Source organism: Lithobates pipiens, unplaced genomic scaffold (assembly GCF_037356315.1).
Source record: "Lithobates pipiens isolate NorthernLeopardFrog02 unplaced genomic scaffold, aLitPip1_a1.2 Scaffold_19, whole genome shotgun sequence".
Lineage (NCBI taxonomy): Eukaryota > Metazoa > Chordata > Amphibia > Anura > Ranidae > Lithobates > Lithobates pipiens.
The window spans coordinates 73,697,625-73,825,220 of NW_027507764.1; the positions used below are offsets into that span (position 1 = coordinate 73,697,625).

At 43.7% G+C, this 127,596-nt stretch overlaps 1 protein-coding gene across 2 annotated transcripts; it reads right to left on the minus strand.

The window, feature by feature from the left end:
• Positions 1 to 2,232: 2,232 nt before the first annotated feature.
• Positions 2,233 to 104,989, minus strand: HACD1 (3-hydroxyacyl-CoA dehydratase 1). Of its 2 annotated transcripts, none has more exons than XM_077490904.1 (7): positions 104,815 to 104,989; positions 46,188 to 46,305; positions 42,712 to 42,730; positions 40,709 to 40,791; positions 13,891 to 14,012; positions 4,829 to 5,007; positions 2,233 to 2,631 (listed from the first exon to the last, which is right to left on the minus strand). In XM_077490904.1, the coding sequence occupies exons 1-7, from the start codon at positions 104,928 to 104,930 to the stop codon at positions 2,549 to 2,551; spliced, it is 720 nt and encodes a 239-aa protein (XP_077347030.1). In that variant the 5' UTR covers positions 104,931 to 104,989; the 3' UTR covers positions 2,233 to 2,548. The 2 variants fall into 2 exon arrangements, with proteins under 2 accessions (XP_077347030.1, XP_077347029.1); XM_077490903.1 differs by having other exon boundaries at positions 40,709 to 40,797; positions 104,815 to 104,986.
• Positions 104,990 to 127,596: the final 22,607 nt, after the last annotated feature.

Genomic DNA, 127,596 nt, shown 5'->3' on the forward strand with positions numbered 1-127,596 from the left:
CGTTCGTTCATTCAAAAGTTTGAGCGGACTGTTTGACGAACTTAGTTTCGGCAGACAGTCCCCGCGTGTGTACGCCGCCTTAGGCAATAGGCAAGAAGGAATAGGCAAGCTTCATTACTATACGCAAATACCAGATCTTTGCCTCAAATCACATAGGGATTTGACTTTAAGAGCAGGGAGATAAAGGCACCTAGATATTTCTGCAGACACTTTATACCAGTGGTCCCTGGTGCTCCATTTTTTTTGGGGGGGTGAACAAACAAACCCCCCCCGCCAGGTCCGCACTTACCCCATCCAGATCACGGCTTCCCCGCCTTCTCCTTCTGGCTAATCCGGTCATAAGATCAACCTCCTGTCCCGATTGGCTGGGAGGAGAAGACAATAGCAAATATTGATTCACTAACGTCACAGTGTTCTGCGCCCCGAGCCTAACCTTTTTAAGCCAATTAGAGTCACAGGCTCTAATCATGTGCTTAAAAAAAAAAAAAACTCATACAAACCTCTGAGTCCGGCGCCCCGCATGGAGATTAGGGGGTGGCGCATGGAGATTAGGGGGGCGGCGCCCCTGCGCCCATTATGGACTGGCCACTGCTGCTTTATACCTGCAACAATTCAGACTGCAGGGATCTTCAGCTATCTGTGCTAGCTTGCACATCCCCAGTAATGGGGATAAAAAGAATATACTGTATATCACACAGACTGCAGTACAGCAGATAGAAGACTATAAAGCTGTTAGGGTAGGTTTAGACATGCAGTACCATTGCCATGCCTCTGAAAAGTGATCTGTATTTTGATTGCTTTTCAGAGAAATTTGACAGGCAGTGAAGAGGTGATGTGATGCCTCCTTATCACCTATTTTCACCCTATAAAGACCATACCACTACACAATGCAATGTTTGAAAGGGTCGCTTTAGGCTGCGCTACTGCCCACTGAACACAACGGGGGGAATAATTTTGCAGCTTCATGTGAACACCACTATCCCCTGCCTTTGCTGCCTAAGGGTGGCAAAAAACGCAGATCAATTGTGTCTTTTTACTTCCCTCCCCAAGTGCAAGTCTAAATGAGCCCTTGTGGTTTGCCTTTATCAGTTTTCTCTAGCAAAAGCAGAGATGCCATATGTCCTGAATTTGCCGAGACAGTCCCACATTTTGACGCTCTATCCCACTGATGCTGTGTCCCGGGCTGTGTCCTGAGCTGGATCACAGCATCAGCCTTCTTTGAGTTCCTGCACATGTACAGTAACTCTCATGCCGCGTACACACGTATCAGACTATCCGGCTATCCATTATTAAAGGGGGCTCACGGATTCCAATAAGCCCCCCACCCGCAGACCCCGAAAACCAACGGCCAGGGTTGTCGGGAAGAGGCCCTTGTCATCATCAACATGGGGACAAGGTGCTTTGGGGTGGGGGGGCGCGCGGCCCCCCTTCCCCAAAGCACCCCCCCATGTTGAGGGCACGCGGCCTGGTACAGCTCAGGAGGGGGGGCGCTCGCTCGTCCCCACCCCCTTTCCTGGCCGGCCGGGTAGCGTGCTCGGATAAGGGTCTGATATGTACCTGGGGGGGACCCCCATGCCGTTTTTTCGGCATAGGGATTCCCCTTTAAGTCTATACCAGGTGATGGGGCCAGCGACGCCTCCTTCACTGGTCCCGGCTACCTGGAGCCGCGCTCAAAATGAGCGGACTTTTCTCTGGGTGGGAAAAATCCGTTAATTTCAAAAGTACGGCGGACTAGCACACACATGGCCGTATTGTCCCCCGAAATGCGAGTCCGGCGGACAGATTGATGTGCAAAATTACTTTCTTAATCCGCCGGACTTTTGGGTAAAAAAAGTCTGCCGGAGCCCACACACGGCCGGATTTTCCACCGGACTGTTTGATCATGTGTACGCAGCTTCAAAGTCATTATTTGAGGTAATCAGAGCTGTAAAGCCTGTCTCTGCATTTTTTAAGGTGGGGTCTAAGTGGGTCCAACCCATAAAATGTTCATGATGGGCATTCCCACATATTTAGAGTGCATGAGGGACCAACCTGTAAAGTAGGTGTGATTTTGTTGCACCCACCCAGATGAAATGTGGACCTTGGGCAGGGTTAACAGTGTCATCCGGGACCATAATGTAGGTAAGAATGTAAGCTTGACTTTATTTCCCTTTATTTGGTGCTCTGAGATGTTGTAGCTGATACAGTATTATAGACACAGTACAAAAATAAATAAGACAAATCACTGATGACTGACTGAGAATTCGTCTTCATTCCCTTTATAAAAAGATCACAAAGCACCTTAAAAACTCAATGAAAACATGAGTCAAATTTGGTGAAGGTTGGAATCTATAAAAAATGGTGGGGTACGGGGGTTGGGTACGATTTAGGACTGGATGGCCCAAAAATGACATTGTAAATCCCAGGTCATTTTGCTTTTGTTGGAAACTAGTCTGTTGTATGTGGGACAAGGTTATCCAGGATTTGAAACCAACAGGCCTTTGGGGTGAGTAGGCTTTGGAGATCAAAGAAACTCAGAGTGTAAAGACTTCTTTACGATGTTGTTGGTCTAATCCTCCTTTTCCACAAAGACTTCTCCATGCAGGACTTTTCTTCTTTGACGGAGCATGTGGAAGTACAACTGGGGAAACACTGAAAAGAAAGATTTTCGATGGTGAATGATTTGTTATGGTTACTAAATGATCAACAACATTATGGCCTTGTTCATACTGCTGATTAGGGGTATGCACCGCCAAGGAAAAAGTGTATTTCTGCAGTGGGAAACACACGTTTTTTGACCAAGTGGTAAAGCCTTGTGACCTGCTATAACTCCACTATTATATCTTTAAGCTGTCCTCACCAAAAAAAATAAAAAATCACATATGTGTTATATGTATGAAGTCGTGACAAAGTCATGTGACCCTATGACAGACCGTGTAGGGGCGGAGCTTGGATGATGTCCTTATGCACGGAGTGTGAAACTAGAGCTTCCTATACTGTGTGCTGTTGTAATAAAGAGCTTTACTGCTGTATATGCCTGCATTCATTGGTGCGATATAGCACCTATATAATGTGGGTGTATTTCTTCTAGAGTTTTAGGAAAAATATGTTTTAGAGGAAAAACACTATATACAGTTTTTTTTCTGCATGAGGTTGACTGAAGAATTAAAGTAACAGTGACTGGCATATTGTAAGTGGAGAATAAAGGAGAAACCTGTTTTCTAGTGGAGGAGTGCATAAGGACCCCATTTAAAGGGGACTAACATATACACTATAATACCAAATTGTATTGGAACACTTGCCTTTACACGCACATGAACTTTAATGGCATCTCAGTCTTAGTCTGTAGGGTTCAATATTGAGTTGGCTCACCCTTTGCAGCTATAACAGCTTCAACTCTTCTGGGAAGGCTGTTCACAAGGTTTAGGAGTGTGTCTATGGGAATGTTTGACCATTTTACCATAAGCGCATTTGTGAGGTCAGGCACTGATGTGGACAAGAAGGCCTGGCTCGCAGTCTCCGCTCTAATTTATCCCAAAGGTGTTCTATTGGGTTGAGATCAGGACTCTGTGCAGGCCAGTCAAGTTTCTCCACCCCAAACTCGCTCATACATCCTTTATGAACGGGGGGGGGGCAGGTACCTGTTTTTGATAGGTACCCTTCCCCACCTCTGGGAGACTGCCCTTGGAAGTTCGGGCCACCTCCTCTTTCCTCCGCCACCAGGCCAATTAGAAAGTGCAGCACGCTTCACGCATAGGCGCAGTAGGGAACCGACTGTGAAGCCGAAAAGCTTAATTGCTGGTTTCCCTTACCATGAATGGCGGTGGCGGCAGGTAAGTGTCCTATTATTAAAAGTCAGCAGCTACATTATTCATAGCTGCTGACTTTTAATGTTTTGTTGGGGGGGGGGGGGGGGCTGGCGGAACTCCTATTTAAGTTCTCATTTTCACTTGGCTTTCCACTCCACCCTGCCTGCACTCTATGACTCCCTACGGACATCCAATTAGTGAGAGACAGTCTGAAAGCAAACAGTGTCAGCCATAATCCTCTGTAAATGCTGAGTCATGCACTCTGTTTTAAACTGTCCGACATTTGTCCCAAGTGTATGGTATCCGACAGTTCGGCCGGCTTCTGTTGAAGGCTCATGACCAAAAAAGGTCTACCGACTGACTCCCAATCAGCGCTCTCAACCAATGTTCAGGAATGTTCTGCTGGGAGGCCATCCCCCTGTCAGAACCCAACAGTACAGCAGGGGAGACCGCTGTACTAACATCGGATTGTTCGTTCAGTGGCTCCGACCTGAGCTGTCAGTCTAGTGTCAGAACTAGTGTTGTGTACCAGGCTTTAGGGCTAATTCACACTGCATTGTAAAATGCCTATCACTGCAAGGACACAGAAAATAATTGTTTCCATTCACACTGAAACAAAGCCTGGTGTTGTGTTGCAGCATGAAGACATGCAGCATTTTATCACAGTGTGGTATACAGAATCGCATGACACTGTACAGTCACATGAATGAAGTAAAGTTTGTACAAATAAAAAAAAAGGAGCTGTGTCATGCGCTGAATCGCATACCACACTACCCCTACCAGGAACAGACAGCTGCCGGAGAGGTAAAGCGCTGCCCATGCCTATGTAAAATAATAAACAATAATAATATTTTACACACGCATATATATATATATATATATATATATATATAAAATAAAATTAATAATAAATAATAAAAAAAGCAAAAAATTATTATTATGAATAGCAGAAGAAGACATAAAATAGCAATGTAAGTTATACAGTTTCAAAGTGTCAAAATTCTGATTTCGTTGCAAATATATATATATGTCTGACTCACATGGTACATAAAAACACATGACGCCGATCAGGAAGTAGTAGTAATCGAAGGAAATGTTGTATTTGTTTGGAAGTCGCAGAGAGTACATCGCAGTCTTCCGCACGTACGGTAAAGCAGCATAAATTGTTAAGAGTTCACCAGCTACACCAGCAGGATACAAGACAATAAATAAATTATACCTGGAGAAGAAAAGCAGACAGCGTTACTCCATTTCTAGAATACAGAAGAAAAGCGACGAGCATAAGTTTTATTAATAGAGAATTCTAGTACAATTATATGTAGAATCTGCTATGAAGGAGCTGTATGATTGTGTTTAATTCATTTTATGTATCCCAATTCTGTGATATTAACCACTTGACCTGCGGAAGGTTTTACCCCCCCCTTCATGACCAGGGCATTTTGTGCTATTCAGGACTGAGCTACTTTTAACTAGGAATTGCAAAGTCATGGAACACTGTATGCAAATGACATTTATTTTGTTTTTTTCATACAAATAGAGATTTCTTTTGGTGGTATTTGATCAACTCTGTTTTTTTTAATCTTTTAATACATAAACGAAAAAAGACTGAAAATTTAGAATAAACTTTTTTCTACTTTCTGTTACATATCCAATAAAATCAGATTTCTTTGTTTCCGCCGCAGTAATGTACTTTGACCAGGTGGCAAGCGCTTAAAGCACAGTCCCACAAGGGGTCATTTTACTTTCCTATAGTTGGTCTTTAAAATGCACCTGTGCTCTGACTATGGACATTAAAGTATTTACAGTGTATTATATATATTTATATAATTAATGAAAAATGTTGAGCCGGTTGCTGTCGGCAGGGTCACCCACAGCTCGAATTTCAGCTGATTCAAAATAACCACTTCACGGCCGACCTAGAGCAGTTTTACTGCTACAGGACGGCCACTGTGCGCCAGATCACATACATGATCCCGCACTTCCGGGTAGCAACCGTGAATGCCTGCCGGTGGAGGCTCGCTTCCACTGGTATTATGCACGGGGGGAGCTAATTAGCTGGTACCACGGACTCGATGTCCACCAGCATCCGCTGGTCATTCGTAAACAAGGCAGATTGCCGTTCTGCCAGTAGGGAAGGCATGGATCCTGTGTTCCTGCAAATTAGGGACCTTCCCCTAGTAAAAGCACCTACCCCATAGTACACAAAAACACTGGTTAGGGACACAGCTAACCCTTTGATTGCCCCTGATGTTTACCCCTTCCAAGCCAGTGTCATTAGTACAGTGACAGTGCATATTTTTTAGCACTGATCACTGTGTTAGTGTCAGGGTTTCCCAAAGAAGTGTCAAAAGTGTTAGTTAGTGTTCAATTTGTCCACCGCAATATCGCAGTACCACTATAAGTCGCTGTGCACCACCATTACTAGTAAAAAAAAAAAAAAATCCATAAATATATCCCATAGTTTGTAGACTATATAACTTTTGCACAAAACAATCAATATACACTTACTGGGATTTTTTTTTACCAAAAATATGTAGTAGAATACATTTATTGGCTTAAATTGATGAATAAATTTGAGTTTTTACATTTTTTTTATTGGATATGTTTTATAGTGGAAAGAAAAAATATAGTTTTTTTATTCAAAATGATCAGTTTTTTTTTGTTTATAGCACAAAAAATAAAAAATAAGCGCAGAGATGATCAAATACCACCAAAAGAAAGCTCTATTTGTGCGAAAAATAGGACACAAATTTGATTTGGGTAGATTGTTGCACGACCGCGCAATTGTCAGTTAAAGTAAAGCAGTGTAGTATCGCAAAAAAATGGCCTGGTCATGAAGGGGGCTAAATCTTCAGCTGGGCAAGTGGTTAATGGTCTTTTACTCCTTGTCAACGTATATCTGCATCCATGATAGGCCTTGTCAGACTTTTACAGGAAGACAGGTGAATAGGCAGATTCACCAGGAATTCCATAGTAAATGATACTGTAGTGAAACATAAGGCAACATGTCACTGTCACAAAAAATACCACATCTGGCCACTAGATGGCACCATGTATCATGGGCATCCTTATGAGACTTAGCACCATCTAGTGACCAAACGTGGTATTTTCTGTTTGAAAGCAGTAATAAAAAAATCACCTCCTGCATATCTGCCATCAGACTGGGAAAGTGAGATGCAGCACTGGAGTCTGATGCTTACACATTTACTGATAGAAGGAGACTGCAGAGTGAGCAGCAGTCATGGGCATCCGCAGAAGGGAGCAAAGGGAGCCAAGTGCCCCCCCTGGAATTAGCAAGCTGTCCACACACTAGGGAGGAAAGTGCAGGAAAGTAAAGTCAAACATGATTAGAGAATGTTCACTTCACCAGAGCTCAGCCTTATTTATTGTCAGGCTGACACCTGGATCTCCTTCCCCTGCTGTCACAGGCTGCCTGATTGCTCTTATCTTCTGTTATCAGCAAACTGCTTGTGGAATGTGCCTCCAATTGCATATAGTTACATAGTTACATAGTTAGTCAGGTTGAAAAAAGACACAAGTCCATCCAGTTCAACCTTAAAAACAAATAAATAAAAAAAAAAATAATCGTACAATCCATATACCCAATTTTATGCCCACAATTGATCCAGAGGAAGGCGAAAAAAAAACCCAGCAGAGCACGCTCCAATTTGCTACAGCAGGGGAAAAAAATTCCTTCCTGATCCCCCTAGAGGCGATCGGATTTTCCCTGGATCAACTTTACCTATGTTAGTACCTAAGCAATCTACTGAGCTGGCCAGAACCACCTCTGGCAGGAGTCTATTCCACATTTTCACAGCTCTAACTGTGAAGAAACCTTTGTGTACTTGAAGATGAAATCTCTTTTCCTCTAGACGTAAAGAGTGCCCCGTGTCCTCTGGGTTGACCGTACAGAGAACAACTGCAGGACCTGTCAGCATAGAATCATAGACTGTGTATCACCTTACACTGTCATCCTGGTTGGACATCAGGCTGAACCTTCTGCTATCATGTCAAGAGATTTAACACTTTACTTCCCTGCATGCTTTTGCTTGGTTACTCTTAGCCCTTGTACACACGGTCGGAGAATCCGTCGGAATGTGTCCTATCGGACCCTGTTGTCGGATAATCCGACTGTGTGTGGTATGCATCGGACTGATTCTGTCGGAATATCCGTCGGACCCAATTTTCCAACATGTTGAAAATATTTCCCGACCAACTGGTTCGATCGGACATACTCCGATCATGTGTAGAGAATTTTGATCGGACCAAGTGGCATGCATGCTCAGATCAAATTCCTACATCAAAGCTATTGGCTACTAGCCTGAACGTAGTCCCATTGTAACGAAATTACGTCATCACGTTCTGAATGATCGGATTTTTCGACAACTTAGTCCGACCGTGTGTATGCAACAGTTTCGGACAAGATCCGACTGACAAAATCCGATGGATTTGGTTGTCGAAATCTCCGACCGTGTGTACAGGGGCTTAGGGCTCCTTCACTGGTGTGGAAGTGATTGTTGCTTCCCTGAAAAGATCCATGCTTGGATCGCTTTTCAGAGCTGTTGAAGAGGTGGTGAGGAGGCAATATTTTGCCTCCTAACCACTTGATTTAACCCAATACTTGCCATACGGTGGCCACATTGAACTACATTATTCTTTTTCACAGCACCACCCACTAAAAGCAACATGCTGTTTAACCAGTTCTATCAGTGCTGCCAATCAGTGCCCCCTATCAGTGACCATCAATGCCACCTCATCAGTGCAGCCTATCAGTGCACATCAGTGAAGGAGAAAAACTACTTATTTGCAAAATTTAATAACAGAAGCTAAGGAAAAAAAACTTATTTTCTTTATATTGTCAGTCTTTTTTGTTTGTTTAGCAAAAATAAAAAAAAAACAGTGGTGATTAAATACCACCAAAAGAAAGCTTTATCTGTGTGAACAAAAATGATAAAAATGTTACTTTGGACAGAGCTGAAAGCTGAAAATTGGTCTGGGCAGGACAGGGGGTGAAAGTACCCTGTAAGCAAGTGGTAAAGCACAGCAATATAACATAAAGATGTTATTGCACCCAGAAAGCTGCTGTTGTGCCCATAAAGATGCTATAGCTGCTGTTGTTGACCCCACAATAGGGATACAACTTTTTTGCTGAAGAGAGTTTAACAAGACTTGTGGCCACTCATTAAAATTAGAAGAAAAAAGGTTTAACCTTAAACTACATAGAGGGTTCTTTACCGTAAGAGCGGCAAGGATGTGGAATTCCCTTCCACAGGTGGTGGTCTCAGCGGGGGGCATTGATAGTTTCAAGAAATTATCAGATAAGCACCTGAACAACCACAACATACAGAGATATACAATGTAATACTGACATATAATCACACACATAGGTTGGATTTGATGGATTTGTGTCTTTTTTTAACCTCACCTACTATGTAACTATTCATCACTTTGTGAACTGCGACACTAGTGAGTTCGCAAAGTGATGGGGGTTCTACTTGCTCACATGTGGCTGTGGAAACCATTATGTAGGCAAAGCCAAGCAAAATTTCTAGAGATGTATCAAAGAACATGTTACAGATATACATATAGGCATTACTGAGAAATCTATACCCAGACATTTAGCATTTAGCTCAGGCCCACAACTATGATACTTTGACTCTTTAGGGTTTCAGGTACTTGCTATCCCCCCCCCCCCCCCGAAAAGGGGGGGGTGACTTTGATCAGAAAACCCTGTAAATCGAGGCCAAATGGATATACAAATTAAGGGCCACTCAACCACTAAATGATGCCATTAGATATGTCCTATTTCTCGCCTTAAGAGATGTCTGCAGCCTACCCTCTCCCCCCCCTTATCCATCCCCCTTTCCCATAATTTTTACCCAGTCATGGGCTGTTTTGGTCAGATATTGTGAATATCCTAGTTTGCATTATCCATATCATGATGTCCCATGTCTGGGCTCAGCTGATCATCGGGATGCTCTGCCTTCCGAGCAGCTGTGAGAGTTTATTGTATTGTATACAGGGCCGTCTTTAAGGCAGGGCAAAAGGGGCAGCTGCCCTGGGCCCTGTCGTTGTTGGGCCCAAAACAGCTGCCTCATACTTGCCAACTATCCAGGTTTAAATATTCCTGTGCTGTGTCCCAATATCTCAGTGTGAAGTGCTGGTACTAATGCTGCCCAGCTCTGCCCTATTGTTGTGTACAGATGACTCACCTGCAGACCCTGTGTTTACATGTAAATAACCGACATTCATATGTAAATAGCAGTGACAATATTGAGTAAATAGCTGCGGCTGGTGGCATTGATATGTAAATAAAGGCGGCATTCCTATGTATATCATGCGCCCCTGCTGTGAGGAGGTGATGTGCTGTAACCTCTAGCAACTAAGCAGTGAGCAGTAATGATATGCTGTAACTGCTGGCAACCAATCACAATTGCTGCCTGATCTGATACGGAAAACTGCTGCTATTTATTGTATGTCTCAGAGTAGGTGGAGAGGGAAATTGCTTGGGGGGGCCCCAAGAAAAATTTTGCCCAGGGTCCAATCTATATTAAAGACGGGCCTGATTGTATAGCACCGCGTACGTTATTATATGTTTTGGGTCACGCAGGTAGTTGTCTGAATGCCTCCCCAGCTCCCCACACTGACTGTAATACCATATTTTTGTGCCTTTCATACTGTGTATTGCTGGGGTATTTGATATGTTCATTGCACCTCACGACCCCTTTTGTTCCTTCTGTCTGCTTTTTATTATGTATCTCGGCTATCTGTATTGACTGTTAAACTCACTTTCATTGAATATAAAGGAATTAAATTTTTTTTTATTTTTATATATAGGATATATTTTTCTACCACCGTAACTTGTCAGAAGCAGCTGCCTCCGGTTCCTCATTAAATCCACGAGCACCCGGAGGTATTGTTGGTTAAATTCTGTGACAACCAGGGAACAGATTCTCATCTTAGTTTTACAAAGACATCAAGTTCAACTGTGTAGGCCATGGCTAAAATCGTGTCACGGTTTGTGTGATGTTCCTCAGACCTCCTGGCGGACTGTCCTCTACCCCACAATGGATGTTCGATCAGATATAGAATATAGGTCAACATCTCTGTGTGCAATTCTTCTAACAAAAGACTAAGGGATGATAGCAATATTCCCCTGATACAGAGTCTTCATTCATCTCAGAAGATCTATCGCAGTGTTCCAGTTTCAGGGACTGATAACAGGTTTATCCAATCATTCCACACAAAAAGAAATCACAACATGCTAAGAAAAGCAGTACAATTAGACTAATCTTAGTTTAGTGAGGGGTTGAATCAGCAAGCGTCCCTAATATCTGGGTTCAGACCCCCATTTATCCAATCTACCCACTGTGAAAGGATAATGTTTGCATCTTCCCTTCAGCCTTGCACAGTGGTACAGGCTCCTCTCTTGAAATTACTTACTCTGAGTTCACTGCACACTGTAAGCTCCTGACAGAGTGTATTAGCCCACGTACACACGGTCGGAGATTTTGCCAACCAAATCCGTCGGATTTTGCCCGTCGGATTTAGTCCGACGGATTGTGTCCGAAACTGTTGCATACACACGGTCGGGCTAAGTTGGCAAAAAATCTGATCTTTCAGAACGTGATGACGTAATTTTGTTACGATGGGACTACATTCAGGCTAGTAGCCAATAGCTTTGATGTAGGAATTTGATCTGAGCATGCGTGGCACTTGGTCCGATCAAAATGCTCTACACATGATCGGATTAGGTCCGTCCGGCCCAGTTGGTCGGGAAATATTTCCAACATGTTGGAAATTTGGATCGGACGGAGATTCGGACGGAATCAGTCCGATGCATACCACACACAGTCGGATTGTCTGACGACGCGGTCCGATAAGACTCATTCCGACAGATTCTCCGACCGTGTGTACAAGGGCTTAGAAGCTGCAAGTCAGATAAAGCCCACCTCAGTTCCTGGCTGGAGGACCTCCAGCATCATCCACCCATTCCCCTAAGCATTAGGCCTCATGCAAACAGGACGTTTACAAAATTCTAGCGCTGCTGCCAAAAAAAAGCAGCTCTAAAAACACACTGTTAGCCACGTTTTCGAATAGCGTTTATGAGTGTTTATCGGCATTAGCGTTTTTTGGCATTTGTTCAGTAAAGACCCTCCCTATAATTGAAAAATGTCTAAAAACGCCAAATGCGGCTAAAGGCTTGCTACAGCGTTTAGCAGCGTTTTTTACAGCTCAATAGCCTCTGCTCCTGGATGCACAGAAAATAAATGACAAATGAGTGAAGAGCTAAGTGAACATGAAGTGTTAATAATATAATAATGTGTGTGTGACCCCCCCCTAAATATGTAAAGTGCTCAATGCAACCTCCCACTCCTCAGTAAAGTGCAAGTGCTCTCACCTTCACATGAACTCCCAATCATATAATATGATAATTTAATTAAATTGATTAAAATCGAATAATATATAAATGAATATACAATACAATTAATGAAAACAATGTGCTTGTGAATCAATCATTTTAATAGTGAATAGTCCAATCTTTGGTGATTATAAACAATATTATAGTCCAATATATGTTAGAGAAAAATACAGATGCTCTGAAAACACCAATCTTCACTCTGATCCACCTCTGTGCATATGACAAACTAGTTTTGCCAGACCCTCGTGACTTCCTCTGGGAGATCCCCCAGAGGAAGACACGAGGATGTGACGAAACTGGTAGGAGGGGCGTGCAGGGCTGACGTATGAGGAAGTGATCGGAAAGCTTGTTCCAGTGTGACGGAAGGGGGGGGGGGCACTGACGACCGGAGCTGAAGAACCGGTTCCAAGTTGAAAACACCGTCTTCACACAGAGGTTGATTGCATAGAGGCTGATTTTTTAATATGGAAATGTGAGTGTATACATGTTGTTTTAATCGTTTGATACATTTTTAAAAAGGATAAAGCCCTATTGCCAGTTTTTACTTTTCATGTGGGTGATATGAGAGGAGGGCTCTGGTAACCATCAGGAAGGAATATTCTGAGATGGAAACTAATGCCGGGTCATACACCAAAGGAAGTACGAATGATAGGAGGATAAAAATAAGAAAATATGTAGCGCTTTTTGTTTCCAAATGATAGGAGGAGTACCCTTGAAGATTTGGCTATTATCACAAATGTTTTTATTTTAAGCTCTGAGGTGAGGGCACATCCGGTGGAGGGTGCACAAGGATTCGTTTGTCATATGCACAGAGGTGGATCAGAGTGAAGATTGGTGTTTTCAGAGCATCTGTGTTTTTTTCTCTAACATATACCGTATTGGACTATAATATTGTTTATAATCACCAATGATTGGACTATTCACTATTAATTGATTGATTGACAAGCACATTGTTTTCATTAATTGTATTGTATATTCATTTATATATTATTTAATTTTCATCAATTGACTTAAATTATCATATTATATGATAGTGGGAGGTTGCATTGAGCACTTTACATATTTAGGGGGGGTCACACACTTTATTATATTATTAACACTTCATGTTCACTTAGCACTGCACTCATTTGTCATTTATTTTCTGTAGTATCACATATTTAGGAAGTGTGGGGAGTGCTGGCAGCTCTTTGTTTATTTGTTTGTCTGCATAGCTGCTCAGAAGGTTTTGACACATAATTACATCCTGGATGCACAGGCTGTCATTTATTTTCTACTGCCCCTAAACCCTTATGCCTCCAAATGCATCTAAAAGCGTATGTGTGTATGGACACATAGGCTAACATAAAGGGGCATTTAGAGGCAGTTAACAAAAATGTCAGTTGCCCCTAACAGCAGCTGTAAAAACGTCCTGTGTGCATGAGCCCTTACATTCTGGATCTCCTCTAATTTTCCGTGATAGTGTTCCGTGATAATAGCTGATTGGTTGTTGTAAGTTACCCGGTGCTGATGCTAAAAGCCCTAACTTCAGGGGACTTGTAAGTTGTCACACCTAGAGTTTGTGTATTTCATACAGATGGTTCTGTTTCCTCCTACAATCCAGAAACCTGTTGGTAGATAAGTTGTCCTCCACTCAAAACTGGTCCATGTATACTGTATATGTGTGCGAAACAGTCTCCTCACCTGGCCCATTTAATAAAGTATGGTACGTGCTTGAGAAGATTAAAAGTGTAGTAGGAATATCGAGTGATCTCCGTCACAGTCCACACAACCAGGAAAAGAAGAACACTCTCCTCATTCTGGATCTGAAAACAAAAACACATGAAATGCAGTAAGTTAGTTTTTTGGTGTATTAAGTAATGTCGGCATTGACATGTAGTGATGGACGAACGTTTCGCCCGGCGGTCGTTTCGCGGCGAATTTCCGACTTTCGCCGTCCGCGGGTTCGAACGCCTTTTTCCGTCGTTCGCCCCGGCGGACTTACGTGTTTAATGTATACAAGAACTTTAACCTTTCGTGACACGTTTATCATGTGTTACAGGACAACCAATTGAGACATGACAGCTCATGGACACTTGGACATTCCCCCTAACCTATAAATACACCCGATCCGGTGGCCATTTTACATTCTTTCTTCTGTCACTGTAGGGAAAGGATCCTGTGTGGAGTAGGGACAGAGAAAACGCTAGCTATTTGGTACACAAAAGTTCTTTTCAGGACTGGTATAGGTGTTAGGTCAGCAGCCTGAGTTTCTTTTGTCAGTTTAGATAAAGGGACAGAGCGCTGTATGCTGCTATTTTAGGGACAGCTCAGCCAGATTAGTCTTTCTTCATCATCATCATCATCATCATCATTAGCTGTTACTATCAGGTCCACAAAAGAGCTGTTCCAGCTAATCGTTCCAGCCTACTCTTTTTTGCCAATTTGTATAGGGACAGGCAGGAAGCAGTGTGTCAGGCAGTGAGGATAATTTTAAAGACTTGCTGTTACTATTAGTTCCACAAAGGTTCTTTTCAGGACTGGTATCAGTGGTACAGTAATAGGCTTGTACACGTATAATATTCTTTCTTCCAAATATAGAAAGAATATTATACTTGACTGCTGCCCTTCTGCTGCAGTCTGCTAATCATTCACAACTCACTTGTTCCACAAAGCTCTTTATCAGGACTGGTAACTTGGTCTGTCTAGGGTGCTACGGTACATAGGCTTGGGTGCGGTACAGTCTGCTGTTCTGTAAGGACCGCTATCGGTCCACAATACATAGGGTTGCCGTGCACTACTGCTGACCGCTGCCCTATACTGCAGCAGTCCTTCAGCGGTATAGGGACTGACGCACAGTCTGCTAAACACTAATACACAACCTGCTTGGTCCACAAAAGTTCTTATAAGGACTGGTAACTTGGTATAGGGTGCTACGGTACATAGGCCTGAGTGCGTTACAGTCTGCTGTTCTGTAAGGACCGCTATCGGTCCACAATACATAGGGTTGCCGTGCACTACTGCTGACCGCTGCCCTATACTGCAGCAGTCCTTCATTGGTATAGGGACTGACGTACAGTCTGCTAATCACTAACACACAACCTGCTTGGTCCACAAAAGTTCTTATAAGGACTGGTAACTTGGTATAGGGTGCTACGGTACATAGGCCTGAGTGCGTTACAGTCTGCTGTTCTGTAAGGACCGCTATCGGTCCACAATACATAGGGTTGCCGTGCACTACTGCTGACCGCTGCCCTATACTGCAGCAGTCCTTCATTGGTATAGGGACTGACGTACAGTCTGCTAATCACTAACACACAACCTGCTTGGTCCACAAAAGTTCTTATAAGGACTGGTAACTTGGTATAGGGTGCTACGGTACATAGGCCTGAGTGCGTTACAGTCTGCTGTTCTGTAAGGACCGCTATCGGTCCACAATACATAGGGTTGCCGTGCACTACTGCTGACCGCTGCCCTATACTGCAGCAGTCCTTCATTGGTATAGGGACTGACGTACAGTCTGCTAATCACTAACACACAACCTGCTTGGTCCACAAAAGTTCTTATAAGGACTGGTAACTTGGTATAGGGTGCTACGGTACATAGGCCTGAGTGCGTTACAGTCTGCTGTTCTGTAAGGACCGCTATCGGTCCACAATACATAGGGTTGCCGTGCACTACTGCTGACCGCTGCCCTATACTGCAGCAGTCCTTCATTGGTATAGGGACTGACGTACAGTCTGCTAAACACTAACACACAACCTGCTTGGTCCACAAAAGTTCTTATAAGGACTGGTAACTTGGTATAGGGTGCTACGGTACATAGGCCTGAGTGCGTTACAGTCTGCTGTTCTGTAAGGACCGCTATCGGTCCACAATACATAGGGTTGCCGTGCACTACTGCTGACCGCTGCCCTATACTGCAGCAGTCCTTCATTGGTATAGGGACTGACGTACAGTCTGCTAATCACTAACACACAACCTGCTTGGTCCACAAAAGTTCTTATAAGGACTGGTAACTTGGTATAGGGTGCTACGGTACATAGGCCTGAGTGCGTTACAGTCTGCTGTTCTGTAAGGACCGCTATCGGTCCACAATACATAGGGTTGCCGTGCACTACTGCTGACCGCTGCCCTATACTGCAGCAGTCCTTCATTGGTATAGGGACTGACGTACAGTCTGCTAATCACTAACACACAACCTGCTTGGTCCACAAAAGTTCTTATAAGGACTGGTAACTTGGTATAGGGTGCTACGGTACATAGGCCTGAGTGCGTTACAGTCTGCTGTTCTGTAAGGACCGCTATCGGTCCACAATACATAGGGTTGCCGTGCACTACTGCTGACCGCTGCCCTATACTGCAGCAGTCCTTCATTGGTATAGGGACTGACGTACAGTCTGCTAATCACTAACACACAACCTGCTTGGTCCACAAAAGTTCTTATAAGGACTGGTAACTTGGTATAGGGTGCTACGGTACATAGGCCTGAGTGCGTTACAGTCTGCTGTTCTGTAAGGACCGCTATCGGTCCACAATACATAGGGTTGCCGTGCACTACTGCTGACCGCTGCCCTATACTGCAGCAGTCCTTCAGCGGTATAGGGACTGACGCACAGTCTGCTAAACACTAACACACAACCTGCTTGGTCCACAAAAGTTTTTATAAGGACTGGTAACTTGGTATAGGGTGCTACGGTACATAGGCCTGAGTGCAGTACAGTCTGCTGTTCTGTAAGGACCGCTATCGGTCCACAATACATAGGGTTGACGTGCACTACTGCTGACCGCTGCCCTATACTGCAGCAGTCCTTCAGCGGTATAGGGACTGACGCACAGTCTGCTAAACACTAACACACAACCTGCTTGGTCCACAAAAGTTTTTATAAGGACTGGTAACTTGGTATAGGGTGCTACGGTACATAGGCCTGAGTGCAGTACAGTCTGCTGTTCTGTAAGGACCGCTATCGGTCCACAATACATAGGGTTGACGTGCACTACTGCTGACCGCTGCCCTATACTGCAGCAGTCCTTCAGCGGTATAGGGACTAAGAGTTTTGTCACAGGGTGATTTAAAAAATGACAGGCAGAGGAAGAGGCAGGCCCTTCCGCAGGGGTGGTAGGGGTAGGGCAGGAGCAACAGCCTTGAGCCAAAGTGGGAAGTTGCAGAAGGTGCGTTCAATTACTTTAAAGGACGCACCAGACTTGGTTGAGTGGCTCACTCAGCCTTATTCTTCTGCACCCTCCTCATCCTCTCGATCTGCACCCTCTTCTTCACTCTCTGCTATGTGCACCCCCAAAGACACTACCACCAACAACACCACCACCACCACATACCTTCCGCTTGAGTGCAAATGGGGGCCTTCATGCTCCAGTGTTTTAATAGGGACCCCCGTATAAAAAGCATGAGGGTCAAGGACCAGTACTGGGTGGCAACGTACTTAGATCCCCGGTACAAACACAAAATGGCGGAAATGTTACCGCCGTCGCAGAGGGCTGTCAGAATGCAGCACTTCCAGGCCTTGCTTCGAGAAATGCTGCATTCTGCTTTTGCGTGCGCTGGCAGAGGAGCAATTCCCACTCCCAGAGAAGGATTTGCGGGTACCAATCCAACAGCGCCTGCAAGAAGAGGCCGGTACGAAGATGTGTTGGTGACTTCGGATATGAGGTCATTCTTTCAGCCGACCCATCGACAGGTGTCATCCGGATCCAGCATCAGGGAACGCCTAGACCGTCAGGTGTCCGACTACATTGGGTTAACGGCCGATGTGGACGCTCTGAGGAGTGATGAACCCCTAGACTACTGGGTGGGCAGGCTTGACCTCTGGCCAGAGCTTGCCCAATTTGCAATCGAACTGTTGGCTTGCCCCTCATCCAGTGTCCTGTCCGAAAGGACGTTCAGCGCAGCAGGGGGGATTGTGACCGATAAGCGTACTCGCCTAGCTCACGACAGTGTTAACTACCTCACATTTCTAAAAATGAATGAGGCATGGATCTCGGAGGAATTCAACACATGTGATCAGTAGACCATGTATATGTCTATAAACAATTTTTGGAATCAAGCACACAGACCTTCTTAATTCATTTGGCTCACTTCCCTGACCCAAAAAAGCACACCGTACTATATGCCCCTACCCTCCTCTTTGAAGAGGTTGAGCGGTGTCATATTTCTACTGGGGCTGCTTATTATGAGGGGTTCCCACCATCCCTGTGCTGTGCTGACTTCCTCCTGGGTGTTCTTATTATGAGGGGCTCCCACCATCCCTGTGCTGTGCTGACTTCCTCCTGGGGGTTCTTATTATGAGGGGATCACACCATCCCTGTGCTGTGCTGACTTCCTCCTGGGGCTGCTTACGGTGCTGCTGTCAGCGCTGTATGTCACGGAGCTGCTGTCAGCGCTGTATGTCACGGAGCTGCTGTCAGCGCTGTATGTCACGGAGCTGCTGTCAGCGCTGTATGTCACGGAGCTGCTGTCAGCGCTGTATGTCACGGAGCTGCTGTCAGCGCTGTATGTCACGGAGCTGCTGTCAGCGCTGTATGTCACGGAGCTGCTGTCAGCGCTGTATGTCACGGAGCTGCTGTCAGCGCTGTATGTCACGGTGCTGCTGTCAGCGCTGTATGTCACGGAGCTGCTGTCAGCGCTGTATGTCACGGAGCTGCTGTCAGTGCTGTATGTCACGGAGCTGCTGTCAGCGCTGTATGTCACGGAGCTGCTGTCAGCGCTGTATGTCACGGAGCTGCTGTCAGCGCTGTATGTCACGGTGCTGCTGTCAGCGCTGTATGTCACGGAGCTGCTGTCAGCGCTGTATGTCACGGAGCTGCTGTCAGCGCTGTATGTCACGGAGCTGCTGTCAGCGCTGTATGTCACGGAGCTGCTGTCAGCGCTGTATGTCACGGAGCTGCTGTCAGCGCTGTATGTCACGGTGCTGATGTCAGTGCTCTGTATTACGGTGCTGCTGTCAGTGCTCTGTATCTCCTGCACCCTCTTGTTTGCCTACCCTGGTCCCTGACCTTCCCTCTCCTCCATTGCCTTCATTAGCTCCATAGTCCTGAATTGTCAGAACAATTTCCCAAATAAAAAAAAAATGCTTGTAGTTATCGATCCCAAATTCACCTCATACATGTATTATGCTATTGTCCAGGTGGTGGGACTACGTGCTACCCCCTAATAATTACCCCGTGGCCGCAAATTCGACCTAAAGGTTTGCGAAATTCGCCTCCCATTGAAGTCAATGGAGCCCGCGGCGAACGGTCGTTTTCGCGAACGTTTGTGTCCGTTCGCGTTTCGCGTTCGCGAAACGTCCCGTCGGAAGTTCGTCCATCACTATTGACATGTCCCTGATCTTAACATTTGATCCTTTCTCTACCCAAACCCTAAAAAGATTAAACCTTCCCTACTAACTCAACTCAGTCAAGGCACCCTTTCAAATTCTGCCAATCCTGAGACATTCCATTCTAAAATTTATAAAACGAAACTAATGGTTTTACAGAAGGCAGCAACATCCACATGAGTAAGACTACCAACATTAGAGGTTATTTATTATTCCAAAGCAAATACACCCACACACCGGTACTGACTAGTATTTTAATGTTTCTCTTCCCCCCTCAGTTTCTGGTCCTCACTAACGTGACCCCAGTGCTGGCAGGGAGGGGCAAAAAAGATGCTGTGCAGGCACCCGACATCCCTCTTAGCAACCGATGATGTCATTGGTTGTTAGGATGCCAGCAGCTAGAAGGTTGTAATGGTGTACAATGAAAACCCGTGGCTTTGTTCAACTAAAAGACAGGCTTCGTCCACCTGCTGGTTTGTATACAATTTTTGGGCAATTTGTAGGCATTTTGCCAAGGCACCACTGAAGAAACATGAAGGCACCCCAGGGTGCACCCTGGTTGACTTTCACCATCCCCTTGCTGTCTATAGCAGGAGGCACTAATATCTCTACCTAGTAGTAAATGGTTTTCTTCTACCTTATATGAGATTATATCAATTTAGTGATTAGGTAAGTGCCTATGGCATGCTTCAAAATGAAATGAATGTATATATTAGTAAATGTATGGTTTCATACTTGTATGAATTCTCACTGTTTGTTTCCTACACATTTGCTTGCACTACAATAGCTCCTGAAGAAACCACATATTTGGTGAAGCATGTTGAAAATGTAGCAACTATATAGCATGGAGATACTACTGGTTAATGAGACCATGATATGATGTTTGGTTTTATTATGATTTTTAAGAAGTTTGTATAAATAAATGAGTTGATGATTTTAATTACATTTTGCATATATTAGCGTTATTCGTGCACCTTAAAAGTCCTGTACTATTTATATTTTCTCTTCCCTACTTAAACTGTTACTAAACCCAGGACCCTGCATTCACTGTATCTGGTCTCACACAGAACATGGAAATGCAATTAGTAAATATAAACTGCTAAATACCTTTTCCCATCAGCAGTTAGAGCAGTCTTGTGACTTGTACCACTGTTTGCTTAAATCGTGTAGGAGGAGTTTTCATTTTCCCCTGACCCTCTGTCTGGACAGTGCTGATTGGCCCATGCACTCTCCCAAATAAAATAAAAAACTTTCTAGTAATACACACCAAACTGAGCATGTGCAGCCTGTCCCCTAATGCTTTGTTCCATCGGGAAATGGTCTGGTGTCAGTGGAAGAGGCTTTATACACAATGCAGATGTATATACAGTACTTACATATTTTCATACCACTCTGGTCCATTCATATGATCCTCTGGTTGAGTCAGTGGCAGCTGCAGGGGAGAATAAAAAGCGCTCGACAATGACTGGGTTGTTGGCACTCCCTTCTCTCCCCTGCAGCCACCACTGACACAGATGATCAAGTGACCGGACTGAAGCAGCCTAAAAATAGGTAAATATATACATCTTTTTTACACAGTTTAGTTAGCATAGGTGTTAGGGGCGGGGGTGAATTTTAGTACTAGGTAGGTTTAGGCTTGAATTCTACTTTAACTCATAATTTGTATCCTATAACTAAAATACAACTATTACTGTAAGCATAAAAATTAACCCTTAAAGTCCAACTGAATTTTCTGCTTAAAGCATTTCGAAAAGCTGTTTTTTTTTAAAATATAAAAATAATAAACATGGTATACTCACCTGCTCTGTGCAGAGGTATTGCACACAGCGACCCCAAACCTCCTGTCCTCCGCTGGCGATCTTGGTCCTTCCTCTTCTGTGTCTGCCCCCATAGGGCAAGCCGCTTACTGTGGGGGATCGCTCCGAGTCAGCCTGTGTGTGTCCATAAACATGCACAACCTGACTTGGCTCTACCTCCCCCCTGGTCTCTGCTCACAGGACTTGACTCTATGGAAACCCAAGCATGTGTTCATTAGTCCATAATAAACTGCACATTCTTTAATATGATAACAAGTGTAAATGGTACATGATGAATAGTAGAATGATGCTTACGTAATGACATGATTTTCACTGAAAGGTCACTATATATATCAGCCTTTCTCAACCTGGGTTCCTCCAGAGGTTTCTAGGGGTTCCATGAGCAGTGGTAGATTGACTTTTGCCTAACAGTGCCTGCATAGTTCCATCACCAATGTCACTTGGCATAGAAGGACCAGTGGGTGGACACTGCACTGACCCTCAGTCTAACAGGGCATTCTATCCACTGACCCCCAATATACGGGAATTCTTCTTTCACTGACCCCAATGCAAGGGAACACTTCTCCATTGACCACTAATGTAAGGGGTCACTTCACCCTCATCTCCATTGTAAGAGAGTCCTTCTCCACTGAGCACCAATGTAATGGGACCATTCTTCACTGACCATCAATGTATTGGGACTCTTTTCCACTGATCACCAATGTAAGGGTGCCCTCTCCACTAACCACAAAAGTAAGGGGCCCTTCTCCACTGAGCACCAATGTAATGGGACCCTTTTCCACTAACTAGCAATGTAAGGGGGGGTATTCTCCATTGACCACTAAGATAAGGGGCCCTTCTCCACTGATCACCAATGTAAGGGGGCACTCTCCACTGATCACAAATGTAAGGAGGCCCTTCTCCACTGACCAACAATGTAAGGGGCACTTCTCCACTGAACACCATTGTAAAAGGCCAAGGAAAATGTAAATTTGACACATCAGGTATCGTAGGGAAGCTTGCCACAAATGATGCAAATGCCATGGCCACTGTGCAACTCAGGCTGGATGGTTAAGACACTGCAGCCCTCCTCAGATCGGGGAACCTGGTACTATACAAACACCAGCACTTTATTAAGGGATTCAAAATGAAAAATTATACTCACAAACCAACATAGAATAGTAGTGTGTCAAAATGTCCAGAAATCCAGAAATCCAATTCCAACCTCATGGAATTGTATGGATGACAGAACAAGCTTCTATGTTTTGGTGCCCTTCCTCAGAGCAACAACTGGTACATCCTCCACCCTGGCCTCCTTAAATGTAGAACCATTCAAGAACCACACCCATCCCTCACAGAGAAGGAGGGGGTGAGATGGAGGACAAGGTTGAAGGGAGTCACCAACCACAATGGTCACCAATAAATACACAAAAACAGAAACAGCAACATGACTATGGCACATAATATCTTCAGCATCCTAATACAGAATAATGAATAGCCCCTATGTATGTATGATGACATATTGACTAATGTACGAGGGCCCTTTTCCCCTGACTACCAATGTAAAGGGTAATTCCTCCACTGTCCACAATTATAAGAGGGCCCGTCTCAACTGACCACTTTTATAAGAGTGCTCTTCTCCACTAACTACCAATGTAAAGGGGCACTTTTCCCCTAAACACCAGTACAAAGTGGTACTGACCACCAATATAAGTTTTTTTTTTCCAATCACCATAAATGTAAGGGGCCCTTCTTCACTGACCACTAATGTAAGAGGGTTATTCTCCACTGACCACAAATATAAGTGGGCACTCCACCACTGACCAAGTATATAAGGGTGGTTTTCTTCAATCACCACAAGACCACCAGAACACCACTGTAAGGGGGAGGGGGGGCTTTCTCCAGTGACCACCCGTTCGTCTGTATGCTGGTCTGAAGGACCAAATACGACACAAGGGAAGCCATTGGCTACTGGCTATTGAACTCAAACATTTTTAGTCCCGTCTTACGTCATCACATTCAAAATTAACAGACTTTCGAACGGACTTAGTCCGTTCATGTGTGGGCAAGTCCGTTTGTTCGGAAGGTCCGTCGGAACTCTGCCAAAAGTCCGTTGGGAAGACCGTTGGACCTGGTCTGCCGGAAAGTCCGGTCGTGTGTACGCGGCATATGAGTTTAAAACTGTTTGGGTATTATCTGTGTGACAAGTGCACCACCTGCTGACAAATTTTTAACATTACAGTACACAAGCTCACATTTGCAGCCTTCCAGTAGTTTTGGAATACAATTTCTGTGCATCAGCATGTAGCAGATTCCAGTGTGCGATTACTGAGCTGCTATCATTCATCATAAAATCTTAACTCCATGGTGATCACAGGGCTCTGTTCACATTATTGCAGATGAACACAAATGCTTCTTGGTCTATTCTAGTGGATAATAGTACCAGCAGGAGAGGACACTGTGTACTGACTTGTGTCACATACTACCATTGCTCATCTACCATTTTGTGATTACACCATATACATAAATGCCAACATTTTTAAAATGATTTTCAGTGATGCTCTGTTCCTGAACGGTGAATAGAAAATATGCCTAAAGCATTTTTTATATAGAGTAGGGAAGGCCCCCTGTCAGGTTTTTATCTGTGTTTCCACTGCAAAAGATGCAGCCTCTCTACTTGTCCTTGTGACCATTGTCACTGAAAGTGGGGGAAAATCTAAAATTTTGAGATGTCAATGGAACAGAAATGAAGAAGAAATCTTCCATTGGGAACACTTCTGTAAGTCTTCATGTACACCAGCCTACATTTACCACTGCGGCAGAAAATGCAAAACGCAGCAAAATCACAGAAATAAATTTGCCGTGATTTTGCAGCGTTTTCCCACGGCCAGCGGTCAAAACATTCCTATCCTAAAAGTGATTCCTCCTCATTCAGGAGAGGGAGGTTGAAGCTCACCTGAACGTAGTAGGTCAGTCGCAGTAGGTCTAAAACTCTGCTAAAAGCCTCTGTGTACATTGACACATAGGCTTTTAGGCTGCATTCCACCCACAATTTCAAAGCACCCGGGTGTGAAAGACAAATCAAATCATTTGAATGGCACCTAAAAATGTGGTTCAGTTCTGCAATAATTGTCCCACGATAAAAATCATGCTGCAATCGCAGCAAACAACATTGCGTGAAGCATATTGCCCAAAAGAAGCTCCTGAACTTTTTTTGGGTGACAAGCTTCACACGATGCAGTTTGCTGCAATTGCAGCGCAATTTATCATGGGACAATTGCGCTAGAACTGCACCGCTTTTTTCAGGTGCTATTCAAATAAATGGCATCTGAAAGGTGCATTGTTCAATTTGTCATTCACATCTGGGCGTTTTGAAATCATGGGCAGAATCGTGGCAAATCTGCTCGCAATTCAAAACCCCCAGGCTGAATGCAGCCTTATGGAGTTGAGTTTAGGAGCTTTGGCATAAGGATGCCAAAAGATCCTAAACATAAGTTTAGGAGCTGCCAACGTAGGCTAGTGTGCATGAAGCCTAGGGCTGGTTTCACACTAGTGCGCGTTGTACGTTCTGTTACGGGTGGGGGAATCGCATTGATTCTCAGACCCGCAACCACCCACAGCCGGATTGCACTGCTCTTGCGAGACGCATGGGGCTGCCTTGGATTCTGAATGGCACCTCCACACATCTCAGCCCGTAGCGTGATTGCGGGTGCAGGAACCGCAGGGAAAGCACATGGTCAAAAAAGACCAGGCGGTTTGCCTGCAGCAATGTTTTTAAAAAGGTGCATGCATTTTTTCTGTACGTTTCATGCGGCACAGCAGCCCATTCAAATGAATGGGCTGCTGTGCCTAAGCAAACACGGGATGCACAGCACAAACTAGTGTGAGCCGAGCCTAAGAGAGGATTTCCCTTACATAAGAGATCTCTTCTCTATTCCTGTTGTGTCTTAAGACCGGAAGTGAGTGAAAATCCCCCCCCCCCCCCCCCCCCCCCCCCAATGAGACAGACAGCAAAAAATTAGGTGGTCTTAACCATTCACTTATCTAAATAACAGATATTTATAGAATGCAAATACTAAATGCTAGCAAACAAATAAAAACATTGCAAATTGCATTTTATTTTTTCACATAAAACAGGGTTTTCTGACATTTACACATTTACTTGGCTAAGACCACAAGAAGATTTATTACAACAATATATATAATATAGTGTTCATAACAAACAATCTTGCATATGCGTTTTTTTTATCCAACATGTTTCTTAGAACAAAGTCCATTTTTTCAAGGTTGCACATGCAGTTTGTATGATAAAGATAATCTTATGTCATGGATCATAAGACCTGTTTGTAAAACATGTCTTTAACCATTTGAGTTTACTATCACAAAATCACCTTTCAGGAGGCAGGGCTGAGTAACTGCTACATCCAGCACATACCACTATAGAGAGATCCCCAGAGTGTTGATATCCCCTATGGTGATCACTCTTCTTGGCACCAGCCAATGACCATTGTGGATAAAGAAATATGCTTTGCAGACAACTATTATAATCCATGACATCTTTATCACCTAAACTGCATATAAACCTGTGATAAAATGGACTTTGTTCCCAAAAAAGCACTTGATGAAAATGAGCACATGATAGATTGCTTGTTATGTGCTTTATACAATATATGGCATTTTAATGGATCGCCTTATGGTCTTAGCCAAATAATTTGTCATAGAACAATGTTTTATATGAAAAAAATAACACTTGAAATGCCTGTTTTCTGTAACATTATCCTTTAAAAGTATTCAAAATCTGGAGGTATCTCATGTGACTTATAATTTGTTTTAAGGACAAATTGGACTTTAATTTGGTGGTAACTGTTAATGGATATCTGCTGATTTCTTTTTTATTATCAAAAGGAAAAACTTACCCAAATAACTATAAATTTAACTGTATATACAGTCTGACAAAAGTGAGTACACGCATTTTTGTAAATATTTCATTATATCTTTTCATGTGACAACACTGAAGAAATTACACTTTGCTACAATGTAAAGTAGTGAGTGTACAGCTTGTATAACAGTGTAAATTTGCTGTCCCCTCAAAATAATTTAACACACAGCCATTAATGTCTAAACCGCTGGCAACAAAAGTGAGTACACTTCTATGTGAAAATATCCAAATTGGGCCCAATTATTCATTTTCTCTCCCCGATGTCATTTGACTCGTTAGTGTTACAAAGTCTCATGTGTAAATGGGGAGCAGGTGTGTTAAATTTGGTGTTTACGCTCTCGCTCTCTTATACTGGTCACTGAAAATTCAACATATTCAAAACTGTGAGGATCTGAAAAAAGAATTGTTGCTCTACATAAAGATGGCCTCGACCAGGGGTGGGCAACCTGGGGCCCTCCAGCTGTTGTAGAACTAAAAGTCCCATCATGCCTTTGAGAGTATTTGTAACTGCCAGCCTTGCAATGCCTCATGGGAAATGTAATTCCACAAGGGAGGGCTACTGGTTGCCTACCCTTGGTCTAGGCTATAAGAAGATTGCCAAGACCCTGAAACTGACCTGCAGCACAGTGGCCAAGACCATGCAGTGGTTTAACAGGACAGGTTCCACTCAGAACAGGCCTCGCCATGGTCAACCAAAGAAGTTGAGTGCACGTGCTCAGCATCATATGCAGAGGATGTCTTTAGGAAATAGACGTATGAGTGCTGCCAGCATTGCTGCAGAGGTTGAAGGGGTGAGGGGTCAGCCTGTCCCAAAGGAAGCCTCTTCTAAAGATGATGCACAAGAAAGCCTACAAACAGTTTGCTGAAGACAAACAGACTAAAGACATGGATTACTGGAACCATGTCCTGTAGTCTGATGAGACCAAGATAAACGTATTTGGTTCAGATGGTGTCAAGCGTGAGTGGTGGCAACCAGGTGAGGAGTACAAAAACAAGTGTGTCTTGCCTGCAGTCAAGCATAATGGTGGGAGTGTTATGGTCGAGGACTGCATGAGTGCCGCCGGCACTGGGGAGCTACAGTTCTTTGAGGGAACCATGAATGCCAACATGTATTGTGACATACTGAAGAAGAGCATGATCCTCTCCCTTCCGGGGCCACAGGGCAGTATTCCAACATGATAACGACCCCAAACACACCCCCAAGACAACCACTACTTTGCCAAAGAAGCTGAAGGTAAAGGTGATGGACTGGCCAAGCATGTCTCCAGAGCTAAACGCTATTGAGCATCTGTGGGGCATCCTCAAACGGAAGGTGGAGGAGCGCAAGGTCTCTAACATCCACCAGCTCTGTGATGTCGTCATGGAGGAATGGAGGAGGACTCCGGTGGCAACCCGTGAAGCTCTGGTGAACTTTTCCTCTCCTAGTGAGAATAGGAGAGGAATAACATAAATTTGCAGCATATGCAGGTGATATACTGTTTTATATTACAAATCCTAGAATATCACTCCTAAATGTGATCAAAAAATTTAAAGAATATGGGGAAAATTTCAAATTTGAAGATATATCCAGTTAAGTCAGAAGTTTTAAGTTTGAGGTTAGATAAAGAACAGGAGATAGCTATAAGTACAGAATTACCATTCACCTGGGGGAAGAAAGAACTAAAATATCTGGGGATAAAAATAACACCATTACTTAAAGACCTATATCAAGTAAATTATATTCCACTACTCAATGAAATACAGGTAGAATTTAAGAAAATCACAAATCGCACACTTTCATGGATGTGCAGAAAAAACATGGTAAAATTTTAATATTGCCAAAAATGTTATGCAAGTTTCAAATGCTACCTATAGCATTGTCTCAGTTGTGTTCTAGAAAAATGAAATCAATAATTATGAAATACGTGTGGAAAAACAAGAAACCTAAATACAGTTTTCGAATTTATGTAAAGTGAAAGCACAGGGAGAAATAATATCACACGGTGATTTTAACAAGAATGATAGAATGGACAAAAATGAATGTAGATAAAAGATGGGTAGGGGTAGAGAATATAATAAATTGAGTACACCTAGGTAAAGTGATATGGGTACCACATAAGTATAGAAATATGGGGAGGAACATTCACGAGTTGACGAGAAATGTATTAAGGATTTGGGACAGGATTTATAGAAAAGCAAAACTGGAATATAATTCACCTTTAATAGCACTAGAAGGCACAATGTTTTTTTTACCGGAAGAAACAATTGGATAAAAAATGCACAATTAAAAGATATAATGGAAAGGGGAAGGATTTGTGCATATTAGGATTTAAATCGCAGGAAAGAAAAAATGGATTTGAATGAATAGAGGTTCTGTCAGTTAAAACACATTGTAGATACACTACCACAGCCGATTAGGTCGGGTAAAGAATTAAACTCAATTGATAAAATCTGTGACCAAGCAACAACACGTTGCTAAGATATACAAGATAATAACAGAGATGGAGGAATTAAGACACCCCTCTTTATTAATGTGGGAAGGGGAAATAGGAACATGGGCGAATGAGCAACAAGTAAGTAGAATATTGAGAGCAGTACATAGCACAGCTTCGGACATAAACAACAGAGAAATGAATTATAACATTTTATCGAGGTGGTACATCAACCCAGTAAGGCCGCGCACACACGCGGGGACTGTTCGCCCAACTTTGTCCGCTGAACAGTGTTTCAGCGGACAGTCCGCTCGTGTGTGGGCTTCAGCGGACAGTTTCAGCGGACAGTCTGACGAACAAAGTTTTTCGGAATTTCCGTAAAACTGTCCGCTGAAACTTGGTTTGAACGGACAGTCCGCTCGTGTGTAGGCTTGTTCGTCAAACTAAGTTCCGCGCATACTCAGAAAGGATTTACACGCCGAAGGTTGCATTGCAGTGTATAGGACGTCGTTTTCTAGTCCCGTCGTACGTGCCGTTCACGTCATCGCGCACGGTTTCAGCGGACTGTTCGTTCATCGTGTGTGGTCAAGTCCGTTCATGCTAATTTTGAGCGGACTGTTTGTCAAACTGTTTGACGAACAAGGTTGGGCGAACAGTCCGCGCGTGTGTACGCGGCCTTAGAATGCAGAAATTTCAACCAGAGACATCCCCACTATGCTGGAGGGAATGCGATACGAGGGGTACAATGTTACATATCTAGCAGGAATGCACGAGTAAAAAGGGAATATTTGCAAAAGGTACAACAAAATACGAAGGTAATATCAGAAATGGATATAGTGGATGACCCGTGGGTATGCTTACTCCATAAGACAGATAAGACAATAAAACAGTATAAAGAGCCAATATTAGCACACCTATTAAATACCGCGGAGGGTGCAATACCAAAAAAATGGAGAGAGTTAGACAGCCATACATTGAGGGTGGTCAATACTTATATAGGATGTAGTATTTAAAGGGTAACTCAACTTTCATGGTGGAAAAAATTGGCAAATTAAGAAAAAATAATATAGCGTGCACAATTGCGATACAAGTCATTTTGTAATTAAATGTCATTAACAATTACCTTTCCTTTTCAATCTGCAGCCTCTGTAAATTTCTACACATGCATTGCAATATGGCTACATGGAGTTATTCTGTACACAGAATGTTTACTGACCACTCCCCAGAAACATAATTTCCTGCTTGTGTGATTGGCTCACCAATTTCACCAGAAGTCTGCCTAAGATACAAGTCAGATTTCAGGCATCCCCTGCAACAAAAATATCATTTTTGGTGAGCTAATTCCAATAGGAACACTTCTAAAGTAAGGCAGGCCAAGCAGCTTTCCTCATTAGTGCTCTGCAGCTGCCACAGCTGACAGTTAATTATGAAACCACTCCCATTAGACTCACTCAGAACAGACACACAGACAAACACACAGATATTTCTTCAGAATAACAAAAGGTAGGAATTTGTAACAAAGTTTGTTATAATCCTTGCAATGTACTGTACATAGATCACTCAGGGGGGAATAGTTATTTTTTTCTCAACAAAAGTGGAGTTACACTTTAAGTAGTAGAGAATAAGGATGGGCTGAATGAACCCCTGTTCGGTTCACACCAGAACTTCCGACTGGTGTGAACCACCTCTGGGCCTGTCCCTGTAGAGCTGCAATAATCTCTGCCCGGTGTGGTTCCTGTCCCCTAAACATACTAGTTGAAGCACTGCATGGCACCTTTTAGTCTGACTCTGGGAATAGCCCTTTGAATGCTTAGGGGGTACCTGATGTTCATAGGACAATTCTGCAGAGGAGGGCATAGAGGTGGTGGAGGAGGAGGGGGTAGAGCTCACAGGTCTGGCATCATCACCACCAGCTGTATGGAGACATGGGGGCACAACAAGCTGCAGCACTGAGCCCTGTCCTGCATCCTTTTGAGTTACAAGCAGCGTTACCCAGTGTGCTGTGAATGAAATATATCGTCCCTGTCCATGCTTGCTGGACCACGTGTCAGCAGTAAGGTGAATTTTATGGCTGACTTCCTTTCCCAACGATGCCAGAACATTCCGTTCCACGTGAAGGTAGAAAGATGGAACAGCCTTACGTGAAAAGTAGTAGCGACTGGGAACCTGCCTTTGTGGTACAGCACATTGTGAAAATTCACTTAAGGGGGCAGAATCTACCAGGCTGAAAGGCAGAAGTTGGAAAGCCAACAGCTTTGACAAGCTTGTGTTTAGATCCTGGGCATGTGGGTGGCAAGGACTGTATTTTGTTTTCCGCTGCAGCAGATGGGGCAGAGATATTTTATGGCTACAGTCTACAGCTGGTGGTGTGCTGCTGGCAGATGTGCTGCTAGGAGCTGAGACACCCTGTGCTATACTTTCATCCCTGTCAGTGGACACTGCTGAAAGGTAATGACTCGGTATCGCAGGGGCAGATTAAAGTGGGTAAGGAGGAGGAGGAGGGACTGATTTGGGCCCCTTTTGTGTAGCTTTTAGGTGCTCTTGCCAACGGGATGAGTGGTTGGGTGTTAAATGCCTTGTTAAGCATGTGGTACCTAAATGGTTGGTGTTTTTGCCACGTTTGATGTGCTTGAGACCAGTTTGCAGATAGCAACAGTGCTATCTGCTGCAGATGTGCTGAAAAAGGCCCAGACAGCTGAGCTTTGGGGAGTGGACCGGGAGATAGCAGCTGCAGAATGTGATGGAATAGGGTGGCCACTCTCTACTCTTTCTTGATGTTGGCCTCCTTGGGGTTGTGCCGCCTCACCTTCAGTTTTCTCCTCTGCTCTATCTGGCACCAAAGTCGCATCAGTGACCTCATCGTCATCATCATCATCATCTCCATCTCCTCCATCGTCATCATTACCACTGGAGACAACTTGGCAATACGCTGCGGTTTGGGGAACATGAATGCCAATTTGTCTACCAGTGTTCCTACCTCTCTCTAGGCTCATGTTCCTGTCATCCTTAACCTCAGAACCAACATCTGAATCCAGTAATGGCTGGGCATCATCAAGGAGCAAGTGGCTGATGCTGTGGTCAAATAACTCAGCTGACTTCTCAATGGCTGATGTTGGGGCAATGGCAGGAATAGATGTGGACAAGGAGGCAGGTTTATCCACTCTGGCAACTGCAGGGGACTGCACACTTGTCTCTGCTTGCATGACAGAAGATGAGGAGTATGAGGAAGGTTTAGTAAGCCAGTCCACCACCTCCTCTGCATGCTGTGCCTGGACAGCATGGGCAAACTCACTAAACAGAGGAAATGATGCCCTGCCTGAGGACTGACCACCACATCCACTTTTGCCTGTGGACACATTTGTTGCTGGCCCCCTTACAGTGCCAAGGGAACATCTGCCTCTCCTTGTTGTCCTCCCAGACATTATTGGGAAGGGTGGGCGGTGCTTATAAGCAAATGTAAAGAAGAAGTTGAAATCCGTACGTAGATGCACTTTAATCTATGTAAAAATGTGTTTGGTGCACTTTAATTTGAGTACTCACACTACACAGACACACTCCACGAATACACTATAATATACTGCAATATAATGCGCCACACGTACAGTGACGCACAGAACTATATGGCGTTAAACTGGCAGTAATGCACACAAAACTATACGGCGTTAAACTGGCTGTAAAGCAGACAAAACTATATGGCGTTAAACTGGCAGTAACGCACACAGAACTACATGGCGTTAAACTGACAGTAACGCACACAGAACTATATGGTGTTAAACTGGCAGTAATGCACGCAAAACTATATGGCGTTAAACTGGCAGTGACGCACACAGAACTATGTAGAGTTAAACTGGCAGTAACACACACAGAACTATATGGTGTTAAACTGGCAGTAACGCACACAAAACTATATGGCGTTAAACAGGCAGTAACGCACACAGAAGTAAATGGTCATTGAACTGCCAGTAAAGCAATCAAATAGACGGTGTTCAACCGTCACTACACTGATACTATCTGAACTGTCCCTACTCTAGCTTTACACTAATGTAAATATTACTGAAACGGTCTCACAACACTACACTGAAACTTTCTGAGCTGTCCCTACTCTACACTAATGTATGTATGAATGACACGATCTCACTACAGTACAGTGAAACTATGTGAGCTGTACCTACTCTAGCTGCACACTATGCAAAGCTGAATGATGGTCCTCCTCACTACACTCACACTATCCCTAGACTGACACTAAAATAATATTCTACACTGACAGTTGAAGCAAAATAGCACAGTATAGCACACTAACTAACTGATAGCACTGAACAGAGCCCTGTTCTATCTCTCTCCATCCTGAAATCCCACTAAAAATGGCTGCCATTGAAAGAATACTTTTATACTGTGGGGCGGGAATGAGCCATGACTGGATAAAGTCATGATGACAATGTCCAATCATGACTCTGACAGCGCTCTGTGCCCTGATTGGCTGAAGCTTTCACTGCTTCAGCCAATCAGGGCTTGCAATGCACTGTTCAGCGCCGCAATGCATTGGTGTCAGTTCGGGGGTCCGATCAAACAATTGATTGACCCGTTTGTTCGGCTGTTCGCCGAACATCCGAACAGCTTACACCCTGGCCGAACCGTTCGCCCATCCCTAGTAGAGAAGAAGATCGATCAGGAAATCTCAAAAAGATTTGGAGGAAGTGGGAAAAATTTTAAGGAACTAAAGATTATATGAAGATTCTGCAGGGAGAAATAGGGGATTAGATTAAAGGAGAAAAAATGTAGAAAAGAAAGAAGTCCAAATGACAGAACTAAGGAAAGGAGGAGAGAGGTAGGGGGTGGGGAAAAGAGGGAGGGTGGGTGGAAGGAGAGAGGGAGGAATTTTAGAATGTTGTTAATATGATACTTTTGAAAATATGATACACAAAGTTCTTTTTTCACTTGTTCTGTAATATGAAAAATGTATTAAAAAAACAAAGAAAAGCAAACGGAGGGTGCTGGTGCTTCAGTGATTCCCAACCCCCTTCCAAACTATGCGCTCCCCTTGACTTATGTTCTTTCTTGCTAGGTCAAATCACGCAGTCCCCTATGCTGGGGTGAGCAATCTTGGGCTGGTCGTGCATTGTACAGTTTTCTTGTTTCCTTTAGATTTACCAACACCATATAGTATGAGGTCAACCCTAAAAACTTTCAATCTAAATGCGGTTGAGCGGGCCCCTGCACTACATAGTTGAAGGTAAATCTTAAGCCTCATACACACTATCAGATTTTCTGCTGATTTTTGTCTTCAGATTTACCAAAACCATGTAGTGGAAGGGCCTGCCTGATTGCATACACATTGAAACTCCTAAGGTTTGACCTCATATTATATGGTTTTGGTAAATCTGAAGGAAAAAATCTGCAGAATATCTGATAGCATGTATGGGGCTTTAGACTCATCTGTCTTATTCTATCTCTTTCACTCTCTATGTTGACCTTCTGACCCGCTGTTGACAATCGTGTGCATTAAAATTTTCTATTAAAAAATAAATAAAAAACTCCATGCTCAAGATGGTTAAGGCAGTACTGGAAAATAATGGTGGCGACACAAAATATTGACACTTTGGACCTGATTTGGACATTTTCACTTAGGGATGTACTCACTTTTGTTGCCAGTGGTTTAGACTTTAACCACTTGACATCCACACTATGGCCGAATGACGGCCGTAGCACGGATCTGAATTCCCGGTCACTGAGACTCGGGTAATCACAGATCCGGTCCTGGCCCCTTTCCGTGTGATCAGCTGTCAGCCAGTGACAGCTGATCACATGATCAAAACAAAAGCTTGGTGATCATTTTTTTTCTCCTCACGCTGACAGTGGAGGAGAAAAAAAAAAGCCGATCACGGCTCATCTTAAAGGGACATCGGTCCCAAAACGGAAGAGGCAATTATGCCTCATTTGTACCATCTGAAAGTGCCCCCCAAGTGCCACCTATCAATGCCCACAAGTGCCACCTATCAATGCCCACCAGTGGTGCCAATCAGTGCCACCTAGAAGTGCTGCCTATCAGTGTAACCAATAAGTGCCCATCACTGCCACAGATCAGTGCCCACTACTGCCACCCATCAGTGCCCATCACTGCCACCTATCAGTGCCCATCAGTGCCGCCTCATCAGCGTATATCAATGACGGACAAAAATTGCCCGTTTTAAAATTTTATAACAAAATAAAGAAATAAAAAAAAATGTTTTTTAAAAATTTGGTCTTTTTAACTTTTTTTTAACAAAAAATAAAAATCGCACAGGTGATCAAATACCACCAAAAGAAAGCTTTATTTGGGGGAAAAAAATGCTAAAAATGTAATTTGGGTACAGTGTTGTATGACCGCGCAATTGTCATTCAAAGTGCATCAGCGCTGAAAGCTGAAAATTGGTCTGGATAGGAAGGGGGGTTTAAATGCCCAGTAAGCAAGTAGTTAAGGGCTGTGTGTTGAGTTATTTTGAGGGGACAGCAAATTTACACTGTTATACAAGCTGTACACTCACTACTTTACATTGTAGCAAAGTGTCATTTCTTCAGTGTTGTCACATAAAAAGATATAAGAAAATATATACAAAAATGTGAGGGGTGTACTCACTTTTGTTAGATACTGTATATATATATATATATATATATATATATATATGGGGGGGGGGCACGCTGTTTTTTTTCATCATTTTGAATTGTCAGCATGTTTTTTTTTTTACATTCAGCTGTCAGCGTGGAACTGCTGCCTGCTCGTAAGTCATTCGTTGTTAAAGACACAGCGGCCGGCTTCCCGGCCCGTTCCTTAGCACCCAGCTTAATGCAATAAAATGACTGCATTAAATAATGGGATAATTACAGATAAATCGAACAAATACCGCATTTGGTATTTAACACAAAATTCTTAGTAAATTTCACTTTAAAAACTGATTTACCACAAGCGTTATTTTACCGCATTTTTTGGGCTGTTATTTAACTCTTTAACTCTGAATTGACCGAATTATCCTTTTTTTTTTTCAACAGATCTTTTGTTACACAGACTCGCTCTATCAGGGAGAAAAACATAATGGGGGTTATTTACTAAAGGAAATCCACTTTGCGCTGTAAGTGCACGTGAAAGTAAAGGTGCTGTAGATCCGAGGGGGACATGCAACGAAAATAAAAAAACAGCATTTTAGCTTGGTGCAGGCTTTCATCTGAGAGGTTGATCCAGCTGCTGGTCAGGCATCTGGGTGGATCCCGACATTATTGTTGGGATCCCTGCAGAACCTGGACCAGCTCTGTGAAGTCAGTCCGACAGCAGACTTTAGCCCACTGTCAGCTAAATATGGGTCAAATGAGTGAAGAAATCAGTACACTCCTGTTACCCACAAGAGAAGTATGGCCAAAAGAGCTTTAATGTACACTAAACTCAATATATGGTGCTGTAATTGATTTTATTATGGTCTTAATCAAGTTAATTTGTTAATGCCCAAAACAATTCTTTTATATGAAATAAATGTTGGAATGCTAGCAGATAGTATTTGCATGCTATAAACAACCCTCTATTTTTTTCTCTGAGGATTTTAGCTTTTAAGAGATTCGGTATGCAAAAAAGTGAATCTCTTCCTCTAATGGTCTACGGGACTAGAAAAGGAAGTTCAATAGCCAGTAGCCAATAGATGGCCTTTTGTCGTATTTGCTCTGTCGGACCAGCATACAGGTGAACGGTTTTCCAAATAGGAATTGAGTCCATCGGACTGATTTGAAACATGTTTGATTTCTAGGTCCGTCTGAATTTTTTAAAGAAAAACAATCGGATTATCCCACACACGATCAGACTAATGATTCTGTCGGACTTATTCTGCCAGAAAGTCCGGTCGTGTGTACGCGGCATGACTCCCTGCTTTACCTAACATTCTTTTATCTATCAAAAAAAAAAAAGAAAAAAGTTTAGAGTTAAGAAGACTATCCTTTCTGCAGCCTCATCATACATTTTTAAGATTAATGTGTGTTAGCAAATTCATCAGTAGTCTCTGTCAAGCCTGCATGTGACAGGGTGACAATATAGGAGTACGGCTGGAAGACACTTGTCATTCCATAGCAGAATGTGCATGAACAAGAGCCTTCATGGATGGATCACTCTGTATGCATTTAATGAAAACTGGAGATTTAAAAAGGATCGCTAACAACTATTGAAGTGGCATTAACTTTAAAGTTTATACACGATCTAGTGATTGGGTTTAGATGTACTTTAAATGTATTTTTGATGTTTTTGATAGAAGAGTCAATGTTTTACTTAGCATTCCACCAGCACAGTTAAATGGAAAAGAATTCATGGTGGACATAAATATATCTGTTACAGTACATTTATTTTTTGCAGTAAGCGCCGAGACATGGAAGGGAGCCCAGGAGCTTGGAGAATGAACCATGCCTCTTCTTCAACAGCCCAGTCTGCAGATGCCTCCCTTCATGCCAAGAGCAGCTCCAAGAGCCAAAAGCTTCAAATAAAAACATATCTGGAATGAGAGCCGTCTTCCAACCCCAACCAAAGCTCAGCATTGATTATGGATGTGTTTATTTCAAAGCACTGAATCGTACACATTAAAATTTATTGCCAATGCCAGTTTGCATTAAATGGGAGAGAAGAAAGACAGGCCTTGAAGAGAGATCTTTGCTTTTGAACTATTTATCAGCCACAGCAAAAAGAGAAAACATCAGCTGTTCCATTCATTTGTGGTTAGTTTAGGTTGGATTAGGGTAGAACTAAAACTAGAAAGCCCCAGATCGGTGTTTCTATGAGCAAAAAAAGTAAAAAAAAGACAAATAGCCAGAAAAGTGGACCCAATCAAAATCTGGAATTGTTTGATTTTGACAAATTGCCCACGCTTTCTGCTTAAACATAGGCATCACTAGATATGGGAACCTGTGGCACATTCCCTGGGTCTCTTGTTGCCCAGGGTCTAGGGAGATCTCTAACAGAGTGACACCAGCTGTTCCATCACTTAATGATTAGATTAGGGTAGAACTAAAACTAGAAAACCCAAGATCGTTGCTATTAAAAAAAAGTCAAATACGTTTTGATTGAGTCTGCTTTTCTGGCTGGATGGGATTTGTTTGCATTTTTTTGCTATTAATACATTTCCCTAGCGCTTTGCTTAACCATAGGCAACGTAGATCTGGGCACCTGTGGCACATGCCCTGGGTCTCCAGTTCGGTGCCTTGGATCTAGAGAGGTCTCTAACAGAGCAGGTCACTATGACTATCAGAGTAATGCTGAGTGGAGTCATATCCCCCTGACAGTGCTTGCATAGTTCCAGTGTAGCCAAGTACTAGGCTGCAAGGGTAAAAGCTTTACTCCAGCTTTTAATATACTTTAAATAGTTTGTTTGGGCCAGCTTGGGGGGGGGGGGGGCAGTACCTCCCTGGGCTGCTCTTTGAATTGCTGCAGGGAGTGGGAGTGAGCACATCCCCACAGTCGGACCTTCTGGAGGTTGGAGCTGGAGCCTTAAGGCCCGTACACACGGTCGGACTTTTTGACAACAAACATGCAAATTAGCTGTTTTGGAGCAACATCCGACTGTGTGTACGCTCCATCGGACAAACTTTTTCTGTTTTCATCAGACTTTTGTTGGCTGTGCGAATGGACAAACTTTCTGGCAACAAAAGTCTGATGGAGCAAAGTCCGACCGTGTGTACGCAAAAGCATCGGACTTTTGTACAAGGTACAAACACGCATGCTCAGAACCTATGCAAGCGATCAGACTACAATACAGAAGTTGACCAAAGGTGGCGCTGGAGTCATTGAACGTCCTCTTTTGAAGTGGCGTCCGTACGTTGTGACGTCACCACGTTCGTGTTTGTTGTCAAAAAGTCCGACCGTGTGTATGCAATACAAACTTGTGGACCACGCCCTTTGTACAAAAGTCCACGGAAAAGTTTGTACAAGTCCGACCGTGTGTACAGGCCTTTAGGCACACCATCATGAGACCACACTCCAGCGGTACTGCCAGGTGAGACAAGGTATAGAACTACGGCAGAGGATTCCTTTTTCGAGCAGTGGTATGTTTGTGCTGAATCGCTGAGACTGTTGAATGGACCCTACGGCTATGACATACATACTTCCATTAGTTAGACTGAGCCCTTAGGAACTGACTGCACAGCTGCCCTATAGCCCATTGCTGCCTGTAGGCTCTTCTATGACTGTTCTTATGTGTACCAACGGTATGACTGAGCCCCAAGTTAGCCAGCTGACGAGCCAGAGCTAAAGACTGCCCATTTACATTTACCCTCAAAAAAAGACCTTTGCTAATTGCTTCATACCGGGGTACCACTCAGGTGTAACATGCAGGACTCACAGTAGTCATTCTTTTGGGTGCATCCTAAGTAGTTGCAATATAATTCTCAACCCAGTTAATGTTCATGTTCACTGTCTACTACTGACCTTGCTGGTTTATATGTTAACCCCAGTCGAGTGGTATAGAACTCTTAACTAAGCTGCTGTGGCATAGTGAATCTACTGTCTAGCAGACTGTGTCTAAACCTACCTCCTGTATGTTCGGTGATGCTCAAGCGTTCAGGGGGCACAAACCTCTGGCATGTATCGGATGGCACTTGCCAATGACCCTCAACATGCAAGGGGACAGTGACCACAGACCACCAATGTTTAAGGGGTCACTTGTCACTGACCACCAGCAACTGCTGAGCCCTGGAAGCTGTGTAATTACATCCATTACAGTCCTAGCCTCTGCACACTGACACACTGACTTCTGTTCTGCGTACACTATGTTCTAATTTATTTCTGATGGTTGCACTGTTTATGTAGTGTTGTACATTACATAATCTTGAAAGCTGCATTTCAAAAGCTGTTATACATTACATAGTCATAAATGTAGTATAATTCTGACTTGTGCACTGTATATGAAATGTTATACAGTATATTACATATTCCTGACCCTTGCATCCCACATGCTGTGTTGTATGTCACATAGTCTTAAAAGCTGAGGTGTGCCAGCTTGCTGCCCCTCTTCATTCCTCTTGCTAGTGCTTGCCTTTGGCAAGTGCAGGGAGCTGGAAACAGTTGCTACAAAGCAAAGCAGCCATCTCCTTGCCAGCTGTTGTTCTGGGCAGAGAGGGGATCCCTGTCTGACATCACAGCTAGTGTTAGAGGGCACCTAGGGACATAAGACAAAGTAGTATTTTGTCCCATTGGGGACTCAAAATTGTAAAAAAAAAAAAAAAAAATGTGATTATTGATGCGTTTTACTGTTTTGGCCTCCTGTCCATCTTCATCAATTACCTAGATTGGTGGATATTAACCTATGAGCTAAAGGGGGTCTTAAATGCGGCCCCTGATATCACCAAAGGTTCACATTTTCACATTTTATTAATCCGAGTGTTAGTGCCTAAAAAGTAAATTTTCTTTTGCAAATTTCTTTCCTATTTTCAGTGGTGGCCCATCCATACAGGGCGCAAGGGCGCTGCCCCTAATCCATTCGTCCTGCCCCTAATCTACATGGAGGGACGCATGGATCCCAATTCATTTTTTTAAGCACATGATTAGAGCCTGAGGCTCTTATTGGCTCAAAAAAAGGGTGGGCTCGGGGCGAAGGGCACTGCAACCTGGGCCCACCCAGTTGCGTGACAATAGCAAATTAATATTCGCTATTGTCTTCCAGATTCTCCTACTGGCCAATCAGGAAGCGGGCCTTTAGACCCAATTGGCCGGTAGTCTTAGGACTCCCGGCCAATCGGGTCTCAGGACCCACTTCCTGTTTGCCCGAGAGGAGAAGTAATGGCCCCGGAGTAGCTGGCATGAGGAGCAGCTGTCCAGATCCTTGTCATCTGCCTCCTAAGGTAAGGAGGCCTCTGATTGCTGCCTTCCCATCCATCTCCCGCAGCGGGGGGGGGGATGGTGATCGCCGCCTTTCGGTCTGACTCCCATTAGGGGGGATTCCACCTTTCTGTCCACCTTGGTTTGCCACCCCCCCCCCCCCCCCCAAATATTGAGCACCAGCTGCCACTGCTTATTTTACAAATACAATTGAAGCACATTCTACTACCTACCTGTTTAATGCTGTTGGTAATAAACCAAACCATGAAGATTCTTGAGCTGACTTGGACCCCCGTTACTAGCACCGATGTACGCACTATACCTTGGAAGAGAGAGAAACTATTATTAGTTGCATGACATGTTCAATAGGAATACATACAAATAGGGCTTATTAAAGGATCAGTCCACCCATAGCTGTTTTTTAAGATATAGGAGGGCACAATTCTTCCCTGGGTAATTATATGTTGCAGGCACTCCAGTGGTAATATATTCCATTATAGGTTTCCAGCTCTGCTACCCACAGCTCCACTGAGGTTTCCTACTCTGGTTGCAGAAGGAGCATCCTAAATCCTATATCTGTTTTCTCTGTGATGTGAGAAATTATAAACATTCTAGTAATTAACACAGCAGATGTAAGGAGTCAAAGACATAGGTGGAGAGAATGCACCAATGGTATCTAACAGGTACATAGCGGGTTAATGGGAAGAGGAACTCATCAGCATCTACCCAAGTAGACGGGGGTAATCACATATTGGCAGTCCCAATAGAATGTGAAACTAAACTTACAAAAAGTTTGTTTTCTGTTTTAGCCCAAACCAATGTACAAGGAGAGATTGTCATGTTAGCTCTATATTCATCATAATCATAAACACAAAAAAAATACAGTGTAAATCAGTGACACCACTGAGAATGCTGCCAATCCATTCACTAGAGACCAATGAAAACACTGAGAATGCAGCCTATCCATTCACTAGAGACCAATGAAAACACAGAGAATGCAGTCAATCCATTCACTAAAGACCAATGAAAACACTGAGAATGCAGCCTATCCATTCACTAAAGACCAGTGACAACACTGAGAGAGCAGCCTATCTATTCACTAGAGACTGTGGACTTCACTGAGAATGCAGCCTATTCATTCACTAGAGACCACAGGCGTCACTAGGAAAACAGCCTATCCATTCAATAGAAACTGGTGTTACCATTAGGAATACAGCCTATAAATTCACTAGAGACTAGTGACATCACTGAGAATACCACCTATCTAATCACTAGAGACTGGTGACATCACTAAGAATACAGCCTAAAAATTCACTAGAGACTGGTCACATCACTAAGAACACAGCCTATCTATTCACTACAGTAATGGTTCCTAACCTCAGTCTTCAACTACCCCGGACATGTCATATTTTCAGGATTTACTCCACCTTACACAGGTGTTTTAAGCCAATGTCAATGTCCTGATAATAATGAGAGCTATTTTATCTTTGGGAAATTCCCAAAACATAGCCTGTTGGTGGGTACATGAGGACTGAGGTTGGAAAGCATTGCACCAGAGACTGGTGACTACACTAAGGCTGGCCATACATAGTTGCAATAAAGAAATCTGCACTATTCCCCCATCAACACAGACAGGCTGACAGGGGAATCCCTCCTGCCAAGCTATTGTTTGCTCCTAGCGGGGGTAGCAGTCCCCACCAGGAGAAGACAGTGATTATTTCTAGCAGCTATAGCAGCCACTAGTGTTAATCACTAGAGAATCCGGCAGGCTGGTTGTACCCAAGCTGATCAATCAACTTGGTACATTCAGCCTGCCTATCAATGGTCCGAAACTCAGCCGGTTCCTGCTGAACCAACCACAATTCAAATCGTGTATGGCTGGCCTAAGATTGCAGCTGATACATTCACTAGAGTTTGGTGACATCAATTAGAATGCATTGTATCCATTCACTAGAGACTAGTGACACCAATGAGAATACAGCCCATCCATTCACTGGAGACATAATGGAGAATGCAGCCTATCCATTTACCAGAGACTGGTGACATTGAGAATGCCACAGATCTATTCACTAAACATTGGTGAGATCACTGAGAATGCACTAGGGATCATGACATCCAAATTCTGGAGATCAAAATGAAAATCTCAATTTATTGCAAGAATATAAATACTTCTTCCTGCTACCCCTCTCCTGCTGGACACCATTATACTACTAGGATATAAAACAGATAAACTCACCAAGTGCGCAGTGGACCAACTGTAAAAGAAAATACACACATCAATAGTTTATGAGAAGTGCTGTCATTCTTGAATTACATCATATTTACATTAGGCAGAAGTGTAGACAATCCAAACATAAAAGGAAGTAGAGATAAGCACTGTTTTATTGATCTTGAGTTTAAGGGGTTTTCATTTATATCATGGTGCAGTGCAGGTAGCAGTAAGGATTAAGAAAAGAGCAGACCTTGGCTGTTCCATAGAAGTTAAGAAGCAGCTAAGGTTAGTTTTAGGTAGATTAGGGAAAGACTAAGCTGGCTACAAATTATACAATTTTCTTGTTCAATTTCCTTTAACCACTTGCCGCCCGCCCTATAGGCAATTGACGGCTGCAAAGTGGTTGCATAATCCTGACCGGACGTCATATGACGTGATCAGGATTATGAGCCGCTGCGCACCCCCGGGGGCGTGCATCGCGGCGATCATTGTTGCGGGGTGTCAGTCTGACACTCGGCAACTACGATCTCGGTAAAGAGTCTCAGACGGAGACTCTTTACCACGTGATCAGCCGTGTCCAATCACGGCTGATCACAGTGTAAATGGGAAGAGACGGTGATCGGCTTTCCCTCACTCGCGTCTGTCAGACGCGAGTAGAGGAGAGCCGATCGGCTGCTCCTCTGACAGGGGGGGTCTGTGCTGATCGATTATCAGCACAGCCCCCCCGAGGATGCCCACACTGGACCACCAGGGACGCCACCAGACCACCAGGGAAAAGGTAATCCTCCCTAGACCACCAGGGATGCCAGTCAGCACAATGGGTGCCAATCAGTGCCCATAATGGATGCCAATCAGTGCCCACAATGGGCATCACTGATTGGCATGCATTATTGTTTGGCACTGATTGGCATCCATTACTATAGTATAACACCAATGCCGCCTATGAGTGCCCACCTGTGCCGCCTATGAGTGCCCACCTGTGCCGCCTATCAGTGCCCACCTGTGCCGCCTATCAGTGCCCACCTGTGCCGCCTATCCGTGCCCATCTATGCCCATCTGTGCCGCCTATCCATGCCCATCTGTGCCGCCTATCCATGCCCATCTGTGCCGCCCATCCGTGCCGCCCATCCGTGCCAGCTATCAGTGCCAATTTGTGCCACCTATCAGTGTCCGTCCGTGTCGCCCATCCGTGTCGTCAATCCGTGTCACCCATCCGTGTCGCCCATCAGTGACGCCTATCAGTGCCGCCTATCAGTACCACTTCATTGGTGCCACATTGGTGCCCATCAGTGCCGCCTTATCAGTGCCCATCAGTGTAGCCCCATCAGTGCCCATCAGTGAAGGAGAAAACGTACTTATTTACAAAGTTTTGAAACTGAAACAAAAAAAAACATTTTTTTTTCTAAATTTTCGGTATTTTTTTATTTGTAGTGCAAAAAATATAAACCGTAGAGGTGATCAAATACCACCAAAAGAAAGCTCTATATGTGGGAAAAAAAAGATAAAAATTTCATTTGGGTGCAGTGTAGCATGACCGCGCAATTGTCATTCAAAGTGCAACAGCGCTGAAAGCTCAAAATTGGTCTGGGCAGGAAGGTGTTTAAGTGCCCCGTATTGAAGTGGTTAAATTTACCTTCAACTATGTAGTGCAAGGGCCTGCCTGATTACATACAATTTGAAAGGGTTTAGGTTTGACTTCATATGATATGGTTTTGGTAAATCTAAAGGAAAATTGTACTTTTTTTTTACAATATGTAGCCAGCTTTAGATCCTCTTTCAGATTTGTATTGCTCTTTGACCCTGATGGGAAAATTCACCCTCACCATTTGTCCTGATGACCATGGATCCTGGGACCGAAAAATGGGAAATTGGAAAGATTTTACAGTTGTCATCAAAACAGGAGCTAAGTAAAAAAAAATTCCAGTTATAGCTGGTTAAAGCTCCATTTGGAAAGTCTTCATCTCACTTCCTTATGTGTTTTCAGGGCAGAAAGTAAAGAAAAATTGTCCAAATGGGACACAGAAAACAAAACAATACAAAACAAAAAAACTGACAGGGGCGCTACCGTTCCTTACTGTATCCAAAACCAAAAAAAGTCTTGGCTTATACAATGTACAGCCATGACCAAAAGTTTTGAGAATGACACAAATATTGATTTTCACTAAGTCCGCTGCCTCCATTTTTATGATGGCAAATTGAATATACTCCAGAATGTTATGAAGAGTGATCCGATGATCAGATGAATTGCAATTAATTAAGTCCCTCTTTGCCATGAAAATTAACTTACGGTAATCTAAAAAAAACATTCCAAGTCCAGCAAGTGCCAGGACCCTTTCCTACAGTTGAGGGGTCGGGGCACCATAAGTGCAGAGGTTGCTCAGAAATGGCAGCAGTGAGTGCATCTGTATGCATAGTGAGGCGAAGACATTTGGAGGATGGCCTGGTGTCAAGAAGTCAGCAAAGAAGCCACTTCTCTCCAGGAAAAGCATCAGGGACGGATTCATATTCTGCAAAAGGTACAGGGATTGGACTGCTGAGGACTGGGGTAAAGTCATTTTCTCTAATGAATACCCTTCTCGATTATTTGGGGAATCTGGAAAAAAACTTTTTTACGGAGAAGAAAAGATGAGCGCTACCATCAGTTCTGTGTCATACCAACAGTAACACATCCTCAGACCATTAATGCTTGGGGTTGCTCCTCAGCCAAGGGAGCGGGCTCACTCACAATTTTGCCTAAGAACACAGCCATGAATAAAAAATGGTACAAAAGCAACTTCTCACAACCATTCAAAACCAGGTTGGTAACAAAGTGATAACTAAGTGGCTTGGGGAGCAAAACATCTAAATGTTGGGTCCATAGCCAAAAAACTCCCCAGACCTTAATCCTATTCAGAACTTGTCAATCCTGAACAGGCAGGTGAACAAAAAAATCCTCACAAATTCTGACAAACTCCAAGCATTGATTATGTAAGAATGGGCTGCCATCAGTCAGGATGTGGCCCGGAAGTTGATTTACAGCATGCCAGGGTGAATTGCAGAAATCTTGAAAAAGAAGGGTCAACATTGCAAATATTGACTCTCTGCATAAACTTTTTGTAATTGTCAATAAAAGCCTTTGACACGTATGAAATGCTTGTAATTATACTATACCAGTATACTATACTATAGTAACATCTGACAAAAAGATCCAAAAACATTGAAGCAGCAGACTTTGTGAAAATGAATAATTGTGCCATTCTTAAAACTTTTGGCCACGGCTATACATACACCCTCCAGGCAGTGTTCTCTGGAAGCCAATGGAGAGCAAAACAAAATTTAATTATTAGACATTTAGCTCCACACACCCTTTCAGTCTTGCCATAAACAGGCCAGGGAACACACATTAAATGTTGTCTTTTGATGCTCATGTGTATGAGGAAAAGGACATTTAGTATTTCTAAATACAGGGTTAGATACAAATAAAGAGTTACAGTATACATGCTAAAGAGCAGCACATTTACCTCAAGTAAAGCAAATGTTTGGAAAAATTTTAGAGTCTTCTGGATACTCTTGTAGAGCCCCTTGTGTGTTCCTTTGTACATGTAGAATCGAAACATCGCAATGGCGAGAACGAGCCACCTGCAGGGTCAATTGAACGTATTGGTGAAATATTATATCACATTTAATCTTACCTTTTCTTTTTAAGACTTGGGAATGTGAGGCATTTTTTAGGCTAACTAAACAGGTTTCCACTCTTGCAATATCTGTGTTTTGCTTGATTTAAAAAAGGGGAATTGAGCCTAAAGATATCCTGTTTGGTCGCTAAATGTTTTAAGCCAGCAGGTTCCTGCAAAAGCATATAGGAGATACCAACCTTTCAGCCCATTTCTCCTGCTTCTCCCCATTCCACTGCTGCAGCCTTTGAAGGTCTCTGACATTTCATATTTCCAGGAGTGTCAGATACCCGTGTCCCCTGCCACATGTTTATGTTCTTGAAATAAACTTTGAGACTTCACTGGTAAATCTTCAAAGGTAACAATTCAGGAGCACAACTGGGAAACGGGGGACAGAGCATTATCTTCCTGTAACAGGAAGTGACTGAACAAGGATCGTTACAGACATTATTGTAAATAAATGTGATTAAAAATATTGAAAATTATTTTTAACATGACTTCATCAGGTTACAGCTTATGCAAGATTTTAGGGATTTGGTTTACTTTAACATGTACTTACTTACCTTTTCTTCACTCTTATGCCGCGTACACATGATCGGATTTTCCGTCAACAAATGTTCAATGGGAGCTTGTTGTCGGAAATTCCGACCGTGTGTAGGCTCCATTGGACATTTTCGGTCGGAATTTCCGACAAACAAATTTTGAGATCTGGATCTCTAATTTTGCAACAACAAAATCCGTTCTCGTAAATTCCGATCATGTGTACACAATTCCGACGCACAAAGTTCCACGCATTTTCTAAATCAATTACGACACAGAAGCGATCAGTCTGGTAAAACTAGCATTCGTAATGGAGATAGCACATTCATCACGCTGCAAATTTTGAAATCTTTTAATGCAGCACATTCTCTTCTTCTTTATAATGCTAGCATAATGAAGTTGTTTTGCTGCTCATATTCACACAGAGTTCTGAAAAAATGATTTCTTTATTATCTCTTGTGATCTCCTGAATTTTTTTTTTTTATTATTTTTCGTCAGATCTTCATAAAAATAATAATGTTTTTAATTTTTGTTATATATATATATATATATATATATATATATATATATATATATATATATATATATATATATGTATGTGTGTGTGTATGTGTGTGTGTGTGTGTGTATATATTTATATATGTGTGTGTGTGTGTGTGTGTGTGTGTCATTTTTTTTTTAACAAGATCTTCTGCTTCTTTTTTTTCTAGTGTATTCCATAATATTGTTTTTCGTTTTGTGTGTCAAGTTACCCCAACACCATTATTATTATCTTGTATTTTGTTAACCTCAAGGAGGTTGGTTTGTGTTGGTGTGTGTCCCTTGTTAATTTGACATTGTATTTAGGAAATGTACTTGCCTACTCACAAACAAACTGTCCTTTTTTAAGTAAAACACATAGGCAAGTATTTGTGAATACAAAATAGCCATTTATTATGGGTCATAATAAAATAAAGAGGAAGGCAACGCTGGAGAAACTGGTGAAATTGGCAAAGCCTTTGTACCCCAGGGCACACATCAACTATTTTCCAGCCAAAATTGGTAGCATGAGGAGTCCATATAATAGTGAGCACAATCCAGTCCAGGACTCAGAGAGATCAGGAACAACAGCAGATGACATATATGTCCCCAGGCTGTGGTCATACAACAGCCTGCATCTTTTTTCAGACCAGACTGAACCCAGGCCATCACACTCTTGTCTTCCTTACACTCTTCCTTCCAGGCTTGCTTCCAGTGTGTGTTTTTGGAGTTGTGGCAGGAGGTGGAGGAGGAGGAGCATGGTCGAACTCACACAGGTGGGTTTTGGTTGAGAGTTGGCCCCTCAACCCCTTATTTGGGGACAGATACATCATTTCCTCACAGATGAGGCATTGGCCCACCTCAATTTCCTGCATTTTGCATGCAGGCAAGGAGGCAAAGGCCTCTTGAAGAGTTGGGGTGGTTCTGAGGGCAGGAAGTTGTGATCATTGAAGCCATCCGATTTCTCTCAAAGACACAACACAAGACAAACCCTAATGTCAGGCTAAACTCTCTTAATCTTGTCCCAACATAGACCTCAATCTAGAAGCAGTATAGGCCACTGATGCACCAAGTTAAACGTGTACCTTCGTTAGTACTCCTACTCCTTCCTCAGCTCACAGATCGTATGTACAACGCACACGTGTTGCGCTTTATATACACTGCGCATGCGTGAAACTCCGCCCGCCCTGATGTTCTTTCTAGTCTATTCCCCGCTCCTTGTCTCTCAGCACAGTGGGAGAGCACATGGCGGAGAAAGAGCAAGTGCATGCAGACAACAGCAGCAGTAACGACAAAAGCCCGGAGCCACAAACATCTGGATCCCGGAGGAGATTTAAGGTGTCAAATATGTCCTTTATAGAGAAGGTGGAGATGGTGGACATCTTGAAGAGGGCCGACTATGACGGGAAGCATGGACCTTACCCAAACCCAGATATGAGAAAGGCCAAGATCATTTGCTGCTCCATGTACTTTTCTTTACTGTTGCACAGTTTAAAATGGCAAGTTTCAGGTTCGTGGGCACAGTAATCGTTCATTCGGTCAATCGTTCGTTCGTCCACTAATACAATGTTTTTGGGAGATACAGGTTAACTACATTTGTTCATGTCTATTTGTATTAAAAGAAGTTTGTTGTCTAGATGGGTTTGTAACTATAATGAAATGCAAACTTGATTCATTGTAAGCAGAGGACACTCAGCAGCTGTTTAGACATCTGGACGCAGGAGCACTAATGTGGGACACCAGAACACCCTTTTTAGGGTGTCCCACACAGGTGCTCCAGTGGATACTAGGGGTGTCTCCATGTGTGAAAATTGTACAAAAAAGGTAAATATTCCAGCTTTATAAATGGAAAAAATGAATGTCTTCAGCTTGTAACTCTGCCAAAAAAGACAATTGTATGACACTTCCAAGCAATGTTTCATATGACTATTTCTCGCATCAAATATCTGTGTGCTAAGTATACCTTTTTTTATAAAAATAGGGGAGAAAAGACTCGGGACATCCGAGGACACCAGGAGGTGGGGGACCTCCTAAAGAAAAGGAAACCCCCACACCAAAACCAGAAGATTTGGAGGAAGGAGAGGTTTATGAAGTGGGTGAAATCGTGACCACAATAGGTGAGTGTCTGAGACCACAGCTTCAGGTAATAGATGGATGCCTACATATTTATAATACATGGTGTTTTTATTTTAGGTGATGTTGTGGAAGAAGAATCTCATTTCACAAGTGCAAGTGCACATATCCTCATCGGGGAGATCATGGTGTGCAATCATGATTTAAAGTTCAAGGAAGACATCAATGATGTGGAAAAAAGACTCAAAAACATCATTGATGTTTTAGGCAGAATATAAAACACCCCAAAATTCTTCTCGTTTGTTGGTATTTTTATTATTTTCACACACTTTAAATATTTTTTAGAAAGCCAAATTTGGAAGATGCACACAGTGTGTCAACATGTGCGATCTGCCATCATGGGATATCAAGTTACGCGTTTTGGGGGTGCAAACCCTTCCTTGTCACTTAAGTAGATGAGAGGAAGGGGTTGCACCCCCGAAACACGTCCACTGATCACCCATGATGGGAGCTAGCACATGTTGACATTATGCATGGGATCAGGAGGGAAATCCCCATTTTGACTTTCAATTTGTGTGCATGTTCAAAACTTGACTTTCACAGGGGGTGACATCACCCCATCGGATGAAGGCAATAGCAACACAGTTTGGACATACTAATGTCTGATATTGCCTTCACTTTCTCAAAGTAGAACATTGTAAGTTCCTGAGTTGTGTATTGTTTTATGGTTTAAACATGCCTGTTTTAACAAAAAAAAGGCTATCTGTACTGTCAAAAACAAAAATGTTATTACTAAAATATGTTGGTTTGTTCAAAAACCCTTTTCTAACACACACGTGAATGTGCACAGAGTAAAACGTTTTCTACTCAACAATGTGTGGCTTCTTCTTTCAATGCTCAATATCATTTTTTGGACTAAGTTGGTGTTTACACTGAAATGGGGGTTATTTACCAAAGGCAAATCTTATCGACAGGTTAGAAGTGTCATAATACAAAAATATGAATACACACTGTACAAATGGAAGCACTTTTTTACATTCTGCAATTACCTATAAAGATAATAGGAGAACAAAACTTTAAACAGTACCATTTGAAAGTATTTCGGCAGGCCATTTCACTACATGCTTTGGTGTAGGTCTAGGGTGTATGGGTTTGGCAAAGTCAGCAGACAGAGGATTGGTATCAGTTGACTTAGCGGTTGGGGGGGAGGGAGGGTTCCAAATGATTTTGGGACCCAACAAAAATAGCTTCTGGCACTCTGCCTGAATTTAAGGACACAAGTAACATTTGTACACATTTGAGCGTTTAGGGTAAAGCACTACTATGTGTGATGTGATAGATGGCGACGATGGAGGAGAGGAACGAGGGTCACTTCGGGGGCTTCCATCTCAGGTAAGTTATTCATAATGACCTAGTATGTTATGCATACTAGCTCATTTTGCCTTTGCCATACAAGGTGTTTTTTTTTCTTTGCCTGCCTTTACTTCCTCTTTAATCACCCACAGAACCTGTGTAGCCAAGTCCCCTTTGGTCTAATGAGAACCTCCAGAGTTAGGGCCGGTTCACACAGCGGGCGAGGCGACACGACTCGCCTCGCTCCCGCAAGTCGCCCCCGTTCTGTACAATGGAACCGTTCTGAGAGGAGCGACTCGAGTCGCTCCGACTCAGAAAAAAGGTTCCTGTACTACTTCTGGGCGACTTCGGGGGCGACTTGCATTGACTTCTATACAGAAGTCCTCTGCAAGTCGCCGCTGAGGTCGCCGCAGGTCGCGGCGAGGCAAGTCGGAGATGCCTCGCCGCGCCTGCAGTGTGAACCGGCCCTTAGGGATAGCTGACATGTTTCTGTGTAGAATCTTTCTTTGGAATTTAGAATTCTTTAGGTAGACAGCCATGTAGGGAAAGGCACCCAGCCAGACACCACATCTGCATGTGTAGACACCCTATCTCCTATGGCAACAATCTTGAACAGTTCCTAACAAAGGCTACAATGAACTCTTTCACTTCCCCGACAATCTCCTCTTGTAGATCTTCACTCAACTGAACCCACTCAACCAAGTCTCTCTCTCACTAGACTTGCTGATCCATGGCCACTGGATCTCCTGAGCTCTTCCAATCTTCTCGCTGAGTATCTTCCTCAAGCGTCAACCCCGCGTCTCTGCTGGGTCCCTAGCTTGGCATTCAGGATACTCCCCAAGTGTCACCCCACTGGCCTCTCGGTCCCTGGCTTGACACACAAGGCTGCTCTACAAGCGTCACCTCCGCTGGTTGATTCCCTGGCTTGACACCTGCTGAAGCTTCCCAATTCTTCACCGTTCCCGGTTGGTGAGAATACTGCTCTGCCACCTGCTTCAGCTACTCACTATGGTCCCTGGTAATAAAGTGGGTGGTCCCCTTGTGGCGACAGCCTCCCTTCTACCTCTGACCAAGACAGGTTCTCCGGCTGGCAGAACCATCACCTCTGGTTGGACTGCAAGCCGCAGTCCCAACCCTACACTGCTCTCTTCCTTCTGGATAGGCCCTCAGACAGCCTAGCAGCCAGATGTCCCTGGGATAGGCCTCAGGCTCTGGCCTAGCAGCCCGGGGCAGCACATTTGTTCAGTTTTATAGAGATGAGGTGGCAACCCTAGTTACTATGCTCTGCACGGGCAGTGAATAGTTTCCCTTCAAGAGAGTCTACAATAAGAAGTATTGGATTGTCATTTCAGGATGGGATGCAAATTCCTCAGTTAAGACTTGCAGAGGAAGCATATGCCAACAGAAGATTCAAGTTTCTGACAAACGTAACACCGCATAGCTAGCAGGAAGATGGGGCGACTTAGAGACTCTAGACAGCCACTTGTTCTCTGGAGCAGCACAAGGTGACAACATGCAGCTACCAAAGACCAAAGTTCAAATTAACCTGCTGGAAGTCAGCCACTACTGGTCTGGAGGTCAGTCAAATAATATATATATATATATATATATATATATATATATATATATATATATATGAATGATTGTACAGGATGCCAAGGTTGGGTCCTGGATGGGTGCTATATAGCACCGATATTTGGGGTATGGTCCATTTAAAGGAAGTGCGGTATTGTTCAGGGGGTCACCCAGAATGGGTGAGGAATTCCTGGCAGTAGAGTCAATCAGTAGATGACTGACTCACAGTCCTCTCTGGCTTAATAGAGGGTTATTTGGGACCCAGAATTTGGGAGGCTCTGAAGTGATATTCGATGGGAAAGAGCCTCCCCTGACCACAGGTATTCAGCACACAGGGGGTTAAAGGCCTCCAGGAAACAGCTTATAAAAGACAGGAAGTTGTGAGAGGTGGTGGTGAGGAGGAATAGGTGACTACATCTGTGGTGATGAGCTGTGTATCTGTTGGAAGCTGCCTAAGTTTCAACAAGGACTCTTAATACTCTTTGTGCTGAAGATAAGCAGACTTTATTGTATGCTGAAGATAAGTGGACTTCGTTTTATATTTCTTGTGCTGTGTGTTGAATGAAGCTTTATTTTTGATTTGCTTACAAATAAAAGCCTTTTTGTTTAAAGTTTAAACGGTTTATGCACTTGGTCCCGTGGAGCTATTATCCTCCAAACTTTACAAAATATATATATACACTGCTCACAAAAATTAAAGGAACACTTTGAAAACACATCTATCTATACTGATTTGGACTGGTCAATGTGTTAGGAATGAAAGGATGCCACATTGTTTGATGCAAAAGAAAATTATCAACCTACAGAGGGCTGAAGTGAAAAATGATGCAGCAGGCTAGTCCATGTTGCTGATGGACCGAAACATAATGTCCCTGAGGTGTTCTATTGGATTTAGGTCAGGCGAGCGTGGAGGACATTCAATGGTATCAATTCCTTCATCCTCCAGGAACTAGCTGCATACTCTTGCCACGTGAGGCTGGGCATTGTCGTGCACCAGTAGGAACTAGACATGTGCATTCGTTTTCGTCCGAATGCATTTTCGTCCGAATTTCAGCTATTTTCGTTTTCGTTTTGACAAACGATAACGAAAGCACAAAATCCGAAAAACGAAAGATCCGACATAAATAAATGCTTTATTTTCGTTTTCATTGTTACAACAGTTCGATATAGAATAGGAGATTCGACATGACTCTGACGATAACAATCTGTCTATAGAACCTGTGGTCGAATGTGCTTAACCTTACCTCTATTAGTCCAAGATTATATAGAGAAAATATTCGACAGAGAAAAAAGATTTGACAGAGAGAAAAGATTCTGCAAGTTACTGTCCTAAAAAGTGTTTGGGGACCCGGGTCCTGCCCCAGGGGACATGTATCAATGCAAAAAAAAGTTTTAAAAACGGCCGTTTTTTCGGGAGCAGTGATTTTAATAATGATTAAAGTGAAACAATAAAAGTGTAATATTCCTTTAAATTTCGTAGGGGGGGGTTGTCTATAGTATGCCTGTGAAGGGGCGCATGTTTCCCGTGCTTAGAATTGTCCCTGCACAAAGTGTCATTTATGCAGGAAAAAAAGTCCTTTAAAATCACTCGCAGCTATAATGAATTGTCGGCTCCCGTAATACAGAGAACACTCATTGAAAGTCATTGATAAAAAAATAAATAAATAAATAAATAAAAAAGCGTGGGGGTCCCCCAAATTCAATTTCCAGGCCCTTCAGGTCTGGTATGGATATTAAGGGGAACCCTGCCTCAAATTTAAGAAAAAATTTGACGTGGGGTTCCCCCTAAATATCCATAACCAGACCCTTCAGGTCTGGTATGGATATTAAGGGGAACCCCGCATCAAATTTAAAAAAAATTTGACATGGGGTTCCCCCTAAAAATCCATACCAGACCCTTTATCCGAGCACGCAACCTGGCAGGCCGCAGGAAAAGAGGGGGGGACGAGAGAGCGGCCCCCCCTCCCTCCTGAACCGTACCAGGCCACATGCCCTCAACATTGGGAGGATGCTTTGGGGGTCCGTGACCCCTCAAAGCACCTTGTCCCCATGTTGATGAGGACAAGGGCCTCATCCCCACAACCCTGGCCGGTGGTTGTGGAGGTCTGCGGGCGGGGGGCTTATCAGAATCTGGAAGCCCCCTTTAACAAGGGGACCCCCAGATCCCGGCCCCCCCCCTGTTTGAAATGGTAAGGGGGTACAAAAGTACCCCTACCATTTCACAAAGAAAGTGTAAAAAATGGTTAAATAAAACAAACACACTTTTGAAAAATTCCTTTATTAAAAATAAAAAAAAGATTCCAGCGGCGGTAATCCTTTCTTGCTATCCAGCGACGGACGGTCAGCTCTCTATCTATGTCTAATGTCATCCAGCGCAGCGCAGCATCCTTCTTCTGTCTCCGTGGAGGAGACACTACAGACATTCCGGCGGCTTGACGTTTCTTATATAGGGTGGGCGGGGCCACCCGTTACCTGACCCCGCCCCCCTCTGACGCAAGGGGAAACCCGGGGTTCCCTGTGACGTAGGGGTGACCCGCACCCCTCTGATGTAACACAGGCAGGTTTCCGTTACATCAGAGGGGGGCGGGGTCACCCATACGTCACGGGGAACCCCGGGTTTCCCCTTGCGTCAGAGGGGGGCGGGGTCAGGTGACGGGTGGCCCCGCCCTCCGTATATAAGAAACGTCAGCGCCGGAATGCCTCCAGTGTCTCCGTGGAGGAGACAGAAGAAGGATGCTGCGCTGCGCTGGATGACATTAGACATCGATGGAGAGCTGACCGTCCGTCGCTGGATAGCAAGAGTGGATTACCGCCGCTGGAATCTTTTTTTATTTTTAATAAAGGAATTTTTCAAAAGTGTGTTTGTTTTATTTAAACATTTTTTACACTTTCTTTGTGAAATGGTAGGGGTACTTTTGTACCCCCTTACCATTTCAAACAGGGGGGGGCCGGGATCTGGGGGTCCCCTTGTTAAAGGGGGCTTCCAGATTCTGATAAGCCCCCCGCCCGCAGACCTCCACAACCACCGGCCAGGGTTGTGGGGATGAGGCCCTTGTCCTCATCAACATGGGGACAAGGTGCTTTGAGGGGTCACGGACCCCCAAAGCATCCTCCCAATGTTGAGGGCATGTGGCCTGGTACGGTTCAGGAGGGAGGGGGGGCCGCTTTCTCGTCCCCCCCTCTTTTCCTGCGGCCTGCCAGGTTGCGTGCTCGGATAAAGGGTCTGGTATGGATTTTTAGGGGGAACCCCACGTCAATTTTTTTTTTAATTTGACGCGGGGTTCCCCTTAATATCCATACCAGACCTGAAGGGTCTGGTTATGGATATTTAGGGGGAACCCCACGTCAAATTTTTTCTTAAATTTGAGGCAGGGTTCTCCTTAATATCCATACCAGACCTGAAGGGCCTGGTAATTGAATTTGGGGGACCCCCACGCTTTTTTTTTTATTTATTTATTTATTTATTTATTTTTTTATCAATGACTTTCAATGAGTGTTCTCTGTATTACGTTAGCCGACAATTCATTATAGCTGCGAGTGATTTTAAAGGACTTTTTTTCCTGCATAAATGACACTTTGTGCAGGGACAATTCTAAGCACGGGAAACATGCGCCCCTTCACAGGCATACTATAGACAACCCCCCCCTACGAAATTTAAAGGAATATTACACTTTTATTGTTTCACTTTAATCATTATTAAAATCACTGCTCCCGAAAAAACGGCCGTTTTTAAAACTTTTTTTTGCATTGATACATGTCCCCTGGGGCAGGACCCGGGTCCCCAAACACTTTTTAGGACAGTAACTTGCAAATTAGCCTTTAAAATTAGCACTTTAGATTTTGAACGTTGGAGTCCCATAGACTTTAATAGGGTTCTAAAGTATGCTATATAGTTAGCTCCGTCGAATCTTCTTTATACATTCGACAGACACCATAAGCCTTCCAAGACAGATTCGACCGTAATTCATGTGGATTTTCGGACGAATGCAATTTTTGAACGAAAAACGAAATAAATAAAAACGAATTTCGGGAGTAACTAAATAAATTAAGTTTTCAGACGAAAACGAAATTCCGAAACGAAATATTTTACTCTGCACATGTCTAGTAGGAACCCAGGACCCACTGCACCAGCGTACAGTATGACAATGGGTCCAAGGATTTCATCCCAATACATAATGGCAGTCACGGTACCACTGTCTAGCCTATAGAGATCTGTGCTGCCCTCCATGAATATGCCTCCCCAGACCATCACTGACCCACCACCAAAACGATCATGCTGAACAATGTTACAGGCAGTATACCATTCTCCATGACTTCTCCAGACCCTTTCATGTCTGCCACATGTGCTCAGGGTGAACCTGCTCTAATCTGTGAAAAGCACAGGGCACCAGTGGCGGACCTGCCAATTCTGGTGTTCAATGGCAAATGCCAATCGAGCTCCATGGTGCCAGACAGTGAGCACAGGGCAACCCCTACCTTTCTTTGCATTTGACCTCCCTTATCCTGCAGATCTGAACATTAAAGTGACTATATTTACCTGAACACTAACAATCGGAAGTCTACAAAAGGTCCCTCACTGAAATCTCCTCTCCGGGTGCTGGTATTCGGGCATCTTCATTGGCTGATGTGGAATGAGGCAACCCCTGCACATGTGCAATAGTCAGTCCTCCTGGTACACAGGGATCGTGCTGATGATGTAAGTTGAGCTGCACACGAGCAGCTCAGTTTACATGCCACTAGGGATGAGCTTCGTGTTCGAGTCGAACATACGTTCGACTCAAACATTGGCTGTTCGTCCGTTCGGCGAAGTCCGAACATTTTGGTCCGTTCGCGCCAAATTCGTGTGGCGCTCACGGCCCACAATGCACTGCGATGGCGCAGTGCATTGCTGGCTCATGATTGGCCAAGCATGCACTGTGACCCTGCATGCTTGGCCAATCGCAGCTCCAGCAGCGAGGAGAGCCATGATTGGCCACAGGCGGGATGCCTGTGGCCAATCATAGCTCAGGCTGTGTAGTGCACGCCCCACACTATATAAGGCCGCCAGCGCGTAGTGTGTAGTGTGTTGGCGTCTGAAGCAGTGGGTGTTCTGTGTACCTTCAACACCGTACACACCGATCGTTTTCGGCCGATTTTCGATCTTGCTGTTGTGTAGTGGTTATTGTCTGCGTGCCCTGACCGCAGTATACACCGCTATATTCACCTCACCTATATAGCTAGTGATCTATCTTTTATAATAGAGCTTGCAGTCAGTAGTGTTAGGAGATAGTGCGTGCTGTCTGGGTTTAGTTCTGCTTTCATTTATTTCACACTGCATGGCGATGAGGTGTCAGAGCTGTAAACTTGAAAAATAGGATCTCACGGCTGGAGTTTCTGATTTACACCCTATCACTAGAGGAAAGTGTGGCAAACTGCTGCAGGTGTGAAGTACCAAGGGGTAAGTCAGGCTGTCCATCACATGTGTGAGCCAATAGCAATGTGTGGGGGGCGGGGATTATCTGTCATCTCTGACATTCCCTGGAAGTGTTGGAGCTTCTCAGAACGGTCCTGAATTAGGCCATGAAAGGAAGGCTTGGGAGGCAGGTATGTGCATCCTGAGATACCTGCAGCAGTCTCTTTAATGTGGATGTGTCAGCTCTCCACCAACCTACTATTACCAAAATGACAACTTTGGGATAAGAAAAAAAAAATACCCAAAACAAAATCAGTATAAAAATTGTAAAATGAAGAAAACAGGGAATTCCTTCATATAGCAAGACCATTTTTTTTTTTTTAAAGATTGATCTTCAATAGCTTGAAAGGCTAAAAGGCTATGCTGGTCAAGTGACTCACTCGTCAAACAAGATACAGAACGGGTGGGTGTCATCTGTGCAGGATATGCCTCTTGTGATGCAATTAAACAATACAAAAGAGATACCTATGATATATTTAGTCTGTATTTTCGTGGCAAATGCGGACTAAAATCAGCAAGATATCAGTTTCAAAAGAGCACCATATGTATATGTTCATAGCGCTGAAATTATTTTTGGAAAATTATCATTTGAAATCTGGAGGGCTCTTTATGTAGTCATGACAGCAGAAGACAAAGACAGCATATTTACAAAAGTTTAATCACCAACTTTGTCTTACACTTCAATTGAAAAGCTTTGACCTGATTTTGCTAAATATTAGTGTACGATGTGCTTTCATAAACAAATTCAAACAAGACATTCATTACCAACACGGTTCAGAGAGAGTGTGCAGAGCCAATCTGAGTAGCTCTGTACCATGTAATTGCTCTGATGACCAATCACAGTGATCCCCCATCACAACTGTAAACAGTGTTTACATTGGAGAGGACCTCCTCCATACAATGAAGAAAGGAGGAACTAATTAATGAATAGAACTTTATTAGTTATGGATCAGCATATCCTCAAGTTTGGGATTGTTTTTAACCCTCCATATATAACTAGAGGACGTTCTGGCCCTCAGGACACCTCATGAAGTCTGTTTATGATTGTTTGGTCAGAGGCATTCACACTAGTGTCCTGCTGGAGGTCATTTTGTAGAGCTCTAGCAATGCTCATCCTGTTCCTCCTTGCACAAAGGAGCAGATACCGGTCCTGCTGATGGGTTAAGGACCTTCAATGGGCCTGTCCAGCTCCCCTAGAGTAACTGCCTGTCTCCTGGAATCTCCTCCATGCTCTTGATACTGTGCTGGGAGAAACAGCAAACCTTCTGTCAATGGTACGCATTGATGTGCCATACTGGAGGAGTTGGAGTGCTTGCGCAAACTCTATAGGGTCCGGGTATCGCTTCATGCTACCAGTAGTTACACTGTACCTAGCCAAATGCAAAACTAGTGTAAATCAGTCATAAAATATGAGTAGGGAAAAAAATGTCAGTGGCCTCCACCTGTAAAGCCATTCCTGTTTTGGAGGTCGTCTCATTGCTGCCCATCTAGTGCACCTGTTGTTAATTTCATTAACACTAAAGCAGCTGGAACTGATTAACAGCCCCCTCTGATAGTTGACTGACCAGATCAATATCCCGGGAGTTTTTTTATTGACTTGATGCTATACTCTGATTAAAAAGTGTTCCTTTGGTTATTCACAGTGATGATGAGGAGGTGGTGATGTGAGAGCGTGAAAACTTGGTGTCGCGGTGCTCCGGATTCTGCTAGAGTTCCAGCAAGAGACAGCAGTCCCAGCTGACTTCCTCTGTAGGGTAACCGGGAGGTGAGAACATTAGAGAAGACTGGACGGAGGGTGATAGATTGTCCCAGACCCCCTTTCCTATCCCTGCCTGACAGCGGATTCCATTTGGCAAAACAAAGAAGCAGTGGAGCAGACCTTTGGAAGTGGTGGAGTGCCTTTTTCATGATTCGCTAATAGAGCAGAGCGCTGAAGTCCTGGGTAAGATGTGTAGGAGGTGTGGGGTAAACGTGGCAAGCAGCTTGCTCTATAGAAGTTAAAGAGCTTTGAGGACTATAGGAGGAGAGGCAGCCCAAGAGCGTTGACTTCATTTACAGCCTGGGACAGATTGAAGATATTTTAGGCTTCCTTAACAGCGGGTCTGGATGGCCCCAGGTAAGTCACGTGTGGTTAAAGCCCAAATTGTTACTCCTTGCTCCTCTCCCTCCTCAATGGCAGCTAAGACAGCAGGGAAATCAGCTGCAAAATCCCCCCAAGCTGGAATGTCAGCAGGCACACAGACAGCAATATATAAAGAAATGGAGCAGGATCCCTCTGGCAAGGACATTATGGCAGCTATTAAGGTTTGCAGTGAGACTCTCACAACCAAAACTGATGCACTGGCTGTATATATTAATATAATGAGGCATGAGTTTGATAAAGTTAAGCAAAAGATATCAGAGATTGAACTCTGTGTTTCAAATATAGAAGATACACTAAGACCAGACAATAGAGAACTGCGTATCTTAAAAAAAATCAAATCAGCGCTTTGCAGGACAGTGCAATTGATACAGAAAGCCGCCTAAGGAGAAATAATATTCGGATTAGAGGCCTGCCAGAGTGAGTGGATTGGAAAAAAACTGTAGAATTTTCAGAGAAATTACTGATAAATGCATTGGGTTTCACAGATGTGTCTGCTAAATTTGTGGTAGAGCGAGGACATAGAATCTCTACTCGATCACCGAAACCGGGGACCCCTCCTCGCCCTTTTATTCTACATTTATTAAATTATGGGGACCGAGATAGCATACTGACAACAGCACGGGCAGGGCTGCAATATAAAAATGCTAAATTGCCTTTTTTTCTCAACTATCCTCCCAAAATACAACAACGTCAAGCGTATACTGAAGTACAAGAAAGACAACAAGATCTCTTATACCCTTATTAATTACAGGCCATCGATGGAAATCATACCCATTTTTTTTAAGACACCTACAGCGGCAGCAGAATGGCTGGAAACTAGGTAGACTTTTTTTATTTTTTTTTAACCTGTGTTTGGACTTTTTTTTTTTTCCTCCTTTTTTTGGGCTAGCAAGAAATTTCAGAAATTAATAATCTTGTAATTTCCTTGAAGAGTTTTTTGTGGCTTTTTTTCCCATTTCTTTCTTCCATTTTTTTAATTATTCTTTACATATTGTTCATTTTTCCTTTTTTTTCTTTTTTTCTGGGATGATAGGTAAAGAGGGAAAAAAAGAAAAGGAATTTTTGCTTTTGGAGGTCATATGGGGTAATAATGGAGAGGAGGGGGAGGGGGTTTAGGTCCGTCCTTCCTTTCTCTCTTTTGAAAGGAAGAGGGGAAGAGAAGGGGGCTTTTTTCTTATTTAATATAATAATTATTTAAGTTTCTCAGAGAGCCTGACTCACAAAACAAGGTGCAAGGTATTTTTTTTGTTTCTTTATGTGAATAGGTTTTTTTGTTGTAATTAAATATATCGGGGTTCCTTTTTTTTCTACTGGGTATAGAATAAGCTATTATCAATAAGATTAATGGTTAGGATTAAGGTCCTTTCTACTCACCTGCCATGTATGGATGGGGTTGTTTTTTATTAGGGATTGGAGTGGAAAAGGATAGGGTAGGGATGGAGGGGGGGGGGGGGGGTATTTTTGGTGGTTTACTGACTAAAATATTCACCTTGAAAATACAACCTTTGTTAACAACCATCATTGACTCGCACCAGACAGGATTTATGCTCCATAAAATGACGGATATTAATCTACGCAGACTTCATACCAATATACATGCTCAACGTGTCAATGAAGGGACCAGAACGGTGGCCTCTTTGGAGATAGAGAATGCCTTTGATAATATTGAATGTCCTCTTTTATGGGTAATACTTAGAAGGATGGGATTCCCATTAGTATTTATTATTGGATACAAATATTGTATCATAATCCCATGTCAGCGGTGAACCTGGGAGGAAGGTTATTAACTTATTTTCAGCTATATAGAGGAACGCGGCAGGGCTGCCCCCTCTCTCCGGCCCTCTTTGCTATAGCAATTGAGCCAGTGGCAGAGGCTCTTTGGACTTTGTGGGTAGCCCGGTATGGTATGTTACTCTTCTTAGGTGATGCTGGTCCATCGCTACAGGAAGCCTTAGATTTGCTAAATATGTACTTGTCATTTACAGGGCTTAAGGTAAACTGGGGTAAATCCCTGTTGTTTGTCATTGATTAAGGAGCACAGGCCACGACTTCTCCAAACCTGCCGTTGCAATAGGTAACAGAGTTTTAATATCTTGAGATAGTAATCTCACGACAGGATCGTGATTTGTTGGTGTTTACCCTAATTCTAGCATTACAAGAAATTATGTATGCCTAGATGTCACTATTGGGCCGCATACATTTTTAAAAAAATGTATATTCTTCCAAAATGTTTATATTTATTTAGTAATTCACCACAGTGGGTGCCAAAATCGTTTTTTACACAATCACATAGTACTTTTTCTTTATTTTTATGGAGAAATAAGCCACCCAGAATGAAACTGACTACACTTATGCGCCCTTTGGCACAAGGGGGATTGGCCTTTCCAGACTTCCATAAATATTATTTTGCGACACAGCTGTGGATGGTTGAATCCAGATCAATATAATCCTGCTATAATGTTAGAGGCTGCAGTGGTACCTTCCACTGAAGCACTCCAAGAACTGCTTTCTGAGGTTTGAAATCCCTGCATGACTTGACCCCCTCAATGGTAACAACTGTAAAGGCATGGAGAGCTGGTTCAGTGTGGGAAAAACATTCTAGGGTGACTTTATCTCCAAATACTCCTCTATGGAGGAATCCTCAGCTGTTCCATCCAAACGCCATTCAATATCCAGGAGCCTAGACCAGATTTAAGGTTAAACAGCTAGTGTAGGGAGAAACAGTGATACCGTTTGTCTGGATAGAGTAATGGACTATTCCAGGAAGCTATTTATTTAGATAGGGCATGGGCGAGTTGCACCTTTCTGCCCAATTTCCTCAAGGTTTTCAACAACTGGCAGAATCTGGATTAGAGCAGATAACCAGAAGGGGATTAAAAGAGAAACCCATTTCACCTTTATATACCCACTTAGTGGGAATATCACTGTCAGATATGAGTAAGCTTCAAACATGTTGGATGAAAGAAGCTCCAGAATTAGAGGAGGAGAACTGGGAGGATATATGGGGATTCCCTTTTTCAGTCTATTCAAACTTATACAATTCAAGATAACACATAGAATGTACAATACACCATATAGATTATAAAGAATAAGCCCACTGAACTCCCAGAATTGCTGGAGATGTGGGTATATTCCAGGAGATTTTATCCATATTTTCTGGTCCTGCCCTGTTATTGTTACATTTTGGGCAGGGGTTATCAATGTAATTATTACAGTTACGTTGGTTGTTCTAAAAGGGGATGCAAGGATTTGTCTTCTGGGATTGGTGGGGAAAAATATTTCCACAATGGCAAAGAGAACACAAATAGGACTACTGCTTTATCATGTGAGAAAGGCAATAGAACAGAACTGGAAAAAAAATCAGCCTCTCCCTCATTAGCCTCATTGGAAATATTTAGTAAATGACAACTTAACCTTGTATAAAGAAACATATTGCAATAAAGGATGCCAAGGAAAATATGAAAGAGTTTAGTCAAGCTGGATAGCAGAACCTACAACATCCACTGAGCAATTTAAGGATTAAATAATTGGAATAGAAATAGACACATGGAAAGTTTAGGAAGTCAAATAAGCAATGGGATGTTGGATGAGGAAGTGAAGGGGTATAACAAACCACGACATGACACAAGGTTTTATGGGTAAGAATGGGATTTCTATTGTATTTAATTGTTGTTAATAATAGTTATGTGAAAGCTCCTGTGAGAGTGAAATAGAGATGAAGATTGAATGTAGATATGTTGTAAGATATATTACAAAATTAATAAAGAGATTAAAAAAAAAAAAAAAGGGGTCCTTTAATTTAGCAGTATATATATATATATATTTATATATATATATATATTTATATATATATATATATATACATTATATATATATATATATATATATATATATATATATATATATATATATATATATATATATATATATATATATATATATATATATATATACACACACTCCCCACCCCAGCCACTTTGTTAGGCACACCTTGCTAGTACCATTGTGGCATAGATTCAACAAGGTGTTGGAAACATTCCTCAGAGATTTTGGTCCATAGTGACATGATAGCATCACACAGTTGTTGCAGATTTGTCAGCTGAACATCCATGATGTGAATCTCCTGTTCCAGCTCATCTCAAAGGTGCTCTATTGGATGATATTTGGTGACTGTGGAGGTCATTGAAGTACAGTGACCTCATTGTCATGTTGAAGAAACCAGTTGAGAAGGGGCGTGACCTGACGAGGCATGTGAACAGACCTGTTCCATGGAGCTCCCGCTGTTGATCCTGCAAACGATCCTTCCCTCGCAACTTTTGACTCCCGGATTCAGCAGACACTGGTACCCGCTGATCCCCTGACACTCCAGGATCGGTGGCTGACAAAAAAATGGGCATGCTGACCCGCAGGAACCAAGGAGATGCCACGACCCCTCAGGAATTCCAAGATGGTGCCTGGCAATCACAGCCTCAGAGAACACCACGTGGCCCATACAAGAAAACGGAGCAAGGGGGTAAGTCCAACAAACCCCCTAAGCCCAAGGAACAACCTAGAGATATGTTGTATTATACCCAGAAGCTAGCAAGCCCTGCTGAATCCTCTCAAGCTAAAGCTCAGCATGCTGCATTCCCCCCCAGAGCTTGCAGACAGGGAGAATGCAGACAGGCTTAGTGACACTGCACCCATGGAGTCTGTACCTAATCCCCTGCCCGATATGCCATCGGAGGATAGCCCCCAACCCACACTCAGTGAAATACTACATGCTGTACATAGATGCACTGCATGTGGATGATTTGAAAGAAACATTTGGGGGGCTGAAGGTGACAGTGTCCCTCCTTCGCCAGGACATTCAAAAGATCAGGGAGAGAACCACTGCTGTGGAGGGCAGAGTAAATGACATAGAAGACCAGATGCCTCCTATGAACCGGGATGTGAGAATGTGGCACAGCAAGCATATCAGGCCATCAATAAAACAGGTGACATTGAGAACCGCCTCAGACACAACAATGTCCACATTGTGGGGCTCCCTGAAAAAGTGGAGGGCAGGGACCCCACTGCATTTATTGAAGGTTGGTTGCAAGAAGTGTTTGGCAAAGAGGCCTTTTCTCCAATCTACACAGTGTAGCGGGCCCACAGGGTGCCACTGCACCCTCTTCCACCAGGTAACCCTCCCAGATCGAAACTAGCCAGACTCCTGAACTACAGAGACCGGGAGGTCGTGCTGCGACTGGCCAGAGAAAAGGGTGTCGTGCAATATAATGGCACCAGAATATCCTTCTACCCTGACTTCTCAGCAGAAGTGCTTTGCAGTTGATTGAAATTTTCAGAAGTCAAAAAGCGGTTGCAAAAGCTACAGCTATCATATGCGGTGATGTTCCCAGCCAAGCTGCGTGTAACAGCCAGAGGTCAGAATCAGTTATTTGAAAATGCACAAGATGCTGCAATGTGGCTGGATCAGAACAAACAAGATCTATGCCGAGGGGTGCCACGAAGATGGCGAAGATTGAAGCTATGTTTGGAATTCCTCTACAAAAAAGAAGGGGCGTCTACCTACCCCTACAGTATCCATTTTGCTACAAGAGGGCCTGTACATGGCACCTACCCCCAGCGAGTGAAAATCCACAAATTATTATTTTTTCTTTAACACATTGGTACTGGCATACACGTGAAATGCTACTGTGTACACCGCCTGTACTTTGCCTGTTGTCATGGTTATCATGGCTTGAGTTTCTCTGCCCTGTTGGCACGAGGAGGGCTATTACCAATCAAGCCCTACATTGTTTGGGAGCCCTTAGCTCCGCCCAGTTAGCGGTATATGGGCCACAGGCTGAATGCTACTCCTACATTTGCCAGTCAGTATGCTCTGCTGCGCAGTTGCGCAAGATGGACTACCTTATATTCCAGATGCCTTTCCAATGTGCACTTTACTCAAGAATTACACTATGTTTGTTGCACTGTCCACGAATTGCTCAAGACTGTTCACAAACCAGATGCTGTTGCCTTACTGGAAGACTGTCTATACCCGAGAGACACTTCCATAACCATATAGTATCATGGAATGTCCGGGGGGTGAATGATCCATTGAAGAGAACCATGATTTCTACATGTATGCATAAATTCCACTAAGCCATTATTGGCCTGCAGGAGACTCACCTTCAGGGGGATACTGTTGGGTTCTTGCAATATGCATGGGTTGGGAAAGCCTATCACTCTACTCACTCCACATTTTTGCGTGGGGTGAGTGTACTGATACATAAGGTGCTGGCCTATCAGGAGTTGGACTCTTTTTCATTGATATCTCAGGTAGATTTGTATTTCTGTATTGTAAGCTGTATACAATTACCATGATTCTAGCTTTCGTATATATATATATACCCCCCCCCCCCCCTGTTTTTCCGGGAGGTGCTACAGTTGCTGCTGTCATACCTGGCGAACAAACTTGATACTCCGGTATTGATGATGGGAGAATTTAACTGCTATTTAGATCCCAGATTGGATAGACAACCCCCCATGTCTCTGCCAAAGGGAGGCCAGGGCACTGCTCCTAGTCGCTTACTGGTAGAGGTGGGATGGACGGACATATGGCAATTTCGTAACTCAGACAACAAACAATTCTCTTGTTTCTCCAAAACCCATGGTTCTTAGTCACGTATTCATCTATGTGTGGGCACCCCAAACATGGTCAACTACACCTCCAGGGTAGAATATTTCCCACGGGGAGTATCTGACCATTCCCCATTGGCTTTATGGCTGATCACCCAACCGCCCAATTCTTTACCCAGAGCCCCATGGAAGCTCTCACGCCTTTTGGCTCAAACTATTTACCTTGCAGGAATGGATAAACTCTCAGATTGGGGACTTCTTTCTGGCACACCGACAGTACCCCAACAGTTTGCAGAAATGGGAGGCCTTCAAAGCATACCTTAGGGGCGTAGTTATCAATGAAATACAAATTGTTAAGCAAAGCTCCACTGCTCTGCTGGAAAAGGTGGGAGAGCAGGTGAGACAGCTGGAATTGACCTATGTGACTAACCCAACTGATTCTGCAAGGAAGGCATGGATGTCGGCCCAAGATTCATTGGACAGCCTGAGATCCTCCACTGCAGAGCGTAAGCGTTTTTTTACAAAGCTTGCATTTTATGAGGAGGGGGAGAAGACGGGCCGCCTACGCCTACCAGAATAGCTCGATCCCACCAACAGTCCCCAGCCATCGATGCTATTCGCACCTCCAGTGGCGGGGTGATCAATTCTCCCAAGGCCATTATATCTAAGCTGGCATCCTTCTATGCAGGGCCGTCTTTAATATTGATTGGACCCCGGGCAAACATTTTCTTGGGGGCCCCCCCCATGCAATCTCACTCTCCACTCTCTCACTCTCCACCTGCTCTGAGACTTAAAATCAGTTTACTGTATCAGATCAGGCAGCAATTGTGATTGGTTGCCAGCAGTTACAGCATATCATTACCGCTTACTGACTGGTTGCTCGAAGTTACAGCACACATTACGGCTCACTGATTAGTTGCTAGAGGTTACAGAAAATTATTTCTGCTTGTTATTAGTTTCTAGAGATTACTGTACAGTAATACTGCTCACTGATTGCTAGAGGTTACAGCACATCATCTTCTGACTGCAGGGAAGCATGATGTACATATGAATGCCGCTGGCCACAGCTATTTTCTTAGTAATGCCATCGCTATTTACATATGAATGATGGTTATTTACATGTAAAGACAGGGTCTGCAGGCGAGTTATCCATACACAACAATAGGGCAGAGATGGGCAGCATTAGTAGCAGCACTTCACAGTGAAATATTGGGACACATCACAGGACTAAAACTTCAAGGGACAAGGAAATTTAAACTGGGATAGTTGGCAAGTATGAGGCAGCTGCTTTGGGGCCCACAACAATGACAGGGCCCAGGGCAGCTGCCCCTTTTGCCCTGCCTTAAAGATGGCCCTGCTTCTATGTAGCTCTATATGGGTCGAGGGAGGCCTACTCTAATGAGGTACAAAAGGTAAACCGCGCTACTCAAACACCAAAAGAAAGCAACCTATAAGCAGCAACCCTAATCGTAATACTCCGATATCAAACTAATAGGTGAACAAAATGAGCTGCGCTAAAAACAATGAAACTAGAAAATAATCAAACACCAAAAAACCTAATCAACCTATACCAATAGACGTAAAAACAATATTAAATTGACAGAAAAATGTGATTAGTGAATAGTATACATGAATACTAACGTATCGTCATAAAGTGAATAAAGTGTATACTAGACCTAAAATGACATTGATGTGAATATTACAAAGAAAACCCCCACAATAATTAATGTAGATTGACACAAAAAAAGGGTTATAATGTGTGCTAGATTTAAACGAATAGTATTAACTACAATAATATTCAAAAAACCATAAAAAGTTCATATGTGATGAAAAAGATATTTTTATATAGTCCCAAGATTAATATTGGTTCTTCAAACTTGACATAAAGGGGCAAAAATATCCACAAATGCGTGTATATAAAAACAAAAAAATTTTTCAAAACAATCCTCCACCAGTGAGAAGAGGGGCCGCTTACCAGAGCTTTAGATCCCAGTGTTAGTGAGATCAGTAAGGCAACAGCACAGAGGTTTCTGGGTGAACCGTCACAGGCATCCCACCATCTCCATCTCCAATATGAAGCCTCCAATCGAGAAACGAAGGTGTCGTAGATTGCTGACACCACGCTGTCTCTATCTCCAATACGAAGCCTCCAGTCCGGGAACGAAGGTATCGTGGATCATATAAAAAATCAAAGACACTCGCATAGCGTAAAACCACTTGGTTTAATAAAGTAAAGTTTAAAAGATTTACACTCACATGCGTAAAGAAAAAACGATCATATAAAAACGAGCCGGCCGGACTCGTGTGCCGCCCGCACTTCCTGGTTGGGCGTAGAACGCGGAGACGTCAGAACGCCTATCTCCCTACGCGCGTTTCGTCACGAACGGACGTGTTCACGGGATGCGGGACGGCGTTCTGACGCACCGCCTATATACAAATTCTTAAACGGACAGCCTCGGTCTGAGCTCCATGCTGTCCTCTCAATCCACCATGTTGGGTGAGGGAAAGAGGACTGGAATGCCCATATTAACCCCCAGTCCACCATTTTACATAAGAAAAAAAGGGGTAAAGATTTTTGCCCTACCATTACGCAGAGGCAAACCCATAATAATAACCCTCCCGATTCTTTTAGGAACCATAAATTAAAAATACAAAATTGTTATAGAAGTACATAAAAAGAAATTAAAAAAAATTTCTTTCAAATACCAATTGAAAAATATATTTATCAAAAGGTATCCAATAAAATAATAAAACAATATTAAACACAAACAAAACAATCCAAACGGATAAACAAGACAGCTTCTGTAGTAAAGATATATACTGTCTCGTATGTCCAGATATTAATACGTTCTTAATTGAAAGAATTATATACCAGTGGAAATTGGAAATTTTTTTATAGTAGTAAAACCACTGATATGGCATGTCAAAAAATGATAAGGGCAAAAAACCTCATTGGGGACTCATGGAACTCACACCAAGTTTACAGTTGAAAAAGCAACAACTACCACAGGGAGCTTAAGCTCTGTAAATTATTCCAACCAATCATATACTATTCAAGAATTGTCAATAAACGCATTTACGTCTACTTCAATATTAAGACCATGAGGAACATAACTTTTTAATCTGTGTATCCACATCATTTCAAGCTTGGAAATGCTTCTTACCAAATGGGTTCCCCTCCAATGGGGGTTGAACTTGTCAATTCCCATAAATATTGTGTTGGTAGGGTCTCTATTGTGTGCCAGCAGGTAGTGTTTGGAGACCGAATGCTGGGTATATCCTCTACGAATATTCCCAATATGCTCGTTCAAACGTACATGTAAAGCACGTTTGGTCCGCCCTACATACTGGAGGCCACAAGGGCACTCCAGCATGTAGACCACTGCCTCTGAACAGCAGGTAATAAAGGGTTCTATGGTATAAGACCTAGATGTGACCGTAGATCTAAAGGTAGTACTTCTCCTAGACCGACAGCCATTTAAGCTACATACCGTGCACTTCCTGCATTGATAGTACCCAGTAAGGTTCGAGAAAAAATGCGGACGATTCGTGGGTGGGTCCAAAACATTAGGGGCCACCCTATCCCTCAAAGATGTTACGCCTCTATAAACTACTTGGGGTCTGTCAGGCAAAATGGTTCCCAATACCGAGTCGTTCCTAAGTACATGCCAATGTTTTTTAAGTATATGTTTGATCCTAGTGTGTTGGCAGGAATAATTGGTGATGAAGGGGTAACGAAAATTGTTTTGACGGTCTCCTTCTCGTTCCTTTAGTAAATCGGATCTTTCTACTTGACTAATCTCATCTATCAGACGTGTCAAGGGTTCAGGTGGATAACCTTTATCAATGAACCTCTGAGTGAGAACGCGGGCCTGTTGTATAAAAACATCCTGTTCTGTACAGTTACGTCTCAATCTTAAGAGCTGACTTCTAGGTACTGATTTAAGCCAAGATGGATGATGGCAACTAGTAGTAGGTATAAAGGAGTTCCTATCGGTGGTTTTAAAGAAAGTTGATGTAATAAAACGTTCTCCTTTAATAGTGATAGTAAGGTCTAAAAAATTTATTTTGGTAAGACTGGCTTCATAAGTGAGGTGTATACCCCTGGTGTTGGCGTTAAGCTCACTCATAAACAAGGAGAGATCCGATTCACTCCCATCCCATAGGAGGAGGATGTCGTCTATGTACCTAGCCCAAAAGGTCAGCTGTGGCCTGACACGGGCATAGACGACATCCTCCTCCCATTTCCCCATAAACAAATTCGCCAAACTAGGGGCATATTTGGCCCCCATTGCGACCCCTTTAATCTGGCGAAAAAAATCCCCTCCAAACCAAAAAAAGTTATGCGTAGCCGCATAGTCTAGAAGTTTCATAATAAAGATTATTTGTTCTGAGGGGAGGTCAGAAAACCTTTCTAGGGAATCTGAAACGGCCTCTAGGCCCATATTTTGGGGTATGCTTGTATAAAGTGACGCAACATCTGCAGTCACCAGCAGAGTCCCTGGTTTAGGATGGTATCCCTCGAGAAGGTTAATTATATGCCTAGTGTCTTTAATAAATGATGGCATTCGACGCACTAGAGGTTGTAAAAAGAAATCTATATACCTGCCCACCCGGGAAGTGATGGAATCGATCCCACTAATAATGGGTCGTCCCGGGGGGCAGGTTAGACTCTTATGGACCTTAGGTAGGTAGTAGATTACAGGGATTCTAGGAGTTTTTGGGACAAGAAAGGCCTTTTCTTTCTTATTTAAGATTCCCTGATCGAATCCCTCGGCAACAAGGGACTCCAAAGTTCTTTTGTATTGTACATTTGGATTAGAGGGTAGGGAGATGTAAGTAGCCCTATCTCCCTTAATAAGGATGACTATATAGGCGAGATGAATCGGATTTTGGGATCATCCTTAATAAGGATGACTATATAGGCGAGATGAATCGGATTTTGGGATCATCCTTAATAAGGATGACTATATAGGCGAGATGAATCGGATTTTGGGAGATAGGGCTACTTACATCTCCCTACCCTCTAATCCAAATGTACAATACAAAAGAACTTTGGAGTCCCTTGTTGCCGAGGGATTCGATCAGGGAATCTTAAATAAGAAAGAAAAGGCCTTTCTTGTCCCAAAAACTCCTAGAATCCCTGTAATCTACTACCTACCTAAGGTCCATAAGAGTCTAACCTGCCCCCCGGGACGACCCATTATTAGTGGGATCGATTCCATCACTTCCCGGGTGGGCAGGTATATAGATTTCTTTTTACAACCTCTAGTGCGTCGAATGCCATCATTTATTAAAGACACTAGGCATATAATTAACCTTCTCGAGGGATACCATCCTAAACCAGGGACTCTGCTGGTGACTGCAGATGTTGCGTCACTTTATACAAGCATACCCCAAAATATGGGCCTAGAGGCCGTTTCAGATTCCCTAGAAAGGTTTTCTGACCTCCCCTCAGAACAAATAATCTTTATTATGAAACTTCTAGACTATGCGGCTACGCATAACTTTTTTTGGTTTGGAGGGGATTTTTTTCGCCAGATTAAAGGGGTCGCAATGGGGGCCAAATATGCCCCTAGTTTGGCGAATTTGTTTATGGGGAAATGGGAGGAGGATGTCGTCTATGCCCGTGTCAGGCCACAGCTGACCTTTTGGGCTAGGTACATAGACGACATCCTCCTCCTATGGGATGGGAGTGAATCGGATCTCTCCTTGTTTATGAGTGAGCTTAACGCCAACACCAGGGGTATACACCTCACTTATGAAGCCAGTCTTACCAAAATAAATTTTTTAGACCTTACTATCACTATTAAAGGAGAACGTTTTATTACATCAACTTTCTTTAAAACCACCGATAGGAACTCCTTTATACCTACTACTAGTTGCCATCATCCATCTTGGCTTAAATCAGTACCTAGAAGTCAGCTCTTAAGATTGAGACGTAACTGTACAGAACAGGATGTTTTTATACAACAGGCCCGCGTTCTCACTCAGAGGTTCATTGATAAAGGTTATCCACCTGAACCCTTGACACGTCTGATAGATGAGATTAGTCAAGTAGAAAGATCCGATTTACTAAAGGAACGAGAAGGAGACCGTCAAAACAATTTTCGTTACCCCTTCATCACCAATTATTCCTGCCAACACACTAGGATCAAACATATACTTAAAAAACATTGGCATGTACTTAGGAACGACTCGGTATTGGGAACCATTTTGCCTGACAGACCCCAAGTAGTTTATAGAGGCGTAACATCTTTGAGGGATAGGGTGGCCCCTAATGTTTTGGACCCACCCACGAATCGTCCGCATTTTTTCTCGAACCTTACTGGGTACTATCAATGCAGGAAGTGCACGGTATGTAGCTTAAATGGCTGTCGGTCTAGGAGAAGTACTACCTTTAGATCTACGGTCACATCTAGGTCTTATACCATAGAACCCTTTATTACCTGCTGTTCAGAGGCAGTGGTCTACATGCTGGAGTGCCCTTGTGGCCTCCAGTATGTAGGGCGGACCAAACGTGCTTTACATGTACGTTTGAACGAGCATATTGGGAATATTCGTAGAGGATATACCCAGCATTCGGTCTCCAAACACTACCTGCTGGCACACAATAGAGACCCTACCAACACAATATTTATGGGAATTGACAAGTTCAACCCCCATTGGAGGGGAACCCATTTGGTAAGAAGCATTTCCAAGCTTGAAATGATGTGGATACACAGATTAAAAAGTTATGTTCCTCATGGTCTTAATATTGAAGTAGACGTAAATGCGTTTATTGACAATTCTTGAATAGTATATGATTGGTTGGAATAATTTACAGAGCTTAAGCTCCCTGTGGTAGTTGTTGCTTTTTCAACTGTAAACTTGGTGTGAGTTCCATGAGTCCCCAATGAGGTTTTTTGCCCTTATCATTTTTTGACATGCCATATCAGTGGTTTTACTACTATAAAAAAATTTCCAATTTCCACTGGTATATAATTCTTTCAATTAAGAACGTATTAATATCTGGACATACGAGACAGTATATATCTTTACTACAGAAGCTGTCTTGTTTATCCGTTTGGATTGTTTTGTTTGTGTTTAATATTGTTTTATTATTTTATTGGATACCTTTTGATAAATATATTTTTCAATTGGTATTTGAAAGAAATTTTTTTTAATTTCTTTTTATGTACTTCTATAACAATTTTGTATTTTTAATTTATGGTTCCTAAAAGAATCGGGAGGGTTATTATTATGGGTTTGCCTCTGCGTAATGGTAGGGCAAAAATCTTTACCCCTTTTTTTCTTATGTAAAATGGTGGACTGGGGGTTAATATGGGCATTCCAGTCCTCTTTCCCTCACCCAACATGGTGGATTGAGAGGACAGCATGGAGCTCAGACCGAGGCTGTCCGTTTAAGAATTTGTATATAGGCGGTGCGTCAGAACGCCGTCCCGCATCCCGTGAACACGTCCGTTCGTGACGAAACGCGCGTAGGGAGATAGGCGTTCTGACGTCTCCGCGTTCTACGCCCAACCAGGAAGTGCGGGCGGCACACGAGTCCGGCCGGCTCGTTTTTATATGATCGTTTTTTCTTTACGCATGTGAGTGTAAATCTTTTAAACTTTACTTTATTAAACCAAGTGGTTTTACGCTATGCGAGTGTCTTTGATTTTTTATATGATCCACGATACCTTCGTTCCCGGACTGGAGGCTTCGTATTGGAGATAGAGACAGCGTGGTGTCAGCAATCTACAACACCTTCGTTTCTCGATTGGAGGCTTCATATTGGAGATGGAGATGGTGGGATGCCTGTGACGGTTCACCCAGAAACCTCTGTGCTGTTGCCTTACTGATCTCACTAACACTGGGATCTAAAGCTCTGGTAAGCGGCCCCTCTTCTCACTGGTGGAGGATTGTTTTGAAAAATTTTTTTGTTTTTATATACACGCATTTGTGGATATTTTTGCCCCTTTATGTCAAGTTTGAAGAACCAATATTAATCTTGGGACTATATAAAAATATCTTTTTCATCACATATGAACTTTTTATGGTTTTTTGAATATTATTGTAGTTAATACTATTCGTTTAAATCTAGCACACATTATAACCCTTTTTTTGTGTCAATCTACATTAATTATTGTGGGGGTTTTCTTTGTAATATTCACATCAATGTCATTTTAGGTCTAGTATACACTTTATTCACTTTATGACGATACGTTAGTATTCATGTATACTATTCACTAATCACATTTTTCTGTCAATTTAATATTGTTTTTACGTCTATTGGTATAGGTTGATTAGGTTTTTTGGTGTTTGATTATTTTCTAGTTTCATTGTTTTTAGCGCAGCTCATTTTGTTCACCTACTACTCTAATGAGGACCTGGCCAATTACATGTCCACTATTGATTTACCCTCTTTGTCAGCTAAGGCTAAACAACAACTAGATGCCCCGCTGACATTGGAGGAACTACTTTTCCCACCTGTACGGCCTCCCCAAGGAAGTATACACCCAATTTGGGAAACAAATACTGTCAAAACTGTTGGAGGTATTCAATGCATGTCTCGAGGAGGGTAGACCCCCTGCCTCTATGGCTAGAACGAATGTGATATTGTTGCTTAAGCCAGGGAAGGATTCAGTTGACCCAGGCTCCTACAGACCTATTTCACTGCTCCAGAGCGATGTAAAAACCTTGCAAAGGTCCTGGCGCTTCAGGTCAAGGGGATAGTATCCTCTATTATCCACCCAGATCAGGCTGGCTTTATGACACAAAAGTCCATGGCTACCAACCTTAGGAGACTCTTTCTTAACATGCAACTGCAAGCAGACAATGGGGGTTACAGGGCTCTTCTCTCTCTCAATGCCAATAAGGTTTCAGCTGGAGGTATCTGTGGATAGTGTTATCCAAGTTTGGCTTCGGGAACCGGTTTATTGCCTGGGTTAAGCTGCTATATGCTTCCCCATAGGTGACCATTAAGGCGGCGGATAGGATGTCACCTGCTTTTGCTCTCGGCAGGGGAACACAACAGGGTTGTCCGCTGTCTCCCCTGCTCTTTGCAATTGCCATAGAACCGTTAGCAGCCTTGGTGAAGGCCAGAACCCAGGTCTGTGGGTTCCAGTATGGTGCTATTTGTGAAAAAACATGCTGTATGCAGATGACATGATGCTCTTCTTGGGGGACTCCAACCACTCATTAACGGAGGTCATGTCCATAATCTCAGAGTTTGGCCACTATTCTGGCCTGACCATAAACTGGTCTAAATCGGCCCTCATGATGCTGGACGAGGAACGGGAAGTGGAACTTCCTGATTCTGGTCCCATCCCAGTATTTACCAACTTCAAATACCTAGGTATACAGATTATGCCCCGACTTACGGAGTATTGCTCCCTAAATGTACATCCCTTACTGTCCTGCTTTCTGGATAAGATTAATACATGGAATAGCCTTAAAGGGGTTGTAAAGGTAATTTTTTTATTTTCTACATAGGTTCCTTTAAGCTAGGGCATTGTTGGTTCACTTACCTTTTCCTTTGATTTCCCTTCTAAATGTTTTTTTTCTTTGTCTGAATATCTCACTTCCTGTTTCTCCTCAGTAAACTTCTCACCATCATCCGAGCTGGTGGTTAGTCAGCCAGAACAGCTAACTGAACAGCTTACTGGGGTGAAACAGGAAGTGAGAAATTTAGACAAAGAAAACAAAGAAAAAAAACATTTAGAAGGGAAATCGAAGGAAAAGATAAGTGAACCAACAATGCACTAGCTTATAGGAACCTATGTAGAAAATAAAAAAATTACCTTTACAACCCCTTTAAACTATCACTGGCAGGTAAAATCAACCTAATTAAAATGATCTTAATGCCCCAGCTGCTATATTTCCTCCACAACACGCACGTTGTGATACACCTTAAAATCTTAAACACCCTTTTCCGACAGTTACTATGGAACACTAAGCCCCCCAGGATTAAACTGGAGCAGTTGCAGCACTCTAAGGACAGTGGAGGGTTGGCTGTCCCCAACCCTTGGCTGTACTATAGAGCTGCCCAGATGCAACATCTGGTTGGCTCTATGTCCCAGGATCCGGTGGGCTCACCGGCTCAGCTGATGCTGTTTGCCTCGGGGGCCGAGACCATCCCGATGGGACTGGAGGAGCAATTGTTCTCTAAATCCAATAAACAGATGCCAGCACTCACACTAATCCAAAAAATATGGAACAAGGGCAGGCAACTGCAGGGGGTGCTGGGATTCATGGATTTCAGTCCAATATGGGGTAATCGTTCATATGTGGAATTGGCTAAGTTACAGCAAGGGCCCAGGTGGCACAACTTTGGTGTGAATCTGCTATCCCACATATTTAGCAATGGTAAACTGCTGCCCTTCCCAGAACTACAAACCAGATTTAAAATAACCACATCTATGCTCTACTCCTATTTTCCACATGCTGCAATCCAGCACTGAAACTAAAGAGATTATATCTCAATGCTACCAAATGCTACTTACACATCACTTACGGACATACCGCAGTAGGGCAGTGTCTTTGTGGGAGAGAGACCTGAGGCAAATTATGGGAGATTTTTGGGAGGAGGCCCTGCAGTCCATAACTACCTGCTCTCTGAACGTGGCACAAAAAGTTTCCCAACTCTATATTATACTAAGAGTACACTACACCCCAACAAAACTCCATAAAATGAGCAGACTGGTAGACCCTCTGTGTTGTCAGTGCCGACAGCACAAGGGGGAACTCATACATCTCCTGTGGCGCTGCCCGAAGCTCCATCGCTATTAGAACAAGGTGGTTGGAACACTTAATCAGGTGTTTCATAGACCCAATATGTTGTATACTAGGGGTCCTTGAGGACATGATCCCTGAGGAACTGCTCAGGAATGCATTCTGTAGGGCACTATTTCAAGCCAGAAAACTTATTCTAATAGAATGGAAATCAACCTTGCCACCCACTACCACTTCCTGGATAACACATATGGAGAATACCCTTATTATGGAACTGTATATCTACCAGCACAGGGGATGCCCGGGTAGGTTTGAAAAGCTCTGGTCACGCTGGCTGGACACACCTGGACTAAGTCCCAGAGAATTGGTGCTGTCTAGACTTCTACAGTGTCCCTAGGGGTGAACATGCTATCTATATGACCCATGCATGAAGTGATTTGTGTCCATGAAGGGGAAGTATGGAAGTGAGCAAATGTATGATATGTTTGGATATGTAGCAACTGCAACGTTAACTCAACTGTGTAACCATCATTGTTTATAAAATGTATGGCTTGTGCATTAGAAGCTATTAAATATGTTCAATAACAACCTTTTTTATAAAAAAATAAAAATAAAGAAACCAGTTGAGATGATTTGAGCTTTGTGACAGACACCATGCATTATCCTGCTGGAAGGAGCCATCAGAAGATGGGTACACTGTAGTCATAAAGGGATGGACATGGTCAGCAACAATACTCAGGTAGGCCATGGCATTTAAACAATGCTCAATTGGTACTAAAGGGTCCAAAGCGTGCCAAGAAAATATCCCCCACAGGGGTGGACTGACAACTAATGGGGGCCCCGGGCAATAGGAGAATATGGGGCCCCCAGGCAATCAGATTATGGGGCCACACAGTATACCATCACACAGTATACACATACATGTACACACAGACTTGTTTCTGTTGGCTGAGAAGGTACTGGAGAGGTGGGGCAGCTATAATCTCAGGATTTTTAAACCAAAAGGATGTGAGTAAGGGACATTTCAGAGACAGATGTAAAAAAAACACAGATATACATACTGTCCCTGGTTTTACTGAGGCTGGCAACCCTGATGGGGCCCCCTAGTGGCCCGGGGCCCTCGGGCAGTGCCCGAGTAGCCAAATGGTCAGTCCGCCCCTGATCCCCCACACCATTACACCGCCATCACCAGCCTGAACCATTGATATAAGGCAGGGTGGATGCATGCTTTAATTTTGTTTACGCCAAATTCTGACCCTACCATCTGAATGTCGCAGCTGAAATTGAGACTCATCAGACCAGGCAATGTTTTTCCAATCTTCTATTGTCCAATTTTGGTGAGCCTGTGCAAATTAAAGCCTCAGTTTTCTGTTCTTAGCTGACAGGATTGGCACACAGTGTGGTCTTCTACTGCTGTAGCCCATGGGTTTCAAGGTTTGATGTGTTGTGCATTCAGAGATAGTATTCTGCACACCTTGGTTGTAACGAGTAGTTATTTGAGTTACTGTTGTCTTCCTATTATCTCAAACCTTCCCATTCTGCTTTGACCTCTGACATCAACAAGGCATTTTCATCAATACAACGGCCGCTCACTGGATATTTTCTCTTTTTCTGACCATTCTCTGTAAACCCTAGAGATGGTTGTGTGTGAAAATCCCAGTAGATCAGCAACTTTTGAAATACTCAGACCAGCCCGTCTGGCACCAACAACCATGCAGCGTTCAAAGTCATTTAAATCCCCTTTCTTCCCCATTCAGATGCTCGGTTTGAACAGTAATCTTCACCACGTCTAGATGCCTAAATGCATTCCTTTGCTGCCATGTGATTGGCTGATTAGCAATTTGTTTTACCAAGCAATTGAACAGGTTTACCTAATAAAGTGGCCGGTGAGTGTACAATAAATATATTTGATGGACCTTTCTTTTTTTTTTAGATGTTTCATGCATCTAGGTTAAAAGTTTGACTGTTCCTGCCAATCTACTTTTGCCAGCTACCTGCCACTAACCTATAAAGCAATTCCTAATGTTAATACAGAAATCTCCCTAAGTATGTTATATTTCCACAACGCAATGTCCCTAGCTTTCCCAGACACTTCTGCCAGATACACCAGCCGTGCAAGTTAACTGACACTCTAAACCTGACACCTGTTATGCAGCGCAGTCAGCAGTCAATGGACTTAGCACGTAAAAAGACTGGATGCTAGAAACACATCCCCTCTGTACTATGTTCAGCAGAAATCCAGCTTTCATGTTGATTGTTTTATATGCTGGGTAATTTAACATACTGCTGTTTGGATGTACATAAATTATATGCCCAATTAAAGAGACACTTTGACTTTAGCCTTTGTAATTTGTATTATCAGTCGCTATCATGAAACAATAAAAAAAAATCTAGTTTATAAAGCACCAACATAGTTGATATCTCCTATAGTTTGCCACTAAATTCTATACAAATATGTTTCTCCTTTTTTAGATTTGAGACATCATTTTAGTGTTATTCAATATGTATGTATTTTTTGTTTTAGGTACTAACAACATTATATGCAATTTAATTTCATATTGTACAGAATAGCCTTTCTTTGGAAAGAGTATAACAGAGAGAGTGTAGGCGTTATCAGTGGACATGTCACTTTTTAAGGCATACATGTAGGCAGGTTACCTACAAGTGCGGGTTTTGTTATAGCAAGTTAGTTAGTCTGCCCTGTCTGGGAAGGAGTTAACTAGGTTTGGTCTCCTTTCCCAGGATTTGTGGGCCCTGCCTTCCCACCCTGTGATATAAAAAGAGTGCTGGGTCCTTGTGGTCCAGGGTCCTGAGTTCCCCATTCCTGGCTAAAACGGACATGGGATACTAAGAAGGGGTTGATGGTGATTAGCAGTCCGTTGGAACACTGTAATATCAGAGAATTTGGAGGAAACCAATAATGGACTCTCACCTTTGTCAAGGTATGCCTGGGCAGCAATAGTCTGGATAGTTAAGGATTGAAACGCATTTCACTAAAATGTATTGCACTGAAGTGTTATGTTAATGATTTTTCACTGAAAGTTTCAGTAAAGTTTTAAAACGTTCTAAGCCTGGTCTGAAGTTATTCAAGGGATGCAATGTAGATTATGGTGTATCAGAAGAACAGGGTCTGTAAAGCACACATGGGGTATGAAGCAAGGCCACTACAAAAGGTTAAGAATGCAAGACAAGTTGGAGGAGGAATGCAGTTGCTACAGTTAACCATGAACCAGGGAAAAATGAACAGTAGCTGGTCATACTCGTGGTACCTGGTGTAGGTGACAAGTCCTCTGGTAGTGAGGAGGTTGGTGATCTGGCTCCCTCTCTAGAGGTCAGTTCCCCAAAGTAACTGGGACTGAGCCCGCAGAACGGAGGCCTCATGTCCAGTACCACATGGTACTGGAGAGTAGGAATTAGGTGAGAGCATGCATGAGGTCTGCACTAGTGCTCAGTGGGACCCCATTCTGTCACTGTGAATGAGGTAGCAGTGGTAGACTGGGTCGGTGGAGAGGTCATAGGCTCAGCGATGTCCCTCCTAAATGCAAACACTTGACAGTAAGGGTGTATAGTAACACGGGACAGCACGTTTCACAGAAGAAGAAATTTAACTACTGCACACCATAATGTTAAATTTTCACAGAAATGTGCCCTCATCTGGTCCTGGGCATTGGAGAGCACATGCACAGGACAGGTACCCCCACGTGCAGGACGAGTGGGCCACGGCCACATACATCTTAACCACATGCCGACCGCCCCACGTACATATACTGCAGGTGGCGGCTCTCCTTCGTGAAATCACGCTGATTGCACACAGTGGGAGCCAATCAGCATTCCCGAAAGAGGCAGAACGGCGTTCTGGCTATACTCAGCAGGATCACGGATCTGTCTTCCCACAGTTGAATCCCCCACACTGTTAGAAAGCACTCCTAGGGACACATTTAACCCTTTCATCATTCTGATGTTAATCCTTTCCTGCCAGTGTCATTAGTACAGTTAGGGTGCATATTTTTTAGTACTGATCACTGTATTAGTGTCAATGTCCCCATAAAGTGTCATTTAGGACTAGGTTACACTTGCTTCAAAACATGGCTTCAGACACGCTTTGTTAAAGCTCTCTGAATGTCAGTCAAAGCTCTGTCACTAAATAAAATGGTTTTCGATTACAGTCCTGTTTACACCTTGCTTTTGCTTGGTGCTTTGATGAGGCTTTGGTGGAGCTTCGATGAGGCTTTGTGGGGCTTCAAGCGAGCTTTCCCATAGACTTCTACGGAGGCTTTGAAGATGCTTTGAAGCACAACTAAAGTAACATGGGGTATAATCTTTGAAGCAAAGCAAAAGCAAGGTGTAAGCTAACCATTTTATTTAGAGACAGAGCCTTTGACTGGAGTGCCGGAAGCCTTGTTTTGAAGCAAGTGTAAACTAGCCGTTAATGTATGTTGAAGCAGAAGCAAGTGTAAATGAGCCCTTAGTGTCCAATTTGTCCGCCGCAATGTCGTAGTCCTGCAATAAAGTCGCTAATCGCCACCATTACTAGTAAAGAATAAATAAACAAATAAAAATTCCATAAAAATATCTCATAGTTTGTAGATGCTATAACTTGTGCGCAAATCAATTAATACACGCTTACTGGGATTTTTTTACCAAAAATATGTAGCAGAATACATATTGGGATAAATTGATGAAGAAATTAAATTTTTTTTTTATATTTTTTATTGGATACGTTTTATAGCAGAAAGTAGAAAATATATATTTTTCAAAACTGTCGGTCTTTTTTGCTTATAAAAATAAAAACCGCACAGACGATCAAATACCACAAAAAAAAAGCTCTATTTGTGGGAAAAATGGACATACATTTTATTTGTGTACAGAATCGCACGACCATCCTGCCTTGTATCAACGGTTTACGCTGGTGGTGTAATGGTGTAGAACAGGGATATGCAATTAGCAAATTGCATATCCCTTGCATATTACCTAATTAGGTAATTGCATATCTCTGCTCTACACCATTACACCACCACCAGCGTGAACCATTGATACAAGGCAGGATGGATCCATGCTTTCATGGCTTTTACAGTAAATTCTGACCCTACCATCTGAATGTCGCAGCTGAAATCGAGACTGATCAGACCAGGCAACGTTTTTCCAATCTTCTATTGTCCAGTTTGGAACGATCCTCATAACACATAACATTGCCGGTTTTTGAAGTTTTTTCTGCTGGACCTCACTACTGGATGGGAGCTCCAGGTATCCGGATAAAGGATCGCCCAAGCCCTGCTGGAGGTTAACATCATCCCTGTGAGGATAAACGCACTTTTGACCTTCTGTTATTAGGAGGTCCACCATTTCTGGTAAGCTTATTTTGGCTTTTGTGGTGGAGGATATTGTCACCTATCATTGGAAGAATTTATTTCCATCTTTCTTCACGAGGGACCTCTTAATTCCATATTTCCTGCTATTGGAGTTCCCATTCATCTGGATTGGGCTTGTTTCTTTCTCTCTTTTTTTTGTGCTGCACTTATCATTGTTTTACCAATTATCTTTAGGCTTGTGTGATTTCCTATAGTGTTCAGCTTGCATCCGTTTGTGCTTTATTATTGTGTTTGCGCTGATTGCTCCCTTTTGTATATATTTGTTGGCTTCATGCCTAGAAAGTTTAACACTCAATATAGTGTTACTATGGACTGAAGTTGGGATATGCACACACATACTAGGACCAAATTGGATGATGGGCAATTAATCTACAAGCATATCTTTTGGAGAGTGGGCAAAAACCCATAGAAGCACATAGTGTACTTGCAAAGCACACTCAGATAATATGCTGGTTGGGATGCAAAGCAAGGTCACCATTGCTGCAAAGCGGAAGTGCTAACTACTAAATCTCAGGTTTATGTAAATGTTCCAAAATATGAAGACAGACAGACATGGTGTATGTGCAGTGTGATGCTTCAGTTAGATGAATCGTTGAGTTATTTTAGTCCAGACCTCGTTATTCATATTTGAATGACCACATGTAGGGTAGTCATGTTTCACACAGTATCTTTTTCTTGTATCTTCTACTTTGTAACAGATCAACATGAAAGTGAAATAATCAAGCCTGTTGTAAAGCCTTAGCTGGCTCCATACCGTTCTTCCTTCCGAGACTGATCTGATGCCAATGACTGGATCATGTGAATGGCGAATAAATGGTGTACGTTCCTACATGAGCTGGATTATTGTGAATTACATAGTTCAATGTGAAGGATAGCTATCTGCTGATAAACCAGAGGGAACTGAAACTGAAGGTGCCCATGTGGCGCAGACACATGGGCAAGGAATATAATGCACATCAATTTGTATCAACCAAGAAAGGAGGAAGCTATGGTGGAAAATACAAAGTTCTACTTTTTTGAGGCTTGTGTATATTAGCCATTAGGATCCCCGAAAGAGCCACTGGAAATAGCCCAGATTCCTTTACCCAGTAGTTACCCCGCAGCCAGACACATGATCACAGTCACTGTTTGGCTCAATAATAAGTTTAGGGGTGTTCTTTTTTGTGTTTTTATTTTGGGGAAACTTAGATAGAGTTGGGGGATTTCAGTGGGATACTCCAAACAGAACTATGTACAGTACAAGATGAGGACAACAAATTTCCTTCTGTAGAACTGAAGTGTAGCACTAACCCCCAAAGGAGCTGCTGGTTAGATTGGGCTTACCGTTACCTTCTTTCTCCTCACTTCATGTCTAGGGGTGTCCCATGGTAGATGGCCCAGTAACCTGAGAGACTGGTGACAGATCCACTTGCAAAAACGTAGACAATGAACAGTCTCTTAAAATGGGCTCAGAGGGTTGTAAAGGAAAGTCAGGTACTCTTAGTGTCAAAGTCAATATCAAAGAACTTGCTTACTTTGACTGCATCCAGAGAATAGCCATTCACAACTGGATGTTCACCGAAGTTGGACAGTCCCTCTCTCACAAGGCCTAGCAGCCAACAAGGTGCTTACTCAGGAACAAGTTTCTGCCACAGACATTGTTGTAGAACATGTAGGAAAACTAAACTCGTAGAACACTCGTGTGATACCTGGATCTTTCAGCCAGCTTGGCGATATCCACGAGACCGGATTCTCTTGGGTGCTTCAGCCCTTCCAGGCTCTTACTAAGAAACCAACCCATACGTGGTCTTCTTCTGAAGAGTCCTCCCCAGGAATGCTATGCAGTTAGTGGGTCTCTCCCAAACCGGAGATGGCACCCAACCACCTCAAAATCCTCCTTTAGTTTCCTTGCCTCGGGCTAGCCAGCCCCGAGACAACAAGATTGGGTGGATCCGCACCCCAGGCCATAGCCTTCCTGGGGGCTGGTCAGGAGGACCAGGACCATGAAGTCAGTACATCTTTCTCGACCAGAACCCTGAACCACGTGACAACCGCATCTTAAATACCCTCTCCCAGAAAGCACAGCAAGAGCGTACTCCCACTGGGCGGGCTCAGAGAGAAAGCAACTTAAGCACCCAACCAGACCATAGTTCCATGCCTGCCAGAAGATACAGTGCCCCCTGAGGACAGGCTGAACATCTCATAATCCAGTTAGACTGATGATGAAGTCCAAATTTAGAGAATTGTACCCAAACCAAACTACAGTTCAGGTATAACATTACATTTGAAAAACACATAGCGCATGCTCTTCAGGAGCCGGCGCTACAGAAGCATAAGCAAACTGTGGACTTTGTGGCTTTGAAATAGAAGCAGTTAAAAGCACAAAAGTTTATTTGAGCAATCAGAGCAGAGTACCTTCACAAAGAACTAGATTGAGCTCTTTAGGCATACCTGCCAACTTTGGAAATTGAAAATGAGGGACACCTAGGGATAGAGTAAGACATGCGTCGCACACCGTGGCAAAAATGTGTGTGGCTAGAATGTGCTGAATACTGAGACGGCTTAAAGGAACATGGTCAAATAGATTTTAAGTCTACATATGGTATATAATGTAAAAAAGCGACGCCATGTATACACTCAGATACAGTCAGGGATTGAGGTATACTTAGTCACCCCTTATATCAGAGTCCCCATTTCCCATTAGGTGCCCCCTCCCCTTCATATCAGAGTCCCTCTTTCACACCATTTGTCCATTTCTTCACATTAGAAGACCCTTCACATCAGGTGTCCCTATTCAAATTAGGACCCCACCTTCATATCATGAGTGCCTCTCTTCTCATCAGAGTTCTCTGTTCACATAAGGAACACATCAGAGTCCCCCTTTTAACATCAGAAGCCTCCTCCTTTAAATCAAAGCCCCCCATCTTTACATCAGAGTTCCTCCCTTACATCAGGATTCCAACCCCTGACATCAAGAACCAACCTTTAAATCAGATGACCCCCTCTTTCACATCATAGTCCCCCTTTACATCAAGAGTCACCCTCTTATATCTGGAGACTTCTCTTCACATCAGGAGTCCGCCCTTACACGAGAAGCTCCCTTTTTAGCATCAGGAGTCTGCCTTTAACTCACCCCCTTTGAATCAGAATTCGCCTTCATATCAGCAATGACCCTTTAAATCAGGAGCTACCTTATATCAGTAGCCATCTATTTAAAACATCAGGAATCCCCTTTACATCAGCAATGGTCCTTTAAATAAAAGGGTCACCTTAATAGCAGGATTATCCTTTTCCCATCAGAGTCCCTCTTTAACACCAGTAGTCCCCCTTTACATCTGTAGTTCTCCATTTTGAGTCCCTTCTTACATCAGGAGTCTTCCCTTCACCTCTGGATTCCTCACATCTGGAGCTCCCTACTTACCAACAGGAGCCCCCCTTTCATATTAGATTCCTTCCCGTCAGTAGTTTCTCCCTTACATTAGGCACCCCCACTTACATCAAGAGGCCCTCTTTACATCAGAGTGGGTGGGGAGGATTAAGTAGTAATAATAGTAATAAATGAATGAATAAATAAATATGAAATAAATACACAAATAAATAAAAATAATCATAAATACATATTAAATAAATTCAATAACTGAATATTAAGTAAAAGTAAATAAATAATTAAACCCCAACCTTAACCCCTAACCCTTAAAAAATAATAATAATAATAAATAAGTAAACACCCTAACACAAAATAGATACATTACTATTATTATTAATATTAATAATCATTTACTAAAAAATTTTATTCGAGTTTGGGTGTCTAGTATTATTTATAATAATGTATTTCATATTTTTTTAAGGTTAGGGGTTAATTATAATTTATTTATGTATTATTAAATATTAGTCATTTTATTTACGATGATTTTTAGTTATTTGTGAATTTAGTTTACATTTATTTATTAATTTATTATAGCTATTTTATGTTTTACAATTTTTAATTTGAGCAGAAAATCGCACACAAACGCGCAACAAAACGTGCAAATGTGCACAAAAGTGTGTGAATGGCACGTTCCTATTCATTTCTATGGGAGTAAAAACATGTCAAAAATTTTCAAATCGTCACGATTCGAACTACAAAAAAAGCTCCAAAACTATAGTTCTTAACGTTATTATTATTATTAGTAGCAGTAGTGGTAGTATTAGTACCCCTATTTCTGGAAGCTAGTTCAGCTAATACCAATTCTCATACAGCTAATGCTAATTCTTCTGCAGCTAATGCTAATTTTTCTGCAGCTACTGCTCATTCCCATACAGCTAATGCTCGTGCACGTGTACCAGCACACAGACAAGCTCAGGCTAATAACCAGTGTGCATGTAGGCACCTCCTGACCTCCCCACTGTCTTACCATGTATGACCCCGGCTCACCTTGACCATGTGCCTGACTGCGGCAGTCACCTGCTATCAAGCTACTGGCACCTGTACTTCTTTGAGCCTTGTATCTCTGTAACCACAATGCCTAAGCCCAAAAAACAAGTGCAAGTCGCACATAAAAAAAATCACACATAAAAACACACAAAAAAACACCAGCAAAATGCTCAAAGATGCTAGGCTCAGGTGTGTATGCAGCCTAACCCCAGCCCAGCCATCAGAACCCGTCTGGTCTAAATAAGCTACAACCACTTCAGAGGCGAGAACTTTCCTCTCGCCCAGCTGGATACCCCACTTCCCCCCAAGGAGTAAGTGTTTGGACCACATTGCTACCCCTATTACATTAAATAACATGAAAATGAACTGTGGATTTGTCTGGAGCTTGTTGTGAACAAAGCAGTTACTGGATTATCCTAATAAACCAATACTGTTAAAGAGGAAGTAAACTCTCCCACTCTGATGCTTCTCTTCATTTAGTCCATTATAATAAATAATTATCACACTATAGCCACTGTAATCCAGCCCAAATCGCATATTACTCACTGTTTAAAGAAACTTTAAAAAACTTGTTTCCAGGGGTTAGGCAGTGCCATCTTAAGTATTGTTTTCTAAATCCACAGTGGAGTGTATTTCCACCCTTACATTGAGCACTTCCTGTACTGTTAACCAAGCTTCCTTCTCAATCCAACGTTTCTATGGCAACCCTGCTTCCCTGTTCATAGCTGACTTGTTTTATTTCATATTATTTACTTGCTGTTGCCGATGTCTAATGTTTCCCTTTGTCAGTCTTATCAGCTTCAGCAGATAAGACTGCAGTAATGGCCAGGTTTACATTGCATGACATGACACATGGTCACATGGTGTGTAGGAGGAAGCTCTGAATGATTCTGAAGTCTCCTGGGAGTTTAGTGTTGTGCCGTAGGAATTCCTGATAACAGATAGGTAAGACATACAGAGTGTGCCGTAGATCAGGGGATATCTGGGCATGCTCAGTGACTTCATTCTAAAGAACAAAAATGATTACAACAATACTAAGCAAGTAAGGAGATATCTACAAGCAGTGTTCATTAGGGTTTTTTATGCTGATTTACATGGGACAAAGTTGTGGGGGAGGGTTTACAACCACTTTAAAGGAGAAGTACAGACAAAGCTCGTTTGGCTGTACTTGTCCTATAGATGATAGGAGTACAGCTCATTCTGCACTCCTGTAATACATTTTCAGCTGACAGCGGGCTGAAGTCACAGAGCCGGTCTAGGTTCGGGAAAGATTGGGAAAATATAGTCAGGATCCACCCACATGCCTGGACTGACACCTGGCTTAGCCTCTCAGTGAGCCACTAAGAGCCTGAGCTGGCCGATCCCACCCCCTCCACAGCCCAGCGATCCAGCGAGTGCAGGGGGGGTGGAGAGCTGCTGACTGACAGTCCCCACCTCTCTGCTTGGGGGGCCCTGAGAACAGAGCGATCGGCAGAGTTTGATGATTCAGCTGGTAGGGGGCAGATGCAGCATTGGACCGATGACCCCTTAATCTAGGTGAGTATGATTCTTAAAAAAAAATGTTTCCCATACTTCTCTTTTAAAGTTTATTTTTGCTTTTATTCCATTTTATTTTCTGGCAAATAGCTGATATGGTTTATGCCATTTTCTTTCCTTTTTTTTGTAATTATTATTCCTGTACATATTTCTATGCACTCCCTGTCTAGGGATATTAAAGCGGTATTAAACTCAAAAGCAAAGATTGTAATATATTGCATCTTACCAATTAGACATGTGCAATTCGTTTAGTTCCGAATTCCTTTTTTAACAAATTTTGACAAATTCGTTAATTACGAATTTTTGAATTTTCGAATTTTTAAATTTCCAAATTTTCAAAATGTCAAAATTTGCGAAATTATGAATTTTCGAAAATTTCCGAAATTACGAATTTCCAATTTTCGGATTTCCGAATTTTCTTTCTTTCGAATTTCTGAATTTTGGATTTTCCCAGTGTATATATCGCTCCTTCACCGCTCCAAAGTGTGGCTTGCAGGAACCACTGTTTGTTGGTCAGGACACAGTAGTGACACAGCAGCCAACTAGAGACATACAGTAGCCCCCAGCATTTGACACACTATCCGCCACTACTGAAAGTGTCAGTCAAGGTGCCCAAAGCTCTTCAAGATGCAAAGAGTAAACCATGGATATATTTTTTATTTTTCCCTTGTGGCAGAATGCACATGTGGTCTAATGCTTCCTTCTGGGGCTTTTTTCTCAGAAAATATGTGCAGGAACTCAACCACAACCCTCCAACCCCTCCACACACACACACACACACACACACACACACACACACACACACACACACACACACACACACACACCCTCCAAATCTCATCAAATAGTGCCTGTGGTCAAATTTCACTAATAGTAGGAGGGTCTTAAAGGGGCATTAAATACCAAGAGTGCATTACGTACAGTGTGCAGAGTTTAGGGGGAGGAGGGGTTCTCACAGATTACAGAGTTCAAGGATGCCCTATGTGCAGAGTTTGGGGGTGTGCTACATACATAGAGCAGTATTGAGGGGTGTGCTGCATACCGAGTGCATAGTTTAGAGGTGGGCTACACACAGAGTGCAGAGTTCAACCCTCTTCCACAGCTGCTCACCTCTGCTTCCCCCATCCACATCTCACTTTCACCCCTTGTCAGCTCTCACCTCTGCATGCAACGCCCTTCTTCCACAGCCCCCCTCCTCTCCTCCCCCCCACTCCTTAAAAGTTCCACCATCTTCCACATGTCTTACTTGTGTTGCTGTATTAAACTGAAGCACCCAGCTGGTTCTTGCACCTCCGCGCACACTGTAAGTGGCTCTGCCTCTCTCACTTGCAGGGAGATCATTAAATGGAGGTGTCGGCATCCACACAGCACACCAGGGCACCTGCATCTCCCTTGTCCCATCCTGCACTCAGTAGGAGCCACTCGGGAGATCAGATGTGTGGCAGGCAAGCTATCATTGGTAAACACTGAAGCCAAATTTCTGTGTTTACAAGTGATAGTGGTGAGAAGGGAGCAGAGGGCCTAAGCCAGAGGTGGTGCAACTGAGTTCCGCCAAGATCCTGCTGAAAAAAAATCACTGCTGCCTTCTGTCTCCTTAGGGTAACACAGAAATTTACCAGCACGTTTGAAAAAATTTATTGTAAGGTAATAAACACTTTGGGTTTTAGAGGTCACCTCCAAATGGTCCAATTCAAAGCCAGTTGTTGCATGAGGGCATCTTTTTGGTGACCAGGCTGTTTATGACCAGTTTTGTTGGGCACATTAGTAGTCCATCAACATTGTAAAAAGCAGCAGCTTCAATAACGTGTTGGCAAATCTGTCTACACGTCTTGAAATTGTGTATAACACAATTTATCAGTGAAGGGATCATAGAATAGGTTCACACCGGGGATAGGAAGTTGTGTTTAGGTTTTGAAAGTGTTCCAAAGTTCACTGCGCACAATGTGACACGCAACAATAACATAAAAAACAAAACGTCTCCTCTGATCTGCCATCTACAAAACTGTTAAGAAATAAGGACAATTTGTATCACTTTAACTTTTTTGAACAAAATTCTACAGGTATAAAACCAGCTTAAAGAAGATGATTTGACAATCGGTTTCAATTAGAGCAAGTGAAAAAATGAAAGCACAAGGACTGGAAATTATTGCCAAATCTAACAGAAACAAATTAATTTCTAATTGTTAAATTGGCTCCCAGCTGAGAAAAATATTAACTAGTCTTGTCAAATCTTTTTGCTTTAAGGGGAGTTCCAGGCTTTTTATGTTTATTAAAAGTCAGCAGCTACAAAAAGTGTAGTTGCTGACTTTTAATAAACAGACACTTACCTGTTCCACGGGTGTTGCTCCTCTCCGCCGGCGCCTCCATTGCCACTCTGGGCACCCGGCCCTGACAGCTTTCAGCTTCACGGCCGGGCACGCAGGGCACATGCACGAGTCGCGCTGCGCTCCCGGAGTGGACAGGCAATCTCCTGGGACCTGTCATGTGTCCCAGGAGATCGCCTAGAGGGAGGGGCCGCCTAAAGCGAAAGGAAGAGACGGCTTGGCGGTCCCTGGGCGGAAGGAGGAAGTGGAACAGGAAGTCCTCCTCCTAATGAAGCCCCTACCCCCCCCCCCCCAAAAAAAAATTACATGCCAAATGTGGCATGTAAGGGGGCGAGGAGTGCTTAAAGCAGAAGTTCCGTTTTTGGGTGGAACTCCACTTTAAGAAAGTGAAAGCCAATGCTAGAGAAAACTTGTGGCAGCTGCCATATAAGGTCAATATATAAACCTCCAAATAAAATATTCCAGAATGCTGAGCTCAAATGTGTGTAACACTGTATTAAATTAGTTAATCTGATCAATATGTATTAGTAAGTGATAAAATGTCCAAATGATTTTCAATCAACAAATAATATAAAGATCCAATAAGTGATCATGTGAACCACCACTAAAGTGAAAAATAAAAACAAGAGTCCTCTGTATAATATTCCCAATGTACGAAGCAATAAAGATATTTTTGTATATAATCTTCCCAATATGCAAGACAATAAAGTTATTTATGTGTGAAAATAATGGTGTGTCGTTCCCTAAATCCCACCATCAAAGGGATATGCAGCACCCAGTGTATCTTCCAAGCCAACACCTCTATGCACTCACCAGATATAAGCTTGCACTACTCATGTCAACAGATAGTAATAGGAATATTCCAGAATCAATAGAATCAATCAGTAGTTTCTTCCTCCGGAGAGATGTGCAACACCCAAAGTGTCCACCACATTGATAACTTTATTTACTCACCAGATATAAACTTGTACCATCAGGGGTCAAGTCCTGGGGAAAAAAGTGTGGGAACTCCCACCCAAGATCCACTCCCCCACCAAAAAAAAAAAGGTACGCTCATATGCATATATATTTCACAGAAAATACAGTACAACAGTTATTGTAAAGTGCCAGTTTACAAAAACAAAATAAGTTAACTTGTCAAACAGAATAATCAACACAATATGTGATGATCTTGAATATTGGCAGGGTATATATTGCAGAGTATTGGCAGGGTATTGCAGAGTATTGGCAGGGTATGTATTGCAGAGTATTGGCAGAGTATTGCAGAGTATTGGCAGGGTATGTATTGCAGAGTATTGCAGAGTATTGGCAGGGTATTGCAGAGTATTGGCAGGGTATGTATTGCAGAGTACTGGCAGTGTATGTATTGGCAGGGTATTGCAGAGTATTGGCAGGGTATGTATTGCAGAGTATTGGTGGGGTATTGCAGAGTATTGGCAGGGTATTGCAGAGTATTGGGGAATGCAGAGTATTGGCAGGGTATTGCAGAGTGCAACTTAATAACACACTAGTGACTAACCTGGTTTACTTCTCAGGAGAGAAGTAAACTGGTAGCAGTGCAGCGGCTGTGGCCCCAGGAGGCCAGGACTGTCTGGCACTGGGTAGAGGGGAGGGAGGGGACAGTCCGGATCCAAGCGGCGTGTGTCTGTCGCAGCGTGCTGGAGGCCGTATGCGCACCGCCCACTGACTCCTGCCAGTGCGTGCCCACGTGTACGGCCGACGTCATGTGACCAGTTGCTAGACGCGGAGCGGCCCTAGCCTAGCAACCAGTCACTCGGGCGGCTGAGGAGCGGCGGACTACGCAATCAATAGCCTCAGGCGGCTAATGGGAACGGCGTTCCCGTTGTGGAAATAGTACGGGAACGCCGTTCCCATGCGTTCCCGCAGGACTTGAGCGCTGTGTACCATGCATGACCACAAATAACCATCAAAATATTCACAAGTCTATCAGGTCTCCAGCATTCACCACCACAGGAACCATCCGTATCCCATAATAGTTGTTATGAACCAGAAAGTGGAGTGAGTAGTATTTGAGTTCAAAGCTGCTCTTTCCTATGTATTACATAGCAAGAAAGGTGACAGCTCTTATATAACGGAGGGCGGGGCCATCCGGTGACCCCACCCCCTCTGACACCATGCGGAAAGCCATAGGGAAGTCCCCGTGCATCAGAGGGGACGGGGTCATCAGGTGGCCCCGCCCTCCGTTATATCAGAGCTGTCACTTGAAAAGAAGCGTCACACAGCGGGAGACTCCCATTGAGGCAGATCGTCCGGAGGAAAATGCAGAGAAGAAGAAGCCGGAGTAAGAGCCGGATGAGAAGACCGGAAGAGGAAGCGGAGGAAGATAGAGGAAGAAGCGGGGGAAGATCAAGATTGAAGAAGAAGACCGATGGAAGACCAGAAGGAGATGGAAGAAGAAGCGGGGAAAGAAGAAGACATTAATAAAGGAATTGTATAAAACCGTCTGTTGTCTTTTTTAACATTTTTGACACTTTTTTTGTGAAATTACCAATTCACACGGGGGGTGGGATCTGGGGGTCCCCTTGTTAAAGGGGGCTTCCAGATTCCCATAACTTTTATGTGTATTGCCGGAACCGACAATTCATTATAGCCGACTAGTTTTAAATTACTTTTTGCATTGATACATGTCCCCTGGGGCAGGACGCAGGTCCCTAAACACTTTTTATGACAATAACTTGCATATTAACCTTTAAAATTTAAATTTTTGATTTCTCCTATAGACTTTTAAAGGGTGTTCCGCGGCTTTTGAATTTGCCGCAAACACGTCAAATTGTTCGCTATTCGGCGAACAGCCAACTCATGTTCGACACGAACATAAAGCCCATGCCTACTGCTCTTTGTCTCAGAGGTGATAGATGAGGGTCTGGCAGCAGGGGGATTTGGTGGATGTTAGTAACTAGTGGTAACCAACCGCTACACTTAATACCATAAATAATAACATCTTAGATTTTTTTGACTCTAGGAGAAATGCTTATATAATGCAATTTAAAGCAAGAATTAAAAACAAGAGCTGGGCGGGACTTTATATGAAGTACGGGGTTAAAAAGAGACAAAGTGGCTATTGAAAAATTAGCCACTTTGTCTCTTTTTAACCCCGTACTTCATATAAAATCCCGCCCAGCTCTTGTTTTTAATTCTTGCCTTACATTTGATAGGGATGGAGGCTATGACCTCATTTAAAGTCCCAAATTTTCCCCTTTCCCCTTTCCCCATTATTTGGATAATGCAATTTAACTAAACCCATTCGATTTTAGTCGACTTAAATGTATTGCAGATTTAGTAGACTAAATACAACAAAAAAACAAAACAAAAAAAAATTAATTGCAGATGACTAAAATGGCATTTAGTCAAAAGTCTCTAATGCGGCGTACACACAATCGGACTATCTGGCGGACAATCTGACGAACTTTGCAGCTGAGGTCCGCCGGACATTCAAGCGAACGGACTTGGCCACACACGATCACTCCAAACGTCTGGCAGATTTGAACGTGATGACAAAGAATAAGGAAGTTCATAGCCAGTAGCCAATAGCTATAAATAAATGGGGGGTGGGTTGCGCTATGGAACCTTAAGAGTGAATAAAAGTGTAAAGGTAAGAGCAGCCTCTATTGATTTCCACCCGGGGGTGGAAAGGTGCAGAAACAAAGGGAAATAATAGATGTGGCGCTATACCTATATGTGGGGGTTACCAATAGGTTGGTATATAAAATATGTGAACAAAAGTGTGCTAAATGTGTTAGTCAATTTTCACATGTGTGAGAGTAATTCCTAACGTGCTGGTTAGTTTTGGGCAGAGATAATATATATTTACCAGCGTGCTGGTTCAAAAACCAAAATTATGAAAAAACAAAAAACAAAAATACAAAAAATATATATAAAAAATATCCAAAAAATAATAAACACAAAATGCACAACAGTTGCAATAGATCACGGTATGGCAAATCCTGTGACTTTCTTATGCTATACTTATCTCTATAGCAATATGCAATGTTAAAGTGCAGGTGCGAATAAATTCATATGAAACAGAAAGTTGGGACTAGGTGTGGTACCTGGTAAAATGACCGTGAGAAAAATATAATAAAGTGCCACAAAATAATAAAATATCACAGTGGTAGTATAAACTGGTATTAAGTCTGCTAGTGATGCTATATAAAAATTAATAAAATTAATATGAAACCTAAATACCATACACATAAAGCATAAATGTAATAAAATAATAAAATAATATAATGCAAAGGATTAGAAAAATAGAGATAGAAATATGCAAAAAACGTGCAAAAAATAGTGCAAAAGATGTGCAAAAAATGCAGGCAAATTGTAAACATTAGACGTGATGAAGCAAGTCTCTATTAGGTGGCGGAAAAATCCGCAGGTGCAAAAAGGAGGGGAGTGATGTTTTCCAATCGTGTTCTTCACATTCGGTGGCTTAAAAGGGTATTAAATTATTATGCTCTCACCGGAAGGAGGACCCCATCCGGGGTGGATCAACTTTCACAATATTAGCTATTGTGCGGCTCTCTGGCTTCCTTCAGCTGTAAAGGTTAGGGATCCCTCGTTCCTCCGTGAGTGCAATATGCCACGTTTATATAGAGTAGAGAAGAGGCACATCCATAGTGTGATACCGTTTTAAAAATTTGTTTATTGCAGCAAATAGGTAAAAAATACTCACAAACAAGTAGTTTAAAAGTGCGGTAGTGTGTACAGCTTTGCAGAGCGGGAATTTTAAAGCTGTACACACTACCGCACTTTTAAACTACTTGTTTGTGAGTATTTTTTACCTATTTGCTGCAATAAACAAATTTTTAAAACGGTATCACACTATGGATGTGCCTCTTCTCTACTCTATATAAACGTGGCATATTGCACTCACGGAGGAACGAGGGATCCCTAACCTTTACAGCTGAAGGAAGCCAGAGAGCCGCACAATAGCTAATATTGTGAAAGTTGATCCACCCCGGATGGGGTCCTCCTTCCGGTGAGAGCATAATAATTTAATACCCTTTTAAGCCACCGAATGTGAAGAACACGATTGGAAAACATCACTCCCCTCCTTTTTGCACCTGCGGATTTTTCCGCCACCTAATAGAGACTTGCTTCATCACGTCTAATGTTTACAATTTGCCTGCATTTTTTGCACATCTTTTGCACTATTTTTTGCACGTTTTTTGCATATTTCTATCTCTATTTTTCTAATCCTTTGCATTATATTATTTTATTATTTTATTACATTTATGCTTTATGTGTATGGTATTTAGGTTTCATATTAATTTTATTAATTTTTATATAGCATCACTAGCAGACTTAATACCAGTTTATACTACCACTGTGATATTTTATTATTTTGTGGCACTTTATTATATTTTTCTCACGGTCATTTTACCAGGTACCACACCTAGTCCCAACTTTCTGTTTCATATGAATTTATTCGCACCTGCACTTTAACATTGCATATTGCTATAGAGATAAGTATAGCATAAGAAAGTCACAGGATTTGCCATACCGTGATCTATTGCAACTGTTGTGCATTTTGTGTTTATTATTTTTTGGATATTTTTTATATATATTTTTTGTATTTTTGTTTTTTGTTTTTTCATAATTTTGGTTTTTGAACCAGCACGCTGGTAAATATATATTATCTCTGCCCAAAACTAACCAGCACGTTAGGAATTACTCTCACACATGTGAAAATTGACTAACACATTTAGCACACTTTTGTTCACATATTTTATATACCAACCTATTGGTAACCCCCACATATAGGTATAGCGCCACATCTATTATTTCCCTTTGTTTCAGTAGCCAATAGCTGCCCTAGCGTCGGTTTTAGTCCGCCGGACTAGCACATAGACGAACGGATTGTCCGCTAAAAGCCGAGTCCGGCGAACAATTTTGAAGCAAGTCTTATTTCTAGGTCCGCCGAACTTTTGGGAAGAAAAAGTCTGCTGGAGCCCACACACGATCGAATTGTCCGCTGGACTCTGGTCCGCCAGATAGTCTGATCGTGTGTACGCGGCATAAAACAAAATCAAAATTTGCTGCCAAAATTAACACAGCACACGGCATTGTCTCAGGAATTATAGATTCCCGAAAGTGTCAAAGTATCAAATGCTAAAAGCTTCAGTCCTGGAGCAGAGGAAAGGTTGAAGACATGGGCCTAGAGGTGAACTTAATAATACTTCTGTTGAGGACAGCTTTCATCTGGATTTCAACTAGATTTTTTAATTAACTGTTTATTTATTTTTTGTTTTGTTTTTTTAAGTCTTCCTTATGGACCCCAGAGGGTTCTTGTGCTTTGGCTACACAGGTTGTATGTCCACCAAGATACTTGGTGAGTCACTGTCTCAGAGAATTATGCCCCTACTTCCTGGTCACTGACTCATAGTGCGAAGGAAAGACAACGATGACAACCCGAACCTCAGATGTAAACAATAGCAGCTCCCATATTTGAAATATGACAGGTATAGGGCACGTTCAAACATGTGGCCGAGGAAAGCGGTTAAGCTATGGTTTTACTGCCCCCGACCACAATCCTTACCTTCACACAACAGCTGGGGTGGGGGGGGGGAGGAGATGGTTTCACAGCAAAAATGATACCCCCTGTTGCATTTGATGGGCCGTACCACCACCGAATGCAACCTATTCTAGTGTATATGGGTGTGCCGCAGTATTGTAGCATAGTAGTGTGGGCTTTACAGGGTTAAAACAAGTGAAAAATATATCGCCCATCACCACAGATTACTTTTCAGAAGGGTGGCAACGAGATCCGCCAGGGCAAACGAGCCCTTCAAATGTATATTTATCCAAAATATTTTTTTGGATTTGGACAGATTAGTGAAGGATTAAAGGGGTTGTAAAGGTATTTTTTTTAACTACCAAACATGTTATACTTACCTCCACTGTGTAGCTTGTTTTGCACAGAGTGGCCCCGAACTCGGTCTTCTGGGGTCCCTCGGCGGCTGTCTCCGCTCCCCCCCCCCCCCCCGCAAGGACTTCTCATGTTCATGCGAGCTCCCTCGCATGACGAGAAGTGCTTGCGGGTGCACACCTGTGATACAGCCGGCAGACATAGCCACTTACTGTATCACTCTGCCCCGCCCCCGGCACGCTGCCTCATTGGATGTGATTGGCAGCCATTGTTTCGCGCTGCTTTCAATCCATCCACTGCAACCAATCAGCGGCCAGGCTGATTGGCGAAGAGGATGTCGGGTGCGAGCGCAGGAATTTTGAGGAGTCAGGTAAGTAAAACGGGGGGGGGGGGGGGGCTGGGGGCGCCGGCATTGTCTGAGGTTTTTTCACCTTAATGCATAGAGTGCATTAAGGTGAAAATTATTTTACCTTTACAACCCCTTTAAAGTATAGGGGTTGTAAAGGTTCGTGTTTTTTCACATTAATGCATAGATGCTATAACTTTTGCACAAACCAGTCAATATACTGTAGTGCCCTGCTCCTGATGGGTAGACGCTATTTTTTTTCCTCAAATTTAGTTGTCTGAAGCTGTAGTTTGGCTCAGACTAATTTTCTCTAAAGTTCTGCTTTCTGTACCAGTCCAGCCAGGTTGCACTGATTCCCACTTGACCGTAGGTGTCGCTGTCATCGCCGGTAAGTGTGGAAATGCAGCAGGCTGGATGCATTGAATACTACCTTTTACTCAGAAATGGCTCAGTGAGAGTGTCTTCCCTGCTGTGCATTCTGGGAGAGGGTATTTAAGGTACTGACACCATTTTTGGTGGTTCTTTGGCGGGGTCCGCTATCCCAACCCCATGGCCCTCCTGGCCTGGCCTGTTCCGCGTGGTTATGTGCCTTAGGGACCGCTGGCCTGAGGCTGTGCAACTGAGAGGGTAGGCCCACAACAGTCTTGGGGCCTACTGATCCAGGGGTGATCCGATGCTGTCTTGCCTGCGGGGAGAAGCCAAGAAAATTGGAGGATCCAGGGGAGGACTTTTCTGGTAGAGGACCGAACGCAAGGATGGTGTCTATGGAGGAGCCTGGAAACTCGGTTAGAGGATGCAACCCGGATCAACACCCATACAGTACCGCCAGGTCAGCTGAAAGAATCTGGTACTGTATGGTAGTTCTTCTAAACTCTCAAGATTTCTTAAGTTTAACTGGCAAGTCAGTGGCAGAGACTTTGTTGAGCATCTCACCGGCTGCTGGTCAAGTGAGAGGGGCCTATCCGATGGTTGCTGGATCCAGTCTGTGGAGCTGTTTGTCCTCTGGATCTGACTAATACCTCTAACCCGCAATTACTAGGTACCTGAACTCCCCTTTATCCTGTGACCCTCTATTGAAGGACTTTTGTGCTTATCCTGAATAAATGTTAAAAAAAAGGACTAATGCACATACACACGACCGGACTTTTTGACAGCAAATTTGATCGTGTGTGGTCTCCATCAGACCTTTGCTTGCCAAAAATCTTTAGAAATAGAACATGTTTTACATTTTCCCACCGGAACTCCACCAGACCGAGAAATCCGTTTGTGTGTATGCTCGTCCGACAGACAAAAAACGACGCTAGGCCAGCTATTGGCTACTGGCTATGAACTTCCTTATTCTAGTCCGGTCGTACATCATCACGTTCGAATCCGTCGGACTTTGGTGTGATTGTGTGTGGCCAAGTCCGTTCATTCGGAAAGTCCGTCAGAACTCCACCGAAAGTCCGTCGGAAAGACCGTCGGACCTAGTCCCTCGAAAAGTCCGGTCGTGTGTACGCGGCATAAGTGTCAGATTCAACATCATTTGGGCTACTTTCTAACGGGACCCCTGTGACGGAATGGCGAGCAGGTGAGGTAACGGTAAGCCCAAATAAAACCAGCAGCTCCTTCTGGGGTTAGTGCTAAAATACGCTTATTGCGTTTTTGTTTTTTTTACCAAAAATATGTAGAAGAATACATATCGTCCTAAACTGAGGGAAAAAAATAATTTTTTATATATTTTTGGGAGATATTTATTATAGCAAAAAGTAAAAAATATTGCGTTTTTTTTTTCAAAATTGTCGCTCTTTTTTTGTTTATAGCGCAAAAAATTAAAAACGCAGAGGTGATCAAATGCCACCAAAAGAAAGCTCTATTTGTGGTAAAAAAAGAACTTCAATTTTGTTTGGGTGCAATGTTGCATGACTGCGCAATCGTCAGTTAAAGCGATGCAGTGTCGAATCGCAAAAAGTGCTCTGGTCAGGAAGGGGGTAAAATCTTCCAGGGCTGAAGTGGTTAAAGGAGAAGTACAGGCAAAGCTCATTGTTGATCACAGGAGTGAAGCCCACTGACAGCTGAAAAACAGTACAGTACCCAGTACCCACTTCATTTAAAGTCCCAGGGCGAATCCTTTGTTGTTTGTTACAGCTGATGTCATAGAGCCGTTCCAGGCTTGGAAAAGATTGTGACCATATGGATGGGATCTGCCCACATGCCTGGGCCGGCACCCGGCTCGGCCTCTCAGCGAGCCACTAAGAGCCTGAGCCAGCTGCTCCCACCCCCTCCACAGCCCAGCGCTCCAGTGAGCGCAGGGAGGCAGAGCAGAGGGTCGGTGATTGACAATCAGCTCTCTGCTCATGGAGCTCTGAAAACTGAGCAGTCGCCGGTGTTTGATCGCTTGCTTCTGAGCCTGATGTCGCGTACACACGATCGGATTTCTCGTCGGAAAAAGATATGATGGCTTTTCCGACGGAATTCCGCTCAAGTTTGCCTTGCATACACAAGGTCACGCAAAAGTTTGCTGAAATTACGACCGCCAAGAACACGGTGACGTACAACACTACGACGAGACGAGAAAATTAAGTTCAATGATTGCGAGCATACGTCAAATTGTTTCCGAGCATGCGTAGGAATTGCCACAGAAGAACGCATTTTCGGATAGGAACTTTGCCTGACCGGAAAATTGAGAGCATGCTCTCAATCTTTTGCTGGCTGGAATTCGGCGAGCAAAAGTCAGATGGAGCATACACACGGTCGCATTTCCCAACGAAAAACTCTCATCGGTCTTTTGCGGGCCGAAATTCCGGTCATGTGCACGCGGCATTAAATCGGACGGGGGGACAGATGCAGCATCCACGTAGGAGATTCTAAAATCAAAAAAACATTCACATACTTCTCTTTTAATGCAAAGAACCAAATGTGTAAATAAGCACTCAATCTTCTTTTTTTTTGGTTTTTTTGGGGGGGGGGGGGGGGGTTGGGGGGTTCAGGTTAATTTGAAAAATAAGCATTTGGGCAGATCAGAAAAATTGAAAAATTTAGATCATCTTTAATGTTACAAATTTTACCCTATGATTCTTTTGATTAGGACTGTTTGAGTGTAATTTATAAATCATTTCCAATCTAATGATGAATCGATAATTTAAACAGTGCTGATTGGTCAATCCTTTTGTTTACAACTGAAAAACTGACTTGAATTGAATTAACTCCCAAATGTGACAATAAAGAAAAGGAATCCCATATCTAATCAATAGTGAAGAAATCTGCACCATGGCTGGCAGTGACTGATGTAAGCGGCTGAGTGCCCTCCACACAGAATGTGTCAGCAAATGACTGATATAATTACTTACATAACAAAGCTGAAATGTGATCGGGGTCACTAACCAGCAGTCCATGGAGCCAACACTCTTTGTAATCAAACAGGATTAATAGTAAAGAATAGTGTCTCTGTTGTTTTTAGCAACCAATCAGATCTTTCCTTTCATTCCCTACTCTGAAAAAAAAAAAAGGATGGAATCTGACTGGTTGCTATGGGTGACAAAGATATATTTTCTTTATTTTTGCTAAATAAGCACCGTGACTATGGCAGTTTGGTTACAGGCAGGAAGCTGGCATGAAGGACAGTCCTTTATTTCTAAATATGGAAGCTGGTGTCTATGGGTGCCATGTATAGAAATGCCTGGGGACATGTCATGGCCATTGCAACCAATCTTCTAATTTTTATTCAATAAGCTGTATACATAATATATTAGTATCAGTGAAAGTTAACAGCATCTCTGATAGACCTAGACCCCAAGCCTAATGGCAAAAACATTTTTCAAGTATTTTTTTTGTCTCGTTTGGGACGTTTTTCCTCACTTCCTGTTTCAGTGTCCCCAACACAGAAAGAGGGGACATTTTTCCAACTGGTACACAATGGTAATAAAAGCACATTTTATTAATAGTATTAGTAGTGAGGGAAGGCTAGAACCCTCCATTAGATGTTTACTGCTGTGTCTCCAAAGTAGATTCCCCCTCACTTTTGCAGAAACGCACTACAGTCCATTTAACATGGTTTCCTATGGATCTAGTTCACATCTGTGTGTTTTGAGCCAGTGCGTTTTTTGGAAAGGGTCAGGAACTTTTTTCCCACAGCAGATTGTGTTTTGGGTGTTATAGACTAGAATGCATTGATGCATTTTTGATACGTTTTGCAGTTTTTTTTTTGTTTGTGGCCAATAGGAAAGTATGACAGTTCTGTTCATGGAGTACGATTTTACACTCTCTGGCATTCAAGTTGCATCAAAGTATCGCAGGAACCTTTTATGTGTCCAAAGTTGCATTAGGATTAGGGTCAAGGGTTAGCATTAGGGTTAAGGGCTAGGGTTAGAGTTAAGGTTAGCGTTAATCATTACAGCTAACTAATAATTGCCACTAACCCTAACAATTACCGCAAAGCCTAATGATTACTGCTAACCCTGAGTCTAACCAAACTCTAACTTTACCCTAACCTAAATCTAACCCACCTCTAATTCTAGCACCAATCCTCACTGTAACCCAAATCTAACCCTAACCTTAACTCTAACCCAACTCTAATTCTAGCACGCCACTGACCCTAACTCTAAGCCCTTGTACACACGGTCAGATATTCCGACGGCAAATGTCCGATTGGATCGTGTTGTCGGATAATCCGACTGTGTGTGGGCTCCATCGGACTGTTTCCATTGGAATATCCGGCGGACAAAGTTTGAGAGCTTGCCTATAAAATTTTTCCAACAACATGATCCGATCAGACTTTGTCCGATCATTTGTAGAGAATTCCGATCGGACAAAGTGCCACACATGCTCAGATCAAATTCCGAGACCAAAGCTATTGGCTACTAGCCTGAACATAGTCCCGTTGTAACTAATTTACGCCATCACATTACGAACGATTGAATTTTTTCCGACAACTTTGTCTGACCGTGTGTATGCAACACCAGTTTCAGACAAAATCCGTCGGACAAAGGCTGAAGGATTTTGTTGTCGGAATGTCCGACCGTGTGTACAAGGGCTAACCCAACTCTAATTCTATCCCTAACCCTAACCCAACCCTAACTCTAACCCAACCCTAACTCTAACACAACTCTAACCCTAACTCCAATTCTAGCCCTAACCCTAACTCTAACCCTAACCCTAATTCTAACCCTAACTCTAACCCAACCCTAACTCTAACCCCACCCTAACCCTATCTCTAACCCAACTCTAACACCGCTCCTGCTCATTGAAATGAATGGGCAGCGCTGCTAAAACGCTTCAGCACTTTTTCAGGCACTTTTAACCCTTTCTTCGGCCGGTAGCAGGGTTAAAAGTGCCCCACTAGCGACCGAAAAGTGGCGCTAACATGACAGTAAAGCGCCCCTAAGACTAGCGTTGCTTTACCGCTGACGCGGCCTGCTGTCAGTGTGAAAGGGGTCTTAAGGCAGGCGTTCCAATACTTTTGGTAATTAAGTGTATATAGGAGCTACTTTACCTGCCAAAGGATTTGTAATTTTGTACATCCAGTTCTGAGATTTCCACACAGGACAGCTCTGTCTGAAAGGACAGGAGACCTCATTTTGTATCAGCTGCTATTCAGTAAGACTCACCAGGTCCCGTCCCTCCCTCAGACTGTAATTGGACAGTGAAAAGAAGAAGCAGCATACAAATGATCTCACCTTTCTGTCACTCTGCTCTCTCCTCCTATCAGCATGTCTACTGTTAGTACATGAGCACAGAAGCACAAATGATTGGCTCCTTGTGTTGCTCTCCCCTCTTCCAGTCTGAGCTCTGTTGTACAGGGACTGCAAGAGGCTAAAACCTCTGGCATGTACATTGCTTGAATGTTAAAGCATACAGTAAATTGTGTATTAATGAATACAAAAGCTGAAGTATTTTTTATACTTGCTTGGAGTTCAGCTTTAAAGGAAAGCAAATAACTCCGGTGGGCTCTATGCACTAAATATAATGCAAAAGCTATGGCCGGCTCCCTTATTTTAGCTGTACTGCGCTGTGAACCTACAGCTATGTTGAGGGCTACATGCTTGTGTTACTGTAAAATGTGCAGAGGGAAGCACTTTCCCCGCCCACTGGCTTCTTCTGCTATACTTAACCACACAGACCGGCAGTAGGGTGACGCAGCTGCTCTAATGAACCGTATTAGGCAATGCAACTCGCAAGAGCACACTACTAATTGCTGTTCATTCACCATTCCTCGGCTACCTTTCCATTTCTCAAGGAATTCTCTTAATCAATTAAACGTCTAGAAATTCAAACAACCTAGAGGACGGATAGCGCCTGGCACAGTTTGTGTTAAATATCCTTTTTATTGTCACACCTTTAGAATGCAATACATTTTTCCCGAAAACCAGCGACACAATTCTATAAAGTAAAAAAATAAAAATTTTGGAAAGTTCCAAATTTTTTATCTAGTTGAATACCTTAATAAACTAAATTTGTATTTTTTTTTTAAGTTGTTTTTTTTATGTGCGACTTTTAGTGACACTTAAATGATTTACAATGTCAGAATATTAAAAATGTAATTTGCAACACTGCAAAAAAATAAATAAAAAAATTCAGATCTATAGAATGCATTATAATCAGACAGAAGGCAAAAGATTTGTACAGGTGTTATATCGTATGGCAAAACGTGAAAAAATGCGGTACATACCCTGCGGTCATGGCGATGTTGTAAAAAGTGAGCCATGCTGTGGCCACCGCGCCGATCTGCTTTTTTTTGGCATTTTCCTTCTCCTCCACGGACCCATCGTCCTCACTTGATGCCATGGCTTCACAGGCAAAAGCTGCAGGGTCAGGCTGAAGTTTGAGGCACAGCTGACAGCTGGAGCTGACAAATCTCACATACAGTGGCACATGGCTCCTCCAATAATAGAGCACAAGGGAGGAGCGACCCAATAGCTTTGTCTTGTCCGGTCTGGAATAACAGCAGAGACGAGTTTGGCCAATTTAATTATGAATGAAAATTCGCATTATAGTATAGCTAAAGGCAAAACGTTCTGTTTAGTTTTGGATAGAGTGGAGAGGCATTAGAGCCCCTGTCAGTTTTTATTGCTGTCTGTGCCCCCCGTTAAGAAGATTCACCCTCTCTATTTGTCCTGTTTACCATTATCATTAGAGGAGAAATTTTACAATGGGGACACTAGTTCTGGTGAGCTGGGGGTTCCTAAGGAATTGGCCGGAGCCGCGATGAAATCACTTGCGTGCATGCGTGTGGGAGCCGCCGATCACGGCACAGCTACTGAAAAAATGGCACCAGCGTCCCTTTTCTTCAGTGCATGACATCGGCAGCAGCGCGTATACTGAATATCTCCAAAACTGTGCAAGTTTAGGAGATATTCAAGGTACCTTGGCTTACCTGTAGGTAAAAGTGGTGTAAAAGGTTTACAATCACTTTAAAGTGGAGTTCTACCCAAAAGTGGAACATCCGCTCATTTGTCTTTGACAGGTATCCTGTTCACACTTCTGGGAGTCCGGGCCGCAGCCCGTGACATTACCATGGGGCTCCCTCCTACTCCCCCTGTCACTGGCCCAGTAGGAGAGTATAGCGGGGCCTCGCACATGCGCAGTAGGGTTCCCAGTGTGAAGCCGTAAGGCTACACGGCTGGGTTCCCTTACCCGCAATGGCGGAGGCAGCACCTGACAGCTGATGGAAACGTCAGCTGCGGTGCCAAAATCGCAGGGCTCCAGGACAGGTAAGTGTCCTATGGATAAAAGCCAGCAGCTGCAGTATGTGTAGCTGCTGGCTTTTCAAATTTTGTTTGGGGCGGAACACCGCTTTAAGGAGATTCATCCTCTCCGTTTGTCCTGTTTACCCTTATCATTGAAAGTGAAAGCAAAAGGAAATACCAAATTTTGGGTTGTCCCCAGAAAAGGAATAGAGGGGACATCTTCCAATGGGTACACTAATTCTGGTGATATGGACAAATATCTGCAAAAGTAGAACTATTGTCAAAACTTTTTTTAACATTTTGTGTAGAGCAAGGGAGAGTTATAACCCGTGTCAGATTTTTTTCTCCATCTGTGACCCATTGCAGTGATTTCCCTTCACTTCCTGTCCCATAGCCAAATAGGAAGTGAGAGGAAATCCATTCAAATTAAGGGAATTCCTTGGAAACCCCCCAGATCACCAGAATTAGTGTACCCATTGGAAGATGTCCACTCTATTCCTTTTCTGGGGACAACCCAAAATTTGGGCGGATCACCGCTTTAAGGAGATTCACCCTCTCCATTTGTCCTGTTTACCCTTATCATAGAAAGTGAAAGCAAAAGGAAATACCAAATTTTGGGTTGTCCCCAGAAAAGGAATAGAGGGGCCATCTTCCAATGGGTACACTAATTCTGGTGATCTGGGGGTTCCCAAGGAATTCCCTTAATTTGAAGGGATTTCCTCTCACTTCCTATTTGGCTATGGAACAGGAAGTGAAGGGAAATCACTGCAATGGGTCACAGATGGCGAAAAAACAGTCTAACGCAGGTCTGTACTCCAGCGCTGAATCTCTGGTTATTACTTATAGAAGAAGCACTGCAGGGAGGTTGCATGGCCACAGGCCAGAAAGTGAAAAGGGCTGTCAGAGAGTGTTTTTTTGTTCTTCTTTAGACCGGGGGAATAAGTGGGAGGGGGTATCGTTGCCCAGATAATAGCCGGCAATATAGCATATTATGCTATACTATTAACTACCAAGCTACCAACCTGGACAAATATCTGCAAAAGTAGAACTATTGTCAAAACTTTTTTTTAACATTTTGTGTAGAGCAAGGGAGAGTTATAACCCGTGTCAGATTTTTTTTCGCCATCTGTGACCCATTGCAGTGATTTCCCTTCACTTCCTGTTCCATAGCCAAATAGGAAGTGAGAGGAAATCCCTTCAAATTAAGGGAATTCCTTGGGAACCCCCAGATCACCAGAATTAGTGTACCCATTGGAAGATGTCCCCTCTATTCCTTTTCTGGGGACAACCCAAAATTTGGTATTTCCTTTTGCTTTCACTTTCAATGATAAGGGTAAACAGGACAAATGGAGAGGGTGAATCTCCTTAAAGCGGTGATCCGCCCAAATTTTGGGTTGTCCCCAGAAAAGGAATAGAGTGGACATCTTCCAATGGGTACACTAATTCTGGTGATCTGGGGGTTTCCAAGGAATTCCCTTAATTTGAATGGATTTCCTCTCACTTCCTATTTGGCTATGGAACAGGAAGTGAAGGGAAATCACTGCAATGGGTCACAGATGGCGAAAAAACAGTCTAACGCAGGTCTGTACTCCAGCGCTGAATCTCTGGTTATTACTTATAGAAGAAGCACTGCAGGGAGGTTGCATGGCCACAGGCCAGAAAGTGAAAAGGGCTGTCAGAGAGTGTTTTTTTTGTTCTTCTTTAGACCGGGGGAATAAGTGGGAGGGGGTATCGTTGCCCAGATAATAGCCGGCAATATAGCATATTATGCTATACTATTAACTACCAAGCTACCAACCTGGACAAATATCTGCAAAAGTAGAACTATTGTCAAAACTTTTTTTTAACATTTTGTGTAGAGCAAGGGAGAGTTATAAACCGTGTCCTCTTTTTTTTCGCCATCTGTGACCCATTGCAGTGATTTCCCTTCACTTCCTGTTCCATAGCCAAATAGGAAGTGAGAGGAAATCCCTTCAAATTAAGGGAATTCCTTGGGAACCCCCCAGATCACCAGAATTAGTGTACCCATTGGAAGATGTCCCCTCTATTCCTTTTCTGGGGACAACCCAAAATTTGGTATTTCCTTTTGCTTTCACTTTCTATGATAAGGGTAAACAGGACAAATGGAGAGGGTGAATCTCCTTAAAGCGGTGATCCGCCCAAATTTTGGGTTGTCCCCAGAAAAGGAATAGAGTGGACATCTTCCAATGGGTACACTAATTCTGGTGATCTGGGGGTTTCCAAGGAATTCCCTTAATTTGAATGGATTTCCTCTCACTTCCTATTTGGCTATGGAACAGGAAGTGAAGGGAAATCACTGCAATGGGTCACAGATGGCGAAAAAACAGTCTAACGCAGGTCTGTACTCCAGCGCTGAATCTCTGGTTATTACTTATAGAAGAAGCACTGCAGGGAGGTTGCATGGCCACAGGCCAGAAAGTGAAAAGGGCTGTCAGAGAGTGTTTTTTTTGTTCTTCTTTAGACCGGGGGAATAAGTGGGAGGGGGTATCGTTGCCCAGATAATAGCCGGCAATATAGCATATTATGCTATACTATTAACTACCAAGCTACCAACCTGGACAAATATCTGCAAAAGTAGAACTATTGTCAAAACTTTTTTTAACATTTTGTGTAGAGCAAGGGAGAGTTATAACCCGTGTCAGATTTTTTTTCGCCATCTGTGACCCATTGCAGTGATTTCCCTTCACTTCCTGTTCCATAGCCAAATAGGAAGTGAGAGGAAATCCCTTCAAATTAAGGGAATTCCTTGGGAACCCCCAGATCACCAGAATTAGTGTACCCATTGGAAGATGTCCCCTCTATTCCTTTTCTGGGGACAACCCAAAATTTGGTATTTCCTTTTGCTTTCACTTTCAATGATAAGGGTAAACAGGACAAATGGAGAGGGTGAATCTCCTTAAAGCGGTGATCCGCCCAAATTTTGGGTTGTCCCCAGAAAAGGAATAGAGTGGACATCTTCCAATGGGTACACTAATTCTGGTGATCTGGGGGTTTCCAAGGAATTCCCTTAATTTGAATGGATTTCCTCTCACTTCCTATTTGACTATGGAACAGGAAGTGAAGGGAAATCACTGCAATGGGTCACAGATGGAGAAAAAGATCTGACATGGGTTATAACTCTCCCTTGCTCTACACAAAATGTTAAAAAAAGTTTTGACAATAGTTCTACTTTTGCAGATATTTGTCCAGGTTGGTAGCTTGGTAGTTAATAGTATAGCATAATATGCTATATTGCCGGCTATTATCTGGGCAACGATATCCCCTCCCACTTATTCCCCCGGTCTAAAGAAGAACAAAAAAAACACTCTCTGACAGCCCTTTTCACTTTCTGGCCTGTGGCCATGCAACCTCCCTGCAGTGCTTCTTCTATAAGTAATAACCAGAGATTCAGCGCTGGAGTACAGACCTGCGTTAGACTGGTCTTGTCCCTGTCCTTCTTCATGATGTAATCCTCCCATTGCTAGAGTCTCTAGGACCTGTAAGGACCCTGCTGCTGTACAGCCAATGGGAAATGCATTGCTCCCAACTGTCTCTGATTTCAAGGGACAGTTGCTGCAGTGCTAACCTCTTGCCGACCCACTGACAGTAGATCTACTGCAACAAGGCGGCACAGCCAGGCATTGTGACGTACCCACATGCATGCATTCGTGTGATTTTTGACTGCGCCTCTTCTCCTAGAAACCAAAACCATGTGCCCGAAACCCTGAAACAGGAAGCAACATACGCTTGTACATGCCCCCCCCCCCCCCCCCCCGTCACAGTATATGTACTGCAATGGGTCGGAAAGTGGTTAATTACCAATGGTATTTCTGAAATATGCAGCATGGAGGGAGTTAATGTATTGCCACTGGTCACTGATGAATTAGTGACTGACCAGTGGCAGTTAATTAACCCCTTTGTGCTGCATTAGTGGCATCAGTGACAGTACATTAACCACTTTTATGTTGCATATTACAGAAATGCCATTGATAATTAACCTCCCCTCAACTCCCCAAATCCAAAGAGTTAGTTAATTCATCTGCAGATTGCAATCTGCTTACTTGTGCAATTCATAGTGCTTGATTCCTCCTCAGCTCCTCTATGTCACAGCTCTGGGCCTGGCAGCAGCACTCTATGCTCCTCTGAGTCCTCTCCCATCCCGCCTCCAGCCGGCCTCTTAGTGATGTCACACCAGGCCAATGTTCTGCCAAAAACTGTCTCCCCATCGGATAGTGTCCTCCTCGTACTGGGCAGGCGCAGTACAGTGGACAAGGAGACTCCGAAAGTCTCCGAAGATGAACGGCGCCTGAGCACTTGCTAGTACCTTCTGCCCTGAGTCCAGGTTCACGCCCCACCATGCAGATGGACATACGGTATGCACTTAGTAGCAGGGCCCCTCATGGGCTCACTTCGCTCTGCAATTTTATATTCTGACTCTATGTCCACTTGGATGGTAGGGCTTGAACCTGGACTCAGTGCACAGGCGCCGTTCATCTTCGAGCTGGTCTGTGCTAGGCTTGCACCGGATGCAGGAGCGCACTCGGCACATTGTTGCAGCTATTAGTAGCCATCCGGTGTGTATAGTCACACACGCACACAGTGACAGTGTAGTTGTCTAGCCAGATGTTCAAAGCACACTGCCGGAACTTCACCTTCGCCCACCTTCCTCCAGTTAATTGTGCCGCCCAGGACATCTGCCCCTCCCCCCCTTGTATCAGCCCTGGCACAGAATAATGTGTTTTCAAACACACAGAACTCTGTATACACAGACAAGTGATCTTAAAGGGGTTGTAAAGGTAAATATTTTTTCACCTTAATGCCTTCTATGCAGTAAGGTGAAAAAACATCTCAAAGTGCTGGCGCCCCCAGTCCCCCCCGTTTTACTTACCTGACCCCTCAAAAGTCCCATGCTCCCCCCGACGTCCTCTTCACCGCTCAGCCTGGCCGCTGATTGGCTGGAGTGGATGGATTGAAAGCAGTGCAGCCATTGGCTTGCGCTGCCGTCAATCACATCCAATGACGTGGCACGCCGGGGGCGGGGCCTTGTGATACAGCGAGCGGCTATAGCCGCCGGCTGTATCACGGGAGCGCGCCCGCAGGTGCTTCTCACCATGCGAGGGAGTTCGCATGAACGTGAGAAGTACTTGTGGGAGGAAGCAGAGACAGCCGCCGAGGGACCCCAGAAGAGCAGGTTCGGGGCCACTCTGTGCAAAACGGGCTGCACAGTGGAGATAAGTATAACATGTTTGTTATTTAAAAAAATAAAAAAATTACTTTACAACCCTTTTAAGAAAAGTTCATTGTATCTCCGTGGGATCCAGCAAATCTTCAGCTAGCACTTAAAGAATAGTAGCAATAATCCTGGATGGTCAACCAGAGTAAATTTAGCTGGTATGTGGTTAACCAATAGAGGATGCAGATTTTTCCTGTATAGCCTAAGCACAAATGGTCACCATATGTGTTGGTTCAATGGTATTGTATCCAGTAGGACTACAGGTGCCAGAGATGTGAGCTAGGGTTGCACCAGTACCACTTTATTGTATTTCATTTTATTTTTACAATTTACTTTTAAATATGTATTTATTACAATTTTTCCATTTTTTTTTCTTAATCAACCCTGTTTGGGGGTGGGGGGGGGGGGTTTGGCGAGATATCAGGGGTCTAAATAGACCCCTGACATCTCCCCTTTGAGACATTTATGAAAGGGACTAAGGACTCAGTCCCTTTTCTCTGCAGCCTCCGCTGCCATAAAGATGAATGGAGAGGAGACAGAGGCTCCTCTCCATTCATAAACTGAAGCATTATGAACACAGTTTACGATGCTCAGTTATGAATGGACAGAGTCAGTGATCACTGACTCTGTGCATTCAGAAAAGAAAGGAGCCAGTAAATAACAGATTTACCGGCTCCTTCCTCCACTCTGCATACTGCCAGATCTGGGGCAGGGGGGGACCAGAGGAGGACACAGAGGGGGAGCGGAGAAGGAGCTGAGGAGAACATAGAGGGGGCCCAGCGAAGGAGGACAGGGAGACAAAGTGGAGGAAAACACGAAGGGGGAGCAGAGAAGGAGCAGAGGAGGACACGGGGGGGAGCAGAGGAGGACACAAAGGGGAGCGGAGAAGGAGCGGAGGAAGACACGGACATGTAGGGGGAGTGGAGAAGAACAAAGAGTGGGAGCGGAGGAGGACACAGAGGGGGATCGGATGGGGAGCGGAGAAGGAAACGGGGGGTATAGAAGGAGCTGAGGAGGACACGGAGTGGAACCAGAGAAGTAGAGGGAGAGGACCAGAGAAGGAGCAGAGGAGGACACAGAGGGGGAGCAGATGAGGGCGCGGAGAAGGAGCGGAGGAGAACATGGAACGGGAGCGTATGGGGAGTGGAGAAAGACACAGAGGGGCCGGAGAAGGAGCGGAGAAGGACACCGAGAGGGAGCAGATGAGGGCGCAGAGAAGGAGCGGAGGACATGGATTGAGAGCGGATGGGGAGTGGAGAAAGACACAGAGGGGCCGGAGAAGGAGCGGAGGAGGGCACAGAGGGGGAGCCGATGGGGAGCGGAGGAGGTCGTGGAGGGGGATCGGATGGGGAGCGGAGAAGGATATGGAGGGGGGAGGGGATGGGGAGCTGAGAAGGACACAGAGGGGGAGCGGAGAAGGACATGGATGGGAAGCAGAGAAGGACACTTATGGGGAGCGGAGGAGGACATGGCAGGGGACCTTAGGGGCATGGAGGAGGAAGTGGAGGATGACACAGGGGACAGTCAGGGACGATCGGCGTGGGCTGTTACAAGCACTGATCTCCCTGTATAGAAATCCCTGGTTGAACTTGTCACCATCATCAGAGGGACTAGTGTTTCTATTGGAAGATTTCCTCTTTATTACTGTTCGAAGGACAACCAAAAAATGTGGGTGTTTTCTTACACTTTCAAGTTTAGTGATAACGGTCACCAAGACAAATAAGTGAATCTCCCTATAACAGAAGTGCAGACATAAAATCTCAAAAGGTGCTCTAATCCCTCTCCGCTCTAAAACTAAAAATAATGTTTTTCCTTATTTAGACTTTAAGCTGGCCATACACTTGTGGAATTTATTTAAAAAATTAATTTTAGGATCATCCCTTTGATTTTTGAATCATTAGTGGAGTTAAAGAGGAGCTCCAGACACCCCCAAATTTTTTTTAAAGTAAGCAGCTACAAATACCTGGGTTGTGCTCCAGAGGTGGATCCGTCACTCCCAGGCTGTGAACAATTCAAGTGGAACTTCACTCACTCAATCAATATTGATCATTTTAATCCTCATGCTACTAGCATTAGTAAAGAGATAGGAAAGTATATCATATTTACTTGTTTAAAACATTTTTGTTTACATTTCTTCAGTTAGGGCCGGTTCACACTGCGACGCGAGGCGAGGCGACACGGCTCGCCTCGCCTCGCTCCCGCAAGTCGCCCCCATTCAGTGCTATGGAACCGTTCTGAGAGGAGCGACTCGAGTCGCTCCGACTCAGAAAAAAGGTTCCTGTACTACTTCGGGGCGACTTCGGGGGCGACTTGCATTGACTTCTATGCAGAAGTCCTCTGCAAGTCGCCGCTGAGGTCCGTGCAGGTCGCGGCGAGGCAAGTCGGAGACGCCTCGCCGCGCATCGCTGTGTGAACCGGCCCTTACTTGCTGGTTTCTTGCCTAGGCAAATGATGTCTTCCATCCCAGGAGTCTTCAGGAGAGGAGGAGGGGTTTTTCCAGCTATGCACATCTCTTTCATGCATGCGTGAGCTAAGGGCAGATGGATTCCAGGAAGTAAATGCTACATGAATAATTTTTCCTTACTCAAGATGACCACAGCCAGAAATGCTAGGGGTGTTTTTCAAAGTGATTTCGCAAAAAAATAAAGTATGGAGACATGGATGTATGGGTGAGTTTGCTTTGGATAATACAAATTAAATTACATTACATGGTAAGGGGGTACAAAAGTACCCCTACCATTTCACAAATAAAGTGTAAAAAATAGTTAACTAAGACAAACACACTTTTTGAAAAATTCCTTTATTAAAAATAAAATAAAAATAAAAAAAAGATTCCAGCGGTGGTAATCCACTCTTGCTATCCGGCGACGGCTGATCATCTCTCCGGGGTCCAGCGATGGCTGATCTGAATGACATGTGCAGAGTAAAATATTTCGTTTCGGAATTTCGTTTTCGTCCAAAAAATTCATTTATTTAGTTACCCCCGAAATTTGTTTTTATTTATTTCGTTTTTCGTTCAAAAATTGCAAAATCTAAAGTGCTAATTTTAAAGGCTAATATGCAAGTTACTGTCCTAAAAAGTGTTTGGGGACCCGGGTCCTGCCCCAGGAGAAACCTGCCTGTGTTACATCAGAGGGGGGCGGGGTCACCCATACGTCACGGGGAAGCCCGGGTTTCCCCTTGCGTCAGAGGGGGCGGGGTCAGGTGACGGGTGGCCCAGCCCTCCGCATATAACAAATGTAAGGCCGCCGGGATCCCCGCAGTGTCTCCTCCGTGGAGACAGAAGATGGATGGATTTGCTGCGCTGATTCAGATCAGCCATCGCTGGACCCCGGAGAGATGATCATCCGTCGCTGGATAGCAAGAGTGGATTACCACCGCTGGAATCTTTTTTTATTTTTAATAAGTGAATTTTTCAAAAGTTTGTTTGTCTTATTTAACTATTTTTTACACTTTCTTTGTGAAATGGTAGGGGTACTTTTGTACCCCTTTACCATTTCAAACAGGTGGGTGGCCGTGATCTGGGGGTCCCCTTGTTAAAGGGGGCTTCCAGATTCTGATAAGCCCCCCGCCCGCAGACCCCCACAACCATCGGCCAGGGTTGTGGGGATGAGGCCCTTCTCCACATCAACATGGGGACAAGGTGCTTTGAGGGGTCACAGACCCCCAAAGCATCCTCCCAATGTTGAGGGCATGTGGCCTGGTACGGTTCAGGAGGGAGGGGGGCCGCTCTCTCGTCCCCCCCTCTTTTCCTGCGGCCTGTCAGGTTGCGTGCTCGGATAAAGGGTCTGGTATGGATTTTTAGGGGGACCCCACGTCAATTTTTTTTTTAATTTGATGCGGGGTTCCCCTTAATATCCATACCAGACCTGAAGGGCCTGGTAATTGAAATTGGGGGACCCCCATGCTTTTTTTTATTTTTTTATTTTTTTTATCAATGACTTTCAATGAGTGTTCTCTGTATTATGGAGCCGATAATTCATAATAGCTGCGAGTGATTTTAAAGGACTTTTTTTCCTGCATAAATGGCACTTTGTGCAGGGACAGTTCTAAGCACCAGAAACATGCGCCCCTTCACAGGCATACTATAGACTCCCCCCAGGTACGAAATTTAAAGGAATATTACACTTTTATTGTTTCACTTTAATCATTATTAAAATCACTGCTCCAGAAAAAAACGGCCGTTTTTAAAACTTTTTTTTGCATTGATACATGTCCCCTGGGGCAGGTCCCGGGTCCCCAAATACTTTTTAGGACAGTAACTTGCAGAATCTTTTTTTCTCTGTCGAATATTTTCTCTATATAATCTTGGACTAATAGAGTTAAGGTTAGGCACATTCAACCACAGGTTCTATAGACACAGATTGTTATTGTCAGAGTCACGTTGAATCTCCTATTCTATATCGAACTGTTGTAACAATGAAAACGAAAATAAAGCATTTATTTTTGTCGAATCTTTTGTTTTTCGAATTCTGTGCTTTCGTTATCATTTGTCAAAAAGAAAACTAAAATACCTGAAATTCGGACGAAAATGCATTCAGACGAAAACGAATGCACATGTCTAAATTACATAGTGTTTTTGGTTTACAGTGTTTAGATGCAGTGAAGATCCGTTTTAAGCTGGTGTAGGCGAGTTGGCTGTGGCCCTGTCTGCACTTCCTCTCTTCTGGGTTGTACAGTGTCCTTCTGACCTTCCCTTGACGGCTACTGGGGGTCAGTTGATCCATCTTTTATGTCTTCCTTTCCTTTGAACTATGATGCTAGAGTATAAGCTTTACTGATGGAGTTGACACATTTAGAAGTTCCTGGAAGAAGCAGAAGAGTTCTGCAAAACGCGTTGGAACCTAATGAGCTACGGAAACATATTGTATTAACACCGTTTGTGTACGCCATGTATGGATCTATGGTTAGCTGCTGATGTAGCTGTTTACTTATTCAATAAATATATGCTTTTTATCAAATAACATGGTTATGATGACCCATGTATGGGATTCTAACTTTTATGTATAATAAAGAAAATTTGTTTTAATCCAACTGTATGTGTCTACCCCAGTGACAAGTCCTGCTGCCCCATAGGTGAATTTCCCTCTTTTGGAATCTGTATGCAGCTACAAATACTGTAGCTGCTGACTTTTAGTATAAGCACACTTACCTGTCCAAGGATCCAGTGATATCCTCACCTGAGCCAATCGGCTTCGGATGCAGGCCCCGGCATCTCAAGTAAGGGAAACAGGAAGTGAAGCCTCGTGGCTTCACAGCCGGTTCCCAACTGCACATGTGCGAGTTGCACTGAGCCTTGTGAATGGTCGCATAGTCTGCTGGGACCTGCGATGTGTCCCAGAAGCAGTGGCGGCTGGTGAAGTTTTAGGATGGGGGGGGGCGCTAGAAGCCCTTCATTTTTAACCCCTCCCGCTTCTCATAAGCTCCACTCCTTATATAATCCACCCACTCCATCCCCTGTATTCCCCCCATAGTGTCGGGTGTATACAGCTCAGCTTCACAGGACAGAGTATATAGCTCAGCCTCACAGATCAGGTTATATAGACAGAGGCGGCTCTAGGCTTTGTGAGGCCTTAAGCAAATTTTAGACATGAGGCCCTACTCACACCCTTTGCAGGGGTTAAGGAAGAACCCCGGGGTGGAGAATCTTATTACTACTGCTGCTTGTGTGGGTGGGATGTGTACTGCACCAATCACATGGGATGAATAGGAGAGGAGGGTCAGCAAGGATCGCCACAGTACACATCCCACCCACACAAGCAGCAGCAGTAGTAAGATGCTCTGCCTCAGGGTCCTTCCTTAGCCTCTGAAGGAGGGGGTAAAAAGGGTGGAGTGGGTAGGAGATGAGTGATGCTTAGAGGAGAACTGGAGTGAAACTGGGGGATCCTGGTCTATATAGGGATAAAAAAGGAGAAGGATTTGTGCTGGCATGAGGGGGGGGAGGGGAATACTGTTGGTTAGTGAGGAATAGCCATAGTATAATCCAAGCAAATGGCTGGCATGGAGGGGGAAAGAAAGGAAGGAAAGAAAAGGTAGTATGGCGGTGGGTAGTATGTGCAGGAGAGGGGCACAGATTGTATGGCGGTGGGTGGTATGTGCAGGAGAGGGGCACAGATTGTATGGCGGTGGGTGGTATGTGCAGGAGAGGGGCACAGATTGTATGGCGGTGGGTGGAATGTGCAGGAGAGGAGCACGGAGTGACTAGGGGTGGGTGGTATGTGCAGGAGGGGGCCACAGAGTGAATGGGGGTGGGTGGTATGTGCAGGAGGGGGCCACAGAGTGAATGGAGGTGGGAAGTATGTGCAGGAGGGGGGCACGGAGTGAATGGGGGTGGGTGGTATCTTCAGGAGAGTGCACGGAGTGGCTAGGGGTTGGTGGTGTGTGCAGGAGGGGGCACAGAGTTAATGGGGGTGGGTGGTATGTGCAGGAGGGGGGCACAGAGTGAATGGGGGTGGGTGGTATGTGCAGGAGGGGGGCACAGAGTGAATGGGGGTGGGTGGTATGTGAAGGAGGGTGGCATAGAGTGAATGGGGGTGGGTGGTATGTGCAGGAGGGGGGCAAGGAGTGAATGGGGGTGGGTGGTATGTGCAGGAGGGGGGCATGGAGTGACTAGGGGTGGGTGGTATGTGCAGGAGGGGCACGGCGTGACTAGGGGTGGCTGGTATGTGCAATAGGGGGCACAGAGTGAATGGGGGTGGGTGGTATGTGCAGGAGGGGGGCATAGAGTGAATGGGGGTGGGTGGTATGAAGGAGGGGGGCATAGAGTGAATGGGGGTGGGTGGTATGAAGGAGGGGGCATGGAGTGAATGGGGGTGGGTGGTATGAAGGAGGGGGCATGGAGTGAATGGGGGTGGGTGGTATGTGCAGGAGGGGGCACGGAATGAATGGGGGTGGGTGGTATGTGCAGGAGGGGGGCATGGAGTGAATGGGGGCGGTATGTGCAGGAGGGGGGCATGGAGTGAATGGGGGTGGGTGGTATGTGCAGGAGGGGGGCACGGAGTGGCTAGGGGTTGGTGGTGTGTGCAGGAGGGGCACAGAGTTAATGGGGGTGGGTGGTATGTGCAGGAGGGGGGCACAGAGTGAATGGGGGTGGGTGGTATGTGCAGGAGGGGGGCACAGAGTGAATGGGGGTGGGTGGTATGTGAAGGAGGGTGGCATAGAGTGAATGGGGGTGGGTGGTATGTGCAGGAGGGGGGCAAGGAGTGAATTGGGGTGGGTGGTATGTGCAGGAGGGGGGCATGGAGTGACTAGGGGTGGGTGGTATGTGCAGGAGGGGCACGGCGTGACTAGGGGTGGCTGGTATGTGCAATAGGGGGCACAGAGTGAATGGGGGTGGGTGGTATGTGCAGGAGGGGGGCATAGAGTGAATGGGGGTGGGTGGTATGAAGGAGGGGGGCATAGCGTGAATGGGGGTGGGTGGTATGAAGGAGGGGGCACGGAGTGAATGGGGGTGGGTGATATGAAGGAGGGGGCACGGAGTGAATGGGGGTGGGTGGTATGTGCAGGAGGGGGCTCGGAATGAATGGGGGTGGGTGGTATGTGCAGGAGGGGGGCATGGAGTGAATGGGGGCGGTATGTGCAGGAGGGGGGCATGGAGTGAATGGGGGTGGGTGGTATGTGCAGGAGGGGGGCACGGAGTGAATAGGGGCGGGTGGTATGTGCAGGATGGGGGTGCAGATGGGTTAAAAGTGTATGGTGTGAACAAGCCCTAATGCATTGCTCCAGCACTGTAGAGGGTGACCACTGAAAAAAAGATAAAAAAATAAAAATAAAAAAAGAATAGTACAAAGGCGTACTGCCACAATGTGAAGAGGCTGCAGTGCTGATCAATGTATTCTGACAGCAGAGGAGTCCCCACTGTCAGAATACAATGGCACAGCAGGAAGGATGCTGACATCCACCTTGCTTGTGTGCGTGGGGGAATCCATTTATTTTTATTGATCAGCCTGCTGGCTGATCAAAAAGAAAAAAAAAACAAGAAAAAAAACAAAAATGGCCAACCTTAGACCCCTTGCATATGGGCTTTCTGATCCGGTCCATCTCTAAGTTTTTCAGGTGGACCTAATCGTGAGCTCCATATAATTCTATAAGTAGGTGGGCGTGCATCAGCAGTTTACATTCACTTACCTCCAAGTCTGTCCACGTCTGGAAACACATTTTTTTTTTAAATTCTATGTTCTTTTCTGGTTTTCCGGGCCAAAACATGACAGGTCGCAGGAAGTCTGTATAGGGAAGACCACCGTAGACCTAATATGGGTTCAGAAAGTTCCAGTTTTTAAATGGAGCTAAACATTGAATAGACCCAAAAAGTGACCTCCGAAATGTTCTGCACCAATTCCATGGGGGATTGGTTCATGGACTCCCTGCTTAATGGACCAGATGACACCCACTAGAAAGGGCCTTACAACTTTTGTTGCTCTAGTTCAGTGGTCTCCAAACTGCTGCCCAGGGGCCAGATGCAGCTCTTTATCCGGTGCTTGAATCGCTACTCCTCCCACTGACACCAATGTTGGGGCACTACTCCTTCCACTGACACCAATGTTGGGGCACTACTCCTTCCACTGACACCAATGTTGGGGCACTACTCCTTCCACTGACACCAATGATGGGGCACTACTCCTTTCACTGACACCAATGATGGGGCACTACTCCTTCCACTGACACCAATGATGGGGCACTATTCATTCCCTTAATACCAAAGATGGGACACTCTTTACTCCCAGTGACCACATGACATTTTCTACTCCTACTGCCCACCGTCTGGCTCCCCTAAGTCTGCAGGACAATAAACTGACCCTTGGATAAGAAAGTTTGCAGACCCCTATTCTAGTTGAGCTTTGTATAGGCATTAAATACCTGATAGAAGTTCTTGCTCTTGCCTTAAAAAAAATAAAAATAATATATAATATATATATATATATATATATATATATATATATATATTTATTAAAAAAAATTATATATATATATATATATAAATATATAAACAAATGTGTCTTTTGCTCACTTCAAAACTCAGTGACCACACGGCAGTGGAGAAAGAGGCCACTACTCTAGTTCTATTTTATTTTTATTTTTTTTTACAAATGTGTCATTTTTTTTTTTAATGTCTGTGTCCTCTCCTTAAAGAGATTTTGTTTACTTCCTGTGATCACACAGCAGTGGAGAGAATTTTCCCAATGGTACAGAAACAGCAATATAAACCTACAGGTGTTATCACGATTCTCTCCAAAATGACAATAAATAAAAATGTCAAAAAAGAAATACGTAAAAATGAAAAAGAAATAGAGAGGGCAGGGCCATGTACATTGGGGGGGCTTCTTGCAAAATGAAAACAAAGCCAAGCACTACAATGTTTGATATTTTATTAAAAATATAAATACATCTATTTCTTTGAGAAAGAGAGAATATCGCCAGCGTTCAAATCACAAATCAGCCCAAAAAAACATTTACACGGTTTCATGAAGACCACTCTAAACAGTTTCTAAAATGACAGTTGGAGGCAACAATGGAGTTGCCTAATGCCCTGTACATATGACCGTTTTTCCTGTTGGAATAAACTCTGAAGGCTTTTGCGACGGAATTCCGCTGAAGCTGTCTTGCGTACACATGATCACACCAAAATCCAACCGTCATGAACGTGGTGACGTAGTGTAGGAAAAAAAACGTGATTCTGCTAGAAATGCAGCAAGATTCTAAATGCCCTCATTAAGCTGAGAGCTCAGAGCTTCGGCTTCACCGAGATCCCAAGGGGTCCTATCAGCCTTGCCTGGTTCTCCTACAACTACAGAACACCCCCAATCCACATATGTACTTGAGATGATACAAATGGGGAGACATTCTGTAGTCCTGATCTAGCATGACACATAGGACCTTAGGACAGAAAGTTTGTTACCGCCTGAAAAACTGACAGGCGGACCCGAACGGATCGTCCGTGTGAAAGGGGCCTAAGGATGGCAAAGACTTGCGATTCTCTCCTCCTCAAAAATAATTATAAATAGAGCCGGGAAAGTAATAAATATATCACATACTGTAGCTGTTGACTTTTAAATGGATGGAACTCCACATTAATGTGCACGGATTGAGGTCAGCAAACAAAAAAACATTAGTATGTTGATGCCAAGATAGCAAATAATTTGTAAATATCCTCTATGACAGGAATAGGTAGTGAAAGGTACTTTTTTTTTTTTTTTTTTTTAACCACTTCCCGACCAGCGCACGACGATGTACGTCGACAGAATGGCACGGGCAGGCATATTGGCGTACAGGTACGTCCAATATTCGATGCCGCCCTGCCATCGGGAGCGCGCCGCCGGCGGCGCGCTCCCACGCTGGTCGGGACCCCCGTGAGTCCGGTCGCGGGACCCGCGGACTCGATCGCCGCGGGCATCCCCGCGATCGTCTCACGGAGCGGCCGAATGGAGGAAATGCTGTGTAAACAACATTTTTCCATTCTGCCTAGCAACTAGTGACGCTGATCTCTGCTCCATGTGATTGGAGCAGAGATCAGTGTACACTAAATGAAAGCCCAACCCCCCCCACAGTTAGTAACACACCCCTAGGAACACTTAACCCCTACACTGCCACCCACTGGTTAACCCTTTCACTGCCAGTGTCATTTACACAGGAATCACTGCATTTATATAGCAGTGATTACTGTATAAATGACAATGGTCCCAAAAATGTGTCAAAAATGTCCGATGGGTCCCCCACAATCTCGCAGTCACAATAAAAATCGCAGATCGCCGCCATTACTAGTAAAAAATAAAAATAAAAAATTATTAATAAAAATGCTATAAAACTATCCCTATTTTGTAAACGCTATAACTTTTGCGCAAACCAATCAATAATCGCTTATTGCGATTTTTTTAACCAAAAATATGTAGAAGAATACGTATCGGCCTAAACTGAGGGAAAAAAATGTTTTTTTATATATTTTTGGGGGATATTTATTATAACAAAAAGTAAAAAATTATGCGTTTTTTTCAAAATTGTCGCTCTATTTTTGTTTATAGCGCAAAAAATAAAAACCGCAGAGGTGATCAAATACCGCCAAAAGAAAGCTCTATTTGTGGGAAAAAAAGGACGTCAATTTTGTTTGGGAGCCACGTCGCACGACCGCGCAATTGTCAGTTAAAGCGACGCAGTGCCGAATCGCAAAAAGTGGTCTGGTCTTTGACCAGGTAATTGGTCCGGTCTGAAAGTGGTTAATTGGGGTCTGTTAGAATCTAGACCTCTCCTCTGCCCTTAAAGCATCTGACCACACCAAGATCAGTGTGATAAGATGCTTTCCCAATTTAAAAATGGCACTGTTTATATCCCGCAAAAACTAAGTAATGAAATTCTAGTAGATTCCGGTTTCTTAGGTCATAGAGATGATTGAAACCTTTCCGGTCTTCGATCAGCACTATGGTCAGCTGGCGGAACCACCAGCTACATTCTCGGGTTCCCCAGTGGGACAGGAGAGCCCAAGAAAACCATGGAAGGCAGTGTGAGAGGGGGAGACGTCCCCTCTCACTGCTTGTAAAAGCAATCTAGCGGCTAATTAGGCACTAGGATTGCTTTTACATGAAAGCTGACCACTGGCTGAAAAAAAAACAATACCAAGATGATGCTTAAAACTGCAGGCATCATAAAACTACTTAAAGTCCAGCGACGTACCTTTAGGTTGCTGGTCCTTGTTGGGCATATATTGTAACAGTGGCAGCCCGTGCGCTGTGGGCGCACGGGCGCCAACCCCCCCCCATCCATTCGCCCGGCCCTTTCAGGATGCCGGCGCATGGATTCCTATGGTGGGGTGGTATATTTTGAAGCACCTGGTTAGAGCCAGCAAATAAAGGGGGGAGTCTAATAGGCTTCAAAATAGGTTGGGGCGCAGAGAGTGCACCCTGATCCCACCCAATTGTGTGACCATAGCGAATGAATATTCGCTATTTTTACACTACTAACCTTTCTCCACACCAATCAGGATGTCAGACCTGCTTCCTGATTGGCCAAAGCGCCAGGCCACCCTATTGGATGCCTGGCGCTTAGGAAGAGGAGCAAGGTGACTTGCCCTGGAGCAGGAGGTAGTCGTCGCCACTCTGAGAGGTAACTCCCATCGGCTGAGTAGGCTGCACCTCCCCCCCTCGGGTGCCAGAGCCACGATCCATGCGTGGGGGTGCCAGAGCTGCGACCCATGCACGCTGGGGGGGAGGGCGTAGGTATTGCAGCCAGAGTCGCAAACCCGGCGAGTTGGGGGGGTGGGTTTGGTGGGTACAGTGGCTGTATTTGATGGGCAAGTGGCTGGATTTGATGGGCACAGGTGGCTGCATTTGATGGGCAAGTGGCTGCATATGATGGGCACAGGTGGCTGCATTTGATGGGCACAGGTGGCTGCATTTGATGGGCACAGGTGGCTGCATTTGATGGGCACAATGGATGCGTTTGATAGGCACAAGTACCTGCATTTGATGGGCCCAGGTGGCTGGGTTTGATGGGCACAGTGGATGCATTTGATAGGCACAAGTGGCTGCATTTGATGTGCACAATGGCTGGTTTGATGGGCACAAGTGGCTGCATTTGATGGACACAGGTGGCTGCATTTGATGGACACAGGTGGCTGCATTTGATGGACACAGGTGGCTGCATTTGATGGACACAGGTGGCTGCATTTGATGGACACAGGTGGCTGCATTTGATGGACACAAGTGGCTGCGATTGATGAGCACACGTGGCTGCATATGATGGGCATAAGTGACTGCATATGATGGGCACCAGTGGCAGCATATGATCACCAGAAGGTAGGGCGGCACTAGTACTAGCACTTTGCTGCATACAGGAATCATCATGCGATTGCAGCACCTCAGCAACCCAGGAATGTGGTTTGGTATGCCTGACCTTAGCAGGGACCTCTACTCCATCATCAGAGCTATCTGTCAGGGTGCCGCTGCTCTATACAGGTTGGAATACTGAGCCTAAATTCTGACAGTAAGGACTACCCATCGCTCTCATCTGTCATGCTCAGTATCCTGTAGGCTTTACTAGTGTACCTTTCATTGGACATTTTGGCCAATAAATTTATAGGTACCTAGTGTGACATACAGGTAAAAAAGCACCTGGCTGTCAAGGACTGTTTGAACCGCTACAAAAAAAATTTACCTGCTAGCGCTAGCAGCGATCAGGCCAGACTCTGCTAACGCTGAGGTTTTGTGTACTGTATATTGGAAGTGACAGTGATCTACTGACACGCAACTTGTTGGGGGGGGGGGGGGGGGCAGAGGGGCTAAACGCAGGTGCTGGCAAGTGTCGGGGTTGATCCTGCTAATGCTGCATTTTTTAGAACACTATACTATTGGGGACACTAGTATAGTTCTGATTAGCTCAAAGATACTGTATTGATCCATTTAGATTATACTAGTAATTGAGGTGTATAGTGTGTGTGTGTTAGTGTTACTCAAAGGTTTAAAATGTATTAGTGAATATGTGGGGCGGCAATGTGATGCTGTCTGGGATTAATGCTAACTGCTCCTGACACTAATACAGTAATCAGTAAAATATCCGTACATTGTACCTCTAATGACACTGACAGGGAGTGAAAGGGTTAACTGGGGGGGTGTCAAATGTGCCTAATTATGTGTTCTGGTGTAAGTGTAGTGCTTTTACTCACTGTAGATGCTATTCTCTCTCACTGGATCCAAAAAGGACTCCAGGAGAGAAGATTGCATAATTTCCTGTGCCTGCGTTTACATTACACAGGCACAGGAGGTTCTGTCATTTGTCAGGTCCAGCAGGTCCAGGCCATAAATCATTGGTCTGGACCTATAGATTGCTTGGTTCTGAATTGAATCAGAACATCGCCAGACCAGTGGGCACACACGCCCCTTCCACTCAAGTGCGTATCGTACGTGACTTTGCACAGAGAGGCCACCGCCCCAAAGTATATGTACGTGGGGTGGGCAGCAACTGGTTAAGCATCATTAAAATCATCTTTTTAAACACTTCAGCCCCGGAAGATTAGGCTGATCAATGACCAGAGAACTATTTACAGTTTGGCACTGCGCTGCTTTAACTGGTAATTGCGCGGTCATGCAATGTTGTACCCAAACAAAATTTGTGTCCTTTTTGTTTTTCCCACAAATAGAGCTTGCTTTTGATGGTATTTGATTGCCTCTGCGGTTTTTATTTTTTGCGATATAAATGGAAAAATACCAAAAATTTGTAAAAAAATTATACTTTCTGTTATAAGAAACATCCAATAAACCCAATTTTAGTCATACATTTAGGGCAAAATGTATTCAGCCACATGTCTTTGGTTTAAAAAAAAAAAAAAAAAAACATCAGTAAGTGTATATCTATTGGTTTTCACAAAAGATATATAGTCTACAAACTATAGTGCATTTTCTGGAATTTATGCAGCTTTTAGTTTATGACTGCCTATCTCATTTCTTGAGGTGCTAAAATGGCAGGGCAGTACAACCCCCCCCCCCCAAATGACCCCATTTTGCAAAGTAGACACCCAAAGGAAATTGCTGAGAGGCTTGTTGAGCCCATTGAATATTTTATTTTTTTGTCACAAGGGATTGAAAAATGACAAAAAATAAATAAAAATAAAATAAAATTACACAAAGTTGTTGGAATTCTTCTCCTGAGTATGGGAATACCACATGTATGAGACTTTTTGGGAGCCTAGCCGAGTACAGGAAACCAAGCACCACCTTCAGGATTTCTAAGGGTGTAAATTTTTGATTTCACTCCTCACTAGGGATGAGCCGAACACCACCCCCCCCCCCCCCCCGGTTCGGTTCGGTTCACACCAGAACCTGCGAACAGACTGAAAATGTGCAAAAACTTTAGAACCCCATTAAAGTCTATGGGACTCGAACGTTCAAAATCAAAAGTGCTCATTTTAAAGGCTAATATGCAAGTTATTGTCCTAAAAAGGGTTTGGGGACCAGGGAACATGTAACAATGCAAAAAAAAAAGTTTTAAAAACTGCAGTTTTTTCGGGAGTACTGATTTTAATGACGCTTAAAGTGAAAAATAAAAAGTGAAATATTCCTTTAAATATCATGCCTGGGGGGTGTCTATATGCCTATGAAGTGGCACGTGTTTCCCGTGTTTTGAACAGTCCCTGCACAAAATGACATTTCTAACGGAAAAAAAAGTCATTTAAAACTTCTTGCGGTTTTAATTTAATGTTTGGTCCCGGAAATATGGATGAAAATCATTGAGAAAAATAGCATGGGTACCCCCCCCGCCCATTACCAGCCCCTTTGGGTCTTGTACGGATATTAAGGGGAACCCCATACGCAAATTAAAAAAAGGAAAGGCATGGGGTCCCCAGGCCCTATATACTCAGAACAGCAGTATACAGGCGGTGCAAACAAGACAAGGACTGGGTAGATTTGTTGTTAAGTAGAATCTGTTTGAAATTTTGAACTGGTATATTTTTAAAGTGTAGCTCCAGTCCAAAAAATCAATTTTTAAGCTTTTTGGAAAACATAGGGAAGGGGTAATTACACTCCCCTGTTAAACAGGGGCTGAAAAATTGGGCCTTAGCCATTGGTGGCGGCGCCCAGAACCAAAAATGTTCTTCCAAACTATCAGCAGGATCATTGAGCAGGAGGAAGAGGATAGTCAGTCAGCATAATAGGATAGTCACTCATCAGCATAGGCAGTCTTGAAGGGATCTGACATTTCAAAAAAATTATTCAGTTTATTCAGCTTCAGGTGCTTGGTAGCTGGTGGTGATCCAAGACTGATTCATCTTTATCAAGGTCAGTCGATCAACCAAAACGGTGGACAGGCGCACCCTGTGATTGGTTACAAAGCCTCCAGCAGCACTGAATGTGCGTTCCGAAAGAATGCTGGATGCAGGACAGGCCAGTAGCTCAATTGCATACGGTGCAAGCTCTGGTGAGTGATCCATCCTCAAGACCCAGTAACCCAGAGGATTTTCGGTGGGAAAGTTGTCCAAGTCTGATCTTGACCCTAGGTATTCCTGCACCATGTAAATCAGACGCTGGTGATGGTTGCTGGAACCAATCATACCTTGGGGCTGCGGACTAAAAAATTGTCTGAACGCATCGGTCAGACGGCCACCTTCTCCACCGCTCCTTCTGTGACTGAAGCCTCAGCAACACGTTGTCCAGGATCAGGAATTTGTAACCTCTGTTTCTGCAGAGACCTTTCTGCAAGGCCTCCCGATGTCGTCTCATCCTCTGCGACGGCAAGATAAGGTACGCAACCTTACCCTTGTACCATGGATTAAGGAGAGTTGCCAGCCAGTAATGATCCCTCTCCTTGATCCGATGAATACGAGGATCCTTCCGCAGGGTTTTCAGGATCAGGGAGGCCATGCAGCGTCGGTTAGCTGAGGCATTTGGTCCTGAGTCCTCTGGGTCACTAAGGATGACATGATCAGCAGCCACCTCCTCTCAGCCACGCACAAGTCCACAGGTTTCTTTGAACTGTAAATGATCCCTAAAAGACTGCTGCTGATGCTGAGTGCCAGGCTCCACCTCCATGCTGACACAATCCTTCTCCTCTT

Coding starts and splice junctions, on each gene's coding strand:
- HACD1 (XM_077490903.1), bottom strand. CDS start 104,930: ATGGCATCAAGTGAGGACGATGGGTCCGTGGAGGAGAAGGAAAATGCC. Junction 14,013..40,708: donor TTACCAACAGCATTAAACAG/GTAGGTAGTAGA, acceptor TTTTGTTTTCAG/ATCCAGAATGAGGAGAGTGT. Junction 5,008..13,890: donor TACTTTATTAAATGGGCCAG/GTGAGGAGACTG, acceptor TTTCTTCTCCAG/GTATAATTTATTTATTGTCT.